At 39.3% G+C, this 144,179-nt stretch overlaps 2 protein-coding genes and 1 pseudogene across 7 annotated transcripts; 2 read left to right on the top strand and 1 right to left on the bottom strand.

Annotated features, from left to right (window-relative positions):
• Nucleotides 1-2,896: 2,896 nt before the first annotated feature.
• LOC116466396 (elongin-B-like) lies at nt 2,897-3,253 on the top strand (annotated as a pseudogene).
• Nucleotides 3,254-16,091: 12,838 nt separating this feature from the next.
• Nucleotides 16,092-64,354, bottom strand: NUP58 (nucleoporin 58). 2 transcript variants are annotated; one of them, XM_058437747.1, is made up of 16 exons: nt 64,039-64,354; nt 58,007-58,149; nt 56,666-56,701; nt 52,999-53,148; nt 52,275-52,412; nt 50,553-50,663; nt 46,810-46,834; nt 45,561-45,626; nt 45,074-45,248; nt 41,099-41,178; nt 38,826-38,944; nt 38,348-38,430; nt 34,305-34,506; nt 28,819-28,917; nt 27,124-27,219; nt 16,092-16,438 (listed from the first exon to the last, which is right to left on the bottom strand). In XM_058437747.1, exons 1-16 carry the CDS (start codon nt 64,143-64,145, stop codon nt 16,356-16,358), a joined length of 1,713 nt encoding a protein of 570 aa, XP_058293730.1. In that variant the 5' UTR covers nt 64,146-64,354; the 3' UTR covers nt 16,092-16,355. The 2 variants fall into 2 exon arrangements, with proteins under 2 accessions (XP_058293730.1, XP_032006512.1); XM_032150621.2 differs by lacking the exon at nt 16,092-16,438 and adding an exon at nt 23,433-25,880 and having other exon boundaries at nt 64,039-64,353.
• A 116-nt stretch (nt 64,355-64,470) lies between these two features.
• MTMR6 (myotubularin related protein 6) lies at nt 64,471-110,768 on the top strand. 5 transcript variants are annotated; one of them, XM_032150620.2, is made up of 15 exons: nt 64,471-64,490; nt 83,807-83,923; nt 90,091-90,253; nt 91,767-91,924; nt 92,099-92,227; nt 96,270-96,404; nt 97,366-97,479; nt 99,350-99,482; nt 100,190-100,299; nt 100,682-100,807; nt 103,559-103,608; nt 104,024-104,224; nt 106,006-106,137; nt 106,216-106,342; nt 108,503-110,768. In XM_032150620.2, exons 4-15 carry the CDS (start codon nt 91,871-91,873, stop codon nt 108,761-108,763), a joined length of 1,572 nt encoding a protein of 523 aa, XP_032006511.1. In that variant the 5' UTR covers nt 64,471-64,490; nt 83,807-83,923; nt 90,091-90,253; nt 91,767-91,870; the 3' UTR covers nt 108,764-110,768. The 5 variants fall into 5 exon arrangements, with proteins under 5 accessions (XP_032006511.1, XP_058293728.1, XP_058293729.1 ...); XM_058437745.1 differs by lacking the exon at nt 64,471-64,490 and adding an exon at nt 64,607-65,129; XM_032150618.2 differs by lacking the exon at nt 64,471-64,490 and adding an exon at nt 70,512-70,800.
• Nucleotides 110,769-144,179: the final 33,411 nt, after the last annotated feature.

A 144,179-nucleotide genomic window follows, 5' to 3' on the forward strand; every position in this document is an offset into this window, starting at 1 on the left:
AGAAAGGGAGAATTCTTTTTCTTTCCCTGAAAGGCAGCTGTCATCATCCTCTCACTATTCTGTGTGCCCCTCTCCTTATGCAATAAGTTGAGCCAAGACAGACCGATCTCCCAGGAGATGACCCAAGCCCTCCAATGCTGTGACGGCACAGAGGCTGCCTCTGCCTTTCCCAGTGATTCCCAAGGGAGGAGGCCAGATCGCTTCTCTTGGCAGCCCACTCCAGTGTTCAAGAACTAGTGTTTTGAAGCAGTGTGTCCTCTGAACATCTTAAATTTCTCCTATTTTAACTTAAGCCTATCCTTCCTTTTTACTCTTCATGGTCCTAGAAAACAGTCAGTTGGCATCCTTCTCAAGAAGTTCTTTTATGCAAAAGAAGACTTCAAGCCATCCCTTAAGCCCTTCTTTTCCTCAAACTAAAAAAGCCCCATTTCCTTTTTAAAATGCTTATGTGTGTGTCTATATCTTTTATATCTGTATACATATATGTATATATGTGTAAACATTTTATCACTTCTTTTTTATTTGAGACAGAGTCTCACCCTTTTGCCCAGGATGGAGTATAGTGGTGTGAACACGGCTCACTGAAGCCTTAACCTCCTAGGCTCAAGCAATTCTCCTCCATTAGCCTCCCAAATAGCTGGGACCACAGGCACATGCCACCACACCCAGCTACTTTTTGTATTTTTTGTAGAGACAGGATTTCACCATGTTGCCCAGGCTGGTCTCAAATTCCTGAACTCAAACCATCCTCCTGCCTCACCTTCCCCAAGTGCTGGGATTACAGACATAAGCTACCGCATCTGTCTACATAAACACTTTAAAAAGAAAATGGCATACAAGTAGCATGTTAAAAATTATACATAAGCATGTACCAATCATCCCTGTACCTGTCCTCCTGTTTAGGAAACAAAGCAATATAGGCCTGCTGAAAGCCACTTGTGTACTCACCCCTAATCCCTTTCCTTTCCCTCTGTCTGCAGACCAGTATCTTCATAGGATTTCTTTCCTCTCTCTTGATTATTATTTAACAACTAACAACTAAAAGAGACACCCTGACAGCACTGGGCAAAGGATCCGGGAAGGGAGATGATTTAATGGAAATCTTTCTTCTTCGTCTTCTTTTTTTTTTTGAGATGGAGTCTCGCTCTGTCACCCAGGCTGGAGTGTAGTGGCGCGATCTCGGCTCACTGCAATCTCCGCCTCCTGCGTTCAAGCAATTCTCCTGCCTCAGCCTCCTGAGTAGCTGGGACCACAGGCATGCGCCACCATGCCCAGCTAATTTTTGTATTTTTAGTAGAGACAGGGTTTCACCATGTTGGCCAGGATGGTCTCAATCTCTTGACCTCGTGATCCACCCACCTCGGCCTCCCAAAGTGCTGGGATTACAGGCATGAGCCACTGCGCCCCGCCAGAAATCTTTATTCTTTTATGAGGTTCTTATTAGGCATTCTGTAAATGCATTTTGATGACTCTTAACTCTTCTCATAATTCTTCTCATTTTACACATTGTTTTTAGAGAGCAGTGTCCCAAACGAGACTTGGAAGAACTATTTAGAACTCTGAATCTCTGTCTTCCTAATAACAAAAGAGGCAGTTGCCCCAGACCCCCTCCCCCCAAATTATTTCACTAATTCATTAACATCATGTCTGGCATTTGATGCTGGCTGGCAGCTGGAATCTTAGCTGGGGCTGTCAGGTGGTCAGCTGGTATACCTACCTGTGGCCTTTCTGGCTGGGCTGCCTCACATCCCAAGGATGGACATCCCAAGAGACAGTGCCAGGTGGAAGCTGTATCACATAGTCTAACCTAGCCTTGGAAATCACACAGCATCACCCCCACCACCTGTTTGTTAAGGCTGTCACAAAGGCCTGGTCAGGCCAAGGGGAAAGGAAATAGACTCCATCTCTTGATGGGACAACGACAAGATTCTAGAAGAATGTGAGAGCTGGAAACGTTGTAGCCATTTCTAGAAATACGAGTTATCAAAGCTGGCAAGGAGCATTTCAATTTTAATAAAATTTATTTATAATTTACCATAATCACATACTATTTACGGAAAAATTAATGAAAGAGGTATAAGACCCCCACACTGAAAACAAGGCATTTGGATTCTCAAAGAACAACACTGAAGGACTTAATGCTACTTGGTTTCTAGCCTTCCTATGATACCATTACCAATCGAACACTGTGTTGTAGGCATATGAATGGACAAACAGATCATTGAAACAGAATAGAGTACAAAAATAGATCCACACATGTATGGTTAACTAATTTTGACAAAGGCACTAAGGCCATTCAATAGAGAAAAGTCCCTAGTCTTTTCAATAAATGGTGCCATAACAGTTGATATCCATGTAGGAAAAAAAATAAGCTTTGATCCCTTAACCATACACAATAATTAACTAAAAATCAATCATAAACTTAAATGTAAAAAGCTAAGCACCTAAAGCTTCTAGAAGGAGGCCAGGCGAGGTGGCTCACACCTGAAATCCCAGCACTTTCGGAGGCTGAGGCAGTTGGATCACCTGAGGTCAGAAGTTCAAAACCAGCCTGGCCAACACGGCAAAACCCCGTCTCTACTAAAAATACAAAAATTAGCCGGGTGTGGTGGCAGGCATCTGTAATCCCAGCTACTCGGGAGGCTGAGATGAGAATCACTTGAAACCAGGAGGCGGAGGTTACAGTGAGCTAAGATGGCACCACTGCACTCCAGCATGGGCAACAGAGCAAGACTCCGTCTCAGGAAAAAAAAAAAAAAAAGGAACAAGTGCTAGATCATAAAATAAGTCTCAAAAACATTAAAGTAATATTTGAAACATTCTAGAACAATTTAAGTTAGAAATCAGTAACAAGCGCGGCCGCACGAGCTCATCAAGTGGAGAGGCAGCCGCCGGGATGGACGTGTTCCTCACGATCCGGCGCCACAAGACCACCATCTTCACGGACGCCAAGGAGTCCAGCGCGGTGTTCGAGCTGAAGCGCATCGTTGAGGCCATCCTCAAGCGGCTGCCTGACGAGCAGTGGCTGTGCTAGGACGACCAACTCTTGGATGATGGCAAGACACTGGGCGAGTGTGGCTTCACCAGCCAAATAGCACAGCCACAAGCCCCAGCCACAGTGGGGCTGGCCTTCCGGGCAGACGACAGCTTTGAGGCCCTGTGCATCAAGCCGTTTTCCAGCCCGCCCGAGCTGCCTGACGTGATGAAGCCCCAGGACTCGAGAAGCTGTGGCAATGAACAAGCCGTGCAGTGAGGACCCCCGAGAGGCCCATTCCCCCCAATAAAAGAGACTTGGGGGTGAAAGAAATCAATAACAAAATTAACACTTGCATTTTAAAGAACATGGTTGGGAAATAACTCTAAATAACCCCTTCTAAATAACTCACGAATCAAAAAAATCAGGCTAAAAATTAAGAAATACTTAGAAGTAAGCATTTATAAAAATAAGATATCAAACTTGTGGCGTAATGCTCAATTGATACACGGAGGTAAATTTTAAAATCTCATCTTTATATTAGAAAAAAAGAAATTTAACACAATTATTAGCTAAATGTGCATTCTTAGAAATTAGAAAAAGGGCAATAGATTAAACCCAAAGCAGACAGAAGATACTAAATATAAGAACAGAAATCAATGAAATAGGAAGAAAAGACACAATACAGAGAATCAACAAGGTCTAAAGTTTACTAATAGAATAGATAAAACACTGGTGGGACTTGGGGAGAAAGAATGAAAGAAGGTAGCTTATAAAAAAGGAAATACATTATGACCAATTTGGGCTTGTCCTAAGAATGCAAGGGTAGTTTAACAGAAAATAAATTCATACAATTTACCATGTTAATGGATTAAAGGAGAAACTTATCTCAATGGTTGCTTGAGAAGCAAGAAAGTCACAACATTTTCATGTTTAGAAAAATCTATTTGGCAAACTAGGAATACAAGAAAACTTCCTCAACTACATAAGGAGAATATTTAAAAATATAACCCTTACTGGCCAGGCGTGGTGGCTCAGACCTGTAATCCCAGCACTTTAGGAGGGTGAGGCAGGCGGATCACGAGGTCAGGAGTTCGAGACCATCCTGGCCAACATGGCGAAACCCTGTCTCTACTAAAATACAAAAAAAAATAAAATTAGCCAGGCAGGGTGGCGCGCGCCTGTAGTCCCAGCTACTCCAGAGGCTGAGACGGGGGAATCACTTCTGGGAGGTGGAGGTTGTGGTGAGTCGAGATGACGCCACTGCACTCCAGCCTGGCAAGAGAGTGAGACTCTGTCTCAACAACAACAACAAATATATATATATTTGTAGTTTTCCTTGAAGAGGTCCTTCACATCCTTGTAAGTTGGATTCCTAGGTATTTTATTCTCTTTGAAGCAATTGTGAATGGAAGTTCACCCATGATTTGGCTCTCTGTTTGTCTGTTATTGGTGTATAGGAATGCTTGTGGTTTTTGCACATTGATTTTGTATCCTGAGACTTTGCTGAAGTTGCTTATCAGCTTAAGGAGATTTTGGGCTGAGATGATGGGGTTTTCTAAATATACAATCATGTCATCTGTAAACAGGGACAATTTGACTTCTTCTTTTCCTAATTGAATACCCTTTCTTTCTTTCTCCTGCCTGATTGCCCTGGCCAGAACTTCCAACACTATGTTGAATAGGAGTGGTGAGAGAGGGCATCCCTGTCTTGTGCCAGTTTTCAAAGGGAATGCTTCCAGTTTTTGCCCATTCAGTATGATATTGGCTGTGGGTTTGTCATAAATAGCTCTTATTATTTTGAGATACATCCCATCAATACCTAATTTATTGAAAGTTTTTATCATGAAGGGCTGTTGAATTTTGTCAAAGGCCTTTCCTGCATCTATTGAGATAATCATGTGGTTTTTATCATTGGTTCTGTTTATATGCTGGATTACATTTACTGATTTGCGTATGTTGAACCAGCCTTGCATTCCAGGGATGAAGCCCACTTGATCGTGGTGGATAAGCTTTTTGATGTGTTGCTAGATTCAGTTTGCCAGTATTTTATTGAGGATTTTTGCACTGATGTTCATCAGGGTTATTGGTCTAAAATTCTCTTTTTTTGTTGTGTCTCTGCCAGGCTTTAGTATCAGGAAGATGCTGGCCTCACAAAATGAGTTAGAGAGGATTCCCTCTTTTTCTATTGACTGGAATAAGTTCCCAAAATGCTCTTTGGAAAAAGCACAGGTCACTCATATCCCACTGTAACTTGTGTTTCTTTCTCCTAGGCATGGCCTCACCCTTTGCTAAATAAACCTCTAATCAATTGAGATCTGCCTCAGTCACTTTTTGGATTACATAATGAAATTGAAAACTACTTTAATGGGAATTTCCATGTACTTAAAAAGCAAATTCTCAACTTTGTATAGCAAAGCCAAAGGCCAAGAATAGACAAGACACTCTTAAAATGAACAGAGTAGAAGAACTTAACCTACTAGATTCATTATAAAGTTAGAGAAGTTGGTAATTAAGACTTTATAGTAATTAAGTGTGGTTTCAATGCTGAGAGAAACAGACCAATAGAGCAGAATAGACAGAAAAGGATGCACACATACATGAAACTTGGTCTATAACACAGGTCATACTTAGAGCAGTATGGAAAAAACAGATTTTTCAACAAATAGTGTTCAGTTTCCATGTGAAAAAAAATAAAATTGGCCTGGTGCAGTGGCTGGTGCCTGTAATCCCAGCGCTTTGGGAGGCCGTGGTGGGTGGGTCACTTGAGGTCAGGAGTTCAAGACCAGCCTGACTAACATGGTGAAACCCCGTCTCTACTAAAAATACAAAATCAGCCAGGCATGGTGGCCCATGCCTGTATGCCCAGCTACTTGGGAGGCTGAGGCAGGAGAATCGCTTGAACCCAGGAGGCAGAGGTTGCAGTGAGCCAAGATCGTGCCATTGCACTCCAGCCTGGGCAACAGGAGTGAAACTTTGTCTCAAAAAATAAATAAATAAAAATAAAATAAAACTGGATTTCTGACATCATACACACGAGTCAGTTTCCAACTGAGTCAATTTCAGTTGGAAAGAGTAAAACTATCACAGTGTCATATGGAAAATAACTTTTGGTTCGCTCCTCATCTCCCAAGAATTGGCTTGTTTATTTTCTTTCTTTTTTCTTTTTTGAGAATAATACCTTTATAACTTCTAAGTAAAGAAATATTTTTTAATAAACAAACATAACACAAGCCATAAAGAAAAAAATGAATAAGTTCAACAGCATTAAAACTAAGAATTTCTGCTCGTCAAAAAACATGAAAGATAGAAAAAACAAGCCACAAACTGGGATTAAATATGCGTAACATAGTTAACCAACAGAAGTTGAACAGTTGGCATTTTTGAGTTAATAAGAAACAGATAATGCAATAAAAAAACAGGCAAAAGATATCACAGGTATTTAACAGAAAAGAAACGTGAATGGGTCCATAAGCATATGAAAATATTCTCAAACCATAGCAGGACAAGCTGCAGACAAAACCCCTCAGACACCGAGTTAAAGAAGGAAGGGCTTTATTCATCCAGGAGCTTCCACAAGACTCACGTTTCCAACAACCAAGCTCCCCGAGTGAACAATTCCTGTCCCTTTTAAGGGCTCACAACTCTATGGGGGTCCATGTGAGAGGGTCGTGATTGATTGAGCAAGCAGGGGGTACGTGACTGGGGGCTGCATGCACTGGAAATTAGATTGGAACAGAACAGGACAGGGATTTTCACAGTGCTTTTCTATACAATGTCTGTCATCTATAGGTAATATAACCAATTAGATCAGGGGTCGATCTTTAACTAGTAGGCCCAGGGTGTGGCACCAGGCTGTCTGCTTGTGGATTTCATTTCTGCCTTTTAGTTTTTACTTCTTCTTTCTTTGGAGGCAGAAATTGGACATAAGACAATATGAGGGGTGGTCTCCTCTCTTAAACCTTATTTTTTAGGAGCTAAAAATTTAAACCACCAGGAGATTCCATTTAATACCAATTAGACTAGCAAAAATTAAGGAATTTCTCTTCACTAAGGCTAGTAGAGATGTAGAACGGGGCTTCTCAAACACTGCAGGTGGGAGCGTAAATTCACAATGTAAAAGACTTTGAACATTTGCATACTCACATATTCTGGAGGAGTGGCTGTAAACCTTTTGACCATCACCATAATAAGAAACACATTTTATATCCCAACCCAGTGCGCGAACATGCTTACAAGTAAAATCAGTTTAACAAAACAATACTTGCTCTTACTATATGTGGTATGCTCTGATATTTTATATTTTTTCATATAACAGTTTTCATATCTTTTGTACCAGTCCTACATAAATTTATAGAGTCAATTCTGGCAGTTTAGACTCCTCACCTTGGGCCTTCATTAATAGATTTTTCTGGGGTGAAGTAGGATGAACCCTGGTGTTTCTCTTTTTTCACTTTCTTTTTTTTCCCATTGTTCCTCTTCACGTTCCTGGAAGTTACCTCAGTTAATTACAGGACTTAATATACTTAAATTGCACATTAATTCTCCTGACAAATATCTTCTTTGATCCAACAATTTCCGCCGCATGGTATTTCTTTCCAGTTTTGTTATGGTAACATTTGTGGGATCTTCCTCTTAGAATAGTACCCATTCCCTTCATGTCTACAATATCAACTTTCTGGGAGATTCCTATGCATGCAGTAAAAGGAACAGCTCTGCCAGGCATGGTGGCTCATGCCTGTAATCCCAGCACTTTGGGAGGCTGAGGCAGGTGGATCACCTGAAGTCAGGAGTTTGAGACCAGCCTGGCCAACATGGTGAAGCCCTATCTCTACCAAAAATATAAAAATTAGCTGGGCTTGGTGGCGCATGCCTGTAATCCCAGATACTCAGGAGGCTGAGGCAGGAGAATCACTTGAACCCGGGAGGAGGAGGTTTTGGTGAACCGAGATTACTCCATTGCACTCCAACCTGGGCAAGAAGAGCAAAACTCTGTCTAAAAAAACCACAACAACAAAAAATGTGACTAGTGTGACTGAGGAACTGAAATTTTCATTTGATTTATTTTCATTAATCTAAATTCAAATAGTCACCCAAGGCCAGTGGCTATTGTTTTGGAAAACACAGCTCTGGACGTTGTCATGATCAGTAACTGGAAAGCCTCCCTCCCAACCTCATTTTCAATCATCACACTCTACTGATCATCACATTCTACTAACAGCATCTATTTTTCCAGCACATTTTTTCTAATATCAAATCCAGTGATCCTTCCAACCCTGTGAGACCTAAAACCCACTGATTCTACAACTAGTTCATCGTCCCTCAATTCTGCATTTCCCCCCTCGCCCAGTTTGAATGCCATCATCTCCCAAACACTTGTCCTTCTCCGGCTTCATTGTTTCTGTTTGGCAAAAACTGAAACCTGATTTAATCTGAGTCTCTTTCATCTACATGCTGAAATCTTCATATCTCAATGTGGAGAAGAAAAATGCCCAGCTCGGCCGGGCGCGGTGGCTCACGCCTGTAATCCCAGCACTTTGGGAGGCCAAGACGGGCAGATCATGAGGTCAGGAGATGGAGACCATCCTGGCTAACACGGTGAAACCCCGTCTCTACTAAAAATATAAAAAAATTAGCCGGGTGTAGCGGCGGGCACCTGTAGTCCCAGCTAATTGGGAGGCTGAGGCAGGAGAATGGCGTGAACCCGGGAGGCGGAGCTTGCAGTGAGCCGAGATCGCGCCACTGCACTCCAGCCTGGGCGACTGAGCAAGATTCCGTCTCAAAAAGAAAAAAAAAAAAAAATGCCCAGCTCATTGAATTCATGACTGCCAACCTGAAGAACATGTCTGGGCATTGCTTGGCAAGCTAACTTCTTCACTCTACTGCTGTGCCGGGGTAACTATTTTATATCTTCTCTCTCTTCAGACTTCCCTATCTCCACTTGCATCACCACTATTAGCTTTCACAAGCTTCCACCCGCCCATCTCCCACCTTCCAGCATCTGTGCCCATGAACTCTGCACCTTCTTTTGTTATTACGTCTCTGCTCTTACTTCAGACTCGTTCCCACTCCCCCCCACTTTTTTTTTTTTTTTGAGACAGAATCTCATTCTGTCACCCAGGCTGGAGTGCAGTGGTACAATCTTGGCTCACTGCAACCTCTGCCTCTTGGGTTCAAGCGATTCTCCTGCCTCAGGCTCCTGAGTAGCTGGGATTACAGGTGTGTGCCACAGATGCAGCTAATTTTGTATTTTTAGTAGAGACAGGGTTTCACGATGTTGGCCAGGCTGATCTCAAACTCCTGACCTCAAGTGATCCGCCTGCCTTGGCCTCCTAAAGTGTTGGGATTACGGGTGAGAGCCACCATGCCTGGCCTCTATTGACCTTTTGGCTGTCTCTCTTTGTATATTTATTGGTGGTGGTAATTGCTCCAGGCATTACAATATGTACATCTAAACTTTCAAATCTATTTGGGGTTCATAAACCATTCAAACCTTGCAACCGGCAGGGCATAGTGGCTTACGCCTATAATCCCAGCACTTTGGGAGGCTGAAGTGGGCAGATCACGAGGTCAGGAGATCGAGACCATCCTGGCTAACACAGTGAAACCCCATCTCTACTAAAAAAATACAAAAAAGAAAATTAGCCGGGCATGGTGGCGGGTGCCTGTAGTCCCAGCTACTCGGGAGGCTGAGGCAGGAGAATGACATGAACCCGGGAGGCGGAGCTTGCAGTGAGCAGAGCTTGCGCCACTGCACTCCAGCCTGGGTGACAGAGCGAGACTCCGTCTCGAAAAAACAAACAAAAAAACCGTGCAACCGTGGAGGTCCCTTTCCTCCCTGCCAAATACTCTTTATGTCAGGAGTTATCATAAGTATCATATCAACGTACCTTGAAAACCCTGCCTAACAATGTCATAATTTAGGTTTTAAATAGTCATATGTGTTTTAAAGGACTTAATAGGATCCAAATTTCCATCTTGTATCATTTTCTTTCAACCTCAAGAAATCCCTTTAGCATTTTTTATAGAGGTCTCCTAGAGACAAATGATTTGTTTTCCTTTATCTGACAATGTTTCTATTCATTTTCATTCCTAAAAGTGTATTTTCACTAGATATAGAATCCTGGATTGACAGTTTTTTTCTTTTAGCACTTTAAAGATGTTGATCCACTGTCTTTCATGGTTTCTGATGTGAAATCCATGATTATTCAAATAGTTTTCCTTCACGTGCAATTGGTCCTTTTTCTACAGTGAGTTAGAATTTTTCTTTATCTTTGGTCTTACGCAGTTTGATTATGTCTGGGCATGATGTCTTTAAACTTGTTCTGCTTGGAATTTGGTGATCCTTTTGAATCTGTACATGTATGCCTTTCACCAAATTTAGACAGTTTCTTGCTAGTTTGTCTTTAAATGTTGTCTTTGGCCCAATCTTTAACTCTAACGCTGGTGTTCTTATTACACAGATGTTAGATTTTTTGATATTATACCACAGGTCCCTAAAACTATATTCATTCATTCATTTTTTTTTTTTTTTTTGGAGACACAAAACTTGATTTAATAGAAATTTTGTTTGTAGTTCTTACATTCTCAGTGTGAACCGATCTGCTACTCACTGCCCCACCCAGAAGTGGCCCAGTCCTGGGGGCAGGGGAGAAACGGAGGGGTGAAATGAGGAGCCCCATTCTTCTCAGTGCTGGGGGGCTGGAGATGCCACCCCCTTCTCCTGCCCCCCTCTGGGCTCCAGGAAGGAGAGCAGATGGAATCTCATGCCTGCGGCTTCTCCACACCACTGCCCACCAGGTTGGAGGGGAGCTAAGAGATGGTGAGAGAAGGGGACAGAGGCAAGAAAAGATGTTGATCAAGAAAAATGAGAACGGGGAGTGAGGGCTGAAGGAGAATCAAAGATAAAACACCAGTAAATAAATCTAAAAAAAAAAAAAATGCTGAGGGGAAGAGTGAGGGAGGGGAACAACACCAAAATCCACCCCAAATCTGAACGAGCCTGGAAAAAAATGAAAGTTCTCGAGTATCATAGAGACATTATTTGGCGCGGCTAGCTCTGCAGCAGGAGCGCTCATATTAATTCTTTCTTTTTTTTTTTTTTTTTGAGCCAGGCTGGATCACCCACTGCAACCCTCCGGTCAAGCCAATCTCTTCCTCTACAGGCGCCCGCCATCACGCCCGGCTAATTTTTTGTATTTTTTAGTAGAGACGGGGTTTCACCGTGGTCTCGATCTCCTGACCTCGTGATCCGCCCGCCTCGGCCTCCCAAAGTGCTGGGATTACAAGCGTGAGCCACCGCGCCCGGCCCATATTCGTTCTTTCAATCATTTTTCTCTCAGTTCAGATTTGATCATTTTTATCGATCTTCAAGTTCACTGACTCTTCCATCATTTTCATGTTTATTAATTTCTACAGTAATTTTTATTTATTATTTATTTATTTATTTTCAGATGGAGTCTCACTCTTGTCACCCAGCCTTGAGTGCAGTGGCTTGATCTTGGCTCACTGCAACCTCTGCCTCCCTGGTTCAAGCGATTCTCCTGCCTCAGCCTCCTGAGTAGCTGGGATTACAGGTGCCCGCTACCACACCCAGCTAATGTTTGTATTTTTAGTAGAGACAGGGTTTCACCATGTTGGCCAGGCTGGTATTGAACTACTGACCTCAGGTGATCCACCCGCCTCGGTCTCCCAAAGTGCTGGGATTACAGGTGTGAGCCACCGTGCCTTGGCCTCTACAGTAAATTTTTATTACAGACACCACAGTTTTCAGTTCTAAGATATTCACTTGGTTCTTTATTGTAGTTTTTATTTCTCCACTGAGATTTCCTGAGTTGGTTTTGTGTGTGTGTGTGTGTGTGTGTGGTGTGTGTGTGTGTTCTCACTTCATTGAGCATCTCAGGGTTGTCTTTTCTCTTGGGGATGGGTCACTTTTTTTGGTTCTCTATAGGTGGTAAAAGTTTGTACAATGTCCTGGGAACATTGTCCATGTTATGTCATATAAACTCTGGATTCGATTCTAATCCCTTAGAGAATGCTGATGTTTTGTTCTATTATACAATCACCCTGGTTAAATTCAGACCATAAGTTCTGTTTTGCCTTCAGTGATTTAAGTCTCAGTTCAGTTCTTTAAGCATTTGCTAACCTGGTTTGGGTCTGCCCTGCACATGCGTGGTTTGGGGTTAATCTGAGACTTATACAGATTATGGAATTCCCTACTCTGGCTTTTTCCTGTCTCAGGTCTCCCCTACCACACGTACACTCTCTCCAGTCTACAGGGGCTCTTTTGCCCGACTTCCTGTAGTCAGAAAGATTGAATTTATTTTATTTTATTTTGTGTGTGTGTGTGAGGCAAGGTATCCCTCTGTCTTCCAGGCTGGTGTGCAGTGGCGCGATCATGGCTCACTGCAGCCTCGACCTCCTGGTTTCAAGGAATCCTTTCATCCCAACCTCGCAAGTAGCTGGGACTACAGGCATGCACCACCACGCCCGGTTAATTTTTAATTTTTTTATAGAGACAGGGTTTCGCCATTTTGCCCAGGCTGGTCTTGGCCTCCTGGGCTCCAGCCATCCTCCCACCTCAGCCTCCCAAAGTACCAAGTGCTGGGATTACAGCCATGAGCCACCATGCCTGGCCCTGACTGAGAAGTTTCTACTGGAGTTTTAGCCACCTGAATTGCACTGATCAGCCACTGAGGGCTGCCCCTGGGGCAAAGCATTGAGGGGGAAAAAAAGCAAAAACAAAAAATAAAACACAAAATATTAAAAAAAAAAAAACAACCCAAAGAACAAAAAAAGATAATGGGAAACAGCCCCATGAAGTTCTCTAAGTTTTAACTCCCTTCCACAATCTGCCTTCTGTTACATAGTATTCAAAACCCTTAAGTAGCTGTTTTTGTGTTTTATCCAGAGTAAATATCTGAAATCAGCAGAAGGGATTGGCTACTGGAGGAATAGACCATAATAGCCAGATCGGGACTCTCCCCACGCTGTTGATGTACTCATGCACTAAAATGCCAAAAATAACTTTCTTTAAATCAACAAAGTACTAAATTTTGTCATGCTGTCAAGTCCACCCACACAGACATAGCTTAGCTTTTACGTAGATAAGACCCTTATATAAGAAAAGTTTAATACAAAGATGGCAGGTTACTCCTCTTGCCTTCTGAGGATACCCTACTCTGTATCTGAGTAGCTTTCAATGAACTATCTCCTCACTGCACTCTGCAGCTCACCTTGAATTCTTTCCTACACGAGATCCAAGAATCCTTTCTTGGAGTCTGGATCAAGACCCCTTTTCTGGCAACAAAATCACCCTCACTTCTCACCTGAATTGCAGGAATAGCCTCTCAGCTCATGTCCTCATTCTTTCTTGCTGTGGTGTTTCCAGCTTGGTTTCTAAATTCACAGTTGGTGGAAGATGGTTCTCTGTTGCAAAATGTTTAGCATCCCTGGTCCCCAGTCATTGTGGCAACCAGTACCCCCTCACACACATGCACATACATGCATCTCCAACATCCTGTTAAGATGGGGCCAGATGTTACCTCTCCATACAAAACCTCCAAAAACAGGATCTCACAGTGAAAGCCAAAGTCCTTATCAAAGCCCACAAGGCTCTATGCAATCTGATGACATTTCATCTCTCTGTTCTCATCTGCTATTTTCTGGGCCTCTTTTCTCCTTATCTCTGCATGGCTTCCTCCCTTACGGCCATCTGTCTTTACTCAGTCACCCTCTTCTCGGCAAGACTTTCTCTAGCTGCTTTATTTAAAATTTCAAGCTTCACCCCCAGCAGTCTCTATCCTTCTCTACTTTTTTTCTTTCCATAGTACTATCACCCCCTAACAGCCTACATATTTAACTTATTTATCTTATATATTGCCTATGTCCCCCAACTAGAATATATGTTCTAGTTGAATGTCCCCCAACTAGAGGGCTGGATTTTTTTGTTTTGTTTTGTTTTGTTTTGTTTTGTTTTAGACAAGGTCTCACTTTGTCACCCAGGCTGAAGTGTAGGTGTGATCTTGACTCACTGCAGCCTCGAATTCCTAGACTTAAGCGATCTTCCCACATCACCTTCCCGAGTAGCTGGGACTACAGGTGGACACCAACACTCCTGGCTTTTTTTGGATTTTTTGTAGAGACAGGATTTCACCATGTTGCCCAGGCTGGTCTTTAACTCTTGAGTTCAAGTGATCCACCAGCCTGGGCCTCCCAAAGTGCAGGGATTACAGGCGTGAGCCACTGCACCTGGCCTGGAATTTTTGTTTGATGTGTGCACTTACCTATTCCAACACTTTAAAAAATGTCTGACACATAATAGTTGCTCACAAATATTTGTTGGCTAATTGGATGAACATAGAATGGTATATACGTAAGAATGAGTTGCATAATATGCAAATGGACAGTAAGTATGTGAATAAAGACGTTCAACGTTAATCATTAGGGAAATGCAAATCAAAAGCACAATGAGATACTTCATGCTCACTGGGATGGCTATTAGTAAAAAAGACAGACAATAAAGGATATGGAACCCTCATACATTGCGGGTAAGAATGTAAAATGGTGCAGCAACTTTGGAAAAGTTTGGCAGTTCCTCAAAATATTAAATATAGAGTTACCATATGACCTAGCACCTCTGCTTCTAGGTATATACCCTAAGATAATTGGAATCATGCATTGACACAAAAATCTGTCCATGCGTATTCACAGCAGTAATACTCAATAGCCAAAAAATGGAAACAGATATTCATCAGCTGATGCGTGGATAAATAAAATGTGTTATACCCACACAATCAAATATTATTTGACAGGCACGGTGGCTCATGCCTGTAATCCTAGCACTTTGGGAGGCTGAGGGGGGTGGATTGCCTGAGCTCAGGAGTTTGAGACCAGCCTGGGCAACACGGTGAAACCCCGTCTCTACTAAAATACGAACAATTAGCCAAGCGTGGTGGTGGGCGCCTGTAGTCCCAGCTACTTGGCAGGCTGAGGCAGGAGAATGGCATGAGCCTGGGAGGTGGAGATTGCAGTGAGCTGAGATCATGCTGTTGCACTCCAGCCTGGGTGACAGAGTGAGACTCCATCTCCAAAAAAAAAAAAAAAACCAAACAAAACAAAATTATTTGACAATAGAAAGGAATGAAGTACTACTCATATGTGCTACAACATGGATGGCCCTTGAAAACATTATGTGAAGTGAAAGAAGATGGTCACATTTTATATAAACTAATCCAGAACAGGCTAGAGAGGCAGAGAGTAATGATTACCTAGGACTTAGGGTGGAATAAGCAGTGACAAAATGTTCTTACAGGTTTTTTTTTTTTTTGGGTGGGGTGGGTGGTGAAAAAAAAGTTCTAAAACTAGACTGTGGCCGGGCATGGTGGCTCACGCCTGTAATGCCAGCCCCTTGAGAGGCCAAAGTGGGAGGATCATTAGAGGCCAGGAGTTCGAGACCAGCCTGGGCAACATAGAGAGACCCCATCTCAAAAAAAAAAAAAAATTAACCAGGTATGGTGGCATGTGCCTATAGTTCCAGCTACTTGGGAGGCAGATGCAGGAGGACTGCTTGAGCCCAGGAGATGGAGGCTGCAGTGAGCTATGATCACCCTACTGCACTCCAGCCTGGGTGACAGAGACTATCTCTAAAAAAAATTTTTTTTTTTTTGAGACAGAGTCTCACTCTGTCACCCAAGCTCGAGTGCAGTGGTGCAATCTCGACTCACTGCAACCTCCGCCTCCAAGTTCAAGCGATTCTTGTGCGTCAGCCTCCCTCGTAGCTGGGATTACAGGCGCCTGCCACCACGCCCGGCGAATTTTTGTATTTTTAGTACAGACGGGGTTCTCGTGTTGCCCAGGCTGGTTTCAAACTTCTGAGCTCAGGCAATCTGAAAAAAAAAATTTTTTTAATTAAAACTAGACTGTGATAATATTGTACAACTTTGTGAATACACTAAAAACTACTGAATTTTGCTTCAAATGGGTGAACTGTAATGGTATGTGAATTATATCTCAATAAAATGTGTTTTCTTTTTTTTTTTTTTAAAAGAGTGAGTTGCATAATTGGAACTTAGAAGTATTTAATTCACTATACTTGGTAAATTTTATTTTGCACCATCTTTTCCTACTCCGTGAGTTTTCCACCAGTGCCTTCTATACATTGAATTAGTGGTCTGCTTCCCAGTTCCTCTAAATACTCAGAGGATCTGGTATATGAGCCACTAGATTGTCCTTAAACACCAAAGGCAAGTTTTATTTCCTTAATTCTAAACATCTTGACCAAACCTACTCTAAGCTTAATGTGCTTTTCTTGAATAATGGGATTTACAAAATGAGAATTAGAAGTTCCTTAAAGGTAGATATTTGCTGATTCAAGGACTGCTCAGAACTGGATTTTTCTTCCTACTTCATTGGTTTCTGTAACACTGGGTTTTCGAAATTCAGTTAAAATCTGTGATTTGTTGCCTGAGAGAAAGAGAAAAATCGTTTAGACTGTATTATGACAATAGTTAATATTTGTTGCATCTTAGCTTACACCAGGAACATATTTAAGCACCTCACCTAAGCTAACCCATTTTAATCTTCACAGTCAACCTATAAGATGGATTCTTATCTTCATTTTACTAATGAGGCACAAAGTTGTTAAATAACTTGCCTAACTAGAGCTACCAAGTGATAAAGCTGAGATTCTAACCCTAGTAGCATGGTTCTAAGGCCTATATAGAGAAAGATCAGCAGGGAGGGTCACTGAAGTAACCCTTTTTCCACTGCATTATTTAATTAATAAACATTAATAGAATCCAGTTAGACTGTAAGCAAAAATAAACCCAAACTAAAAGAAGACAGGGCTCCTGTCCTGGGAGGAGCCTAATATGGGAGACAAAGATACCACCAAGTAATAAAAATATAACTTGGTAAGCCTGTATTGGAAGGTCCAAAGTCCAACCAGAGTGAAGAGATACAAACTAACTTTGTCGGGGGCAGTTAGAGAAGGATGAGGAAAGATGATGCCGAAGGGCTAAGTTACTCCAGACAAAAGAAACAGCCCCTGGTGTGAAAGAGCATAGTGTTTGGGAATGGTCTTGGTGTGGGAAAGTGTCAGAAGGGACTGGTAAAAGTAGAGGCCGGACTATGAGGGGCTTTGTATGTTACGAAAAAGAGTTTGAAATAAAGAGCACCAATGAGTATCGGCTTGACATGACCCTGTTTGTGAAAATAACTGTAGGAGCTCTGATGATGAACAAGGGTAGACAAAGAAAGCAGGGATACCAAGTAGGAAAGTGCTTTAACAATCGACATAAGAAGCAAATTAAATTATCTGTAATTTATTTCTCTTTTAGACATATAAGCCATATTTGGTCCCAGAACCATGGTCTGCACCGTCTAAAGCAGCATAGTCTAACAGAAATATAATACGAGCCACATATATAACTTTAAATTTTATACTAGCCAGGTGTGATGGTGTGTGCCTGTAACCCTAGCTACTTGGGAGCCTAAGGTGGAAAGATTACTTATCCCAGGAGTTCAAGACCAGCCTGGGCAATGTAACAAGACCCTCCTGTCTCAAAATACTAATAATAATACATTTTATACTAACCACATTAAAACAAGGAAACATTTTGAAATATACTTAATATATTTTGACATGTCATCAATACAAAATCATTACCAAAATATTTTGCATTTTTCATACTGTCTTCAAAATCCAGTGTGAATTTTATACCTAAATATTTTCAATTTGAATGCTAAATTTCCTTTGAAACTTAATTTGCATTTAGATTTTATAAATTTTACAATTGACAATGTAGACTCATATACTCAAGTTTTTCCAAACACACTTAAATGTTGCCCAATATTTGAATGGTGTGTCAGTTTTTAAATTTAAATTGATAAAAATTAAAGTTAAAAGTTCAGTTCCTCAATCACGCCCACCAGACATGGCCAGTAGTTACCACTGTGGACAGTGCAGACTGCACTGCTTCTCAACCAAGGGAGAACAACTTGCCAGACACTCCCTTGTTGGATTATAATAGATGTCCACAAAATATGTTTATTATCAGGATTTAAAAAGGGAGAATTTCTCGTTCTAAACCAACTGCAAGTAAAACACGGTATAGAGAAGGAGAAATTCTTGACACCAGAAGGAGTAAATGCTCAGCACATTATTGTTTTTGGCTAAGTTACTAAAACAAGAGTATTATTCTTTAGATCAATCCTTGTTTGGCTAATAGAGAAGATGTAAACAATGATTTGAAAGAATTTTTGTTAATGCACCTATAAAAACATCTACAAAAACAAGCTCCATTATGGCCTTCTGTTAGCTGTATGTGGAGTAGACTCCTAAAACACAGCCCCACTACAAAACACCTGAAAATAATGAGGGCAATTTTTAAAAACATCTTTTAAATGCATAGCTGAATGAGCCAAAAAGTAAATCCTTGGAAGCCAAAAATGAAGTGAAAGTGTGAGAACAATGGAGCACTGAGACTTGTGGTTGCTAATAAAGACATCGAGGTTATAACCCTGCTCAGGAGGCAAGCCAAGGCCCAGCAGCCTGTGGAGATTTACTTATTGTACCCTAGGTAAATTCTCCCCTTCTTCCTTACCAGTGCTGGTTTTAGCTGAGTGCGGGACACCTAGCAAAAGACATTCCCCAGACCTACTTGCAGCTATGTGACTAGGTGCTGGCCAATGTGGTATGAGCGAAGTATGCAACTGCTGGCTCATACTCCTGAAAGGAAAGGTATTCTCTTCACTCATTCCTTCTTCCCATGAGCTGGAATGCAAATATAGGTTGAGAATCCCCAACTTGAAATGCTCCAAAATCTGAAACTTGAGTGCCAACATGAAGCCACAAATGGAAAATTCCACATCTGACCTCATGTGAAGGGTCAGTCAATACTTATTTCATACAAAAAATTATTTAAAATATTGTATAATATTACCCCCAAGCTATGTGTATAAAAAACATAAATGAATTTCATGTTTAAACTTGGGTCCCATCCCCAAGATGTCATTACGTGTATGAAAATATTCTAAAATCTGAAATACTTCTTGTCCCAAGCATTTGAGATAAGGGATACAAACCTCCTCTGGAGGGTGAAGTATTAGTTGCTTTTTATTTTGAACCCCTTTATGTTGTTCAAATTTAACATTTTAAATTAAATACATGGTTCTTTAAACTTGTAAATACTTCATAAAATATAAACCATATTCATATTTATTCCTCAAAGCCACCTATTTTCTTGATTCCCTCAGGCCAAATTAATCTCCTCATATACTCCAGAATTTTTCTTGTATCTTTTTTTTTTGAGATGGAGTTGTGCTCTCGTTGCCCAGGCTGGAGTGCAATGGCGCGATCTCTGCTCATTGCAACCTCCGCCTCCTGGGTTCAAGCGATTCCCCTGCCTCAGCTTCCCAAGTAGCTGAGATTATAGGCATGTGCCACCACGCCCGGCTAATTTTTGTATTTTTAGTAGAGACAGGGTTTCTCCATGTTGGTCAGGTTGGTCTTGAACTCCTGACCTCAGGTGATCTGCCCACCTCAGCCTCCCAAAGTGCTGGGATTACAGGCGTGAGCACCGCGCCTGGCCTTCTTGTATCCTTATAACTTAAGAAAGCCCACTTTATATCATTAATTTATGTAAAGTTAAAAGCCTACACAGACTCTACATAGACTGCCTGGGTTTGAATTCTGGCCCATTCACTTGCTAGTTCAGTGGTGACTATTATTTAACAACTGTGCCTGTTTTCTCACCTGTGAAAAAAAGGAACAACAGTACCCAGCTCACACGATTGAGACTAAATGAGTTAACGTATGGCAGCTCATGAGAGTAGATCCTGGCCTCTGCTTAGCACTGTTAGCTATTGAGTACAGACAATATCCTACCCATATTTATTTATATTCCTAAATTTCCAGCAGTGGATCACACAAATTATTAAGGAATGTTTACTGAATTAAACTGACTTGCCTCCCGAGGGATTAAAAGAGGGGTGGTGATGACAAGAAAGGAGCTCTCCCCAAGTTAATTCTGCAGCACACTTGTCAGCAATGAAACCTTTGTGAGCCTGGTAGGTTTTTTGTTTCTATTAGCTGACAAATAGACTAGGTAGAAAAAACAAATGCATTCTACTGAATGAATGGGAAAAAGGCAAAAACCATTCTGGGCCACAATCAATTTTTCCATTAATCCCTACTCTCTCCTATGTATGTTGCGGCCTCTCATTCTTGCCTGTCTCCCTGGTTCTCTTGAGCTTTTTAAAGGGCCAGTTGAAGTTTATCTGTACCAGCAAGTCTCACTTGGTCTGAGCATGTGGTGCTCTTTTGAGTCACAGGGGAGTCATACAAGCCTTCCAGGAAAGGTTTTCTTGTTAAACTTCTCTTTGACAATTCCTAAAACTCAAATAGTCAAAATTGCTCTGCTTACCTTTTCCAAGGTGGACAGACCCCCCCACCCCCACCGCCCCCATCACCCGGTTGCTGGGATGATGCTTTTCTCCACAAACCTCTTCATAAGGAACCAGCAGGAAAAGGTCAAAGATGGGCTGCACAAGTCCAGCTCTTGTTTCTTCATAACGCTCTTTACACCACAGATATTATTCCCTCTCCTTTTAAATCACATAGACCTAGGTACTCACCTTACTTTGCCCTGATCTAGTCTATTACATACTTGTAGTTTCCCCCATATGAACTGTGTAATCACATTACCTTCAGTGCCTTTCAGTTAGTCATGAAAATCAGCACGCTATTCCTGGATCAGAGACAGGCAGTAAAATATTGTGCTTTGGAATTAAACAGATCTGGGTTTAAAACCCAGCCCTATGACTTAGCTATGCGACCTCAAGTAAGTTGCTTAACCTTAGCCTCAGTTCCTTCATCTATAAATTGGGTATTTCTGCTTTACACGGTAATATTCAGACTAAACATGGTCAAGTACATAAAATGCCGAGTGGTAGCCAGGACAGACTATGCACCCAATAAATGGGGATGTGATGTAAGAGGCAAAGAGGACTTTGTGCATGAGATTTAAGTTAGGTATGCCAACTCAGACTTCCCAGGACACTGGCTCATGTTAGCAAAGCCCAGAATCCTGTGACTGAATAAGCCTGTCTTGGTGTGTGCTTCAAAAAAGTGTGGCAAAGTCAGCCTTATTCACAGAAAAGGTAGGACATTAACTCAGATTTACTATATTATCATCAGAAAGGACAGGTAAATTAACTGGTTGTAATAATGTAAATGACCTCATACCTACTACAGGATAAAAATTTGCACTCAGAATTCAAATCAAGATGGTTAGTAAAAATAATCAAACAAGAATCTAACAAAAACTTTGCTAAAGGAACAAAAGACCCAACAGATGTATATATCATGCTGTGCTTATTGTTGTCAATTTCCCCCAGGACATATTTTGTGTAAATCCAATAAAAATCTCAGAATTTTTTAAAGAAAAATCAAACTCAATAAAATAAAATAGACTAAAGTTCATCTTAAAGACTAAGTGTCCTAGAATAGCCTCCCCACACAAAAACAAAAAGGCTAAGATAAAGCAACTTCATATCAGGTATACAAATAAAGCATCTGGCTACAATGATTAAGGCAGTGGGGTACTGGTGCAGGAAGACCTAACGCTTCTCAAGTGTCAGGGGTTACACTATCCAAATGCTTTAGATTATATTATTAATATAACCACCCATGTATATTATCCTCATTTTCTAGAGGATAAAGCTGAAGTCTAGAAAAGTTACATAACTTGCTTAAGATCACACATGGTCAAGGCAGGATTCTGAACACAGCTGACTAGACATATCTCTCAGGAAAAATATTAATACCTATTATCTACAGAGGTTCTACAAATCATTAAGAAAAAAATCCTAATTTAGTATAAAAATTGTCAAAGGATATAATAAGCAATTACACTAATATACAAGTAACTGATACATATTAAAAAGTCTGACCTCACAAAGACTTATAATTAGGATTACAATTAACTAGGATCACAAAGAATACTAGGAAATGGGTATACATGCTGGTAGGAGTATATATTTGTATAGCATTTTGGGAGAGCAATGTGACATTAAAACACACGATTTATATGACTTTTCAGCAATTTATTTTCAGAATCAACCCCAAAGAAACTGAAATAGTCAAATGAACCTAACCATCCATAACAGAGAATAGTTGGTGTGGGGGGTGTGTGTGTGTGTGTGTACGGAATACTACACAGCCACTAAAAAGGAATGAATGAATTGGCTGGGCATGGTAGCTCACACCTGTAATCTCAGCACTTTGGGAGGCTGAGGCAGCAGATCACCTGAGGTCAGGAGTTCCAGACCAGGCTGGCCAACATGGTAAAACCCCATCTCTACTAAAAATACAAAAATTAGCCAGGCGTAATCATGCCTGCAATCCCAGCTACTCGGGAGGCTGAGGGAGAACTGCTTGAACCCAGGAGGCAGAGGCTGCAGTGAGCCAAGATGGCATCAGCCTGGGTGACAAGAGTGAAACTCCATCTCAAAAAAAAAAAAAGGAATGAATTAATGGCATTTGCAGCGTGGACGGGATTGGAGACTATTACTCTAAGAGAAGAAACTCAGGAATGGAAAATCAAACATCCTATGTTCTCTAAGTGGGAGCTAAGCTATGAGGATACAAAGGCATTAAGAATGATACAATGGACTATGGGAACTTAAGAGAGGAAGGGGTGGGCAGAGGGTGAGGGATAAAAGGTTACAAACTGGGTTCAGTGCATACTGCTCAGGTGATGGGTGCACCAAAACCTCACAAATCACCACTAAAGAACTTACTCATGCAACCAGATACCACCTGTTCACCAATAACCTATGGAAATAAAAAAATTTTTTAAAAGAATTACATTTCCTAAAAAAAACACAAAACAGAACAGTTGGAACAGATCATTGTACACCCATTCTATGGGACAGTATGTAAAAAGTAAATCTATATAGACACAGAAAGATGCTGATGATAGACCAATAGAAGGGAAAAAGAACAAGTCAAGAACACAGACTTTTTAACCTATTTGTTAAAAAAGTAAAAAGAGGGATCCAAGAGAATAAAATGTGATAAAAAATCAGAGAGAATATAAAAGAAAAAGAAAAGAGAAGTAACATTTATATATTCTTTTAAGACATATTTAAAAGGGTCTACAAGGATACATATCAAACCATTAGAGTGCACAGTAGGAAATGGAAGGGAATTAGAGCCCAAAAGTTCAAGGGGATTTTTCCTTTTTACTCAATATTCTTCTTTATAAATAAAAATGTTCACTGTTTTTGTCATTTTGAGAAGACAAAAGCAAGTGAGAAATAATTTACTATCTTATGTTCACTCTTCTGTTTAAAAAAGAGCAATGAAGGGAATACACTAAAACCCAACCAGAGACTAAAAGAGCAATAATAAGAAAATTACATATTAAGAACAGCTACTGACACCTACAAAGAATCAAAGCAACTGACACAATAAATTTTATTGTTTCCATAATAATAGGCTCTGGACAAAGACAATGGAGACAATGACAACACATTTAAACTCCTATAACAAATTAATCTGTTACAAATTTCCAGTGGCTCAACATATTAAAATGCAAAATATATAAAGAAAAAAAACAAGAAATATATTCAGATTTTTGCAGTACAATGAAATGTCTTCTAAAAAAAGTTTGTTGTAATTGTGTATGTAATTCTGACAGTAATTCAAAACACAAAATCACACATTTTCCCTAACTTCCCATGATCTGGATCTGGGGACTGCAGTATTTCAGAAATACGCAAAAATAAGTTTAGTGCTCAGAGATAAATAATTTTCCTTATTTCAATGCATCAATGCACAAAAATTTCAATTCAAAAAAGCCAACCACTGCTATATGCAGATAAATAAAACAGATTTGACAACATTTTTATAATCAAACCCAACATTATACAAAAAATATGTGCGTGCGCACGTACGTGTGCGTGTGTATGCAATGCCTATTTTAGAAAAAAGGTGTCTTGATGAAAATGATTTTGAAAATAGTCACTGACACACATTATATACAAAACCTTTTATATAAAAAATTAAACTATTTTCAGTGAAATTCCATGTTCACATTCTATCTGAAAACTGTAATTGAATCATAAATAGGTCTACTAATGAAATCATGGCTAAGGCAGTTCTCTTTCCAAGGGTTTTCTTTTATATCCACCTGATGTCACTAATACTAATGTAGTCAAATATACAGATGCAACCTGACATGCCTATGCGTTATTACCTGGAGCTCTGTTCACTGTTATAATGGGAGAATTTACAGTTGCTACAAAGAATATTTTTCTTTTTTAAAATATACTGGTTTCTCTATTCCAAATTAAGCACTTACTTAAGACATTAAGAGGCTGAGAAGCCACTCCATTTGGTGTCATTATCGATAGCCCTATAAGAAAGAACTCTGTATTGGAATAGCTAGAAAAGTTCTCACTAAAGTGAGAACTTTAGTGCATCCTTCACCTGCATAGAATCAGTTTGGCTAATAGCTCTTTGCCCCAGAACACCAGTCTGGAGTTCAAATAGGCTCCTGAAAGTTCATCTCAGATAAGAAAAAAACATCTCACAGAAGCAATATAAGGACACACAGGATAATAAAATGGTTAAAATCTGTTTGATGAGTCTTACAGCATTCCTCATTTGGAGGAGCTGCTATAGGTTAAGGTGGAAACAAAAATGGAAAAGATCAGGGGCAATAAAGTTGAGTTGGCCAAGTATTTACGCCAGTAACCATTTCAATAAGTCTTTAAGCAAACAACTGCAATGACCTGGTACCTCTAGCTCATCATTCTACAAGCACTGAGGATATGACGCTTAAAAGGTGAAAACTTGAATACCTTTAGAAAAGGGGAACAGTCTGAGGCAAAAGTTGTAGGCCTGTAAATATATTTTTTATTTTATTTTCATCTTTTTTGAGACGGAGTTTTGCTCTTGTTGCCCAGGCTGGAGTGCAGTGGTGCGATCTCAGCTCAGTGCAACCTCCACCTCCCGGCTTCAAGCGATTCTTGTGCCTCAGCCTCCCGAGTAGCTGGGATTATAGGCACCCGTCACTCTATGCCCAGCTAATTTTTTTATTTTTCGTAGAGATGGGGTTTCACCATGTTAGTCAGGCTGGTCTCGAACTCCTGACCTCAGGTGATCCGCCTGCCTCGGCCTCCCAAAGTGCTGGGATTACAGGCGTGAGCCACCACGCCTGGCATAAATATGTATTTTATATGCACACACAACTGTGTGTATTATTCTGTATATATTTACATACATATTCACAAGATGCCCTGCAGTATAATTCAAAAGGCCTTTATCAAGGAACAAATTGATTCTAGTACAGGCCCTAGAGTTCACACCATCTGTATAAGAAACAAATGTGCATGTATTCACATAATGTAAACCTCATCAACAAAAACGCTAGGTTAAATAGTAAGTTTTAGGTTAATGGCTTCTAACCATTATCAATCAGTGATGTAATCAGAACATTTCTTACACTGAGAATCAAATTAAAAAGAAAACACAACTGGACTTTAAATTCACAAGAAAAAAGATGTTCAGTATGGCAAACACGAAGAAAGTTCAAATTCCAGAGTAGGGAAAAATATCAAAACTTTATAAATCTCCTGGGATGCAATTTAATTACTGCATCATTAGAAAAATAGACTCATAGAATGAACGGTGCTGCTAAGGATTCTCTCAACACATCAACCCATGTTTATCTTTTTCCTCTTTTGTTTCCAGCTGGAGGTTTCTTCAACTGAAGGAGTTGTCCTCCTGTTCCAAAACCTGCAGAGGCAGGATTGGACACCCCAAAAGTCAAACCAGCTGATGCCGTGATGCCAGGATTGCTGAAGTTAAACCCAGATGTACTTGAGCTGCCAAAGCCTTATGTTTAGGGAAAAAAATATTCATATCAGAAGTTGAATTCCAAAAACAAATATAAAAACAGGGAAGAGCAGTAAATTTCTATCTAAAAGAATACATAATCTGTAAGAATAGCAAATATATTAAAGCCCTAAATTTCTAACATGAAATTTTAACAGGAAAATAATTTAGCTAACAACTAAGTGGCACCCTGAAAGAGAGTTTAGTGATGCAGGCCAAAAGAGAAACCTTAGCACAAATTACTAAAATCTATAGAAACTTCAAGTTGCCAGAAACTTTCCTGTTAATTAAATATGTCAAGGTGCCTTCCTCCTTAGACCCACCAAAAACATTTTATCAACACGTAGAAGAGGGACATTCACATATCTGGACCTACCCTTGCAATCCCAAGTCCTCCATGAAAGCTTCAACCCACAATGTTCAAGACAATGAACAAACAGAAGAGCAGTACTTACTGTTTTGATTTTATAAGAGCTTTTGCAAAATTAAGATCTAGTACTACTGCCTAGTTAACTAATACAATATTTCAATTATAATCCTGATAACATGGAATCCTATTATTATCTTCCTCCACTGGAACTGATTTTAAATGCTACTTATATTAAGTGGAACTTCCTTCAAATTCTCTAAATTTAAACACATCTTTCACAGTATTATGTCATTATATTAGATATGGTATTTGTCCCTAAGCACTGCACATTAAAACAAGCCATATTTACCAATATAGAGTAAATGCAAAAGTAGATGAAATTTGGAATTTTTCATAAGAGTCAAAAAATTATACCTATTTCAAAAATGAACAAGAAACTAAATTAATAATCATTTGTAAGACTGTGGTATTCTTAAAACCAGAGGGACCCTGGAATAGAAATCATTCTCCAGGATGAATTATGACAAAAAACTTAAACTTTCACAATGATGGGTTCCTTTTGCAATAATGAAGAAAATTATTTAACCATAAAGTTAGTCACTAGAGTTCAAATGAATCTCTACTGAGTTAGAAGATGTAATTAATTATTAAATCAAACTAAGAAGTCTTGTTAGAAGTATTTTACAAACCTGCCCTTTAGTTTATGAAAGAGATAAAGTAAAATGATTAGTTAGGCTTGCACACTTCAATCAGGGAGTAAAAACTGAATCAGGGAGGGAACTTTTTGGGTTACTGGAAATAACAACACATACTTTTAAATTAAATAATTTACACCTTTAAATTTGCCTGAAATCCAGGCAGAAACACACAAACCTGCACTAAGACTTCCTGAGGGTTTATTTGTTGTTCCAAATCCAAATGTGGAGGCCCCTGTGGTGCTGCATCCAAAACCAGAGCTAGTTCCAAATCCTAGTGGAAGGGTAATAGAAAAATATACAATGGCACATAAAACACAGGTTAAAGGATACGGACAAGTACAACCGAAAATCATCAGAGGTCTAATAGATACAGTGCTGAAAAACATGGCCTTATTAAGGAAATCTGCTTACTCCTTTGCATGAGACTTTTAGAAGAACTAGACTAATTCCGAAATAAAACGTTTGTATCTATTTAGACTAAGTTTGTGACCCATCAATTTTTAAAGAACAAGGCCATAAAAAAGAAATTAGTATTTTCTCTTTTAAATGTGCTAGAAAATTTTACCCATCATTCAAGTATAATTTTAGTCAGTTATAAACATTTCCACTTCAGGGGTATTTCATTTCACAAAAAAAGGACTAAATACATTAATAAGCATGACATGCACTACAATGTAAACACTAAATACTACAAGGTTATTTTACTCTGCTCTTTCCCAAAACATTTTTAACTAAGAATCTGAACCGCTGAAAAACTCTGCATAACTACATAATCAAGCACTTTAAATCTACTCAGTAACAGTAGATTCCTGCCATACTACCAGCCAGTTTAACAGTGAAAGATTGGTGGTGAGAAGATCATGGTTTTTCTCTTAATAATACTATCTTCATCATTTAAAAAAAGAAGTATTTTTCATCACACAAAGGTCATGACATTCTAAGTACTTGAAGACTAGTTTCCACTCTCCTAAGAGACAGGTGCTGTACAAATAAAGTTCAAATTCTTTTTCGGTTACTTTGCAATAGCTTATCTAAAATACTGAGTGTGACAGTATCATTGCCTGTAACAGTAAGAAATGTGATGGCAAATTAATTATAGATTATAGGAATTATGCTATCTGCCATGATTCTAATAATTCCTAATTTAGAACAGAGTCTATATTAAACAACCGTAATAGCTTATAGGTCTCCCATCTTATATTTTAGTGGAAATAAGGGCAACAACTTACTCATTACATTATAATGTGCCTGTGAAAACATAACCAACTTTCAGTTATCCATATCAAAGAATTGTGAATGCATTTGTATTTAGCATTATGTTTTTGCAGAGGACTTACCTTACTAAACTTATGAAAGTATTAAAATAAGCTTAATTGCTTATGTAAACAAGTATGTATATAGGCAAATTTGCCAAATGTGCTTAGAAATGGACATGAGTTGAGCTGTTCAATTCATAATAATTTCCCTAAGTACTCATTTTCAGAAAAAGAAGATACTGATTAAGAGAATGTATATCATCCAGAAGTAGTTCAGACTCCAAACTAAGACTATTAATTTTAAGATTTTTAATTAAGATGATTAAAACTAAAGAATTCTCAAGTTCATGTGTCAGCATATTGCTTTGAAAACATGAACATGCCTACCACTTAATTTTAATACTTTATATTTGCTATTCACAGAAGATGGAAGGATTCTTTAAGTTCTAAATCTAGTATTAGAAAGCAATAATTATGTTTGAGAATCGTTTTTGCCAGATGGAACCTTAACTTCCAAAATAGCAGCAGATTCTCTTAGAAATTTTTTTTTTACAGACTAGTATCAATTCAAATATATAATAGTTCAATGAAATATTAGAAAAGTTAAAGTGTACCTCCAAGGTTTGAAGAACCTAAGCCACTTGATTGCAAGCCAGTGCCAATACCTGAGCCGAATGGCGTTCCAAAACTAACTCCCAGAGATGGCTGTGGCCCTGGTATAAAAAAAAAAAAAAATGGGGGGGAAAAAAAAACAAATTTGCCTTACTCTTTCAAGATTAAAGATTCTTTATGAAATTATTTTTTAAATGAACAGTGATTACTTTTAACTGATTCCATTTGTTAAAACTTAGTTTTCAGGATGTCTCTCCAGTCTAACTTATCTATCCAAACTGATTTATCTATCTAAAAATTAAAAAAAGATTTTAAAAAAATTAACCTGCTCAGAACTAGACAATTAAAAGAGGCTTACCGCAATGAAAGATAAATGTTAGTTTAATCTACTAAATAATTTGAAATCTTTAATGTATCATAAATTATCGTTCCTTTAGATTGACTTCTAGAATTATTTTAGATCTCCTCACTTGTTTTCTGGTAAAACTAGTTGGTATAATCAGTAAGCGGTTTTTACTTTTTTTAATCAAGCTCCTTAGTGTTAGAGTCAAGTCTCAACTGATCAAGAGAGACTGACACTAACATGGCAAAACTATCATGTTATTTCATAAGAGTAAGTACCCAAAAAACTAGGCATGATTTCTCATATGAAATATAAATGATATACAATAAGTAGATAAAAAACAAGACAATGTTTTATTTTATTAAATTTATTGTTCATTGTAAAGCAAATCAATTACACAGTAACATGACAATTCCAACTTGTTCACAAAAAGTGATAATTGAGTTCTATTCTTAAGCTCTGCTACATTACACCACTTATCACCTGATTAAATAAAGTAATGAACATTTACAAAGGCACCGCTGTGTACCTTGACAGATTCAATACATTCAAGATTTCAATTCAGAAGTTTCTTTCCAACGTTTTGGAAAATGTACTCAGAAGCAGAACGATTAGTCATCCTTTTCCCACTTGTTACTTTAAAGATTTTGGCTGAGTTTGTTTGGCAAGAATAGCATCAAACTTACTAGCCTCTCTTTTAAACTACTATTTTTTTTTTAAACTAAGCAGAATACAAAAATCTAAAAATCTCTCATTTGGATAAATAATTTATGAAAATTATTCAATAAACTTCATAGTACAATCTTCAGTATTGTCTTTTTCAAGCACAGTGATCAGTGCATCTCAAAGATGAGGGAACTGTCAAAGTAATATACACACTAAAATTTAAATTTTTAAAGAAATCAAAGCCTTCAAGTTATCCAATGAAGAATGAGGTTTGTATATTGAAAAGGTAGTGTAAAATTATAAAGCATTTAAAGAAAAACAACCGAGGAATTACATTTCGCTACACTGGGACAGAAACTGGACTTTTCAAATAGCTTCTACCCAGAAAATAAACAATAACTAATAGCAGCCAGAATTCTTATACTACTATTAAAAAAATAATTTAAAATTTTACATCCAGTTTGAGATCAATTTGAGAATAAAATACCTGCCTAGCAGCTCTTTTGTAAAATGTTACTATAGGAAAAAGAAACCAAGCATATTATTATACTTTGATTCCTAACAAAAAACATAAAAAACACATGTCCAGTTTCTTTAACATCGAGAGACTTGTGTGTCACAGGTTAATAGGAGGCACTGCTGGTGGAAGACCCTAAAGAATAATGCACACCACAGCCCTCAGCCTTGTAAGTCATAAGAGTTACTCAAATAGCATGCTTTTTGTTGTGTGTGGGTCTGTTGTTAAGAGCAACAGAACATAAGGTTTTTCTAATCATCAATATTCAAGAATATAATCAAGAACTCATATCTAATGATGACAAGACTTTCCATTGCACATCAGATACATGATATTTTTAGTTTGGTACCTTCACACAAATTCTGAAGGCAACATCATTTATAAAACTCGTAGGCAAATGTATAACATTTTTTAATAGTAAAAACTCATGATAAATATCTCCCATGCCAAAGTATTAGCATATATTACACTCTGGCCACCATATATATTAGTTTCACTATTAGAAAGCAGTCTAAATCCTTCAGGCAAAAGTTACGTAAACAATTCAAGAAGTCTGCTTTGAAATTTGAATAGTCATTCAATGAGAGGTTCTTATTTCCATAAATAAAATTAAGTTTGTAGTGATATATACCAATGACTGACCAAAGTGAAATCTTCATGTAGAGTAACATTTTACAAAAGTTACCATAGAATATATTCACACACAACAAAACCAGGTTTAGCACTGTAATTTATATTTTCCAGAATAAATTCTACTTTCTTAAAAGTAAAACTGCATTAACAGAAAAAGGACTAAAGTGCTAAAAATATTTTATAATTTTCCATGATCACCCCAAATGCCTAATGTAATTAGTATGGTTATTTCTAAGTCACATTTTAAAATAATTTTTCTTTAAAAAACCTAAAATGCGTTTTCCCCAGTTTGAAAAATTTTACTCTTACTGATTTAATGGGGAATGTTCCTTTGGTTATTAAATACAACAAAATCACAAAACCACAAGAAACTAAGATGAAATACTTAATGTTTCCTATTTAACACTACACCTTAAATGTCCAAACCTACACTAAGCTAAAAAGTAGGAATTCCTAACAAAACGTCTTGGCTCTCCTTAAAACAGCAGCTAAGTCACATAAGAAAGTCTTATTATGTAAACATCAAGAACTCTTAAAAGTGTCAAAACACAATAGCAAAACTCAATCCCAGGTACATTGCTAAAAAACCTATCCTAAATTAAAATTATACTGAAAAGCCTAATGTAAATGTCTTCAGTTTTTCAGGAGGCTTGGGAAGCACTTATAGACAAGTGTCAAGTTCTGCCAACATGAAACTACGTTATCCACGTACTGATGCTCATGATTTCATACACAAATAGCCTGCTGGATTTTCAATTCTCTGCAGCCTTCAGAACAAATAACTGTAAATCACACATGCCTAAACCCTAGTATATTTTTTCATTAAAAAAAAAATTGAAGAAGGACAAAGAAGTCGTTTAAGTCTATTCCTCCTCCTCTGAGAAAGATACAGAAGCCACCTTCAGAAGGCAGCAGTCTAAGAAACTATTTGCTCTGTGCCCATATTCATGTTAATAAAAATTTTATATGCAAATAAAAGCAAAACCCTTCTGATAACTCAAATCTTCTATAGATCAACAGTGATGTATAAAAACAATGCATAAGCTCTCTCTACCTTCATCTAGATGGTCTAAAATTTGTTACTGGCACTTAAAAACAAAGATTTCACAGAAGTCACAGGGCATAAGGGATAACTTACGGGGTACAAAACACCATTCAATAAATAGGGACATTTCTAAATGTATCTAACAGAGCTCATAAATCTCACATCATGGTGACATGACTAAAATAACGAAAATCTTGACTGGGAAGGCCTGGGAGACCTTTAGAGAAACAAAAGGAGAAAGAAAAGATAATGTAAAATTGTTATCACTGTTGTTTAGCTTCTCAGTTCTAAGAATTCATACAATTCAAAGTGAAAACACTGTAAGGTTGTTTAGGTTAATAAATTATAATTTCTGCCATCTGATTAGAAAGCCCTTATGTGGACTTCAAAGTTTCAGGGAAGAGTGAAGGCAGTCAATTTCCCCAAAGTCTGGCAAAAGTCACAGACAAAATTAAAGTCTATGAGCAAAAGGCTCCTCAAGAATACTCCAGATTAAGCTAATATTCTCAACCACCACAGAGGGCAAAGACCAAATTTATATTGTCTACCTTTGTATTCCTCGAGCCCAGCACATAGTAGGCACTCATTTAGAGAATGAACACACATCTCCGTAAGTCCACGAGCTCAAAATGTATGAGTGAAAACCTATGAATTTCTCAAAATAATAGTCTATAGATAAGAAAGTTACACACACACACACACACACACACACACACACAAAAACCCTTGACAGGAGGTTCTGCTTCAAGTTTAGGTATTTATCATAGAATATATTCACTTACAACATAACTTTTTATATAACTGATATTTCTCAAGTTTTATTTAATAGAATGGAAATTCACTATGTTTAAAGAACACTTAACCAAATCTACACTTATCTACTTTAGGATTAATACTGGCTCTAAAAAGTAAACTAGTACTATGGTTGGTTTGATTAACTGGTTAAGTAATCATGAGAGCTGATGGTCATAATTATGCGATTGATTCCTTTTAAGAAGAAATATCAATCCTCAAAGGAATCAATCCCATAATGACTTTTTCCCTCCATAACTTGAAAATGCAATCCTACACTCCAGCCAGCTAGAGAGCTACCAGACAGTGCTCATGCAAGCCACTATTCACACGGGTCCAGCCACGGGATATGGAGGATTTGGCATAAATCTATTATCAACCCTTTACTTATGGCAAGTCAATTCTGTCATCTCCAAATGTGAAGAACAATTTTTTAAACTGCCAATAGTGAAAACCAGAGAATGCTTCCCTAGTATAGGTAGCTTGAATGCAATCTAAATATGTATTAATTTTTTTTTGCATTATAATGTACTACTGGACTATATGGAACTCTCAGAAAGACACATGCTATCGAATAATAAGCATTACTAAGAAATTTATGAATGATTAAAATAAAAAAATCAGTATCAATTAAGACTATTTTTCCATGTCGAGCTTTAAACAGGACAAAAGGGATGCAGGATTAAGATAATTATTAACCTCCGAAAGACACAGGACCAAATAAAACACTGTAGAATGACCACAGAAAATGTTTCTCTAATTAGAAGTGTAACTAAACCAAGGAATAAAATAATATGCTTTCCATGTCATCAATTATTTTCATCTGTTCAACTTCCCAGTTGCTCCTTAATGTGCAATCCACATCTCAAAACATCTTTTTCCTGCTCTTGCTGTTCTGTTCACCTTGAAGAGGTATAATTCTAGCATGTATCTTCTTCAAAATTTGGTTTAGAGGGCTTGTATTCTGTTTACAGTCAACATACATACAAACGAGCCTACTGATCTTCAACATACCTTCAGTCAATAAAAGCATACTTCATCCTGAATGTGGGTATTTTGTAATCACTATGTATGAGGAAAATGAGAATGCACCATCTATCAGTATCATATATGAAAAATCCAACGAATGGATGGATGATCTCTGACTTTAAAACAATAAATGGTACAATCATGATTTCAGAATCTAATGTTATTCTTAAATGTAATTCACTAGTGAAACACCATGTTTTAAAGGGCATTTATAGCAATACAGCAAATAACATTAAGTAGATTCACAATATTCAATATCTAATTGATGTATAATTATTGCTAAGACTACCCTGCCTTTTTTATCAGGTATGTTTATAATTGTGTCCATCACAATTTTAGATTGTATTGGAACAGCTACTCATAGAAATTTCTTCAGTGCTCACACAAATGGAAGACTTATAAAAACGCACATAAATGTTCTGCATTGGAACAGTAAGAAGCTATAACTTGAATGCGTTCAGACCTGTAGCAGGCTGTTGCTGCTGTGTAAGTGTTGCAGCCATGGCAACGGCTGCTGCGTTTGGCATGGTGCTGAAAGGGGTGGGTCCAGTAGTAACTCTGGGTGTGTTCTGCCACTTCTTGGCTTCTGCTCGCCTTGTTTCAAACACATCAACAGCATCTCCCAAGAACATTTTCCTGTAGCCAAGGTACTGTTCTTTCAGAACCTAAAAGAATAAAAAATAAACAAACAAAATGGCTAAATGAAGTTCCACATTGACTATGGTAATACGTGGATTAATATAACCATAAGTTACCAAAGACACTCCCAATATTATACATTCAATCCAAACTGCAAATTAGAGTGCTAATAATGCACTTTGGTGTAGGAAGTGATGAGTTCAAGAGTTCTACTGCTCCCTTGAATAGTTTACTCCCTATCTTTACAATATGCTTCCTAAAATATTGTCTTTGTGAGGCCTTGTTTAAAATAAATCAGCTAAGCTTTTAGACAAGAGTAATATTTAAATACTCCATCAATGTGCAGATGGATGGATGAAAAGAATTTAAAAATAAATATTCCAGTTTTTCAAGAAACTTTCCCCTCAAATGTCCAACCTTTACAGCCTTTTGATTAAAACAGTTTAAAAAAAAAAAGAAAAAAAAGTCAGCACTAAATATATATACTTTCAAATACATTTTTTAGAAGGCCTGGGTAACACATGCTAAAATAAGGTGTTGCACCTCAGCAGTGCTTGGAGGGTATGATGAGGGCTTCTACTTTATTGCTATTATTTGACCATTGTACAATGAGACTTGATTCATGTTAAAGTTATGAACCCAACCACCCGCCTCAAAAAAAAAAGTGAGTTTATAACTCCAGAGTAAGAAAAATTCCCAAGTTCATAAAGTGAGCTGCTTTTACCCAATGCAGCATCTGCCTTGATCAAGGCCATTAACAGCAACAATTCTGTTTCACTTAAAATTATTTTATGCTTTCATTGAAGATTTAGCCTAATTTAGATAGGTTTTTAACCACTTTTTGAAGAGACACAGATTTTTCATATTTCTTACATTTCTTAGCGGAAATTAGTAAACATTAGGTTCTGATCATAACAAGTACAGCACTTAAAAATCTTACTGTTGTTTACAGTATTTAAAAGCTATCATCGCCCTTTTTGTGTGGATGTCAGTGTTTGATGTTCCAATTCCAAACTTTGCTACATTTATGATGTATTAAAAAAGGGGGCCTGCCAAGAACTGGATATTGGGGAAGATACAAAGCCAGAATCAAGATATATGATGTAAGAAAAACAAGCACTACCGATCTCTTGCAAATCCACACCCTTCCTTTTCCTGGGCAAGCATCAGTATCCCATAAATTTTAGTTCTACTTCAGATAATGGAAAATGATGATACCCTTTAGAAACTTAAGACCATTAGTTAAAAGAAACAGGCTGGCTCCCACCTATAATCCCAGCCCTTTGGGAGGTCTAGGCAGGAGGACTCCTTGAGGCCAGGAGTTAAGATCAGCCTGGGCAAGACAGCAAGTCCCCCTCTCTACAAAAAGTTAAAAAAATAGCTAGGTGTGGTGGTGCATGTCTGTAGTCCTAGCTACTCAAGAGGCTGAGGCTGAGGCGGGAGGATCACTTGGGCCCAGGAGATTGAGACTGCAATGAGTCATGATTACGCCACTGCACTCTAGCATGGTCAACAGAGCAAGCCCCTGTCTCAACAAAACAAAACAAAACAAAACAAAATAATAAAACAAACAAAAACCTTGACATCAGCCGTGATTTATAAAACAAATTGCTAAAACTTCCAAATATGTTAATGTTCCTGAGGCCTGGCTGGATAAGATAGCTAATGCCTGTTTCAACAGATTACCTAATGAAAAACAAAACGAACAAAAAAATGTCTTGTGAGAGTTCTACAAGAAATAAAGAAACCTAGAGCTTAGTTTGCTCACTAAATAAGCTAAAAGTAACGGCAACATACCAAGTTTGATTATAAAATAATCTTTGGTTCTTGGGAATATCCTTTTGTTCTTGGGTTGCTTAAAGAGTAGGTTAAAATTTCACGTCTACAACGTTTATCTGAAGTGATCTAGGGCAGTTTTATGTGGTCTTGGTCTCACTGTTTTATGGTCATATTACCAAAAATGATATATTTTCCAAACCAGAGAGGAGAAAGTGCTGTTAAAAAAAATGTACATTTACACCTGGCATTTGCTCTGAAATACTTCCGGGGGGAAAAAAAGCATCTTCTGTGGAGCATTGATAAAACAAGTTCAGCAGGGTTTTGATAATGGTTGAAGTTAGGTAGTCATACCTGGGCATTCATTATAATGATAGCCTACTTTTGTGTATATTTGAAAGATTTCATAATAAAAATTAAGGAAAAAAATTCTGCGCAACGGACTTCCAAGTGCCATATATTAATTTTATTAAAAAATTAAAGTAACATTTATTATAGACTAATAAAATTTTTTTAAATCTGATAAAATTCCTCCTTTAGAACTAAATTTAAAGATTTGGGTTACAGTTTTAAATCTACTAAAGCAAAAGGTCTAAAGTGCACTACCATTTCAAAAATGGTGTAATTTAAATGGTTAACTTAAAAAAATTCTGTTACTATGCATGAGATCAAAATAAAAATGAAAATGTTGATAATTCCAATTAAACTCTCTTCTACACAGTTGATAATTTATCTAGACTCAGGTTCTGCCGCTTGAATTTTAAAGGTATTTTGGACCACATACACTCTAAGATTAAAGAGTTTAGTTACATTTGCTCAGTTAGAAAAGATGTACTTACCTTGAACATTTCACTTAAATACATTTTTAAAACTAACGTTATTATATGAGAGTCAAAATATTCAGGCTGGGTGCAGTGGCTCATGCCTGTAAATCCTAGCACTTTGGGAGGCCGAGGAGGGAGGATTGCCTGAATTTAGTAGGTCGAGACCAGCCTGTGCAACATGGCAAAACCCTGTCTCTACAAAAATACAAAAAATTAGCCAGGCGTAGTGACACGTGCCTGTAGTCCCAGCTACTCAGGAGGCTGAGGCATGAGAATCACTTGAACCCAGGAGGTGGAGGTTGCAGTGAACCAAGATCATGCCACTGAACTCCAGCCTGGGCGACAGAGCAAGAGTCTGTCAAAAAAAAAAAAGCGGGAGTCAGTCTAAATATTCAGTGATATATCATTTTATTTACATTATTTAATAAACACAAAACAGTTCCCTGTGTTTAGAAGGGAGAAATGTTGTAAGCAGGTTTTTAATACAGTGGCCAATAAACACTTAAAACACAAGATAAAATTAAGGTAGTTCAAAATCATTTGCTACTAAGAATGCTTATTTTTCCTTTTTCTTTTGTTTTTTTTTTTTGAGACGGAATCTTGCTCTGTTGCCCAGGCTGGAGTGCAGTGGTGTGATCTCGGCTCACTGCAACCTCCACCTCCTGGGTTCAAGCAATTCTCCTGCCTCAGCCTCCCAGGTAGCTGGGACTACAAGTGCCCGCCACCACACCCGGCTAATTTTTGTATTTTTAGTAGAGACGGGGTTTCACCATATTGGCCAGGCTAGTCTCGAACTCCTGACCTTGTGATTCGCCCGCCTTGGCCTCCCAAAGTGCTGGGATTACAGGTGTGAGCCACCGTGCCCGGCTAAGAATGCCTATTTTCTACAGTGCTATTTATAGTGGTAAAGAAATAGAAACCACCTAAATATCCAACAGAAAATGGGTTAAACAATGTACATACAACAAACTCCTGCGTTAACTATTAAAAATGATATTCAAGAAACATGTATTAACATAGAAAGTTATTCACAATGCACTGCTTAAAAAAAGTTATAACAACAGACTGTACAGGGTACTTGGATCTTTTTCAAAAGAACAGGTATCAATCGTTATGTCTGGGTATGTTATGGATTAGAGTAGTTTTCATCTTTTCACTTATATGTAATTTTAGCTATTTCTGTATCAAGCAGGGACACATTTGTCCCCAGATAAACAAATACTTGGGTCTACATATCCAGGTAGATAAATGGGCAACGAAAACTTACCTTTACATTTTCATGAATAGACTGAAGTTGTGCCGCTAAAGCTACAAATGTTTGATAAATTTTCTGCATAGCCATTGACAAATCTATAAAAGAAAATTACATTATCACCCAAATATATACATATATATAGCACAATCCATTTTATTTTTCTATTTGAGTCCAATTTTTGGCATAGTTAACGTGTAGGAGAAAAAACTCTATCAATGTTCTCATGGCTAGAGAACATACAGAGTAGCAGACTGAGAGGTCTACAAAAGAAATCTGGGGGGAAGGCCCTAAGATTTCAGCCCTTGTTACCACAGTAACAATTCATATAATAAAGCATATTATATTTATAGGGAATAAAGGAGTAGTAAATGACTTTTAAGGAAATTTTCTTAAAGGGGCTACCAGTAGTTATCCAGAATACCTATTATATAACCACATCTATCTCCTACAAACAAAAGTTCAAAAAAAATTACCACAGTAAGCATGTTACCTTGAGGGGTTATATGTGAATTATTTGCTTGAGTGGCAAGATGGTTTTCTAGTTCTTCAATCTGCTGCCTGTACTGCTGAAGCTGTACCTCAAATTGCTGAACCAAGATTCTGAAGTAGCTTTAAAAAACATTTAAAAAGTCAGATCAAATGTTTTTTTAATTTGGAGTGACAAATCCAAATTAAGGAATATTCTGCAATAATTTAATAGTCTTCAAAAGTATCAAGGTTATCCAAGGAAAGGAAGGACTGAATAACTGTGACCAGAAGAGATTAAGGAGAAATTACAAATGCACTGTGAATCCCAAATAGGATGCTGAAACAGAAGTACATTAGTGGAAAAACTGGTTGAATTGCAGTAAGTTTAGTAGTTTAGTTAATAATATTGTAACAATTTTAGTTACCTGTTCTTGGTAATTATACTATAGTTATAAGTTAACATTAGGGGAAATAAAGGAAGTGATATAAATAAATTCTCTGTACTACTATGTTGGAAGTTTTCTGTAAGGTTAAAATAAATTTAAAATAAAGTAGAAACGTCTACCAACCAGATTTCAGAATTAAGAATTTATAGTTATCAATGAAATTTATAATCTGAGAACACCATAGTATACTACAATAATTACACATGTAATTATTGCTACTTTTCTAATAAATTTACCCACAGCGAGTGCTAGATAGATTAAAAAAAAGAAAGTATCTTGAATAGTATACAAACGAATCTGAATGTTTTTCAGTAAAAAATGGGCAACCATGAATGCATTTTGCAAAATTAGTTCTGATGGCAGTATTAAGTACAAGACAGAGGGATAAAATAGTAGAGGAAGTCCAGTGAGGAAGCACATCCAATGCCAATCTGAGTAAGACGAATATCATGGGCATTATGAATTTCCTGAATTTGAGAACTGTTAAGTATGAGAATATCCTTATTTTTAAGAAATACCCACTGAAGTACTTTAGCATAGTGAACATTATCTCTGCAAATAACCCAAACTGTTTGGGGGAGAAATGTATACATACATATAGAATGTGAGGAACAAAAATATGGTAAAAATGTTAGTATGTAGGAAATTGGAATGAAAGGCATACAGGAATTTTTAGTTCTCATCTTGAAACTTTTCTGTAGACCAAAATTGTAATAAAAAACTAAAAGAATAAAATAAGTAAGGGGCCAGGCATGTTGGCTGACATCTGTAATCCCAGCACTTCAGGAGTCTGAAGCAGGAGAATCACTTTAGCCTAGGACCAGCCTAGGCAACACTGTGAAATGTCATCTCTACAAGTTAATTAATTAATTGTGAAAGACCAGGAATCAAACAGACCCCCATCACTCAACTCACTTTTGCATACCTCAGTCTCTTTATCGCTAAAACTGGAATAACAACAGCTACAGAGATCTTGTGAAATATGAAGGTAAAGCATGTATAGTCCTAAGCACACTGCATGGGAAATAGTAAGCATTTGGTAAACATCAGTTATTATTATCTTCATCAACATGGAAGGACATAAAAAGAGAGACAAGATATATTTTACACGTATGGAAACCAAATGTATATACAAGCTGAGTGATGTGATTACAGGTTGGTTTTTTCTTCTACTTATCTATATTTTCTAATTTTTCTTTTTTTTTTTAATTTGCATTTTTTTTTTTGAGACGGAGTCTCGCTCTGTCGCCCAGGCTGGAGTGCAGTGGCGCAATCTCGGCTTACTGCACGCTCCGCCTCCCGGGTTCATGCCATTCTCCTGCCTCAGCCTCTCCGAGTAGCTGGGACTACAGGCGCCCGCCACCACGCCCGGCTAATTTTTTGTATTTTTTTAGTAGAGACAGGGTTTGACCGTGGTCTCGATCTCCTGACCTCGTGATCTGCCCGCCTCGGCCTCCCAAAGTGCTGGGATTACAAGCATGAGCCACCGTGCCCGGCTATATTTTCTAATTTTTCTTCCAGAACATGTATTACCTATGTAAACGAATAATGGTAATTTTCCATTACCAGCAAAATTTAATAAAATGGAGCAGACTCTGTAATATGTACATGAAGTATAAATGCATAATAGTGGTGAAAAGCTCAGATCTTAGCCTTCACTTACCCTGCAGTCAAATGGTGTTAATGGAGATAAACCTTTTTAGGGTTATTATGAAATTTAAAATCCATGTAAAGTGCTTATTGGCTCAGCCTTTCCACATAGTATACTAAAAATATTTAGTTTGTATGCTATTATTACTGTTCTTTCTGAAAGTGAGAAACACTTGTTTTTAAAAATCCAGCAACTTACTCAGCAGGAGCTGCATATTCATGTTGAAGTCCAGGTGGTGTCTTCTGGGTTCTTAAAGCTATTTCAGCATTCTTTAACTCCTAATATACCAGAAGATTTAAAAAAAAAAAAAAAAGCCAGTTAAGAGTTATGTTAAATATTCAGTCTCTGGACTGAAACTTCAAACAATTCCTTGGAGGTTCATGCTATAAGAACATATTATGGATGAAGCTGCTTCACAAGTTGCTAAAACCTTTCAAGAGCAGACAAATTACAGTTTTAACAAACTTCTAAAGAGCTGTAGATCTATTTTTAAAACTATGGATTTCTGTAGGATTCATGAAGTGAATTCATTTACAGCGTAAAGATTATATTACTACTTAAAATCTTTAATATAAATGCAGAAAATACTTTTTTTTAAAGGCAGGTAGTAATAATAATGTTGAGGCTCAGACAGGCACAATTAACATTTGGGTGCTTGCTATGTACCAAACACTATGCTAAAAGTTACTTCTCAAGGACAACATTACAATGTAGGGAATGTTTCTCTTTTTATAGATGACGAAATTGATTTACAAAGCCATTAAGTAACTTGCCCAATATCATGTTGCTAGAAGACCGGAGAACTAGATCTTTTAAAGCTTACACACTCATCCATTCTTATACTGCTTTCTACAATTCCAGCCAATGTTTTTTCAAGATTAGTATCCTGTTTACCCCCTTACATTCCACATTCCTATCATTTCACTATATTTTGACCTCTAAGTATTCTTTATTTCACAAAGAGTTACTTTAACTTTATATTCCCTGTAGCAGCATCTCTCCCTCATTAAACTGCCAAGCTGCTAAGTTGATGACTGTTTTTTCTATATCCTTTTCACTCAACTCAGGCTTCCATCCCACCCCACTCCAGTACAAATACATGTGTAGATGATTCAAGACTCTAACCCCTGCTATCTCTCTAAGCACTGACTCTAGCCAGACCCAGACTCTTATAAGACTAAACTGCTTGTAGATCTTCAGACATGCCCATACTCTCGTTCATGATACTTTCCTCTTTTTCAAGACTCAATGTAAAGGTATTCTACACTGGACAGATGATAAAAATGCCCACTTGAGGCCTCTGTGCCCCTACAAAACCCTTGTACCTGGATCATATCACTTGATGGATTTAACTCTCTCCCTTGTCTAAGTCTTGATCCCTAATGCCTGCTGAAGCACCTGGCACATAACAGATCTTTTAAAAATGTTAGTTGAATGACTGGAGAGATGAACTCAGTAATTTAACTTCAATAAACCATGCGGCCCCCACTCACTCCAAAAGAAGAACCATCCTATTTTAATTTAAACTCAAGTTACTTACTAAAAATGAAGTATATAAAACACTTTGTCTTCCGTAAGAATCTGGTCTACATCAGTTCTAACTGCAGAACTGCTTTTATTTCCCAGAAAGGCTTTCTTTGAAGAAAAGGTTTTAGGGTTAAATAAGATTGATACTTTATAGAGGATTCAGAACATTTTTTTTCAATTGGTAATTCACTAGACCCTTAGTAGAGTATTAGTTTCTAGGTACTAGAAATTAGAGTAATCTCAGATCAAATTTCTTTAAAAATTTTTTTTAATTTTTTTTTCTCTTTTTCTTCTTCCCCTTTGACCTGGTAAGCATGAAATAAAAATCTTTTTTATTTTATTTTATTTTATTTTATTTTTTTAATTCCAGGGTAGATGTGCAGGATGTGTAGGTTTGTTACATAGGTAAATGTGTGCCGTGGTGGTTTGCTGCGCCTATCAACCCATCACCTAGGTATTAAGCCTAGCATGCATTAACTACAAAATTCTGGAAATTCAGCTCAGATGATTTTTCCTTAAGAATACTTTGACTCCCAACCTCTTATTCCTTTGCCACCTTTATGCTCTTCCCAATCTTTTATTATTTCATTCACCCTACTAGACTTTTAGTACCTTTGGAGTTGTCTTTTTATCTCTAAAAGACTATTAATGTGCCCACTATATGACAGCTACTCCACAAACAGCGGTGAATGCAATCATTCAGTTTTAGAGTTAAAATGGGTCCCATTACAGCATTCACTTCTTTCTTTCAAGTTTGCCTCCTCCATTATTTTGTTCTAATGATGTTTTCTATATAACATATATATAATTTCAAATATTTCACATAATTTCACGTGATGTTTAATCACAGTCTAAACATTCTCCAGTATAAAAACATAATTAACTCTTTCTATTCCCTAGAAAGGACATACGTGATGATTAAGAAGAATAAGTGGAGAGGAAACATGGGGCAATACAGGTTGAGTATCCCATATTCAAAAAGCTTGGGAACAGAAGTGTTTTGGATTTCAGAATTTTTCTGATTCTGGAATATTTGCATACATAAAATCAGGCACCTTGGGGATAGAATCCAAATTTAAACACAAAATTCATTTGTGTTTCTTATACACATAGCCTGAAAGTAACTGTAAACAATTTTAATAATTTTGTACATGAAACAAGTTTTAACTGTAACCTATCCCATGAGTTCAGGTGTGGAATTTTCCACCTGTGGCATCATGTTAGCACTCAAAAAGTTTTGGATTTTGCAACATTTCAGATTTTGGATTAGGGATGCTCAACCTGTATTACATTCATATTTAACCAAATAAATGTGTTAAGAGACCAGGAAATCTGAGGACAGACAATAAACTCTTTGAAATCCCTTTAGCCATTACAGTTTAGAGTAGCTCTTTTAGTAACACATCATTATTAAAAAGATTACAAGATATTCTCCAATCGTAGACTTAAAGACCCAAAAGCACCTTTAAAAATTTTACTTAAAATACTACCAATTCATTTGTGAAGATCACAGCTCTCTGATAAATCCACAGCAAAAAGGCGTATCTCACATGAAGTTCATTAACAGATCAGGGACAACTTCACGGAAAGATTTCTAGACTGCTATGATGAGATCAAGTATATTCCGTAATTACGGTAAGTACAACACAAATAAATCACCTATCGTCATCCTTTCCCACTGAGGTAGAAAAGAACTACATATATTTAATATGTATTGTATATTACACCATAAGGAGGAAAAACAAGTAGACATTAGTGACAGACAACATTAGCCACATTACTATTTATTTTTATTTGTATTTTTTTGAGACGGAGTTTTGCTCTTGTTGCCCAGGCTGGAATACAACGGTGCAATCTTGGCTCACTGCAACCTCCACCTCCCGGGTTCAAGCGATTCTCCTGCCTCAGCCTCTGGAATAGCTGGGATTACAGGCATGCGCCACCACGCCTGGCTCATTATTGTATTTTTAGTAGAGATAGGATTTCACCATGTTAGTCAGGCTGGTCTCGAATTCCTGACATCAGGTGATTTACCTGCCCCGGCTTCCCAAAGTGCTAGGGATTATAGGCGTGAGCCACCAGGGCCGGCCTACTATTTTTATTAACTAAGATTTAACCACAACTTGCAAGTCATCACTCAAATTTAATATCCACACAGCATGATATAATTTTTATTTAATAACTGACAGAGTTAAAAAACATTATTTTCTGACTAGCTATGTTTCCTCTTATATAATAAGCCAATTTGGCCAGCAACCATGCTTATGAAACCTAGTTAGTTAACAGCATAAGCTGTGGAGTTGGATTACCAGGGTCTGAATCCAGGCCCTTCAATTTACTAACAAAGCTCTGTGCTTTTTTTCTTATTTATACAATGGGGATAATAATTCCTACCTCGTTGGGTCTTTTCAGAAACACTTAATTGTTTTAACAGATATAAATCGCTTAGGATACTGTCTTATATACAGAAAATGCTTAATAAAAACTCATTATTAAAGTATATGAGTTATCTGGTTTTCTACCGGTAAGTCTGTATCAAATTTTATAATTAAAAACAAACAAAACAAAACAAAATACCTTATTTCCATTTTGGAAGAAAAACAAAACAAAAAAACCCTATGGTAAAATGGTCATAAGTTGGTATACCTGAGCAGTTTCTATTTTCAATTTGTCAATGTTGAGAGTGTTTCTCTGTATTCCATTGGCAGCCAATGACAGGAGCTGCTTCAGAGCTTTAATATCTTCTTGTACCTTAAGCATTGCTTTTGAAGACATTCTACTGATTTCTTCTTGAACTTGTTTCTGCTCCTTCACAAATTTCCTAAAAAATATATATATTTAAAACTGAGTTTTAAAAAATATATCTTTGGTTTCCTACTTAAAACAGTCCAAGTGTTTTAAAATACAAAATTAAAAATTCATCTATAGTTCACACTTTTTTACAGAATGGCAGTTATACAATTTTAATTCCTGTTGTTCTGCTTTTTTTCTGATTTCTAAAAGCATTAACATTTTAACCCTAGTTAAGAGATGCTCCTCTAGGATGCGATTTTAGGAGGAAGAGATGCTCCCCCTTAAGATGTATTCTAGAATTCTTGAAGTGTTAATTTATCTAATTATATTTGACACTTACTGGAGATTTTCAACATCCTGGCAGATGACAGGAGGTAGATTTTCATCCTTCAGAGCTTTACTATCCCTAAGAAAAATGCAAAACATGTATTAAGATCACTGAGATTTTAAATAGTTGACAGCTGAGTTTTAATAGTGTATTAGAGTATTAAGACACCAGAAAATATAGCAAAAAAGCACGTGTGGCTTCTCTGGATGATTTCAAAGTTCTTTATAAAAAACATAAATTTATTGTAAATAGGATCTATAAAATAATTTTAACAACTCATCTGACATGAAGATTTCTTATCTAAGAAGACTGGCATCTATTAAAAACATACTTAAAAGCATTTGACTAAATGTTTAACAAAAAAATCAGAGAATACTGCAAATTGGGTGAGATGTTAAACTAAGTTCCCTCTGGCTTAAAGATTCTGACTGACAATTTATTCCGTTCCAAAATATTAATGTATTCATTAAAGAAAGTCTACAAAACTTCTCACAACGAGATGCTCAAAATACTTTTGAAAAATAACTTCAGTTAGTTCTTCAGCATGCATTAGAATGAAAAAGTAAGACCTAGGCAGAGCTTACCGGAATAATAAATATTTAATGAGAACAAGAACAAGTGAAATTCGGCATGCCGCATGGAATCATGAGTTAGATTTCATAACCCTTATGCAGATCTTAGTTTCTCTAATCTTCTTCATTTAAATAGTAAGCTAAAATATACACAGGATGTTTGTAAGGAGTGAATTTGTCATTTATTTATGAATGCTTTATTTAATATAGTACAAATCATGTGAGAAAATATAATTGGTAATAAAAAAAATGACCATCTTCAAACATACAGATGATGTATATGGAGGCTATTCTTTTCACTGAAAACACCAGGACATAAAATGGGACTGGCACAATAATTCATATATTTTTTAAATGCTTCAAAAGTAAAGTTCCATGAGTTGTTCAATATTTAATAGACTAAAGAAATAAAACACACATATTTGTATTTATTTATATTATTTAGAGAAATACCAAACACCTTTCTAGAAATAGTTTTAAATTTTCTTAATGACTAAAACTAAAGATTTGACCTTTCATTATCTTACCAGAACATATGTCTACTATTTTACTTTTAACAAATACCATTACAAAAAAGTTTTTTCTCCTAAATGTATATGATATTTACTTTCAATTATACCATCTGCCTACAATTTAATTAAGTTAAACTCTTCAATTAAAATGTCTTAAGGGTAAATTTGTAAACTTACTCTGGTCTTGTTCCCGTTTTATCACCTAGAAAATTCAAGAAGCTTCACGTAAAAAAAATTGGTAATTGAACAACATACTCCAAATACAAGTTTTAAATTAACACAAATTAAAGTATAAATATAAACTGTTAAGCATTTCTTTGCTTGCCTCTTGAACATCATGTGATGTCATGACTTGTCATGAACTCAGAAGCACAGCATTTTATGAAGACATCAGTACACATAAGTAGATATATGGCAGATGTACATCTACTTTCAAGGGCAAGAATCTTCCTTTCTCAACCATCTTCCGTGAAAAATATCCTGTATGGAAAATTTATGTTCTTGCCTACCAGTTTAACTCCTGATAACTTTACCTGACACTTTTTAAGGCCCTATCATTACAGAATACTATGTCAGATTACCTGAACTTCTCCAATCTGACAATCCCTTAAAACAATTATCACAATTTATCTTCCCATCTGCCATGAATACCTTCTTTATCACACCCTCACAACAATCGACGTATTTTTTAAAAAACCTTGCCAGTTATGTAGGTGAAAAATGCCACTTCACAATAATTCTTAGTTTGTATTTGGTGAAGAAAACCATTTTCTTCAAATGCTCATGAGACAAGTATATTTCTCCTTTCGTGAACTGCTTGTGATTTGCACACTTTTCTTGAGGTGTTTTTCTTATATATTTCTAAGAGCTATTTCAACATTAAGTATATTATTTGTCTCATTTACATAATTTCATATGTATTTCTAATATTAGACTCTTGTAAGATGTATCTCAATTTCAGAGATGTTAAGATGTGAAAAAATAAGCACCTAAAAATCAAGCATTTTGGGCAGACTGCTTGAACCCAGGAATTGGAGACCAGCCTGGGCAACAGGGCAAAACCCTGTGCCTACAAATTTTTTTTTAATTTCTGAGACGGAGTCTCACTCTAGTGCCCAGGCTGGAGTGCAGTGGCGTGATCTCAGCTCACTGCAACCTCTGCTGCCCAGGTTCAAGCGATTCTCCTGCCTCAGCTTCCCAAGTAGCTGAGATTACAGGTGCCTGCCACTGTGCCTGGCTAGTTTTTGTATTTTTAGTAGAGACGGGGTTTTACCATCTGTGTACTTGTGGTCCAAGCTACTTAGGAGGCTAAGGTAGAAGAATCACTTGGAGCCAGGGAGGTGGAGGTTGCAGTGAGGTGAGATCACACCACTGCATTCCAGCCTGTGTGACAGAGCAAGACTCTGTATCCAAAAAAAAAAAAAAAAATCAAGCATTTTACTTTCCTCATTTACCTTTTACCTCTGCACATGGGGTTTTACTTTTTTACCTCTTTCATCCAACTGTAATTTATGTTTCCGTGTTTTGTATTTTATTAAAGATTTTTTTCTTTCATATTTGGTATCTCTAAAATTGCCACCTATCTTCTACAGATGTCCTAGATTTTATGAGACATGGAAATAAAAATAGGGATTTAATGTTTTTCCAAATAATTCACCAACTTTTAAATTGACTAGCATATTATTTCTTTGATATGACATTTTATTATATTTTGTAAATACTTACATACACACAAACATGTATATAAAAAAACTTGAGCCTGTTTCTACCATGGATCCCTGATTACCATGGACCTCCAATTAATCTACCTAGCTTTGCCTCAGTAATACACGTGGAGCACTACAAAAGCTTCCTAACAGTTCTCCACGTCTATTCTTGCCTTCCTGAATGCTATTTTCCATATGGCTGTCGGAATGCTCTTAATCTTAAAATGCAAATCTCATAAAATCCCTTTAATAGACCCAAATTGCCTGAGGTATTAATATAATGACAAAACTCGACATGGCAAATAAGGACTCCATGACTTCTGGAACCTCATCTTTCTGCTCTATGGCTAATCTGGCCTTCTATCATTTTTTCAAAAGGGTCAAGGTCCTTCTCATCTCTAGTCTCACTTTACACTGTCCCCTCTTCACTGAATGCTGTTTATTGCTACTCTCCATCTGGTTAAATCCCACACTGGTACTGCAGGGCCCAAGCTAACTGATACAGCTACTAGAAAAAGAGAAATCATTTGGATTAAAAAAACAATCCCTTGATATGAGCAACAGATAAAAGGGAACTGGGATGTAGTAATCAGAGATCCACAGCAGAAACACACCCACGTTTTTTATATACATGTTTGTGTATACATAAATATTTATAAAATTTAATGTCATATCTAAGATATTTATTGCATTTATTCTATGTATTCTCTGTGCTCAACTCTATCTTAGGTACACTATGAAAGCAGGAAGATGTGGGGAGGGGCAGAGGAGGGGAGATTAATTTCATACATTTATTTACCTTACTCTTCTGCCTTAGCCTGCTCTTCGAGCCTAAAAACAATTATAATAGAGAAGTACTCTCATGCTTAAAATAAAAGTAACAAAAGTGGTACCAAGCTATTCCATTTGAGTAAACAAATAAGCTACTAAGGCTGCTTTCCTAATTATGGAGTTGCTACAGAGAAAACTAAGTAAAAACAAACTTTGTTTAGAAATTAGTCAATTTTCATTGAAAGAAAAATCTAAGCTTTGTAAAAGTTTAAAAAGGTTTTATCAACTTTAAAATAGTAATTCACCCTAGAATAGTATCTCCTTATAATAAAACCTGTGTCTTTTAAAAAAAAAGTCATATAGATACACAGATACTATTTCACACCTTCATCCATTTATCTTTCTTCAGAGAAGTTCAATATGTATGTATATACCCTCGTATATATGGTATATATTCTAGTGAAACACGCTTTCATCAGAAGCAGAAGAGATGGTGCAAAACAAAGTAACACAAAAAACAATAAAAACATTTTCAAAATGAATTTGGATTAGCAAATTTTTAAAACCAAGATTCAATGTGGCAAGGGCACAGCAAGAAAGGTATTTTCATACTGGTTAGGGGGTAAACTGGTAAAATCTTTCTAGGAAAGCGATTTCACAATCTATACACTAAGAGTCTCCAAAATATCCCTCTCTTTAAGCCAATGATCCAATTTCCAGGTATTTTCCCTAAGAAATAACCAAAAATATAAACAAACATTGATAATAAAAGGAGACACCTACATGTCTGGCTCTGCTAAGGTTTTACAAATAGTAACCCTCAAACCACTTAACAGATAAGGAAAAACTAAAGCACATTATATAAGTAACTTCAATAAGGTCAGAGAGCTTATAAGCAGTTAAGCCAGGATCTGAACCCAGGCAATTCCACTCCAGAGTAGACACTCATAAACTTACTATATTAGGTTGCCTTTTTAGATAAAGATGCCCAGTGTTTTACTTCCCAGAGTAAAACATCTGGAAATAAACATCTAACAAGAGAACAATGGTTGACTAAATTATCCATCCATAAAACTGATATTAAGCAGCATTAAAATATTTAAAAAGAATTACCAACAAATGCTTCTGATATGTTAGATAAGAACAGACTACAAAACAATACTGCATATGTATCATGATCCCTATTAAAAAATACATATTCGTATACACATTAAGATAGCTACGTAAGACATATGCACATACAAATCTGTTATCTACAAAAATAAAACCTTAAATGAACAACACACACAAAATTTGTGAAATATTAATACAAACAAATTTAAAAGTAAAAACTGTTACTACTAAATATACAACTACTAATCTTCCACACAAAGGAATTTTGAGCAACCTAGACTTTCCCTCAACAGTACTGTTAAAACATAAAGTTACAACAGCATTACTTACTCTTTTTATCTGAGGAGCTACTGAAATCTATACCACCAAGGCCTTCATTGCCTGCAGTTGAAGTAGCTGCTGTAGTTCCCAAAGTCAACCCTAAAGCATTCTGTCCAAGTCCTATAAATAAAACATAACTTATAAATTCCATCGGAAGACTACAACAATTTCCCCTTACTGATCAAAGGACTCTAACGCTTTTAAAGTTGGATCCTAGATTTTCTTCATATTTGATTTAGGCAAATAACAAGAAACAAGCCTGGAGCATGTTTTGGCCAAAGACTGATAACCTTTCTTGAATTCAATGGCATACGTAGTTTGGATGATGCGATTTTTCATTATTACAAGGGCCAGAACGTGTATCAATTCAATATGTAGACACTCAATCTTTATTTGTTATAAAGGGGCTTTGTTACAGAGGGCTTTTAAACCCTCTCTACAAAAGCAGTTTCAGTTGGTGTATTTTCAGGTGAATACATCTCGTCTTCCAAACACTTTGGAACTACATACTTTTAAGATAATCTAGTGTGAATTTATAAGATTTGAATATAACATGTATTGAATATAATTTCATACTCCCAAGTTCTTTTCACAAAACTTATAAAAAAGTATTAGAATTCATTTGTTTATTTAAATCTTCCCTCACTGACAAAAGGAATAAAAAGGACCAGACTATGGTTAATCATAAGTCATTAATGTATACTTGTGAGTCAAGTAGCAAAATTTCAAGAATCTTGTGTCGATAAAGCTGTACTTCTTTTTTATTGTTATTATTGTTTTTAAGATGGAGTGTCGCTCTTGTTGCCCAGGCTGGAGTGCAACAGCATGATCTCGGCTCACTGCAACCTCTGCCTCCCAGGTTCAAGTGATTCTCCTGGCTCAGCCTCCCAAACAGCTTGGATTACAGGCATGCATCACCATGCCCAGCTAATTTTGTATTTTTAGTAGAGGCGGGGTTTCACTATGTTGGTCAGGCTGGTCTTGAACTCCTGACCTCAGATGATCCACCTGCCTTGGCCTCCCAAAGTGCTGGGATTACAGGTGTGAGCCACCATGCCTAGCCTAATAAATCTATACTTCTATAAGACCATGCATTCCTGAGCTGATACAATTTTTGTTCTTTTTAGAAGAAATGTTATCTCTAGATCAGTTTACTGACTCCTTAAACAGGCTCTTCTTTGTTTCCTTATCTGGTTAGTCAATATTGAGAAGGCGGAAAATGTATTTCTAAAATATGGCTAATAGGCTGGGTGCAGTGGCTTACGCCTGTAATCTCAGCACTTTGGGAGGCCGAGGCAGCCGGATCACTTGAGGTCAGGAGTTTGAGATCAGCTTGGCCAACATGGTGAACCCCTCATCTCTACTAAAAATACAAAAATTAGCCAGGTGTGCTGGCACACACCTGTAATCCCGGCTACTCAGGAGGTTGAGGCAGGAGAATCTCTCTTGAACCCTGGAGGTGGAGGTTACAGTGAACCAAGATCACGCCACTGCACTCCAGCCCGGATGACAGAGCCAAGACTCCATCTCAAAATAAATAAATAAATAAATAAAATATGGCTAATACATCCAATTATGTATGAAAACCATCATTTTATAATTTAGTTTTCATATTTAAAGGAAAATATGCAGATTAAAGAGAAAAAGTCACCTGCTCAAAGTACTAAAATAAAAATAAGTACATTTAAATATAAATATTTACTATTCTGGAGAATAAGTACCATCAATTACCTGATGTTCCTGTGTTTGTACTCTGGAAAAGTGAACCTCCCAAACCAGCTAAGGCTCCCCCTAAAGAGAGGCCTGTTGATGCAGTTGTAGTTGTGGCTGTTGTCCCACCCAAATTATTTAGAGTAAATCCTGCGGATGCTATAAAAAAAGAGATAGTAAGCTCTCAAAAGGCAACTTATTTAACAGCACCATAGAAAAATACAAATACAATGTTTTTAAAAACTGATATCCATGATAAAATCGGCTCTTTGGAAGAACTACTTGCTAAAAATTACATACTTAAGAATAAAGAGAAATAGCAGCTTTAAAGCAAAAATCTGTGACAGAAAGAAGGGTTTTGACAAGTATTAGAATGGTGCCAGGTAACTGATTCTAGATAGCAATATTGTCTTCAACCCAGGCCACCAACTTCACCTTCATATTAAATGAATCATTAGCCAGGCAAGGTTTATGCCAAGTCTTTGTCTTTCCCTGTCACTAAATGGCTCCTTCAAAACAAAGTCAATATTAACAGCTTTACATTTTACCTCTCTAGCCCTCTCCCCTGCTTTGCTCTCTAAATAAGGACTATCTCCCAAGACAGCCTCTCCTGCTTCAATGCTCAAAGCTGAATTTTCTTCTTTATAAATCAATAATTTCTGTAGTAAGGTGACTATCTATGTTCTCTAACCAGATAAAATTGAAATTTAACCATTAAATGCAACGGTTTTTCATTCTGCCTCACCTGCTGGAGTTGATGTCAAAGCAGACGAAAGAGTCAGACCGCTAGCTGAGGTAGAGGTAATAGGTAGAGCAAATGGTGTGGCAGATGCTGCAGGTTTATTGAATCCTAAACTGAAGCCTGTTGTAGCTGCAGATGTAGTGGCTGGCGTTCCTATTTAAATAAATAAATAAATAAATAAATAAACAAACAAACAAAATCCTACTTTACTTGTAAGTATTCTATTATACTGGTTTCAATAAGGATCCCTAAAAGTTTGTGATACTACCTTTTGCCAATAGAAGAAGGGTGTATCTGTGAGAGAAAATATGTAAAAGTTGAGACTAAACCATGGTGAACACAAAAAAGATGGCTCTTTAAGAAAAACAAAAGAATGGCCAGGTACAGTGGTTCACGCCTGTGATCCCAAAACTTTGGGAGGCCAAGATGGGCAGATCGCTTGAGGTCAGGAGTTCAAATCCAGCCTGGCCAACATGGTGAAACCCTGCCTCTAGCTAAAATACAAAAACTAGTTGAGTGTGGCGGCACACACTTGCAACCCCAGCTACTCGGGAGGCTGAGGTATGAGAGTCACTTGAACCTGGGAGGGGGAGGTTGCAGTGAACTGAAATCGCGCCACTGCACTCCAGCCTGGGAGACAAGTGAGACTCTGTCTCAAAAAAAAAAAAAAAAAGAAAAAACAGAAGAGAAAATCCAATCGATGTGATACATCAATTTTAATTCTACTCCTAGATTGACCTCTAATGTAGCATTTATCCTCCTCCTTTCCCTCTCAGCAGAAAAATGGTCCCTCCTCTCTAATACTCTATCAATAACCATTCTCTATTCCTTTCTTCTGGCCCTTGTGTCTCTGTCAGCCCCCAGCTGTCTCCCTATTCCTTTTCAGTCCTTTTTTTCTGCAGCTCTCTTTCTTCTGTTCATGTCTCAACTGACACTTCCTACGGTTCCACTCCTACTTCCTTAGTTCCCCAATGACTCACCCACTTTCATCATTTCAACTACAGGTGATTAAGTCTAAACTGACATTCACCTAAGTCCTCATTGTCTAGTTCTATCTTGATGTCCCTTTGGCCTCCTACATATTTCACCACAAACAGTTTTTGCTACATCTCCAACCTTGCTCAGTTGAATTGCTCAAGCCAGAAACCAGTCATCCTTGACATCCTTTCCTTCTCCTGTACTCCATTAGTTACAAATCCTGTCGATCCTACTTCAGAAATATCCTGTACCACAAGCATCCTTAAAAACCTTAGCTTAGGCCGTATCTCTCTCAAGAACTACTACAACAGCATTTACTTCTCTGGTATCAGCCTCTTCTAACCTCTAATCTATTAATAAAATTATCTCGGTTACCTTAAAAAAAAAAAAAAAGGCCAGGTGCGATGGCTCACGTCTGTAATCCCAGCACTTTGGGAGGCTGAGGTGGGCAGATCGCCTTAGGTCAGGAGTTTGAGACCAGCCTGGCTGACATGCTGAAACCCCGTTTCTACTAAAAATACAAAATTAGCTGGGCGTGGTGGCACATGCCTGTAATCCTAGCTACTCGGGAGGCTGAGACAGGAGAACTGTTTGAACCTGGGAGGCAGAGGTTGTGGTGAGCTGAGATCACGCCATTGCACTCCAGCCTGGGCAACAAGACCGAAACTCCATCTCATAAAAAACAAAAACAAAAACAAAACACAAACCAAAAACCCCCACAAATATCCTGGTGTTTCTGCCCAATTTAAGGTTCCTATTAGCTCTAAAATAGAGTCTAAAGGCATGACATATACCTCCCTTTCCTATCTGGTCCCAACCTGCTCCTCAAATCTCAACTCTGCCCACTATTTCCACCTCTGATTTCTAAGCTCCAAAACCAAAATATTTCATACTCCCCAGAAAGCTTTTATGACTGGGCCTTTGCACTTGCCACTCCTCCGTCCGAAATGCTTCCTGCCCATAAAGTAAACCATACTGTTTTCTTCCTCTGCCTTCCATGGTGCCTCTCCTACATCTTTTAGGACATTTATCAGATTATACAAGAACATGTTAATATACCTGCCTATCCCTTTCACCTCACAACAGACTGTCTTGCTCCAACCCTTAGCAGTTCCCAATGTCATCATCAAGGACCATCCTCACCACCAGTGCCACAAGATAATATTCAACGTTCAAGGCATTATGTATACACAAGGCCGCATGGTTAGGAAGTAGTAACTGCTCAAACAATATTAAATAAAGAAATGTATGAATGACCTGCATGACTCAACCTGAAATCACTGAGAGAAAAGAAGCCAGAAACTATGCTTCTGGATTGCCCTGATCACAACTAGAAGTTCCTGCCAGAGTGCAGTGCTTTAAAATCATGTATGGGGTTACAACCTCAGAAAACAAGACTCAGGCTTGGTGTGGCTCAAGCCTGTAATCCCAGCACTTTGGGAGGCCAAAGACGGCACGTGGCTTGAGGCTAGAAGTCCATGACCAGCCTAGGCAACACAGTGAGACTTTGTCTCTACCAAAAAAAAAAAAAGCCGGGCACAGTGGCTCACGCCTGTAATCCCAGCACTTCGGGAGGCCAAGGCGGGTGGATCACCTGAGGTTGGGAGTTCGAGACCAGCCTGACCAACATGGAGAAACCCCATCTCTACTAAAAACACAAAATTAGCCAGGCGTGGTGGCACATGCCTGTAATCCCAGCTACTCGGGAGGCTGAGGCAGGACAATCACTTGAACCCAGGAGGCGGAGGTTGTGGTGAGCCGAGATTGCGCCATTGCACTCCAGCCTGGGCAACGAGAGCGAAATTCTGTCTCTAAAAAAAAAAAAAAAATTAGCCAGGGGTTGTGGTATGTGCCTGCAGTCCTAGCTACTTGGGAACCCCAGAGAAGATCGCTTGGGCCCAAGAGTTTGAGGTTGCCATGAGCTGTGATGGTGCCACTGCACTCCAGCCTGGGCAACAGAGGAAGAACCTGTCTGATGGGGGAAAAAAAAAAGCAAAAAAGAAAACAAGAAGATTCACTTGCTTGTCTTTGTAGCTAATCCAGTTCAAAACTTTGGTGATAAACAGATGTGTTGTTTTCTGTTAATAACAGGTGTAGCATCCAAATGAAGAAAGTCTGCCAATCCTTAACTGAAAACTCAATATAAGAGCTTCTGAATGTTCTTTCATTTCCTTTTCCTTTCCTTTCACATTGTTTACTGCCATCCAGAATGAAAGCTGGCTGAAACCCTAGTTATTCACATTCCCTTTAGCGTAACACTACAGAAGGTATTATGCGTTTGGATATTAGTTCAATACCCTCAATTTTATAGATAACTAAAAGCCCCCAAATATTACCTAAGGCCTCACAAGTATTTTAGAGGCTTAATTCCAAAATTTCTGGCTTAAAGTTTGCTGTTTTTTCCACTAACTGGAGTCAAATGACTAAAAAAGTAATATGAAATAAACTTCCACATTAAAAACAATTTCTGCATTTAAAATACTTTTCTGAATTATAAAAGTACTCTACGAAGTCATTCCTTTTTTTCATACTCAAATACTGAAAGGTTCTCCGATAAGTCACCATCTGTGATATACACTTTTTTCTATACCCCAGCTCTGTGAGATATAAGAGAGAAGACTAGAAAGATCACTCAATTTATTAAAATTATTAGAAGACCATAGAGCTGGGATCTTTCCTCAAAAATTCTTACCCAGAGTTAATCCTGTAGTTATAGTTGTTGCTATTCCTGGGAACAAAAAGAGAAATAAAATTTAATCATCAATGAAGATGACATTCTTTTGGTTTACTTGTCATAAGGGAAAGACTTAAAATCACCCTCAGGGAGTGACAACACTTCTAATTAGAACAAATACATATCATAGTATCTGCCACCATAACTACTAATCATGCATTTTTCCCACAGCACTGGTTTTCATATTACAAGCCATATATAATTTGATTAAGGAATAAAATTTATAAAATGCAAATAACTATTGCTTATAACAAAATCAAGCAAGACCAAAAAAAGCAACTCCAAACAAAATGCTACACTGAGCTATCTCAAGCAGCTCACTGACTAATCTGCTCATATTTATTCCTGTAGTTCTTCCATTTTCTAGATGTGGCTGTGAAATGTGCTGCACCCAAAGCTGGAAGATCAATGCAAAAAGTAGTAAGAATGACCAAGAGGCTCTAAGGGTAGAAAATGAAGGGTAAATAAAGAAGCAACTTTTTAAATGGTCAGCTCCAGTGAAACATTATTTTTCCAGCTGTACTAAAAACAAAAACTTTCAATTGTTTTGAAATCTTCAAGTCCTTTACCTATTGCCCTTTTCCCACTTGTTTTAATAATACAAAAATGTAAAACATCTCTTAGGAATGTAAATTATAGACCAGGCATGGTAACTCAGGTCTATAATCCCAGCACTCTGAGAGGCCAAGGCAGGAGGATCACTTGACCTCAGGAATTTAAGACCAGGAGGAGACCTCTTCTCTATAGAAAGTAAAAAAGTAAAAAAAAAAAAAAAAAATTAGCCAGGCATGGTGGTGCACCCGTGTGGTCCCATCTACTCAGGAGGCTGAGGTGGGAGGATCACTTGGACCCGAGAGGTTGCAAGGCTACAGTGAGCCATGATCATGCCACTGCACTCCAGCCTAGACAACAGGGCAAGACTGTGTCTCCATAAAAAGAAAAAAAATAGAAATTATGTTACAGTAAGGGTGCTGATCATCTCATGTATGTTAATGTTTCAAATTGATAAAGCTGGCTTAAACAACAATCTCCACTAAGGAAAAACACTACATTATATAATCCAAAAATTTAAATTAATGTTTGTATGTTTTCCTTCCTTACATCAGAGTAGATGACAGTCAATGATTGGGCCTATCACTAGCACTTAATTCCAATTCCTTGCATTTCTTTTCATCTTAGCATTTACCATTTTTTAAGGTCTACTACCAGTGATGATCCTTCTAAAGAGAGATACAGGACAGAATTGAGGAAAGAATATCCCAAGCCTACCCTCTGACAATGTGATCAGATCCTCCTCACCTGTATTTGTTCCTCCTAGAGTGAACCCAGTGGCAGGTTTAGATCCAAAGAGCCCGGTTCCAAAACCACTTGAAGGAGCAGATGTAGTTGCTGGAGTTGAAGTACTTCCAAGATTTCCAAAATTGAGCCCCACAGAAGGGTTGCTTATTTAAAGAAACAAAAACAAAACAAAAATCACATGCACAAAAGGAAGTCTACTAGAGCCAATATTTACTTAAGAAAAATAAAAATTAACTCTTTAAGATAATTTCATTCACGTAACATATCTAATACATTGTCATAGGACCCAAAAAGAAAAATAAATTTACCTTTAACCCACCAAGTTCAAATATGTTTCCGTTCTTCCTTAAAAATAAATCCACACGTAAAAGTAGTCTTAAAAAACACAATACCAGATTTCAGGCTGGGTGTGGTGGCTCACGCCTGTAATCCCAGCACTTTGGGAGGCTGAGGCGGGTGGATCACAAGGTCAGGAGTTCGAAACCAGCCTGACCAACAGGGTGAAACCTCGTCTCTACTAAAAATACAAAAATTAGCCAGGCGTGGTGGTGGCGCGTGCCTGTAATTCCAGCTACTCAGGAGGCTGAGGCAGGAGAATTGCTTGAACCCGGGGTGCAGGTTGCAGTGAGCCGAGACAGTGTCACTGCACTCCAGTCTCAGGGACAGTCTAAACGTCCATTTAAAAAAATGCTAGGTTGCAAAAAATACAATACCAGATTTCAAGAAAAACAGTCTACAGCAATAAGGATTCCATATCTCAAGGTAATCATAAGTAGGGATCACAATTATTCTGCTTTCACCAATTTTTGCAACCTAGCATATTTTTAAATGGCCATAGAAAAGTTATTTTAAGTTATCTTCACTAGCTCTCCGTTGCTACATTACCACATTCATGGGGCAATGTGGGGTTGGGGAGAGCATAGAGTTAGGTATTTTACCACCAAAAAAAAGGATAGAAAAACTAGTGGGGACATTTCCTGGCAAAAGTTAAACGCAAAGCAAAATCACCCTGTCTCAGGATCATGTATTCATTAACAGAAACTCTTCAGAGCGCCTTCCAGCTTAAAAAAAGAACAGCTGATAAAAACAAGTGAATGTGAACAAAGTTCACAACTTTTCAACTACTCTTATCAAGACTCAGAGGTTCAGATTTGCTATGAAAAGGTGGGAAGACAAATTGTGAAAATAAGCAAATTTTGACAAGTTGACACTTCAAAAATTATGTAGGAGAGTTAAGGGAGACTATACAGCATAATGGGGAATTCTCTTTATCCTACATATTTATCTTTATTATTTCCTTTGCTGCCCTTCCATAAAGAATAATCACCATGGGAGAACCAATGTCATTTTTAAAGTCTCAAAAGCCCTGGCAGCAGTAGTGTGACTCGGTTCCAGTACCAATCCCCCCATGTTCTGGTACTTGTGTGCCATCACTTAACCTTTCTGAGCCTCTATTTCCTCACCTGCAAAATAGGAATTAACAGTACCCACTCGGCAGAACTTTTTTTTTTTTTTTTTGAGACGGAGTCTCACTCTGTCGCCCAGGCTGGAGTGCAATGGCACTCTGCAAGCTCTGCCTCCCGGGTTCACACCATTCTCCTGCCTCAGCCTCCCGAGTAGCTCAGACTATAGGCACCCGCCACCACGCCCAGCTAATTTTTTATATTTTTAGTACAGACAGGGTTTCACCATGTTAGCCAGGATGGTCTCAATCTCCTGACCTCGTGATCCACCTGCCTCGGCCTCCCAAAGTGCTGGGATTACAGGCGTGAGCCACCGCGCCCGGCCAGCAGAATTTTTTTTTTAAATATAAGGGTTCGGAGCACAGGATGAATTAACTTCAATAAATGTTGTTATGACTGTTATCATTAGGGATACTTATAAATTCAACTAAACATATTATGTACAAGGCGTTATGCCAGGAATAGCAAGGGAGCAGAAAGATGTCCCCTAGCCAAGGAACATGCCATTTACCAGGGGGTTAAACAACACAAATAACTGTACTCCAAGCCAGAAGAGTTCTCCAAGTTTCTTGGGTCTGGGTGTCTTCAATTTCATAATGAGCTTAAGAAGCCACTCAGATTTTTGCAAACATTGGGGGACAAGGAGGAAAAGAAATACTCAAGCAGTAGATAATGCAAGCAGTAGAAACGTACACACCTTCAGTAAGTTTAGAATTACTATACAGCAGATTATAATCAAGTACCAAACGATGGCAAAGAGATACTGCAGAAGTTTGAGGCAAAGAGCTAATCACTGTGAGGGGAACGGAGGTGGAGGAGCTTATTAAGGGGTAGACCTTGAGATGTGCCATCCATACTGAGCAGGTAAAAGGAGAGGAAGTACTTAGTTTACTACTGATTTTTAAAATGTGTTTGTGTGCACCTTGGGCGTATGAAGGCGAGGCAGGAGACAAAGCAGGGGGGTAAGCTCTCACTAACAATTAAAACACAGATCTTGACCAGGCCGGGTGGCTCACGCCTGTAATCCCAGCACTTTGGGAGGTTGAAGTAGGCAGACTGCTTGAGCCCAGCAGCTTGAGACCAGCCTGGGTGACATGGTGAAACTGTCTCTACCAAAAAAAACAACAACAAAAAACTTCCAAAAAACAAAAATTAGTCAGGCGTGCCAATGCACACCTGAACGTAATCCCAGCTACTCAGGAAGCTGAGGTGGAAAGATAACTTTAGCCCAGGAGGTGGAGGTTGTAGCGGGCTGAGATTGCGCCACTGCACTCCAGCCTGGGAGACAGAGTGAGGCCCTGTCTCCAAAAAAAAAAAAAACAAAAACAAAAAAAACCCCCACAGATCTTTAAACATTTAGTCTTAATTTAAAAGGTATTTTTAATAACATATTGCTACAATCAAAACTAAGTGAGATATCACACACACAGAAACCTAAGTGAGCGCTACAAGCAAAAGAATATAGTATGTAACGGCTATATCCAGACAACATAGGTAGTACAACCATAAAAGGGACATATATGCCAAAACATTTAGCTTAGCCGGTGGTAGTCTGATCATATTGTTATTTTGACACTGTTGTGTGTATAATGTGGAGTAGAGTAAATGAGTATTTGGGGGATACTAAAACATTATTGGCGGCCGGGTGTGGTGGCTCACGCCTGTAATTCCAGCACCTTGGGATGCCGAGGTGGATGGATCACCTGAAGTCAGGAGTTTGAGACCAGCCTGGCCAACATGGTGAAACCCCATCTCTACTAAAAATACCAAAAAAAAAAAAATTAGCCAGGTGTGGTGGCGTGCCTGTAATCCCAGCTATTCAGGAGGCTGAGGCAGGAGAATCGCTTGAACCCATAAGGTGGAGGTTGCAATGACCCGAGATCGCGCCATTGCACTCCAGGCTGGGTAACAAGAGCGAGACTCTGTCTCAAAAAAAAAAAAAAAAAATACACACACACACACATATATGTCTTGACAACATAACTGAAGACATTATGAAGTATTACATAATGAAAGTTGAAAATACTGCCAAAGAAACACATCAAAATGAAATTTTTCTCTACCACAAAAGCAAAAGAGAAATTTTGGTGGCAGTGAAAATTTACTAAATTCAAGAAAAACAAAGGCTACCCTAGACTTGACCAATTATTGCCTCAAACCAATGTCATATGCCAAGGACTTGATAGGATGTGCTGTAGAAAAGCCAACTTGACTCAGTCACATCCGGAATTTTATTTTAACTTGCCCAGCTTGCCCTAATGCAGACTTGGTAGCTAACATAATAGTTAACATTTACTGAGCACTTAGCAAGTGCCAGACTTGATGCTAAATATTTAAATACTTCATCTCACTCATCAACTCAGGTAATATATTACACTCCTTTTCCAGATGTGAGAACTCCCCTAAAATGATCAACCTCAAGACATCAAATCACCAGGTAGCACTAGGGGCTGTCAGGCCTCCCAACCAGCACTCTAACAAATTTATGTCGGACAGTCTCCTCTTTCATTAATTTATCCAAGCCTCTCCAGAACTTGGGTAATTTTTTATAGCTTATTACTAATAACTCATTTGCTCAAATTGTTATTAAAGCCCTTTTTCTATGCCAGGCACTGTCCTTGGGACTGACGATGCGGTGGTAAGTTAAGACTCAGACCCTGCCCTCAGGCAGTTTCTAGTCAGTGAGAGACACAGATATTAATTATTCTAGTGCTGAGATCTAACAACAAACAAGTTAACAATAAATATAACAAACTGATTACAATTGTGATCAGCACTCTAAGAGTACTAGGAGAATGGAAATCTCCCCTAGACTGACAGGTCAGAAAAGGCCTCTCTGGGGAAGAGACCATTTGATATTTGCAAGGAAGGGGCTGGCAAAGCCCACTTGAAAAGAGAAAAAGGCCATGTTGCTAGGACAGGCTTTCTCACACTAAGATCAGGACCATGAGAGAAATATAAAAATTAATTCATCAAGTCATAAGCAACATTAAAAAAAAAATAGAAAATATCGAAGTGCATCCCATGAAGTAAGAGTATCTTTCTCTGAAACTTTATTTCAGTTATTTGTGTGCAGGTACTGGTGTACCGGGTGGTAGTTGTGTGTTTGTTTTTAACAGTGGGTCTGGATAGCTAAAATAAAAAGACGGGCTCAAGAAGAGTCCCCAGAGGTTCCAGCAGAAGTGGACCTTGCAGACTATGGTAAGTTTTTTTTTTCTTTTTTAAACTTCATTCTAATGATAGCGGGTAATGATTAAAGGGGGAGCAATGGGATTTTTTTTAAAAAATTACTCAGGCTACAATGTGGCAGAACAGATTGAAGAAGTTGATTGGAGTACTTTTCATCTAAAACAAGAAAGACAGCTGGTTAAAAATCTGACAAGAATCAGAATTATTTTCATAAGAACGTAAGGATCAAGAGAGCAAGACTCTTAATACCTAAAACAGAGCCTTGCACGTGGGAATCTGTCCAATAAATATTTGTTCCATGAATGACAACAGCCTGAGCAGGATTGTGGAACTGGAAATAAAGACAAACAGATATGGCAGAAGTAACATTATTAGGACCTGTTGTTGAGCGAGTAGAGTAAGAATAACGGAGGTATGGATGAAAATTCAAATTTCTGAATTGACTGTGTAGTCCGTGGTTCCTCCTCCTTCCCTTTTTAAACTGCAGGTCATGCTTAAGTATTTGCCTTTTAAATCTACAGCCACATCTTTTAAGCTTCAGGAAGTATCTTGTTGACCGTGTGCACACTCCTTAACTTTATGAACCCTTCCACCTTTATCTTAAAAAAAAAAAATTGAGTTCTAAAGCTTAAATCTCTCATTAAAATGTCTCACCACTTAGTCTCTTTCTGGACAGTTATGTTTTTGTCGCCACCTGAACTAATGGGTTGCACAAAAACGAGGAACATGCTACCTACGTTTTGTAATTTAAGTAAAAGACAATACTGACTTATTACAACACAACATTCTTGCATCAGATATACTAATCTGCACATACTGCAGAAAATTGCCACTAATAAACACTGTAAAAAAGTGTTTTTTTTGTTTTTTTAACAAAAACAGATAAGGTCCCATGTGGCACAAAAGCTTGAAAAGCTGGTTAAAAACCAGTTATTAAAACACCGTAATATCCAAAACCGCAAATGCTGCAATGAAATCGGACTTATCTAACATAAAACTCCACAATATGCTATAATTTCATTCATTGACTCAATGTTCATTCTATACCTAAGACTGACACATCGCTAAAGCTCCGAGGTAGACCCCCAGGACCTTCCATGCAGTCAAGACCCCACTAGGTCCAAACAATGCCTGAACTATACATGGATTCTGGAAACCTCACAGCACAGAACCCATCCCGCCCTCCACTTCACCAGGCCGCGCTGGGCCCGGGTACCGCGGCGAGAGGCCTACGACGCTGGGCGGCTAGATTAAGTGCTTCTCTCCAGCCCCACTGGGAAGGAAGCCAGCGGGAAGAGAGAGGATGGGGACACCAAGGGAGCTTTGCGTGGGCAGGGGTGGGGGTGAATCCGGCCCAGGAAGGCGAGAAAGTGCGGTTACCTAGACGCTCCCGTTCCGAAGGAGAAACCGCCGCCTGCGCCGGTCCCGCCGGCGGCCACGGTGGTGGAGCCCAGAGTCCCGGACCCGAAGGAGAACCCTGTGGACATGTCTGGCCGGGCCTCGACGCGGTCAGCAAGGCGAAAGGGGTCTGGGACACGTCTCTCGCCTCAAAGTCGAGGCGGGCCGGGCAGCATCTCTCTCGCCCGGCACTGACCTGGCGGGAACTTCCAGCCCCAACAGCGGTGAAGGCAACGCTGACGGGGTGGAGCAACCACGCAAAAGTACGCCCGACGCTCGCCGCGCGCACTTAGCCCGCCGGAAGTGAAACCGCCGCGCAGGGAGACCTGGGACGTGAGTGGGAAATCGGCAGCCGCGCAAGGCATCCTGGGACCAGGCGGGAATTGGCGCACAGCCTAATCTCTTAAAGGAATAGGCTCCCAGAGTTTAAAAAGGTAACACTATTTCTGTCATTTTTTAGTTTTTCTATCGTAGCATCTGTACTGACATAATCCGCACTTTAGGGTGATGAATGTCAATTGCTGCTTCTATCTAGCCTCCTGCCAAAAATGATGCTCAGAATCGCAGAATCGGGGAGGTCCCTCCTGAGCATCTCCAAGCTCCCCACACAGAAAAGGAGGCGGCTTCGGGCTTTCGTTGGCTGCCGCCCCATCCCTAAGAAGGAAGGGGAGCGTGTCTGCTTCCTGAAGGTTCGGAAATCAATCGAAAATAATCCATGCAACCGGCTCACGACGTGAGCCCCACCCCTGCGCCCCAGGCCGCGCGGAGCCAGTTGGACGCAGTTGTTGCGAGCCTGACGCCCAGCCCCGAAGGGGGCCCAGAAGAGCGTCCCAGGCGTCCGTGGGGTGGCCGGCTGTGGTCCTGGCGCCCAGAAATGGCCAGGCCCTCTGGATTTCCTGGCATGCGGTCAAGTCCACAAATACTGTCTGCGCATTCTGATGCGGGAGGGCGAGACTTTGAGCCGAGTGCGTGTGGCTCCGCCAGAAGGGCGCTGGGACACACCCTGTGCTGGAGGAACTGCAAAGAGGAAGGATTAGGAAACGCACAAGAACATGTACGACAGAAGGCGAAATGTAAGGTGTAACTTACATTTCTAGGGTAACTCAAGAAAAATTCGCGTTTAAAGAGAACCTCTCTGGCGAAGCATCAGGAAAGGCTTCCTGGTGGGGGTGCATTCGAGGGTTGTCATCATAGTGTTAGTTTTTATTTTTCCCTCAGGGATTGTTATATTACTCCTCCAAATGGTTTTCCTACTCGTGATCTCTAACAAAATCCATCCCATAAGCAACCCCCGGATTTATGATCTAAAAAGCGCAGTGGCTCTTTAGTCTGGCACTTGATGACCTCCGTATGATTAGTCTTTCTAATCTTATCTCACAGCTCTCCGTAATTCAGTACTTTAATCTTGTGTTGAGCTTGGGCATTGCCAGCAGCTGTGGACTGAACGATTTCCCTCCTCCCCCAATCCGTGTTAAAGCCCTACCCCACCCCAATATGTTGGTATTTGGAGATGGAGCCTTTGGGAGGTAATTCAATTTAGATGAGGTCACCTGGGTGGGTCCCCCATGGCGAGATTAGTGCCCTTATGAGAAAAAAACAACAAAGAGTTTGTTCTCTGTGTGCCATGTGAGGACAGAGCAAGAAGGGGCTTTCACCTGGAACCCAAACTGCCCCATCTTAGCCTCCAGAATTGAGAGAAGTAAATGTCTGTTGTTATAGCCACCTCAGTCTATGCTATTTTGTTATATCAGCCAAGCAGATTAATACACCACCTCTGTGTTTGTATAATTGAAAAGAAACGTACATTTTATTTTATTTTTTAATTTAATTTATATTTTACTTTATTTTGAGACAGAGTCTCTCTCTGTTGCCCAGGCTGGAATACAGTGGCGTGATCTTGGCTCACTGCAACCTCCGTCTCCTGAGTTCAAGCGATTCTCCTGCCTCAGCCTCCCAAGTAACTGGGATCACAGGCGCATGCCACCACGCCCAGTTAATTTCTGTATTTTTTAGTAGAGATGGGGTTTCACCATGTTGGCCAGGCTGGTCTTGAACTCCTGGCCTCAAGCGATCTGCCCACCTCGGCCTCCCAAAGTGCTGGGATTACAGGCATGAGCCACCGTGCCCGGCCATAACATTTTAAAAGTCATGGAGGTCATAATGGGAATGATAAAAAAGAAAAAAGGATATATTTGGATTAAGATATAAATAAAAACTTCATAGTTATCGAACAGGAGGCAAAAATAAAAGATTATTGTGAGTTTTAAAGCTTCGGTGATATAGAGAAAGCTATTTTCAGTGATGGCTATAGGGTGGTCAGTAAGAGGATTGTTCACATAAAGTCTAGGAGACTTCCTTTTGACTGAAAAAAAAAAAAGATCCACATGATTTTATGGGAAGACAGAAAGGCACTCCCTATGTCTTTTGATTTTCTTGTGTATTCTTTCCAAAACTATTGAAGAATACCAACCTACAATTAGTAATAGCAAAATGGCTGGCACTTAAGAAATATATATTAGTGAACAAGACTTGTAATATTCACAGGAAGGAAAGAGCATGTAAAAATATCATAGGGACTAATAATGGGGAAACTGGGTGTGAGGAATATGAGCACACTTTGTAATAATTCTGTAAATGTATAACTTTTTTTTTTTTTTTTTTGGATGGAGTCTCACTCTGTCACCAGGCTGGAGTGCACTGGCTAGATCCTGGCTCACTGCAACCTCCCACTCCCTGCTTCAAGCGAGTCTCCTCCCTCAGCCTCCTAAGTAGCTGAGATTACAGGCATGCGCCACCATGCCCAGCTAATTTTTGTATTTTTAGTAGAGACAGAGTTTCACCATGTTGGCCAGGATGGTCTCAATCTCCTGACCTCGTGATCCACCCACCTCGGCCTCCCAAAGTACTGGGATTACAGGCGTGAGCCACCGTGCCCAGCCAAATCTATAACTGTTTTAAAGCTAAACGTTTATAAAAGAAATAAAGGAAATCTGACTTAAAGTTTGGGTTTTGGGGGAAGCCATTCCAATTAACAAGCAAACTATCCTTTCAACTTTGTTTTATCAAAATTTTAATGTAGCATTTCTTGCCTTGTATCTGGCAGAATAAGTTATGCTACAGTAATAAACCCCCAAATCACTCAAGGAGGAGCACTGCAGAGACAAAATCTGGAATATTTGATGAGCAGTATTGCAATCTACCACTAGATGCACCAACTATAAGACTAGATCTCAGAGACCTCTTCTCATCTCATATACCTTGTGCCGTTTGTCCTGTTAGTGAAGAAAGAAATTACATCCTTACCTTCTACAGAAATGAAACTCTAAAGAAAGCAGTTTTCAGTAAGCTCAATGGTTTGGTTAGTGAATTGAAAACAGTAAAATAGTAACTGAGCATTATGCATACATAAGCCTGAATCCTATCTGCAACCGAGCGGAACCATGGAGCCCTGCAATCTGGCTTAACCTTCCTGACCTAGTCTAGGTAGAGTAACAAATCCTATCCCAAATGATCTTCCAAATATTACTCTTCTTAGCATTAGAGGACTTGAACCTATGTGTCGGTTCTATGTGAATTGCTGCTTCCGAGGATGAAGCAAGTGCTTCAGATTCTAAATTCTAGAGTAGGCCATTTTGTCTTTCCTTGCTTCTTATATTGTAAGCATTCTGTTAGACAACTCCATCTTTTGCTGATTTGCCAGCAGGATGATGACATTGTTAATGTCATAATCAAACTGAATTATCCAAACAGAAATAGCACTGTAAAAAATTTTCATTTTTTTTTTCTTCCTTTTTGAGACAGGGTCTGGCTCTGTGCCCAGGCTGGAGTGCAGTGGCGCTGTCTTGGCTCACTGCAACCTCTGCCTGTCTGGCTCAAGCGATCCTCCCACCTCAGCCACCCGAGTAGCTAGGACTACATAAAGGTGTCCACCACCATGCCCAGCTAGTTTGTTTATTTGTAAAGATGGGTTTTCGCCGTGTTGCCCAGGCTAAAACTTCTAATTTGTGTTTGCATTAATATATCTAAAATAGGTTTGCTTTGGTGGGGGTGTTCAGATCAGGATAACCATTTGAGAACCTCTCTCAGCAGAGGTGCTAAGACAGAAAGGAAGTGGGAATCTGAAGTCTATTGAAAGGAGTCTGTAATATCTCCAGTTCTGGTCCTCTGAAATATCCAGAAGAGAGGTTATCTTTTAGAAATTACATATAACCATTTGCCTTCAATCACAGTCTTTATCTTGAAAATTATTCTCAGAAAAGGTCTTAAATATTTCAGGGTTTTAAATATTTAAGTAGTGTCCTTCCACTTTAAAAATTCATTAAGTTCTCAAGTGATTCAACAACAACAACCACCAAATGTATATAGAGAGATAAATCAATAATGCAAGTTATAGGATGACTGTCAAAACATGGTATATGGGTGTTCATTGTAATAATTTTATAACTTTTCTGTAGGTTTGAAATTTTCAAACTAAAAAGTTAAGGGGGAAAAGCTTAAAGCTAAAACAAAAGTTCCCAATCACAAGTCAGAACAGTAATTGTCTATTTCCTGATGAATTTTTTCACTCATCACCCAATAAATGAGAAAAATAAATGTAAGGAGTTATCCATAAAACTAAATGTATTTAATTCAAACTATGGTCATTTACTTTGAAATACACCTTTCCTATTGGCAGAGATGGGACCTGAAAAAGTTGCTTTTATGACTTGACAACTTTAGTGGATAAGGAAGACTGAGAAGAGAAACTAAGCAATGTCAACATAAGATAAATGATGGACGCTATCTTCTGGCCACCAATATTTATTCTTTCCTTCCTTCTTCCTTAAAACCTCACCTGACATCATTATGATTGCCTCTCTGTGAGAATTGGTAAAGAGAGGACACAAGAAGTGAGGAGATGAGAAGAGGGAGGATAATCTGTAGGGGAATGGGGAAGGAGGAAGATGTAAATTGGGAGGAAAATGATATAAAAAGAGGTTTTATTAAGAAAGCCTTGCTGTATGCTATACAATTCACCTCTTTGTTTTCTCAAAAAGCAATCCTCAGTAAAGACCTACATTACTTCTCTCTCTCTCTCTCTCTATATATATATATTATTTTTTTTCTGAGCAGGATTTGTGGGGGTTTTTTTGGGGGGAGGGGGTGGATGTGATACTGTACTAAGGTTGGTTTCTAGGTGGTTTAATGTAACTCATTACATATTTACCTTAGAGGAGTCAGCAACTCCACTGCAAAGGCTGTTGTGTTTAATAACCATCTCCATTGCTTTGGCAATCTGTCTGAAACATAGTAGGCACTCAAAACAAAACAAGCCAAGACAACTTGAACAAAATGAAACAAATAAGTGAAACAAAATTTTTAATTATAAGAGAAAATTTAGATGTTAGGCTTTTCTAACACCAATCACAGTAAGAAAGATGAAGATTACAAACCTTAATCTTCTTAGTACAGAATACTTACAAAACGTAGAGCAGAGTTTCTCTGACTTGAACTCCTGACCTCAAGTGATCCGCCCGCCTCAGCCTCCCAAAGTGCTGGGATTACAGGCGTGAACCACCGCGCCTGGCATAGAGCTGGGTTTCTCAACCTCTGCACTGTTGTCATCTCTGGGCCGGATAATTCCTTGTTGTTGGGGGGTTGGTCTGGTGCCTAGTAGGGTGTTCAGCAGCCGACTTGCGACTTGGCCTCCACCCACCAGTTGCCCCCCGCCGCCAGCCCCCCACCACCACCATTTGAGACAACCAAAAATATCTCCAGATGTTACCAAATGTCCCCTGGGGAGAAAACTCACTCCAGGCTGAGAAGTACCACCTTAGACGTGTTCTAACAAAAATTACCTGAAACCCTCACCTAGAAATGTAAACTTTTTGTTTACATAAATAAAAATTACAGAACACAGCTACATTGAACTTATTGTTCCATAGTCAGTTTTTTCTTCACTCGGTAATGCAGCATTAACATTTTCGTTATGTGATATCCCTCTACAGGATGAGTTTTAATGGATGCTGGTGCTGACATCGTATGAAATTGAGGTAGGGGGTGGGACTCTGACACCAGACCAGATTGAGGACTAGCTAATCATCATACTTTACATAAGGAATCCGTAGTATTGGAGAATTGATTGTTTCAAATAAGGCTGGTTTTCTTATTTGGTTATTTCCTTAGAATAACTCCAAATCTGATTATTTCCTTAGAATACATTCTTATGAGTAGAACTGCAGCTCAAACTAAATTTGGTGCTCTCCATTGGTATGGCGATGGACTTCAGAACATCCTCCAGTCTTGCCCTCACCCCACAAGAGCCCTTTACTCGGGATCCGTTCTCACGCAGTCTTCCTCCCCGACCGCCCCGCGCGTCCGCTCGGCTGGATGACAAAGACTGCCTCGGGTGGGGTGGTGAGCAGTGTCGGCCTCCGCCAGCAGCGGGCGCTGTGGGATCCGCCGCTGTCCGGGACGAACCAGTAAGCCGCTCTCGGTCCGCAGACGCTCTGCCTGCCTTCCTCGAGTCCCCCGGGAGGCCGCGGGGTTTGGGGAAGTGTTTCTAGGAGTCGGCGCTCACCGGCTGCGCCTGCGCCGTTAACGCTACCGGGGCCGGCAGACGGACCCGCGGCGGTGGCTGGCGGAGGGAGTTTCCGCTTGCTCTCTGTCGCTGTCACCGCCCTGTTTCTCTAGCCGTATGGTACGCCTGTGACACCGGCTGCCGGCTGACGTCTCCTTGCGATGGAGCATATCCGGACGACCAAGGTAGTCGGGCGCGGGACCGCCAGTCTTCAGGAGCCCTGCTCTGACCTGGCTGAGGCAGGAGGAGAGGAAGGCTCGGCTGGCCTGACCGGGGCTTGGGGCCGGCCCGGCGGAGACCCGGCCCGGGGCGGGAGGGTCTGGCCAGGCCTGGCCTTGGAGGGCAGGGTCAGCTTGGGCCAAGTGGGGTGCAGAGGCCTCCTGTACCTACAGGAGCAGGGGTCCCAGTTTCAGCATCTCGGAGTGCGTAGGGATAAGTCTGGGAAAACTGGTCACCGCCCTCCTAGCTCTACGTTTTCTCGGGCAAAATTGGGGCTCCTTTAACTTTGGGGTCTTTCAGCCTTTCGTTGCCTCATCAACCGGAAAACCGTCTTCAAATTAACATTATGATGCTGTGTAAGCTTGTCCTTGCTGGCATTTCATTGTCCCGTGTCACAGATTGACAATACGAGTTTTGGAGGAGCCGAGATCAGCACTCCGCTCCCACCTCCCTTTGCTGTCTCGGTCTCCAGTCTTTCGGATCCGGTGTTTCCGTGTCTGTGCTTCAAACTTAAGGCATTGTCCTGTGTCAGTAGTCAGTGTAACAGGAGTTCTGGAGAAGGGAAAAATGTTATTCCATATTTTAAAAGGTCGGATGCAGCTTTATTCGATTGACCTTATTACACTCCATGCTTAATTTTTGTGTGTGGAAGACCTTTATTTTGAGAACGAACAAATATTTTTATTTCGTTACAAATTTGAAAACGAAAGGAAATGACATCAGAATATTACCAAATTACGTTTCCAACAACATTTAAGTTTAACTTTGAGAGGGAGAAAAACATAAATCGAGACGAGAAGAATAACATTTTAAAATCACTGCGAGCCCACTGCAAGGCAGCCTCTCCACGTTTTGGGCTGAAGCCCTTTAGTTGCTGCCCATCTTAAAGTTACGGCTCATGTTAACATTGTGCATACCGTATCTAGTAAAATTGAAGATGCTGAAAACTAACCCCTTAAAATTTTTTTTTAAGACAAGAAAGATAAAATAATTTGAGAATTCAAGTTGTGGGTACTTAAATTTTGAAAATGGAAGGGTGCTTAAGTCTATAACCAGACTAGTAGAAGGTGCACAGATGGAAAAGAGGACTAGAGTGGACATTGGATCAGGTTCTTGCATTGGTTCCAGATGTGTATTATGTAGTAGCTAAGTGCACGTGACTTCCTTCTGCATCAGTTCGAACCTCCTCTGTTTTTCATAAGCTTTCTGCGGTGCATAGCACACAATTGAAAACCAGTAAAAGGCTGGGCACGGTGGCTCACTCACGCCTGTAATCCCAGCGCTTTGGGAGGCCCTGGCGGGCAGATGGCTTGAGCCTAGGAATTCGAGACCAGCCTGGGCAACATGGTGAAACCCAGTTTCTACAAAAACAAACAAACAAATAATTGGCTGGGCACGGTGGCTCATGCCTGTAATTCCAGCACTTTGGGAGGCAGAGGTGGGCGGATCACTTGAGGTCAGGAGTTCGAGACCAGCCTGGACAACCTGGCAAAACCCCATCTCTACTAAAAATACAAAAATTAGCCGGGCGTGGTGGCAGGCGCCTGTAATCCCAGCTACTCAGAGGCTGAGGCAGGAGAATTGCTTCAACCGGGGAGGTGGAGGTTGCAGTGAGCCAAGGTGGCGCGCCACTGCACTCCAGCCTGGGCAATAGAGCGAGACTCAGTCTCAAAAAAAAAAAAAAAAAGCCGGGTGGGGTGGTGTGTACCTGTAGTCCCAGCTACTCGGGAGGCTGAGATGGGAGGATGGCTTGAGCCCACGAATTGGAGATTGCAGTGAGCCAAGATTGCGCCATTGCACTCCAGTCTGGGTGACATAAATGGGGGGCGGGGTGGCGGAAAAGAATAAAAAATCAGTAAAAGTAAACTGAATCTGATCAACTAGAGCAAATCCTGTTCTTAGGTGGATGATAAGAGTGAACAGACTTGGAAAATATTTAGGATCCTTTGATTATTTTAAATCTTTCCTCCTTCAATTTATTATGAATATATATCTTTGTTTTTATTTGTAGAGTTGTAGCCCCTCTTATTAGCTCTTTGAAAGTTGTCACTGGTGACCTTCATTTTGTCTGATATTCCTCCTTATCTACCAACTGATGAACTTTTCTTCAAGTAATGTTCTGATTTTGACTTATCTTTACACAGTGGTCCCGTGCTAGTGGTTTAATAAGGTCTTTTTAGAGACTAAGAAATTTCTGATGAATTTTCTATTAAAACTACTTTTCAAATATGCTCCTTTATTACTTTGGGTTGTTTTTCTAGTATTGGATCATTACTCTGGAGTAATATTAAGTGAGTGTATGTAGACCGCAAGTAAATATTTGCTAGGTACCTAGTATGTGCCAGACACTGTGTTGACACTGGGTACATAACAGCAAGATAGAGGTGGACCTCGGTACATTCTGTTAATTGTTGTGGGGACCGTAACATTTTCTTAAATTATTAATGTATTGGGAAAATAACTTATTCTTAAAAGATTGAACATAGCTAAACTTCTGTTTCCATTATGCATAGCCTTCACCTGGATTTAGTTAGTTTGCTGCAAAAATAAGTGTAAGTATTTAAAAACCAAAAGTGGATTGTTTTAGATTTATTAGCTGTTTTGACCTCTATGTAGTTTAGTCATTAGGATCAAAATTGACTGTAGAGTGTCCTTTATGACTATTAAGTGATTTTTGTTGTTCAGTCAGCTCTATTTGAAAAGTAATAATTACCATTTATTGAGCAACTATATGTAAATATAGCCAATTATATAATATTATTACTTTATAATATGTACAATTGTATAAATATGTTAATTTATACAGTATCGTCACTGATCTCTTAAATAACCCTGTCAGCTGGGTAATGTTATCTCCATTTATAGGTGAGGAGGAAATAGGCTTAGAGAACTTAAGTAACCTGCTCAATTAGCTCATGAGAGATAGAATTAGTATTTAAGGTGTGTTTAACTCCAAAGACTATGTATGCTCTTTCCAGTGCCTCTCTAGTTTTAATCTAGTTGTTAAATGTGCATTAGTATTGATTCAGAAATAAATGCTGATAATAATTCTAAGAGCTTCCCCCCCAAACCTCTTTTTGTCATAAATAAATAATATTTATGTGGTATTGTTTTTAAATAATATTTAGGATCATTATTGCTTGCTAACCAGAGATTTATCAGATTAAGTATTTTAGCTGAATACTAATGAACATGTATATCATTCTGTTTTGGTCATATTTGGTTTACTAACTGTATAGCATCAAAAATGCCAAATCTGGATTTCTGAAAGAGCATTTCCAAGCTACACTTATGAATCATGTAGCTACTGCTTATCGCTTTGAGCTCTAATTTTGCCATAATGACATAGTCCTGCCAAGAAACAATGAGAAATATGCAGAGACAGTTCTTTATGCAATCTTTCTCCTTTCCCTGCCAGTACTTTGGCTGACATTATATATTGATGTCAAATGATATTGTCTTATCTGTGAATGGAACTTTACTGAATGGAATGGAAGAACTTTTTTAAAGCTATAAATGAAAGACTGATTGCTAGAGTTTGTAATCAAATGGAATGTCCCATAAAAATCTGATCCTACTAAGGCCCAAATTGAGTTATTCCAAAAATTATGCCTAACTTGTTCTTTAGCTTGCTCCCTCTTTTTGTCATTAGAATGTGAGATCATCCATGTATGTATACAAACATACCTTCCCTCTGAAAGAAGGAAGGAGATATAAAAATAAGAATGGATCAAGAATAAGGAGAAACTGATATTATTTAAATTGTCTTTGAAATAAGAGCCAATAGGTTTTGAGGAGCACCTGAATGCTTTTTCCAAGTAAAGTGCTGTTTTGATTTTCACAGATATTATCCCATTTTACAGATGAGGAAACTGAAACCCTGAGAGAATAAATAAAATAACTTGTCCTGGCTCGCACAGTTAGCTCTACCAAAGAAGAGGTGGAGGAGGGAACTTGAATTTAGGTCTTTCTGATAGCAAGCCTATTCTCTTAACCACACCCTCTTGCTCACAGAATAATGATCTAATCAAGAGATTTGATTAGTCAGTTGGGGCAGTGTGAGTAAGAACAGAGAGGAGAGGTGGATAGGAGAAGCTTAGGTGGTCAGATTTTTTCTAGTAGCTAGCTGATTGTGAGGATCTAGTGTGAGGGAAAAGGTCTGGCCTTGAGTAGATTTGGGAGGGAGTTGTTTGTGTTTAGGTAGATCATTGAAATTTCTATTGTAAATGAGTTTATGCAAGGAGAATACATTGAGACTGTGGAGAAAAGTCTAAACACTTAAAAAGGGGCAAGCAGGCCAGGCATGGTGGTTCACGCCTGTAATCCTAGCACTTTGGGAGGTCAAGGCAGGAGGATCACTTGAGGTCAGGAGTTTGAGACCAGCCTGGCCAACATGGTGAAACCCTGTCTTACTAAAAATACAAAAAATTAGCTGGGCATGGAGCCGGGCACCTGTAATCCCAGCTACTTGGGTGGCTGAGGCATGAGAATCAGTTGAACCCAGGAGATGGTGATTGCAGTGAGCTGAGATCGCGCCACTGCACTCCAGCCTGGGTGACAGAGCGACACTCTATCTAAAAAAAGAAAAAATAAAAGAAGGAGGCGGGCAAGCAGAGGAGGAGAAGCTGGATGCATCTGGAAGAGGTGAAACACAGATGGGAAGGGGACAGTCTTCCCTGTTCTAATTTCTTTCTCTGCTCCATCCTCTGGCTGCTTCCTCCTCCTTGGGCCAGGCACTGTTCTAGGTTCAGACAAAAACTCCTGCCCTTATAACTTACCTAGTTGGAGAAGAGGTAACAATAAACAAAATTAAGTTCAATGTATAGTATGTTAGATGGTGGTAAATGCTATGGATAAAAATAAATCAAGCCAGGGCTCTGGAGAGTATGAGGGTTGAAGAGGGAGTTTAAGGGAGGACTGCTATAAATTGAGTGGTTAGGGAAGCTCTTACAGAGAAGGTGACTCTTGAGTACAAACCTGAAACTGGTGAGGGAGTAAGCCATCCCCACATGGGGGATGCGGGGGAGAGTCCCAACAAAGGGAACAGCAGGGGCAAAAACCCTTTGAGGGCATGCCTGGTTGCTAAGAACAAGCAAGACAGCTAAAGCAGGGTGAGTGAAGGAGAGCATAGTAGAAGATTAAAGTTGGGGAACAGGGGAAAGTTACTGTAGTCTTGAAGGCCACTGTAAAATCTTTGCTTTTTTTTGAGTGAGATAGGAAGCCATTGATGGAATAAGCACAGTAAGATAAAACTGAAAAGTGCCCACTGGATTTACGATCTGAGGTTACTCTCTCCCCTCTTGAGGTCTATGACTGTTTCATTTGATAATATATGCAGCCAGACACTGTTCTAGAAATTGGGATACATGAACAGAAAACATAATCTCTGCCCTCCACTTCCTGCACACAACTTGATGTGCTTTCTTTTTGAAAGCTAATTCTTGGCAGGATGTCAGTGTGGAATGATTCTGAGAGTCCCAGATGAGTGCCTGGCTATAGGGAAGGAGTGTGACAAGCCAGAGGAGCAGTGATGGTGCACTTTCTGCTTCAGTAGCCACAGTGTCTGTTGTTATGTAGTCGTAGAATAAGTAAAGTACAACTGTTGGTCACAGAAGTCTTAAGAAGGCCATTGGTCCCTTCCTGTCCCAGAGGCCACTTTTTCCTCAGGGATAAAGAGGTGTCTGAATTTTCTGAATGTGAGTTTGTGTGACTCCCTGTGTTTTTCATTTCCAACCTTTTCTTCTTTTCTTTTCTCTTCCTTTCCTTCCTTTTCCTTTTCTTTTCCTTTCCTCTTTTCTCTTTCCCCTTTCCTTTCTCCTTTCTTCTTTGTCCTTTCTCCTGTTCCTTTCCAATAAGATCTTGCTCTGTCACCTAGGCTGGAGTGCAGTGGTATGATCATAACTCATTACAGCCTCTACCTCCTGGGCTCAAACGATCCTCCTGCCTCCACCTCCCAAGTAGCTGGGTCTACAGGCACATGCCACCATGCCTGGCTAATTAAAAAATAATTTTTTTTTTCTTTAGAGATGAGGGTGTTACTATGTTGCCCAGACTGGTTCTCAGACTCCTGGTCTCAAGCAATCCTCCTGCCTCAGCCTCCCAAAGTGTTGGGATTACAAGCGTAAGCTACTACACCTGTAGTGGCCCCAACATTTTCTGAATGTGATCCTGTATGTGTGGGGTTCTCTGTGTTTTCCAATTCTAACTTTATAATTGGCTGAAATTTGAACTTTCTGCGTAGACCATTAGGGTACCTTTAGTGCAGGCCCATAGTTGGCAGCAATTCAACTAAATAGTCCTTAAAGTAATATATGTTGGCATTTACCATTCCTCACCAAAGTGACATCTTCCAATTCCTTTCTCCTTGCCACATTTTCATTTTTCGTTTGTTCTTTCTTTTCCTAAAGTCTTTTTTTCTTTTTTTTTTTCATTTACTTTTTGGCTGTGATGATACCTATAATTTAAGGATCCTAATAGTTTCTGTAGTACTTCAGTGATAGTGACCTAAAAGAACTGTAGTTGCTTCCTAAACATCTGACTTAACACATTTCCAAGAACAGACTGGGGAAAATCTGTAGCAACATCTGTAAAATACTTTTAGTTCCTTGCTGAAAGGGGGAAATATAAAGAAGCAGTTGGTTTTTAGAAGTTGACTAAGTCTGTGGTTTGAAATTTGTATGCCAATGATTTTAGCAAAGAAAAATATTTGATTTCCCCTCCTTAGGGGTGAGGGGTGGGATTTGCCACAAAGAGCAAAATAATCAGTGTATTTTCTCAGAAATTCTCTTATTTTCTTGAGAACTTTAGTGTAAATACTAAATAAATGTTTTGGAATAATTTCAGATTAATTTCACTATCTGTCACATTCATATAGAGATTACCCTATTGAAGCAGTTGTATGTAATGATTTTCTGTTATATAGATTTGAATATAAGTTGGTATATGCTAAGATAGTTCTCAGTTTATTATATTAAAGACATTCCTTTCTTTCAGACATTTTCTTCTCTGTACTACTTTATCTTAGTGAATGGCAACCAGTGTGACAAGCTTAAAACCCTTAAGGAATCTCTGTTTTTCCTCCTCTCTTCCTTCCCTTATCAGTTTTGTTATTATCTCAAGATGGACTTCCTCTCTATCATAGCTTACTCCAGGCCCTAATATCAACCAGTCACTTAGCTGGCTTCATTAGCTTCTTACCTGGTTGCCCTTAATCAACTCAGCATTTTCTCCACATTGACACTGGAATGATCTTATAAGCCGTATTTCCTAATGGACTACTGTGCTTAAAAACCTCTGGATCTTTTTTAATCTACAGCACAGATTTTGTACCTTAACATATTTTTTTCATCAGATAAAATGTTATGCCTCTGCTATTGAGACATAAATGTTGTGTTTCCTCTTGAGAATTTTGTATTTTCTCTATTCTCATTAGTGAAGAACATTTTGCTGATCTTTGCTTTCATCATTTACAGTAGTTTTTTCCAACTATGGAGCACCTTAAAATGTGGAATTTGCTTTTTAAACTCCATAGGCGTCCTTCTTCCTTTCTCCATTTGAACTTAACTGGACAGTAGCTTGACATAGAGGACTGTCAGGGCTCTACCTACTTGACCAGATTACTAACTACAGTAGTTTTGCAAATATTTAATTGAGCACTTTATTGCTTATATTTATTAGGCAAATAAAGTACCTGTATTAGTCCATTTTCACAGTGCTATAAAGAACAACTCAAGACTGAGTAATTTATAAAGGAAAGAGGTTTAATTGACTCAAGTTCCACATGGCTGGAGAGGCCTCAGGAAACTTACAATCTTGATGGAAGGTGAAGGGAAGCAAGACACGTCTTCTCATGGTGGCAGGAGAGACAGAGAGAGCAAAGGGGGAAAGTGCCCCACTTTAAAACCATTAGAACTCATGAGGACTCACTGTGAAGAGAGAACAGCATGGGGGAAACCACCCCCTTGATCCAATCACCTCCCACCAGGTCACTTCCTCCACACATGGGGATTACAATCCAAGATGAAATTTGGACGGGGACACAGAGCCAAACCATATCAGTACCTGACATTTGTTATCCAACCTTTCAGTAGCTTTCTGAAGAGAGATTATTGTCCTTATTTTAGAGATAAAGAAATGAGATACAGATAGATTGGCCTTTAGTTGATAGCCAGTACATTTTTGTTGAGTGAATTAGTAAACTCTTTCCTGATAGTATATATTTATCTACATGTTCTTCAAAGATATATGTGTGTTTGAGTGTGTGCGTGCATGTAATGGAGTTGTGCATCTTGTTTATTTTATTTTATGACAGAGTCTCGCTTTGTCACTCAAGCTGGAGTGCAATGACTTGGCCTCTGCTCACTGCAACCTCTGCCTCCAGGGTTCAAGTGATTCTCATGCCTCAGCCTCCTGAGTAGCTGGGATTACAGGTGTGCGCCACCATGCCCGGCTAATTTTGTTTGTTTGTTTGTTTGTTTGTTTTGTTTGTTTGTTTTTGACAGAGTCTTGCTCTTGTGCCCAGGCTGGAGTGCAGTGATGCAATTTCGGCTCACTGCAACCTCCGCCTCCTGGGTTCAAGCGATTCTCCTGCCACAGCCTCCTGAGTAGCTGGGATTACAGGTGCCTGCCCAGCTAATTTTTGTGTTTTTATTAGAAACAGGGTTTCACCATGTTGGCCAGGCTGGTTTCGAACTCCTGACCTCAGGTGATCCACCCACCTTGGCCTCCCAAAGTGCTGGGATTACAGGCTGCGCCTGGCCACTAATTGTTATATTTTTAGTAAAGAAGGGTTTTGCCATGTTGGCCAGGCTGATCTCAAACTCTTGGGCTCAAGTGATTGCCTACCTCTGCCTCCCAAAGTGCTGAGATTACAGGTGTGAGCCACCACACCCAGTAGCAGTTGTGCATTTTAAAGGATCAAAGTTGTAATAAGCTCCTTTAAAAAGTGGGAGAAGTAGGTAAGCTGAGGCCGTAAATATTTGGGAAAAGAGCCTAAAGGTAGAGAAGGAAGCTAGCCTCATGTGTGTTAAGAGTCAGAGGAATTAATTTGGAGTTAAAGTTAGAAGAAATATCAGTTGCATGAGAATGAGCAGGTGAACTTATGAAAAATATGGATTCTTAGTCTCCATCTCCTCAGATAACTGAGTGAAGTTGGGGTGAGGCTTTGGATTTATACTTTTGCAAAGTTTTAGAGGTGATTCATATGAACAGCTAGGATTTGAATTGTGTATAGCTGACCAAAATTAAAGATCTAACAAAGAGAATTTCAGATTATTTTGCATATAAAACTAGGGGGAGTCAGGAAATAGGCTTAGAGTGTTGGAAAGAGCATTTTCACCACAAATTTCCCGCCTTGATAAGAGACCCAGCCAGAAAGAACTATACAGTTCTAGAGGAGTGATTTTATTCTAATTGAATGATGGAGTGGGGATAGAAGATTGAAAGTTCAGACATGTACTACACACAGAAAAAAACCCAAAACCAAAAACTGAACTATACCTATGTATTCTACTAGTAGTTTTCTGTTTGCTTTTAGTTTGTTGCTGGTTTATTCAAGAATTACTGAATGAATACCTACTGTTCACCCACTGTGTAGGGAAAAGATAGCAGAGAGGTGAGGAAAAGTGTAATGGGATAAAGAAGAATCTTATTTAATAAATCAAATGATTTCAACAAAAGGAATCACTGGTAAATTGGGCACACCTTCTGGTTTTCACCTGGGGGAATAATTTTTCTGTGGCAGTTCATCTTAGTTCAACAAACATTTATTGTGTCAGACACTCTACTAGCCGTTAGGAGATAGATATTCATGCATAAATGAAAGTCTTTGCCCTGGGCTATGTTAGTCTTTAGTGGAAAAGACAGATACATGAACAGAGGCTTTCATTATAATTTAGGAATTACTTTAATAGTGGTGGAAGGGGCAGATTTAAAAATATTTAGGTGATAAAAATGGTAGGAATTGGTGATTGATTGTATGCTGAGGGTTGAGAAGAAGTCATAGGATGATTCATGGATTTCCAGTGTGGGTGACTTGATAAGGATGGAGGAGTAACATTAACTCACGTCCAAAATACAGAATTAGAAACATATTTGTGAGGGGTGAGAGGGGAAATCAGTTTTGCTTTCAGTATGTATAACATGGCTCAAACACATCTAAGTGGAGGCAGTATAGCATAGTGGGAAGGAAGGTGTTTTGGCTTGGGAATCAGATCACATAGGTTTATGACTAAGCTATACCACTAGCCGCTTCTAGCTGTATGACTTTGAGATGACTAACCAACCTCACCAAGTCCCAGTTTCTGTGGGGACGGTACTAGTACATACTACACAGGAGTTGTGAAAATTAAAAGAAATAATGTATGGTAGCACTTATCACAGCACTAGGCACATAATGAGACCTCACTAGTATGTCAGGAAATATTATCTGTGTAGCAAACAGTGTGAACTCAGGAGAGAGCAGAGCTGGACATACAATTTTGGGAGTCATTAACTTACAGGCTAACATAATGATAGTAGGTAAGATTCCTATAGAGAATGGACCCCTGAGGAAGAGTAATAGTAAACAGGGGATGGACAGAGAGGAATAAAATCCAAATGAAAAGTGGTGTGATTGTTTTCCATGTATAGAAGCTTTGTAGTTACTTGTGCCTCATAGAGAAGTTACAATTTAAGGTTTGTAATTGGAGCACAGCCAGGAATATTTATGATATTCAAAAAGTCCACAAATTTAAAATTTCACGTGGATTTCTTTTGAAAGCAAACTTCCTATTTAATTAAATAGTAATAAAATCAGCCCTTCCCCACTTTTAGACTACTTGCCAATAGACTTATTAATTTTTTCTGAGAAGCTATGTGAAACTCTACTGAATGATGTGGATACAAATTATTTGCTTGAGTAGTGTTGATACTTTATGGTAACCTTTATTTCCATATATATTCATCAATTGTCTTCTTGTTAGAGCCTTAAAAACTTTGTTTTAATAGCTTAGGAAATGATATGGTTTGGCTCTGTGTCTCCACCCAAAAAGATAGGTGAGATCTATATTGCAATAATTGCTCAGTGCTGGCTGGCCACAGTGCCCTTTCTAGCCAAGTCACGCACAGTGAAGAGGAGTAAACAGTAGTTGATCCCATTTGTCTTAAAAGGTGTTTAAGTTTGGATTTGCAATGTATTGTAAAACGAAGCTAGATTTTTATTTAAGGAAGAAATGGTCCTAAACAATGAAATAAATGTTGACCTCTAAGAGAAATCTTTATTCAGGTTTATAAGTAGAAAGGCTTCCTCTTCTCTTCTCTTCTCTTTTTTGTTTTCTTTTCTTTTCTTTTTTGAGACAGAGTTTCGCTCTTGTTGCCCAGGCAGGATTGCAGTGGTGCAATCTTGGCTCACCACAACCTCTGCCTCCCAAGTTCAAGCGATTCTCCTGCCTCAGCCTCCCGAGTAGCTGGGATTATAGGCGCCTGCCACTACACCCAGCTAATTTTTTGTATTTTTAATAGAGACGGGGTTTCACCATGTTGGGCAGGCTGGTCTTGAACTCCTGACCTCGTGATTCGCCCGCCTTGGCTCCCAAAGTGCTGGGATTACAGGCGTGAGCCACTGCGCCCAGCAGTAATGAAATATATTAATATATGGGAGAAAATTGTAGAATTAATAAGCTAGTGGTTAGCTATCTAGATGATTTGGAAGACATAAACAATTTTAAAAACTGTCTACAACCGGCTGGTACACATAAATTAACTTTTGTTTGTTTGTTTGTTTGTTTGTTTGAGATGGAGTCTCACTCTGTTGCCCAGGCCGGAGTGCAGTGGCACAGTCTTGGCTCATTGCAATCTCCACCTTCCGAGTTCAAGGAATTCTCCTGCCTCAGCCTCCCAAGTAGCTGGGATTACAGATGTGTGCCACCATGCCCAGCTGATTTTTGTATTTTTAGTAGAGGTTTCACCATGTTGGCCAGGCTGGTCTTGAACTCCTGACCTTAGGTGATCCACCCACATTGGCCTCCCAAAGTGCTGGGATTACAGGCGTGAGCCACCATGCCTGGCCCAAATTAACATTTTTTTAGGTTGGCAGTGATTCTTTTACTTTTTTTCATAAGGATGAATAACACAAAGATTCCCAGCAGTAGTCTCCTGCACATTCCTGGTTAGCCCTAGTCCCACTCTCCACTCCAGCAACAACATCGTGTGTGTGTGTGTGTGTGTGCGTGTGTGTGTGTCTACTAGTATTCATAAAGACATACTATGTGCCTTATCAGCTCAGGCACTAGAGGAGGCCAAAGCAGCATAGGACATAATCTATACCAGGGAATTCAGAGCTACAGAGGAATACAAAGCCAAGACATAAGTAATGAACTAATTTTCTAATAAGGATTAATGTTAGGAGGCAGGATGTTAGTGAGTCTTGAAGAATGCTTGCCACTTAGCTAAGCAGAAGAGACCATTTTAGAAACAGAGAACAGTGTGAGTAAAAGCCCAGAGGTGGACAAAAAACAATCATTGCCCTGGTGTGGGATAGTGAGGACAATATAGAGACTTAAGTTGGAGTTGGCAGCCATTTAAATGTTTCCTGATTTAATTTTTCTGGTAGTTTACTCTAAAACTCTAGATAATAATATATTTATTTTTTGATTTTCCAACTTTAGATAAAAATGTTGACTCTTGGGTATGAAAAATGTTTTTGCTTATTTGTACTGTACCCCTCTTTCTTGCTACCCTCAATATAAGTGTTACTGTTTTTTACAGTGTGGTTCTCTATTGGTTACATTTATAACTGTAAATAATCTCCATGTTGTTTGTGGCTTATACATCCCCAAAAAGATATATGGAATTTAACAGTAAGTATTAAATAAGCTCTTATGATTTTAGACAGAAGGAAGAAACAATTGAGAATGGTGCGTGTAAGTCCTGGGCTAACAGAAAAATAATTTATACTACTTTTGAAATGAGAAATAACATCTTTTTTTCTTTTAGGTTGAACAAGTAAAATTACTTGACCGATTCAGTACCAGCAACAAGTCATTAACAGGAACACTCTATCTTACGGCTACACATCTATTATTTATAGACTCTCATCAAAAAGAAACCTGGGTAAGGAGGACCGCAGCTGTACTGTTTATCATAATAATAATGGACTTGGTCTGTCATGTTTTGTTTTGAATGTGTATAACAGAATTTTTAATCATTGGTTACCTATCTCAACCAAAATATTTTTTGGTCTCCAGATCACTCCTGCCCTCCCTTCTGATAAATCAGTTATAGAATATGTAACATGGAATTCTATAAGATACCACACTGTTGTCTCCATAAATAATTATGAAATACCTGTTGTTCCTAGGCCGGACATGGTGGCTCACACCTGTATTCCCAGCACTTTGGGAGGCCGAGGTGGGTGGAACACGAGGTCAGGAGTTCAAGACCAGCCTGGCCAACATAGTGAAACCTCATCTCTACTAAAAATACAAAAATTTAGCGGAGCGTGGTGGTGGGTGCCTGTAATCCCAGCTACTCAGGAGGGTGAGGCAGGAGAATTGCTTGAACTCAAGAGGCGGAGGTTGCAGTGAGCCAAGATTGCACCATTGCACTCCAGCCTGGACAACAGTGTGAGACTGTCTCAAAAAAAAAAAAAAAAAACCAAACTATTGTTCCTTTTAATTTTTAAAAATCTAAAAAATATGTACATGTTAACAGATCAAATGGATTGTTTGGTATATTCCACAGTGTTTTTATACAAATTTTAATTAGGATATTTTTTTTTTTGCTAGTAAATGTTGCAGTATACATATACATGTAAACAACATTTTGTGTATTTATATGAGACATATGTATATGTTTCTTTCTGTATATTTGCCAGAGTTTCTTTGGGATATTTGCCTGGGAGTAAAATTATTGGGTCTTGAATAAGCACATATATAACCTTACTAAGTATGTCACCTCTTCAAAATGTTTGTTCCAATTTATTCTCAGTAGTGTATTACACAATGTTGTACATCCTCAACAACATTGATATTGTCAATTTAAAATTTTTTGCCTATCTAGTAGATGTCCAATTGTAATGTTAGTGAGCTGATTACAAAGAATTTACTCTTTTCAGATTAAAAAAAAGGAAAGAGTTTCCTTTTCTTTTTTTATTGGGTTATTTGTCTTTTATTGATTTTATAAGAGTTCTCAGCTACAAATAGAATTACCATTCAACCCAGCAATCCTGTTACTGGATATATACTCAAAGGAAAATAAATCATCCGACCAAAAAGACACTGGCATTTGCATGTTTGTTGCAGCACTGTTCACAATAGCAAAGACACGGAATCAACCTAGGTGCCCATTAGCAGTGGACTGGATAAAGAAAATGTGGTGCATACACACCACAGAATACTATGCAGCCATAAAAAGAGAACAAAATCATGGCCTTTATAGCAACATGGATGCAGGTGGAAGCCATTATTCTAAGTGAATTAGCACAAACAAAAAACCATATACTGCATGTTCTCACTTATAAGTGGGAACTTAACATTGGGTACATATGAGCATAAAGATGGGAACAATAGACATTAATAGACTAATAGAGGTAGGAGGAAGGGAAGTAGAGGAACAAGGGTTGAAAAACTACCTCTTGAGTACTGTGTTCACTATCTGGGGCTGTGGGTTCAGTCGAAGCTCAAACCTCAGCATCATTCATTATATTCATATTACAAACCTGCACGTGTACCCACTGAATTAAAAAAAAAGTATTATTCAAGAAAAGAAATAAAGAGTTCTAGGTTATAATGCTTTGTCAGATGTGTGTGTCATAGATAGTTTTTCCCAGTGTGTGGCTTGTGTTCTGTGTTTTTTATTTTATGTCTCTCAGTTAAAGTTTATATTTTTAATGTTATAGATTTTTCATTTTTTTCTTTTATTGTTTGTGCTCTGTTGTGACTTAAGAAATCCTTTCCTATGTCAAAGTCATAAAGGTTCTTCTGTATTTTCTTCTAAAAGCTTAAGTTTGATCCTGTAAGTTGTTAATACATCTGGGAAATATTTTGGTGTATGATGTGAATAGGGATTCATTTTTATTTTTTCATATAGACGACTGGCACCATTTATTGACTGTTTCATTCCATTCGTCTTTAGTACCAGCTCTGTCATAAAAACATCTTCCATGTATGTGAGGCTCTGCTTTTGAGTTTTCTATTCGTTTGGTATACTGACTACACTGTACCACACTGTTTTATTGACTATAGCTTTTAAGTAAATTTTGATATCAAGTAGAGCATACCCTCCCAGCTTGTTATTCAAAATTGCCATGGCTATTTTGGACTCTTTGTTCTTCCTTTTCTGTTTTAGAATTCATTCACTCATTCATTTAGCACACACTTATTGAGCATCTACAGTGTGTTTCATATCACTATTCTAGATATTTTGGAAACTATAGCCAATAATAACAGGTACAGATTCTACCCTTATGGAGCCAACATTCTAGTGCTGAGAGATATGGATAACATCACCAATAAATAGGTAAATAAGTAAAATACATAGCGATAAGTGCTAAGCAGAAAAAGAAGTAGGAAAGGGGATTAGAATATGGGGCTTGTGTCTCTGTGCCTGAGAGGAAGAGACTTGGGCATATTTCTGTGCCACTAACTGCCAGATTTTAGAACCTCCACTTTATAGATGAAGAAGCTGAAGCTCAGGGAAGTAGTAATTCATTCATTGTTAAACAGGCAGTGCAGAGTAGTAAAAGAAGCTCATGTAGGCTGTGTTGTCAGGTAGCTTTGGGTTCAAATGTCAGCTCTGCTATTCACTGCTTGGGTGACTATGTCAGGGTGCTTTTGGCTGTAAGTAAAAGAATACCTGACTGAACATGGTGCCAAACCTTGCAAAGCAGGAGAGGTGGGTAGGCTTTCCTCAGTAGCCCCCTCTCCTTTTATCAGGGAGGAGAAGCTCTCTCAGAAGGCCCCCAGCCGACTTTCCCTAACATCTGATTGTTTGAAAATCTGGACACTTGGCTACTCCTACCTGAAAAGGAGGCAGAGAATGCAGATCCTAGTATTTTTGATCTCTTGAGGGAAAAGGATGTTGCAAGTAAGGAAGGTGGGGGGAATGGCAGACCAACAGTGTCTGCCAAAAAGTATGTAACTTTCGAGCTTAGCACCCACATAAAATGGGTATATAGCATCAGTCATGTAGGGCTTTTGTGAGTCTTAGATGAGAGAAAATATGAAAAACATCTGTGCCTAAAACATAGTAGTGGCAGTAAATCATAGCCACTCATACTATTTTTCTAAGCAGTTGAATCAAGATTAGAGGTCAGTTATGCCTCCCAGTCCAGAGATTCATGTTGCTCTGTGGTACACCCCTGTACGGCACATGCTGTACTCTTCTCTTTCTCTCTTTGATTGTACTCTTCTGATTTCCCCAAGAAGGCTAACCAATTGATATATGATTCTATATCAGCTGTTAAGGAAACTCACTTGAGATACTGATCTTGGAGAAGTTGTATTCCCTAGAGGCACTGGATCCCTTCTCCATCCATTGTTTGTGCAAGAATTGCCAGGAATTTTACCCAGCAGTACCTTCTGAAATAATTAGTCATATTATCATCCACTCCATCTACCCCTCCTTTGTCTACTTGCTTCAGTATTTTCTCTATTATCCATCTCGTAGAGATATAAATGAAGGCTTCCCATATAGCTATTCCTTCAGCTGCTGGGAATGTAGTTTGAGGGGCAGCAAAAAGGTATCTGTGTTATTCTCTACTCTCCTATTGTTGTCTTTTCAATGCTTTCTTACCAGTATATTCCCTTATGTTTCCCCTAAATGAAGTTTGTTTAGTATACTAGAGCCATAGAAATGAACATCTTAGATCCAGAAGGGGCCTTATCAACCCTATATCCTTTTTCTCACTTTACAGTTGATTATGTTTTCAAATCACATAACTAGTTAGTAGTAGGACCAGGTTTCTTCATCATTTTCTTCCTGCAATTACTTTTGAGTCTTTATAATTAAAATCAGAACAGTGATATACAGGTTGAATATCCCCAATCCAAAAATTCAGCACTGACATGATGTTCAAAGGAAATGCTCATTGGAGCATTTCAGATTTCAGATTTTCAGATTAGGGATGTCAATTGATAAGTATAATGCAAATATACCAAAATCTTTAAAAATCCAAAATTTGAAATACTTCTAGTCCCAAACATTTTGGATAAAGGGTTCTCAACTTGTAATATTACAGTTGGCTTTTATTCCTTATTCTCTGTTTAAATGTTATTATTAGATCATTTTTAGTAACTTGTCACAGGCCCATTAATATAAGTGATAATGGTGCTAAATCTTAGCCATAAGTAAGGGCTGTGTGTGTGTGTGTGTGTGTGTGTGTGTGTGTGTGTGTGTGAATTATTTGTTCTCTATGTAGTTTTAATTTCCATTGACAACTGCTTCTCTCATTGTTTTTCAAGCTTTTCTTGATTATTTATATGCATTTAATTTTGCAGGTGAACTTTAGATTTAATATGTATAATTAATATTAACATATAATAATTACATAATATATGTGTATTATATAAATAATCATCCTTCACTACAAAACAAAGCAGATTGGAATTTTTAAACTGAAATTTATATTGAATTTTTAGTTTAATTTGGGATTAATGGGTCTCTTGCATGATTGGGAGCCTGTGATCTTTAGTTCTCCAGAAAAGTTTTCTATAAATATTTTAATAGGAGTGGTACTAAGAAAAAGTAGGCATTTTTAGTAGCAAACAAAATATTATTGGTAGTAGGTGAGAATGATAAGCATATGTTTAAAATACCATCAAGTATTGAGTTTATAGTAGGACTTTTTATTCATCCATTTAGTAAACTCTTATTGTGATAAAGGAGGGATCAGGGATGACATCCATATTTCTGGCTTGGGCATTCACATTTAAAAAATTAAAGTTGAAGTGTGTGATATATAACATTTGCAAGCTTTTTGATTTGAGGAGGGCAATTATAATGTTCCAGGTACTGTGTTAAGTGCTGGAGATGTAATGTTGATCAACTCCTCACCATGCCACCCTCAGGTCCTTGGCCTCCCTCCTGTGCTCATGGGCACCCAAAGTTTTAGCCTCAGAAGCAGTTTCTAGAGGGGCCAAGGCAGCCAGGGGCTGGTGTGTCAGTGCCACCCCAAGCACATGCACACCCAGCCAGATCACGACAGTACCTGGGCTCAGCTATTGGGACATGTCCACAACTTTGCTCTACCACAGGATAGGCAATGAGAGTGCGGAGAGGCCAGGGAGTGGGAGCAGGCACTTCTGAACCTACAGGGAGAGGGGGTTTCCTAGGCCCCCAAGAGCGCAGGGATGCCTGGGTCCAGAGCCATGGCTGGGCAGCTGCAGCTGTGCCCGGGAGTGTGGCTCCTGCCCTGCCAACTCGGTAGGGCATGGGGCTTCCGCTGGGATCACTGTTCCCAGGTCTTGGCTGCTCTGCAGAGCGTGCAACCCTGGCTGCACCTCCCCCACTGCAGCTGGCATCCTCACAGTGGCCACTCCACACAGGCCGCTGCTGCCATCACTATGAAGGAAAAGTATAGCTTGATCTGCAGAAAGAAAAGGGAGGGGGCCTAACTTACTTGGGAAGGGTTGTGGGGCATGTCAGGCTACGCTTTTGGTGATATTATGAGTTTTGAGCAAAGGCCAGAAATGTGTCTAGAAGTTCTTAGATGAAGAGGTAGTGTTACAGTATTCCAGTTAGTGGGAGCATCTGACCATGTGTAAAGGAGCTTGGTGCATTTGAGGAGCCAAAAGAAGGCTGTTGTCACTAGAACACAGTGATCGGGAGAGCGACTTGAAATGACTAGATTGCCTTCCTTTTTTTAGTCTGCTTTTCAATGTTCACTACTGTGTTGTAGAAAACGGATCAGAGGGTCAAGGGTAGACATGGAGAGAGCATTTAGGAGGCTGTTTATAGTAGTTCAGGTGAGAAACAGTGGGGACATTACAACTAGGGATGTGACAGTAGAGATAGAGAGAAGTGGATAGATTACAGAAACATGTAGGAGATGCAGTTCCCAGGGTCTGATAATGGATTGAGTATGTGGAGTGATGGAGGAGGGATCAGAGTGACACCCATATTTCTGACTTGGGCATTCAGTCATTTAAAAACGTGAAGTTTGAGTGAGTATGTAACATTTCCAACTTTTTTTGAGGAGGACAGTCTTAAACTTATGCATTCTAGAAGAGAATATTTAGTGCTTTCCATGTTGATGACCTGAATGTTTTTTCATGCTGTAGATATTACACCACCATATTGCCTCAGTAGAGAAACTTGCTTTGACTACTTCTGGATGCCCCCTTGTGATTCAGTGCAAGAACTTCAGAACTGTGCATTTCATTGTTCCCAGAGAAAGAGATTGCCATGATATTTACAACTCTTTGCTACAACTGTCAAAACAAGGTATTGTTCTTAGAGACCAAAGCTTACATGCTCAATTTGAGATGGGTTATCTAAGATACTTTATTTAATGTTTTATTATTGTTATTTTATCCTTTTTTACTCTGACAGTCAGGTTCTTGTGTACTCTTATCTCCCCCAAATTGGCCTGAAAGTAATTAGAAACTATTGATCTGATATAAGAATGGTGTAATCAGAAGGGGTAATGGTAAGGAAAAAGTAAAGCATTTATAGTAGAGACTTAAAAAACCACAGGTTTATATTAATCTTTTAAGTCTATTGATGGCAAGTAGCAAAACATATTTTTTAAGTGGGTATTTCACAATCAAAGAGAATGACTTGGAAGTTGATATTATGGAATGAAAAGTTAAGGAAGGTCAAGGTCCTTTGGTAGCAGTGGGACTAAAATATTTAATAGATTTGAGTGGGAGATACAGAAGATGAGCAGAGAAACAAGAGAGGGTGAATTCTATTTTAGCAGAAGTAAGGTTGAGATAAGGTTGAGATGGATATCAGTCCTAAAGAAGAACCTTTTTCTTGTTTTTTTTTTTTTTTTTTGAGGCGGAATCTCACTCTCTCGCCCAGACTGGAGTGCAGTGGCACAATCTCAGCTCACTGCAACCTCTGCCTCCCAGGTTCAAGCAGTTCCCTGCCTCAGCTTCCTGAGTAGCTGGGATTACAAGGCAGCCACCACCACGCCCAGCTAATTTTTGTATTTTTAGTAGAGACGGGGTTTCACCATCTTGACCAGGCTGGTCTTGAACTCCTGACCTTGTGATCCACCCTCCTTGGCCTCCCAAAGTGTTGGGATTGCAGGCATGAGGCACTAAAGAAGAATCTTATCACTACTTATGCCCTGTGGATCTGGTGACTTCCTCCCCCCAACATGACTTGAATTATATGTCGGACTGGATTTTGGTTGAGCAATCTGGATTGCTGCCTGCAAGAGTGGTCTCAGAGCAGGTCTTTGTTCATTCTTCTCTCTGAGGACATCAGCCTGTAGCATCCTATTGTCTCAAATTAAGCCAGAGTTTATAGTAAAGATGATTCTGAAGCGCCCCAAGAGCTCTGTGCAACAGTTGCCATTTTTAGTCAACAGTGTCCCTATAGGGATGTATAATGCAGTTTCATGTTCTGTATGCTATCTCTAGCTTCTCATTATAACATTAGTCTATTTTACATCTCATTTGGGAAAGTGATTAGTAGGAAATATCTGTTAGTGTCTTTATAATTTTACTTTTAAGAGAAAGAAACATTGCAATAGAGGATTTAACATGAAAGTCTAACTGTATTTATTAGCTTTACTTTTGCTGATGACAAATCCAATCTTAGATTGATATGTGTGCTTTTTAGGTATAATCATTTGCATACTGAACATCAAATATATTCAGGTATTAGCCATCTCTTTGAAGATTGTAAAGAGAAAAATGAAGGAAGAAAACTGAAAAATTACATTTATTGGTAGTGTATAAGTCTTATAAATTGCACTTAACATTTAAAATTTTGTATTCTATAGCGAAATATGAAGATCTCTATGCATTTTCTTATAATCCCAAACAAAATGATTCAGAACGACTACAAGGCTGGCAGCTCATTGATCTCGCTGAGGAATATAAGAGGATGGGAGTGCCAAATTCACACTGGCAGTTGTCTGATGCCAACCGGGACTACAAGGTACCTTAATGTTTTGGAAAAATTCAGAAAATGTTAGTACCAGAGGGTCAGGGAGTGTCAGCATAGCAAGTTGTCTATGTACTGAAATGTGCTGTTCTTGCATTTAATATTAAAGGTTTTTAAAGGGGTTTTGAACTAAGAGTAGAATGGTTATGTTTTGTTTGATATTTACAGATCTGTGAAACTTACCCCAGAGAACTTTATGTTCCCCGGATAGCAAGCAAACCAATAATTGTTGGTAGTTCCAAGTTCCGGAGCAAGGGAAGGTTCCCAGTTCTTTCCTACTATCATCAAGATAAGGAGGTAGGATGCTTTTCTTTTGATTTTAGAAATAAAGTATAACTCATCTTTAGGTTTAAGTATCTAAAATAACTATTTTTTTTTTGAGACAGAGTCTCACTCTGTTGCCAAGGCTGGAGTGCAGTGGCAAGATCTTGGCTCACCGCAACCTCCACCTCTCGGTTCAAGCAATTCTTGTGCCTCAGCCTCCCGAGCACCTGGGACTACAGGCGCGTGCCACCATGCCTGGCTAATTTTAGCAGAGATGAGGTTTTGCCACATTGACCAGGCTGGTCTTGAACTCCTGACCTCATGTGATCCACCTGCCTTAGCCTCCCAAAGTACTGGGATTACAGGTGTGAGCCACTGTGCCTAGATCAAGAACACTATTTTTTACATGAAAAGATTGCAAAAGGAGAAGCACTGGCTTTTTGTTTAATTACATTTTTGCAAATTTAAAACAAAACTACTCAAATACAGAAATTTTCATACTCCTTGTCATCTTTTCTTGACCCTCCCTTCCTTCCAGCAGTAACTTGAAAATAATAGAATTAGTTAACAGATAGGATCCTCTTTCTTTCCTGTGGTTCTCTTTTGATTCTGCTCGTATTTGGGAAAACCAGATAGTTTTGATAAGACAACCACTGAGACAAGGGAGAGAACCAAGGGCATTTCAGGATCCCATTTTAATAGTAAGCTCAAATCAAAAGTATTTTGCAACATGAAACAGTGGAGGAGGCATCTTTATAGTGAGATGCTGTAATAAGGGTTGCTTATATTAGTAAAACTTACCTTTGTAGCCTACTAATAGAAGGCCAGGAGGTACTGTATGTTAAATGTTTTATATGTATGTCTTCCTAACTTTGTAAGGTAGGCTTTACTAATTACCTGTAACTTCCAGTGGGGAAACTGAAGTTCAAAGAGAGTAAATTACTTCCTTGTCTCACAGCAAGTAAGTTGAGGAATTCTATGCCATTTCTGACTCCCAATCCTTTGGGACCTGATTTTGTTTTCTCTGAGAACTTTTAGAATCTTCTTTTTCCCCAGTGTGCTGAAATTTTTTTTTTTTTTTTTTTGAGATGGAGTTTCGCTTGTTGCCCAGGCTGGAGTGCAGTGGTGTGATCTCGGCTCACTGCAACCTCCACCTCCTGGGTTCAAGCGATTCTCCTGCCTCAGCCTCCTGAGTAGCTGGGACTACAGGCGCCTGCCACCATGCCCAGCCAATTTCTGTATTTCTAGTAGAGACAGGGTTTTACCATGTTGGCCAGTCTGGTCTTGAACTCTTGACGTCAAGTGATCCACCCGCCACAGCCTCCCAAAGTGCTAAGATTACAGGCGTGAGCCACCACGTGCCTGTTCTGAAATTTCACAGTAATGTCTTTTTAAATCTCATCCAGAAACTCAGATCTCAATTTTGGGAATTTGCTTCTCTATTTCTTTGATAATTTCCTCTGTTCTATCAATTTTCTTTGTACTTTTTATTTATTAGTTGACAACTGGGCTTTGTCCTCTGTTCTATCAGTTTTCTTTGTACTTTTTATTTATTAGTTGACAACTGGGCTTTGTAGAATAAACTTCTACTTTTTTAAAAAACTTTCTCCTTTATTTTTCATTTTTTTTTGTATTTTCTGGAAGATTTCCTCAACCTTATCTCCAGTCTGTGTCTTAGATCCCTTTTTTTGCTGTGATGTTTTTAATATCTGAGAGCTTTTCCTATTCTCTGAATTTTTAAGATAGTTTTCTATTCTTGGATGTGATGTTTTAGTTCTTTGAGGATGTTAAAGATTTAAAAAAATAATTCTCATGCTTCCCACATTAGTTATTATTGTTTTGCTCAGAGTTCCATTTTTTTCTGTTTATTTAGTGTTTTTGTCTTTCATGTCTTTCAAATACCTGTTTCTTGGCTGAGTTCTCATATTCAAGCTGTTTTGAAGTTTGTGTGCAGGAATGGTTTGTATCTTGGGATTCTTTTTTTCTTTTTTTTTTTTTGAGACAAGGTCTCGCTTTGCCTCCCAGGCTGGAGTGCAGTGGCACAATCTCGGCTCACTGCAACCTCCATCTCCTGGGTTCGAGTGATTCTCCTGCCTCAGACTCCCAAGTAGCTGGGATTACAGGCATGTGCCACCACGCCTGGCTAATTTTTGTATTTTTAGTAGAGATTAGGTTTCACCATTTGGCCAGGATGGTCTTGAACTCCTGACCTCAGGTAATCCACCAGTCTCGGCCTCCCAAAGTGCTGGGATTGCAGGTGTGAGCCACCATGCCTGGCTTTGGGATTCTTTCTGTTGTATAAGTTGGTTTCCTTAAAGAAGAAACCTCTAATTTTGGTCCCAATGTGTATAGTAAGTCTGGCCATGATCCAAGGGTGAGAAGAGTGATGGTAGGATCTCACATTTTGTTATGTAGACTTTACTTAATGCTCCTAGTTTTTGTGAGTATAGGGCTGCACCCCTGCCCACAGCTGTGTCTATTGTCTATAGAGTCTTCAGGTTCATCCTTATCATAGAATAAACTTTGTCTTCAAGGCAAGGGAGAATCTGGTGGTCTTAGCTAGTTCTCATATAGGCATTCAACCAGTTCTCCTTTTTTTCAGTTACATCCCTGCTCAAGCCTTCAGAGGTTTTGAGCCTTTTGGGATTTTGCTGCACAAAATACCTTGCTTCTTACTGACTTAAGGGAGTTAGCAGTTTTCTTTGTCCTGTAAAATTTGTTATCACTTGCTAGTCAGCTATCATCTCCCCGAATTTTATTGACATCTCTGTGTCTTTTTTCCCATTCTCTTTGTCCCTGTGGTTTTATACATTTTAACTTTCTTTATTAGAACCTGACTTGGATTTTGGGAAGGAGCAGAGGCAAAGGGGTAAGAGTTTAGACAGAAGTTTCTAATCTACTTTTCACAACTACATCATAGAGAGGCTAAATGGTTATGGCCTGTCTTGACACAGCCATATGTGTAAACATTGTTTATTGGAAAGTTGGGCTGAAAATTCAGTGAACAACTTAACAAATCCGAAAGTAGGTCTGAAAAGAATTTGATAAGGCAGTGCTCATTTTCTACTATTTTATCATATTTTCATGGTTTTATTTTGTGAGTTTAAAATATGCAATTGTGTGAATTTGTATGCATTTTTGTTTTCCAGTGGAGAAAAAGTATATGGGTCTAAGTCTTTTAAATCTTTTTTTTAGGACTTTAAACAATAGTAGGCTGGGCATGATGGCTTATGCCTGTAATCCCTGGGAGCATGCTGGGAGGCTGAGGTGGGCAGATCGCTTGAGCCCAGGAGTTGACAACCAGCCTGGGCAACATGGCAAAAACCCATCTTAACAAAAAATACAAAAATTAGTCAAGCGCGGTAGTGTGTTCCTCTAGTCCCAGCTAATCTGGAGGCTGAGTTGGAAGGATTGCTTGAGCCCAGGAGATGAAGGCTGCAGTGAGCTGTGATCGCGCCATAGCATTCCAATCTGGGCGACAGAGCAAGACCTTGTCTCAAAAACCAACCAACCAAACAAAAAACAGTAAATAATGAATCCAACGATTCACTGCTTATAGATATTCTTGCTCTATTCGATTGACTGTATTTTAACCCAAATTTGAATTGAAGGTCATTTTTCTCATTTTATATTAAGATTGCTGATTTCTAATTAGAGATCTTAAAGCCTTTAGAAAGTAAAAGTTCCAATGTTGCTACTTAAAAATTCTTGTTCTATTTTTATTGACTAATCTTTTACTTGGAAGTATCCTGTAATCTAAATGGAGTGCAGAATGCAGATATCTTAACAGTAGGTTACTACAGAGAATTGACTGGGTGTTATTTCTTAGGACCTAGGTTTTTTTCATCAAACTAGATAAGGAGATATTTAGTTTTCTTATGAGAAGAGAATATTGGGAAAACTTAGGGAATGTCAAAATTTTGAAATAGTATTTAATTCAAAGAGGATCTTAAAGTTAATGCCTCCTAATTGTCATATTTGATTTTAACACTTTTGGCTTTTTTTCTTGTAAGCATTTTTAAAGACACGTTTTAGAGACCTTTGCATAATCTCTTTTCTGTCCTTTAAAAAATAGGCTGCCATTTGTCGATGTAGTCAACCACTCTCTGGATTCAGTGCCAGGTGCCTGGAGGATGAACATTTGCTTCAAGCCATTAGTAAAGCCAATCCAGTCAATCGCTATATGTATGTCATGGATACCAGGCCAAAAGTATGTATTTTAAATACAGTACAGTCTGCTAGTTTAATTATTTTTATTACTTAATGAGAGTTAATAAACTTGCCCATAATTAAAATATCTGATTCCTAGTTTTAAATTAACTAAGGCTAATGATACTAAGGAAATCAATCCTTTATTTAAAGGATACCAATTTAGAAGATCAATTTCTGAGTAACTCATGGTGATTTCTTATGTCTTCTGATAGATATAAATTCAGGAAAGCTGAATTGTATATTGAGAACTCTTGCTAGTATATAAGTCTTATGTTATTGTGAAGAAATAATAAAATGTGTGTTATGAAAAATAAATTGTTACTATTCTTTTTTTTTTTTTTTTTTTTAAGACAGTTGCACTCTGTCACCCTGGAGTGCAGTGGTGTGATCTCGGCTCACTGCAACCTCTGCCTCCCTGGTTCAAGCAATTCTTATGCTTCAGCCTCTTGAGTAGCTGGTATTACAGGCATGCACCACCATGCCTGGCTAATTTTTTGTATTTTTAGTAGAGACGGGGTTTCACCATGTTGGCCAGGCTGGTCTCGAACTCCAGGCCTCAAGTGATCCGCCCACCTCAGTCAGCCTCCCAAAGTGTTGGGATTATAAGCATGAACCACTGCGCCCAGGCTAAATTCTTATTATTCTTTTTTGAAGAATTTTCAATTGGCAAAACATTTTTATGCTAAAATAATGGATTTTAGCTTGAAATTTTCAAGAAAATAAGGAAAACAGTTAACTTAGGAAACATTGAACTAGAGAATTGTAGATAGTGAACAGGAATTTGGGTTCTCTTAGGCATCTGTGCTATGGGGCCAAATTTTTATCATTGGGACAAATGTCAGAGTCCCTTCTTCTTTTTATTAACGTAATTAAACAACCAATTCATATAGGATCCTGAAACTAAAATAATTAAAATCCTCAGTGGTAATAGCTAACATTACTTTTAATTTTTGTTATAGCATCGCATGCAGAGCTGGTGGGCTGCCCAAAAGGACATTGGCAGAATTATAGTGAGGATTTCTTCAAAAATCCGGAATGATGAGAAAATAAGAGAAAGCAATGAGAAAAAGCGAGTGAGCAATATAGAACGCAAGTGCTTTTTAGGCAGCTTTGTGAAAGGAATGGTCACTGTTTTAGAAGTGATTCTCATCATTATGCAATTTCACAAAAGATAATTTAGAAAACAGAAGAAGAGATTAATTTGAGTAAATTGCACTTTGGGAGGCCATGGCAGGTGGATCACCTGAGGTCAGGAGTTTGAGACCAGCCTGACCAACATGGAGAAACTCTGTCTGTACTAAAAATACACAATTAGCCGGGCGTGGTGGCGAATGCCTGTAATCCCAGCTACTTGGGAGGCTGAGGCAGGAGAATCGCTTGAACCTGGGAGGCAGAGGTTGTGGTGAGCCGAGATCACGGCATGGTACTCCAGCCTGGACAACAAGAGTGAAACTCTGTCTCAAAAAGAAAAAAAAAAAAAATTATTTGGCTGTTCACGGTGGCTCACACCTTGCACTTTGGAAGGCTAAGATGGGTGGATCACCTGAGGTCAGGAGTTCGAGACCAGCCTGGCCAACATGGCAAAACCCTGTCTCTACTAAAAATAGAACAAATTAGCTGGGCGCGATGGCAGGCGCCTGTAATCCCAGCTACTTGGGAGGCTGAGGCAGGAGAATTGCTTGAACCCGGGAGGCAGAGGTTGCAGTGAGCCGAGATTGTGCCATTGCACTCCAGACTGGGCGACAAAAAAAAAAAATAGAAATTGATAACTTGATAACCTTTTATTAAAAATAAAAGACTTTATTAGGAGTTGCGAGTGTTGGTGATATCTCTTATAAGAAAAATTCTAGAACACTTTTTCGATAAAATTAGATATAAAAGGCGATTGTAATATGAGACTTTTTGAAGATGAGGTCTGATACAGTGATTTGTTTTTCAGGACCTCATAGCTCTTATTTGTATAATTACCTTCTTCACAGAAAATATATCATTCTTTGATTGTTTTACTAGTTAAATGTAAATCAAGTAGTAATAATGTGGAAGCATTTTTTGACATCTAACTGTAGATTTTACTTTAGGTACCGAATAACTAGTGAGTCAGTATGATACAATTTAACTGTACTTGTTACCAAACTGAGGTCCAATCCACAAAATGAAGAGCTCCTTTTCTTCTAATTTAGGCTCCGTTTTATCCACGTTCATAAGAATTTTTAATAAATTGTGTTAATATACTATATGAAATCCCAGCCTGGAAGAATTAAGCATGACAAATCCTAAGGGGACCGCTGACAACGTTTTGATCTAATAGCTAAAGACTATGGGCCTATGAGCAATCTGTTTTTTCCTGAAGACCGGTTTATTTTTGGCCCAATTCTCAGAGGTGTATCAGGATAGCTGATTATATGCCATATTATATGGTGTATGGGCCTCCAATAATCTCTCATATAATCTCCCTCAAGTAATCTGAAGCATATTTCAGATCTGATTTTCAGGTCCCTATGGCTCTCAGAATGATCAGTGCTCTAGGCATGTTCTGAAGTAAACTCATAGGTTCATTCTGTAAAAGACAAGTCCCCCAGCCAGCTCTGCTCAAATGAATCGTTTAGAAATTAGATAGGAGACATTTCTTTATTTTTAATTTTAAAATATTAAAAACGTATGGAAAACTGATTAAAAACATAAATGAATTGGTTTCATGAACTTATGGGAACTTTGACCTTTCCATTATATAGCAATCATATTACTTTATTATCTCCTTCATTACTATTTAATAACGTGGCATTTTTACTTATTAAAAGATGAATGGTAGCTTATTCAGTTTTGATGAGTTCCTTTAAACTGTCTCCTAGCTAAAATACTGCTTATTTAGTATTTTCATGACATTTTGGTAAATTAAAAGAGAAAAGTAATTTATCTCTAAATTTATAAAACTTTTAATTTTAGCTGAATGCAATGGCCAACAGAGCAGCTGGAAAAGGTTATGAAAATGAAGACAACTATTCCAATATTAGATTTCAGTTTGTTGGAATTGAAAATATTCATGTCATGAGGTCCAGCCTTCAGAAATTATTGGAAGGTATATTATTGCTTACTTTTTTAGGCACCCTTGTCCAAAAGAAATCTAATGCTAGTCACATGTAATTTAGAATTTTCCAGTGGTCACATTTTAAAAAGTAAAAAGAAACAAGTGAAATTAATTTTAATAATATCCTTACTTAATATATTAAAAACATTATTTTAACACGTAGTCAATATAAAAAAATCAGTAATGAGATATTTTTCTTTTCATCAACTCTTAGAAATCAGGCGTGTATTTTACACTTACTATACTCTGAGTTTGGACAAGCCATATTTCAAATGTTTAGTAGCCATATTTGGTTAGTGGCTGCTGTATTAGTACAATTCTAATGGTTTTGCAAAAAAATTGTTATTAGATAGATATTCTTGAGTAGTCAGTACAGTGAATACTAATTTATAGTAATGTTCATTTAAATATTCCAGTCATAGTATAGAATTTAAAAAATTAAAATATAAGATTATTTTTAGTTAGGTGCTTGTGCTACATGTTTTTAAAGAGATTGGAGCATTTTTGTAAGCACAGGAATAATAGGAAAATATATCCAAGAATCAGTTATTGAGCTTTTAATAGCATCTTTTCATTTATAGAGTCTTGCCTATTTATTTTGTCTTCTTTCTTAATTCAGTTATGTAGAGAGATCTTGAAAAAAGAAACACAGAAACTCTAGCCATATTCTAATTGAAATATTTTTATACCTCTTTTAGTCAATGGTACTAAAGGGCTTTCTGTCAATGATTTCTACTCCGGTTTGGAGAGCTCAGGATGGCTTCGCCATATCAAAGCTGTTATGGATGCTGCAATCTTCTTGGCCAAAGTAACACTTTATCTTTCATATTTGATCTTGGGGTCTATTCTGTTGGGGGCTGGTATCTATTCATCAGATAACTTGTATTATTTTTTACCTCTATTATAAGCTTCACTTTATTTTCAGCCTTAAAAATATCACGTAGCACTTAATGTAGAAACTTAAAAAGATACTCCTAAATACTTTGAAGCGGCGTTTTTTCTTTTCTTGTTTGTTTGTTTGTGTTTTTGTTGTTATCATATTTTGTTGTGTATTTTGGAAATTATGCTGTGACATTATCATTGCAGGCATAGCACTTCTTTGTAACACAATACCTGCTAGTCTGGTTTTCAAGTAGAACTTACTGGTTTACCTTAAAGTACGCTAGAATGTATGCGATCTTTCTTTTCAGGCAATAACAGTTGAAAATGCAAGTGTGTTGGTGCATTGTTCCGATGGTTGGGATAGGACTTCCCAGGTTTGTTCCCTGGGTTCTCTTTTACTGGATTCCTACTACAGGACAATCAAAGGATTCATGGTAAGGATTTATTTGGTTAGACCAATGGTCCTTAAGTAGGAGTAATTTTATGTCCCTCCAGAGGACATTTGGCAGTGTTGGAGACCATTTTGCACTAAAGGAAATGATGAGACTGGCATCCATGGGAGTGGCCAGGGATATTGCTAACTAAACATTTTACAATGCACAAAATTTTTGCTGGGGGGTCAGCCTCACAGCAAAGACTGATCTGGCCTGTAATGTCAGTACTGTCTAGGTTGAGAAACCTTGAATTAGACTCATTTCCATTTGTGCTAACACAATAAACTTTAGATTTAAATAATTTTTTTTCCTAAAATGTTGCAATGGGAATATTCAGTATTTTCTCCCTCATTTTTATCTAACAAATGTAAATAATCTAATAAAACAATGCACAAATAAGAGTACTTAAAATTAAATTCTGAAGGAAACCTTCTATTTAAAACACCTGCATTCGTAAGTGTAATAACATGTTATGCATTTTTATATCTGAAGATAAAATTTCTAGTTGAATAGATTTTCTCCTTTGGAAGATAAAGCCCTCGTTCCTGTTTTTTGTTTCTTTGCTTTTAAAGGTATGATCAGATTTTTATTTGCTTGCTTTTAAACGTGTGAGCAGATTAACTTATGTTTTCAAAATTTACTTCTTAACTCATGGTAAATTAAATGAAGAGATATTAGAAAATTTTCATTAGTTTAGAATTATTACAGTGCCATCTTAAAACAAAGGAAGATTTAAAATCACCAGTCCCTTTTCAGCACCACTATTTTGTGCTGCTAGCATACTGACTCTGGGACAGGCCAAGTGGGAGTGCTGTTAATGAGAAAATAATGCTCAGCTTACCTTGAGAGTATACGATAAGGAATATTTTCTTTGCCGTGTTTGGCTTTAATTATTTGTTAGGCATCCAAATGAAATCATGTAATAAATGGGGATGATGTGAGAGCTTCCCAGGCAATAGGAACAGTGTAAACCAAAGCATAACCTCTTTGGGTGACTGCAGGTAATGTGTGATGGATGGAGTTCAGAGTGAGTATTAGAATAGGGGGCTTGGAGGCAGAGGAATAGAGTGGGGTCAGGGCCTGAGGAAGAGAAGACTGGAATGGGGCTTTCCCCTCTTTGGATAATGGGAGCTATTAAAGAGTTTTAAACAAGCAAACAGTAACTTGATTAGATGTGCTTTTTAAAAAGGTGGCTTGGTGTCTTGAAGGCCAAAGGGAGTGGGAATGGAGGCTAGGAGGCCAGTGTAGACACTGTTATGATAACTTATGAGACAAAAGTTTTCAATTTTACCAAACTAAAATAGTAACACACAAGCGAAGGGGGAGGTGATGGGTTCCAAGGATGTTTAGAGTAGAGTCAGTAGCTGGGTGCAGTGGCTCACGCCTGTAATCCCAGCACTTTGGGAGGCCAAGGCGGGTGGATCATGAGGTCAGGAGTTCAAGACCAGCCTGGCCAATATGGTGAAACCCTGTCTCTGCTAAAAATACAAAAATTAGCCGGGCATGGTGGTGTGCACCTGTAGTCCCAGCTACTCAGGAGGCTGAGGCAGAAGAATCACTTGAACCCAGGAGGCAGAGGTTGCAGTGAGCCAAGATTGCACCACTGCACTCCAGCCTGGGCAACAGAGTGAGACTCTGTCTCAAAAAAAAAGAAAGTAGAGTCAGTAAGAATTGATCATGGATTGGATGTGGGATAGAAGAGAGGAGTCTTCCTCTGGGATGATTTCCAAGTTTCTGAATTAGGTGCCAGGATGGATGGTGCTGCTCTCTGGCTTTTCACTGAGATAAGCCAAAGAATACATTTAGCGAGAAAGATATTGAGTTATGCTTTAAACATGGTTGTGTAGAAGAATGGCAGAGAGACCAGGATAAAATCTGTGGCTCCAGCCAAAAGATCACTTGGCCAAGGTCACACAAAGTGGTGAAGCTGGGATTGGAGCCTGTGCCTGAGCTCCAGCGACTACATCCTCAGCCACATCAGTGTGTAACCTTCTGCCGAAAGCAGAGGCTTGAGACAAAATCAGAGAAGCTAAAACCGGCAGTTTTGACACTGTGAAAAGAACGTGCTTGGTGACTATATAGTGAAGTGATAAAGTATACTAAATACTACAAATATGTGTTTAGATTAGACCGAAAAAGTTAGAAATCTGTTTTTACAGTGGAGTGGGTAAGTAGAGAAGCTATGGCAAGGAAAACATAGTCAGTCCATTCAAGAGGATAGATGTTAACACTTGGATTTGAACATGAACTCAAGTAAGAAGATTTGATTAAAATAATTGGTCTTTTTATCATTAGTTTTTTTTCTTCAAAAAAGTAGTATATAAATAATATAAAAAATATACACGTAAGCCAAAAGGTGGTACCTCAGTCTACCACCTAGAGTTAACCTTTGTTAGCAGTTTTGGTTTACATTTTTCTAGCCTTTTTCCTATGATATATCATCTTCATACATACAAAAACTTAAATGTAGTACTGCTTTATAACATGTACTTTTCACTTAAAATGTAATAAATTCAACGGAAATAATTTAAGTCACAAAACTAGTCTGTTTCTTTTTATGCATTTTTATTCTTCTTTAACCCCACCTCGAATCAAGGTTTTGGCATTCTTTTGCCTGTGGTTTTTTGTGCTGTTTTGTTTATAAGTTAAAAGTGTACAGTAAATACTGTTTTTAAACTAATAAGATTTAATCCAGCCTAAACAAAATAATTGAAAGTAGTCAGAAAGTGAATTTTACTTTTTCTCATTAAGGTTTTAATAGAAAAGGATTGGATCTCTTTTGGACATAAATTTTCAGAGAGGTGAGTCACAGTTACACAGTCATATATTTTATAAAATTAGTAAACCAAGTTTAGAATGCCAAAATGTTTCTGTTCCTTATGAACTCACATGCGTGATGGGAGGTAAGAGTGTCGTGGTTTTTACTGTATTTTACATGAAGACATTTTTTTCTGTAATTTCTTTCAATTCTAGTACCTTGTTAATTTTCATGACTATTTATTACCTTCCTTTTGGGCTGCATTTTATTTAGAGATGGTAACAGATTCTTTAAAGCTGTGGTTTAAAAACTCATAAATGGTTTCAATAAAAATTCTAGTTTTTTGTGCTAATGTAACAGTGCTTTAGGAATATTTTTGTAGGTTTAAGATTAACAATACCTGAACAATGAACTCTTTCAGAGGTGTTTTTAAAAGCTTGTACTTTCTGTGGGGTTAGGTGTGGCCAATTGGATGGTGACCCAAAGGAAGTCTCACCAGTGTTCACTCAGTTCTTGGAATGTGTGTGGCATTTGACCGAACAGTTTCCACAAGCCTTTGAATTCAGTGAAGCATTTCTTCTTCAGATCCATGAACATATTCATTCATGCCAGTTTGGAAACTTCCTTGGAAATTGTCAAAAGGAAAGAGAAGAGCTCAAGTAAGATGATTCAATTAAAAGGGTCTCCTTTTCCCCCTGCTTAGCCGAGGTCTAACAAAAGTCATGTTTGAAACTTAATAAAATATCTTGACAATTTGAAATTTTATTGTAAAGATTTTATTTTTTGTATTTCTAAAGCTGAGTACCCTTCTAATATTCCCCCACCTTTCAGGTAATAGTAAAAGCACATTATAAAATGTGTTTTGAAGTGTAGCATACATACAGAAAAGTACGTAGAGCATTAAGTGTGAAGCTCAGTAAATCTTACCAAACTCACACACCTATGTAACCAGCACCCAGAATATGAAATGTTGCCAACACCCTGGAAAGTCCCCTCATGCTTCTTTTCAGTCTGCATTGATATATTTTAGAACAGAGAAATCCTTATGCTGTTTAATTTCCCAGAATGTATCAGTTGCTAGTTTTAAAGTGTAAAATATTTTAAACTGTCGGTTTGTTTTAAGATAAGATGGAGCCTTATAGCTCTCTCCACATTTCTAAGCAGACAGTTCTTTGGGGAAAATACATCTAGCTATGTTGGCTGCAGTGTGTCCGTCCTTGAGTAGGGTCTCAGAAAAGCTCTGAGACACTACTTGACCCTAGTTCATGTTATTTCCTGACCAGTCTTTGGGATAGGGGTTTTTGCCTAAATTTTGCTGCAAGGAAGATCTCTGGAATAAGTCTTAGAGGTCCTATGTATATTGTTTTAGGTTGAGCTTCTGAGTTTCGATTTCTTTATTGTCTCTTACAGTAGGCAATAAAGAGCACTTAACAGACTTTTGAACATCCAAGGGACATATTAAGGAAGCTAAATCTGGTAGTATTTGAAGATAGCCACATGCTCACACTCCCAACAGAGTTAACAGCAGAACTGAGAGCATGTGGAAAATTCTAAAAATGTGTGAAGGGAATAAAAAGTGAATAGAAAATGGCGGAGATGAACAATCAAAGAACATTGAGACTTTAGCTCTATGCTACAGTGTTTCAAAATAGTTTATTATAATTTGGAGCACAGAGGTGACTCTTTTCCTGGAGTACAGAGCTATTTTATGAAAAACTATTCTTAATTAGTGCCAAACATTCTCAAAAATGGAAAGATGGAAATAAGAGTAGATATTTCCTAGTAGTTTTTCTCCAAGACACACCTATGGGTCATCTTAGGAGTTATGGAAAAATGAGGAGATTTTCCACTTTCTCCCTGGATACCTACATTATGTTTACTTGGTAAATGTCCAATCTAAAACCATTCTTACCTTTGCCCAGCTACTCTTAGATTTGCAAAATAATTGGCTTTTAAAATTCTTGCATAACATCCTATTTTGCCTGTTTCCCTTTTTGTACCCACTCACACTTACGTGTGTTCCTGCCCTGTGATACTTGCCACTACAGCCCAGATGTGGGGTTAAGAGAAGAAGGCCAGACAGAAAGATGCATTAGTGTCTTGTTCTGTGTGTATGTTTGTGGTGATTTGAAGTAGGTGGAACAGAGACCATGTTTTTGAAATAGTGTGAGTTGAGAGGAATCCCTTAAAATACATGGTTGTGAGAGAAAATGTTATACCTATGTTGTGTTCAAGAAACATGACTTTATTACCTAATTATGAATGAAAAAGGAGAATAGAGAGAATATGGAATTCTGAGACAAGGTTAGACTGTCAATAGAAGAAAAAACTAAAATTTAAATCTGCTTTGGAAGCCATTGCCTGATTTATAAAAATGAATATTACCATTACTACTTTGCATCTATAGGAAAGACCTCTGTGTTTTTCTCATTACATTAAGGTTGAAGGAGAAGACTTATTCCCTGTGGCCATTTCTTTTGGAAGACCAAAAGAAGTACTTAAATCCTCTCTACAGTTCCAAGTCTCACAGATTTACAGTTTTGGAGCCAAATACAGTATCTTTCCATTTTAAGTAAGTTGACATCATTGAAGTATTTATATTTGAATTTTCTCAAGCACAATTTATTGAAACTTTTTTTTTGTCATAAAGGTTTTGGAGGAACATGTACCACCAATTTGATCGAACACTGCATCCTAGGCAGTCTGTATTTAATATAATTATGAATATGAATGAGCAAAATAAACAATTAGAGAAAGACATTAAAGACCTAGAATCTGTAAGTATTCTGAAGTATCTAATTTAATATATTTGGAATGTGAAATTAGTTTACGATTAGACTAATATTTGTATTGTTGGTGTAAATCAGCACATAAACTTCTGAAGTAAGCAATTGCTTCAAAATCAGGTCAACCCTACTTTGATTGAATATGTTAGTTCGAATCACTTTCTTTGTATTTTAAAATACGTTAAAATACCGGAAGTATATAGCATAATGTATAGATAAACACAATAACTATCTGTGTACCCACTAGCTAGCTTTTGTGGGATTTTGACATTTACTATATATGCCTCAGATCTTTCTTGTTCTTGTTTTAAGAAATAAAACATAGGCCGGGCGCGTTGGCTCGCGCCTGTAATCCCAGCACTTTGGGAGGCCGAGTCGGGCAGATCATGAGGTCAGGAGTTCGAGACCAGCCTGGCCAGCACAGTGAAACCCCGTCTCTACTAAAAAAATAACAAAAAAGTAGCCAGGCCTGGTGGCGCATGCCTGTAATCCCAGCTACTTGGGTGGCTGAAGCGGGAGAATTGCTTGAACCTGGGAGGCGGAGGTTGCAGTGAGCCAAGATCATGCCACTGCACTCCAGCCTGGGTGACAGAGCAAGACTCCATCTCAAAACAAAAACAAACAAACAAAAAAAGAAATAAAACATAGATCTATTGGAAGACCCTCTGTACTCTTTCCCAGTCTTCACCCATGTATCACAATTTATAATACTGTTTTTCTTGCCTTAAAATATTTTTATTGTGTATTGAAAAACTACCAAAGACTATCTATAATGTTTGTATGAGTTGTAAAGAGAAACAGACAATGTATATGCCAATATGCCCTTCACTCTGCTTAAGAAACTGATGTTTTAAAACTACGTAAAAGTTACCATACTGTTGATGTGCTTCATTTTGCTCAACATTGTTTTGACATTTATCCATGTTGATACATGTAGCTTTTATTCATCTGTTTTATTAGTAACTACTGTATAACTTTCTATTGTATGAATATATCACAGTCTATCCATTCAGCTGTGGATGAATATTTAAATTGTTTTCAGTTTTGGATTTCCATGATTACAAATGAAGTTAAATGACTTTCCATATTTGTTGGCCATTTGGTTTTCCTTTTCTGTGAATGGACTGTTCAAACCTTTGCTTATTTTTCTGTTGGCATATTTGCCTTTTTCTTACTGATTTGTAAGAGTTGTTTATATGCCAGGCACTAATTCTTTGTTAGTTATATATATTACAAATGGCTTTGTCCAGCCTATTGTCTTTTCCACTTTATTTATGGTATGCTATATATAGATGTTTTGAATTTTCATGTCAAATTGGTCAATGTTTTATGCTTTCCGTGTGTGTCTTGTTTAACAAATCCCTCTCTACCCTAAGACTTTCCTATCATCTTTTTTCTGCCATCCTATATAAGCAAAAAGGATCAGTAAGTATATATATATTTTTTAAATCCTAGACAGTTATAACAGTAAGACTGTCTTATCTACCTCTCAGGCAGGAGTCTCCCTTAATCATCTTTTAGATAAGGAGGTAATGACTGCTTGAGTAAATTGTAGAAGGGTATGGTCAAGAGAAGCAAGTCCAGGATAATAGGTAATACAAGATTATTGGGACAGTCCAAGAATTTGGAGAGCCTGATACTCTGCCACAGGACATTTTAAAAATCTTCTGTTAAAAAAAAAAAGTTCTGTTGTGTTTAAAGTCTGTTATTTTTACCTAACAAACCACTGTAGGAAAGCCATGTAAGAAAAACTCTTTATAGTCAGCCCTTTAGCTACACAAGTTTGTTTGTTGTGTTCTCAGGGTTAATGTTTCATATACATTTCTTTTATTATAAATGTTTACCTGTTATGCTTTCTAGGTAATATATGTCCATTTCAAGTGTGGAAGCCTAGTGATTGCCTGCAGTCAAGTCTTGCTGGATTGTTTGTTTAATAAATATAAAAACTAACAATTTTCCACAGCAAAAAATTGTACACAATTAGGATTTTCAACCATGTCATATGCATTAAATGTTTCTAATTTTTTGAGATTTAGTTTTGCATTATACATACAGAGAACATATTTTGCAAAAGCATGTTTTCTTTTTTCATGTAGCATATTGTGGTATATGCAATTAGTAATTTTCTTTTCAAATTTGTGTTTGTTCTAGAAAATTAAACAACGCAAAAATAAGCAAACAGATGGCATCCTCACCAAGGAATTGTTGCATTCAGTTCATCCTGAATCACCTACCCTCAAAACTTCCCTGTGTTTTAAAGAGCAGACTCTGCTACCCGTAAATGATGCTCTTCGAACTATAGAGGGCAGCAGCCCGGCAGATAATCGTTATAGTGAATATGCAGAAGAGTTTTCTAAATCAGAACCTGCTGTGGTCAGCTTAGAGTATGGTGTGGCAAGAATGACTTGTTAGACTCATAGAGTTTTTTTCTGCAATGATTGCAGTACAAGAAAAGGATTATTGTGAGGATGGTCTGTAAGCATAACCAAAAGGAACTTGTCTAATAACAATTTTAGGGTTTAACAGTAGGCTAATAGTTGAAGGAAGGATAATAACTGCCCTTGTGAGAGAAATAAGTCATTTTAATTGCATTTCCAGCAAGGAATGACATTCAGTTCTGTAAGAAATGAGTGATATTTGATGTATTTACTCAAAACACAATTTGCACTGTACACTAGTGAATTGACATTTATGATTTATGTTAATTCAGCCAAACATAAATAACCTTCCTTAAGTACAGTTTAACTTCAAGAAAACAAAATTTGACAACATAGTTTCTTAATAAATGATATGGCATGTACTTTCAATTATGTAGCTTTGTAACTATTAATATTTACATATTTTGCCTTTTAGTGATATTTAATGTTAAAGTGCCATGAAAAATATTTCTAAGAAAGCCTTAAATTCCCAGTGGTTTCTTTACCCTTAAGTTTTACAGCCTACAACAAGATTTTTTGTTTTGTTTTTCTTTTGGTCAGCCTTGTTTTGTTTGTAAAGAATTGTGCTCTCATTACTGCTGGGGTTGCATGCTACAATACTTCTATATAAACACTTGTAGAAGTACACTGTTCACGTTTAGCCTGCCCCACTTTCGTATTCAAAATTAATGAAACTGAAGGTTTATTCTGATAATAATTTGTTTAGTGCTACATTTGATAATTTATTATTGACAGCTTAGACAGATTATTGATTTCTTGAATACGTATAAGCACATTTGACTGTCTTTTATATATGGATTACTGCATTCCATTGATTCTTATTTTGTGGTTGGCTTTATTTCTTTCACAACTGTGTAAGTTTAAAGAGCTAAAGCTCTAAAACTGTTCTTAGAAACAATGAATAGTACATGTATATGTATATTTTTAAACTGCCTTATTGCTCAATGAGTTGCTGTTCCTGGAATGTCTAACTTTCAGTTTACTCAAAAACTTTTGGGTAAATAAAAAAGGGAAGTACAGATAGTTTAGGTTGTGCATGGTTGCATGAATTTTGAAGTCATTTCTATGTGGAGCATTATTTTTCTTCTTGTTAAATATAGAAAAAAAAAGAGATTCTAGTACAAAGTTATTGTTTAACAAAAGCAACTTAAACTCTGGGAAAGATTTCATTTTGCCATGTTATATTTACTGTTTATTCTGTGTACTAGTACATATCTTTAAATTACCAAAAAACAAGAAACAAAACATAAAAACCCCCAAACTATCACTTGGAATTAGCAATATCACCCAACTGGCTTTAAAATTGAAAATTTAAATAACATGGTGGCATGAAGTACAATTCGAGTATTAGGCAATTTGCATAGGGTCCCTCATGCTGCTTTCTGTTACACCTCTATTATATTAGTTTTGAACATAAACATCTTTTTCAGACAAAAAAAAGCTTTATTGTATGAGAGCTTATCTTATCCTGTTTATTTTTCCAATGCTTTTCTGTAATACATTATGTAATTTAAAAAATATTCCTTTTTAAACAGCAACAGAAATGCACTATAAAATATAGTATGTGATTAACCAATCTTGCTTCCATATTTAAGCACTGGGAATAGAAACTTAATCTCTGTGACTACAAAGGGAAGTTTTTGTGCCTTGGTGTTGCAGTCACTGATTTTGGTTTTAGAATCTTCTGTGGCTGACTTCTTGTATTCAACTCTGGTTTATTATCTTAATCTTCAACTTTAGACATATATTTGTGTGTTTATATGCTCACAGGTGGACTGAGAAATCAGTTACATCTTAAGTGGCCTACAGGGTATATGTTGGCAAAAGCAGACTGTGTATATGTCTTATAAAGTTGGATTTATGTTCAGTGCGTTTGGAAGTGTATAGCATGTAAATTATTTAATATATTATTTAAAGGTAATTAAATGTTCACGTTTTACTTTGAATGTTTTTCTTCTGGATAAAACAAATGGAATCAAGTTGTAGTTGTTTTTTTTCTCTTCCCACCTAGGCGAGTAGACTTGCCCATTACATTAACATAACAGCATAAGGTTTGAGGAGTTTATTTTCCAAAAGTTTGTTGATAAATAATACCTGTTTCATACAAAAATAATTTCCAGAATATTTAAAATAGGTATAGTGGGCTAAAAGGCCCATCAGATGTAGGTAATAATGTCATTAAGTTTTCCTTTTGTTCCTGTCACTTGCTTATGTTACAATCACTATTTTGTTGTGCCCTTGCCAACTTGATGGAAGGCAGGGTCCAGTGAGTACAAACATTCAAGGTGAAATGTCTCTCCAAAGGCAGATCTGGATGTAAATATGAGGAAGAAAATGACTGGCTGAGAAGAGGATAATTTTATCGAGGGTGTTTTGAAAAGGTCTAGCTAGCTAGAAGTAGCTCAGGGAATCTTGAGTAAAGATGAAGGGAACTCTTTTAAAGCAAATTCAATTTATTTGGTCAGGTAGCAGAGCAGGGAGGTGGTGTCAGTCAAGCCTGTTTTGAAACATTTTTTGCAGAAGGTCAGCTTTAAAATATTGAAAAATTTCCAGTTGACATGCTAAGTTGGATTAAATGCTGATCATTTATAAAACTGTATAGTTGCTGCAAAAGTAATTGGGGCTTTTGCCATTGAAAGTGATGACAAAAACTGCAATTACTTTTGCACCAACCTAATATTACAGTTGCAGACTTTTATTAGTGACACTGATCTTCATTGGTCAAGTTTTAGTTATTTTGTTGGCTTTTCCATATAGAATTCCAAGTGACATTAACATACTTTAAGGAAAATTTGGAGACTGTTTAAGATATATGTCTAGATATCAATGTAAACTATAAGCTTTAGGAACTTACATCTAGAAGAAAGCCTGGAATCTAGAAAAATTATCTCAAAAAAGAGTATATATACCATTGTACTTGATATAAGAAAATGTAAACATGAAACCTTGACATTTTAATAAACAGTATTTGTGCTACTCTAGTTATTTCTAGGAAAGTAAAATATCCATTTAAATGGCAACTTTTATAAAATAGTGGCTTGCATAACTGAAAGGAACTTTCAGAAGCTAGTAGTAGACTCTATAGCCCTGGTGTTCAGTTTCTGATTCAGTAGTTAGGGGTTGGGACTCTGGAGTTAAAATCATTTGCATACCAATAAATTGTTTGCACTTAGCAATATTTTGGATATTGTGATGCAAATGGTTGGGGAATCATACTTTGAGAAACACTGCTGTAAACCACCCATCATGGTCAGTAAACATCTCGTTTGTTCTTAAAGGGATATAGATTATCCTTTTTTTTTTTTTTTTTTTGAGACGGAATTTCGCTTTTGTTTCCCAGGATAGAGTTAAAGTGGCACAATCTTGTCTCACCACAACTTCCACCTGTGGGTTCAAGTGATTCTCCTGCCTCAGCCTCCAGAGTAGCTGGGATTACAGGCATGCACCACCACACCCAGCTAATTTTGTTGTTTTAGTAGAGACGGGGTTTCTCCATGTTAGGGTGGTCTCAAACTCCTGACCTCAGGTGATTCACCTGCTTTGGCCTCCCAAAGTGCTGGGATTACAGGCGTGAGCCACCACGCCCCGCCTCAGAATTACTCTTGTATAAAGAGCAACAGGCTAGGGAGCATCACACTTCTGAAACATTGTGATACAAATGGGGGTGAGAAATAAACCTTTGTTTTGAGCCACTGAGATTTGGGGCTCTTTGTTACTGTGGTGTAACCGTGCCCCTCCTGAGGGATGAAACCATTTGTACAAAGTTCTGTTTTTCCATTAGTTCCCAAATGGCCTTTGTCCTGCTATTTTGCGTCAGTATCCAGCTGAGGTTTGTGCATTGCATTTGGTTATAGCTTATCAGTCTCTGTGTTGAACAGCCAGTCACCTCTTCCCCTCTGCATTGACCTTTTGCACCAGACCAGTTGTAGTTTTCTCACTTTCTGCTTTTGTCTGATTGTTTCTTCGTGGTGTAATTTAACTTGTTCCTCTGTCTACTGTACCTGCTGTCAAGTAGGTACTAGATGAAATTCAGAGTTAGCATTTCAGGAAAGATGCTGTGTACTTCATATTGAATTACTGCAGGAGGATATAATGCCAGGTGGTTTCACTGTTAGTGATGCTAAATTTAATCACTTGGTTATCCTTTCATTGTAAAGATACATTTTTTTCCTTTGAACTCAGCAAATGCTCTATGGGGTGATATTTTGGCATCAGATTGAATATCCCTTAACAACCTATCCATTAATTATACTCGCCCAAATCAGTTATTTCTTTGGTGTTACAAAATGCTGATTCTCTAATTTTGTTTTAACTTTTTACACTTATTTGCCTGCATTTGTTTGTTTGTTTGAGACAGAGTCTTGCTGTGTTGCCAGGCTGAAGTGCAGTGGCGCAATCTCGGCTCACTGCAACCTCCGCCTCCCGGGATCAAGTAATTCCCCTGCCTCAGCCTCCTGAGTAGCTGGGACTACAGGCACGTGCCACCATGCCTGGCTAATTTTTTGTATTTTAGTAGAGATGGGGTTTCACCATCATGTTGGCCAGGATGGTCTCGATCTCCTGACCTCATGATCCCCCACCTCAGCCTCCCAACGTGCCAGGATTACAGGTGTGAGCCACCACACCTGGCCTTGCTGGCATTTTTAAAAGAAGTGCTGGGTCCAGTGAGTACACATACACTGGAAGGCAGTGAGAGGTGAAGCCAGCTGGACTTCTGGGTCAAGTGGGGACTTGGAGAACTTTTCTGTCTTGAAGAGGATTGTAAAACGCACCAATTAGCACTCTGTAGCTAGCTAAAGGTTTGTAAAATGCACCTATCAGTGCTGTGTAAAAATGCACCAGTCAGCACTCTGTGGCTAGCTAGAGGTTTGTAAAATGCACCAATCAGAACTCTGTAAAATGGACCAATCAGCACTCTGTAAAATGGGCCAGTCACCAGGACATGGGCATGGACAAATGAGGGATTAAAAGCTGAACACCCCCACCCCAAACCCCCCCAGCCAGTAGCAGTAACCCACTCCGCTTCCCTTCAACGCTGTGGAAGTTTTGTTCTTCTGCTCTTCACGATAAATCTTGCTGCTGCTCACTCTTTGTGTTCCTGCCACCTTTAAGAGCTGTAACACTCACTGCAAAGGTCGTCAGCTTCCTTCATGAAGTCAGCGAGACCATGAACCCACCAGAAGGAACAACCTCTGGAAACAGCAGGGTCCAGTGAGTACAAACATACAAGGTGAAATGTCTCTCCAAAGACAGATCTGGTTGTAAATATGAGGAAGAAAGTGACTGGCTGAGAAGAGGGTATTTTTGTTGATGTTTTAAACAGGTCAGCTAGAGTAGAAGTAGCTCAGGGAATGGAGTAAAGATTAAGGGATTTTTTTTAAATTTTTATTTTTTGAGACAAGTCTCGCTGGATCACCCAGGCTGGAGTGCAGTGGTGCCATCTCGGCTCACTGCAACCTCCCCCTCCCTGGTTCAAGCGATTCTCCTGCCTCAGCCTCCCAAGTAGCTGGGATTACAGGCACCTGCCACCACGCCTGGCTAATTTTTTATATTTTTAGTAAAGACGGAGTTTCACCATGTTGATTAGGCCGATCTTGAACTCCTAATCTCAAGTGATCCGCCTGCCTCGGCCTCCCAAAGTGGGGAATTCTTATTTGTTTATTTACTTAGAGATAGAGTCTCACTCTGTTGCCCAGGCTGGAGTGCAGTGGCACAATCTCAGCTCACTGCAATCCCCACCTCCAGGGTTCAAGCGATATTGCCTCAGCCTCCTGAATAGCTGGGACCACAGGGACACGCCACCATGCCCAGCGATTTTTGTATTTTTTGTAGAGATGGGGTCTCACCATGTTGGCCAGGCTGGTCTTGAACTCCTGACCTTAAGTGATCTGCCCTCCTCAGCCTCCCAAAGTGCTGGGATAACAGGCATGAGCCACCATATGTAAGTAAACACCCTCCTGAGACAAGTTGATATAAATAAGCCAGGAGACAGACAACAAAGGCACCCTTTATTAAAGATACTGTACTTCATTATAGCAACGAAAGAGGAAACTCTTGAACTAAGAAAACTGTTAAGACATGCAGACTCTTCCATTCTTCTACATAGGATTATAGTCTGTAAGTTTTGAGCATGGTAAAGATAGCATTGATGGATAAGGCATCAATTTTTTTTTTCATTTTTTTCATGTCATTAAGGTCATTTGCACTTTTTCTGTGAATTGTCTGTTCGTGTCTTTTGCCCATTTTTTCTAAAAAAAAAAAAGGTAGCTATTAAGAGCTTTTCATATTTTAGGGAGTTTTTTATATTTTGTGATATAATGTGCAAAGGAACAAAAGTTTTCTTGGACAAATGGTTGATTCCAAAACTGAAGGGAAAGTACAAGGTGAGCCTGAGATATGGGAAAACAGACCTGCAAATAATATTCTCCCAATTTGTCATTTGCTGCTTATGTTTTTTGCCTTGTAGAAGAGTTTGACATTTAGGAGGTAGAATTGTATTAGTCTTATATTACTTCTTGTTTTGAATCATAATTAGACTGCTCTAATACTAGGTTATAAAGGATTCACTCATGTTCTCAATATTTAAAGGGTTCTATGTTTTTACATTTGATTGATCCATTTGGAATTCATTCTGATATATAGAAAGATGTATGGATCCAAATTTATCTGTTTCCCAAATGGCTACCTGGTTGTTTGAATCATTTATTAGTAAGTTCATCTTGTCAGTGATTTGAGATGTCACTTTTACGTAGTTCTTGATTCTGTTCTGTAGCATGTGTATCTGTATTAATGTGCCAAACCCATCCAGTTGTATTTATCTAGGCTACATAGTAGAGCTAGCTCTGCCTCATCACTCTTCTTTCTCAGGGTTTTCTTTGCTATTCTTTTTATTTTGAAACAATCCAGCCACACTGAAAAATTGGCAAGTACAGAAGGGACATTTTTTCCTGTATCCCTCTGAGAGTAAGATGCTATGATATGATGCCCTATGTTCCTTAAATATTTAAAGTGTGTGTCCTGTAAGAACAAAGGCATTTTCATATGACCATGCTCACACTTCTTTCTTAGGTTTTCTTGAAAATGTTGTTCCATTATTTTCTCGTTTTGTATATTGTCAAGAAGTCTGAAGCCAATCTGATTTTTTTCCCTTCTAAGTGACTTGGTTTTTTGCCTGAAAGTCCAGTGGGTTTTTTTTTCTTTTTAAAGTCAATAGTTGTGCAAGATTATGTCTTGACTCCTCTAAGTCAGTTTTCCAGGTATACCGTCATGTAGATTCAAGTCTGCTTGTATTTAGGCAGTTTTCTTGAATGAGTTTTAAACATTGTTTTTCTTTCCTTTTTTAGGAACTCAAATTGTATGCGTATTAGATCTTGTTTATCTTCTATACGTGTTACTTTCTGATCCTGTTACCATCTTTTGTTAATTTCTATTAAATTTTTTGGCACTTTTAATTTCTTTCCTTTATGTTTCTTATTGTATGTTCAGTTATTCATATTTCCCTTTGCAAACAAAATTTAATTTTTATTTCTGAAATATTTTCCTTTTGTTTTCGCTTATTTAAGTTCAGTAGTTCTTGTTTCACTTTTTTCCTCCATTTTTATTCTGAGTTTTTGTATTTATGATAAGTGGTGGTTTATCATATCAGTACTTGCATTTTTACTTATATTTTAATCCATCTTTTAGTTTTGTTACCATTTGCCTATGCCTGTAATCTTTCTCTTTTGGGTTTCATCTATTGAAAACTTTTATGTATAATTTTTTTAATTAATAACTTCACGTGAATGCTTGTTTGTTGTTTGTTTTTCATTTTCTGTTCATGAGTATTTGTGTTGGATTTGCCTGGACCAGTGATAACAGACAATCCTATGTAGAAGAATGGAAGAGTTTGCATGTCTTAACAGTTTTCTTAGTTCAAGAGCTTCCTCTTTCGTTGCTATAGTGAAGTACAGTGTCCTTAATAAAGGGTGCCTTTGTTGTCTGTCTCAACTTGTTTATATCATCTTGTTTCAGGAGGATGTTTATCTTTAGCTGTTTTCTTCTCTTCTGTTACCTCTACCCTTCCAATATATTCTTTTCAAAGATATCCTTTTAGAACTAATGTTTTCTCAAGACTGCCCCTTCCTTTGACTCCCCAGTTTTCAGTCAATGTTTTTACTGAGAGAGGGATCCTTTCTTTCTGGGACTGAGCTCTAGTTGACATTTACTGATCCATCACCAGCAAAACCTCATTGTACTCTCTTCTATGCATTCTTTACCTGATTGTCCACTCTGGTATAGACGGTGGATCTACTGGTCTCAGGCCTTTATTTCTTCAGTCATATTTAAATTGAAATTTATAAAATTCTCTGACCCTTAATAATGTTGCAAGTGTATGCCAGGGGCAACCTAGTTTGTCCTCCCTGTTGATCTGTATGATTGTTTTGGTGGATGTGGAAATTCTAATTTGGGTAGCTGCCATTTATCCTGTGGGAACCCAATCCCCTCAAGTATTCTTTTGTTCATTACTATTGTGGTAAAATATACATAACACCAACTTAACATTTTAACAATTTTTAAATGTATAATTCAGTGGCATTAAGTACACTCACAATGTTGTACAACTATTACTTCATCCACTTTTCATCATCCCAAACAAAAACTGTGTACCCATGAAACAGTAATTCCTCATCACCCCACCCTCAATCCAGCCCCTGGTACCATCATTCTACTGTCTGTCTCTATGAATTTGACTATTCTAGTTGCTTCATATAAGTAGAATACAGTATATGTCCATTTCTGTCTGGTGTGTTTCACTTAGCATGTTTTCAGGATTTATCCGTGGATTAGCATGTATCCAAATTTCATACTTTTTTTCTGGCTGAATAATATTCCACTGTATGTATAGACCATGTTTCATTTATCCTGTCATCAGTTAATGGACACTTGGATTATTTCCACTTTTTAGCCATTGTGAATAATGCTGGTGTGGACATTGGTGTATAAGTCTTCAAGTCTCAACAAGAACTGAATAAGAATTTTAATTCTTTTTTATATATACTCAGAAGTGAATTACTAGATTCTATGATAATTCTATGTTTAATTTTTTGAAGAACAAACTTTTCCATAGCGGCTGTTTTACATTCTTACCAACAATGCCAAAGGGTTCCAGTTTCTCACATCCTTGCCAACACTTGTTATTTTCTACTTTATGATAACCATCCTAATGATTATTAGGGTATGAAGTGGTATCTCATTGTGATTGTTATTTGCATTTCTTTTTTTTTTTTTTGAGACGGAGTCTCGCTCTGTCACCCAGGCTGGAGTGCAGTGGCGCGATCTCGGCTCACTGCAAGCTCCGCCTCCCGGGTTCACGCCGTTCTCCTGCCTCAGCCTCTCCGAGTAGCTGAGACTACAGGCGCCTGCCACCACGCCCGGCTAATTTTTTTGTATTTTTAGTAGAGACGGGGTTTCACCGTGGTCTCCATCTCCTGACCTCGTGATCCACCCACCTCGGCCTCCCAAAGTGCTGGGATTACAAGCGTGAGCCACCGCGCCCGGCCCGTTATTTGCATTTCTGTAATGATTAGTGACATTGAGCATCCTTTCATGTGCTTATTGGCCATTTGTATATATCTTCTTTTTTTTTTTTCTTTTGAGATGGAGTCTTGCTCTTGTTGCCCAGGCTGGAGTGCAGCAATGCGATCTCGGATCACTGCAACCTCCACGTCCTGAGTTCAGGTGATTCTCCTGCCTCAGCCTCCCGAGTAGCTGGGATTACAGATGTACACCACCATGCCTGGCTAATGTTTGTATTTTTAGTAGAGACAGGGTTTCATCATGCTGGCCAGGCTTGTCCCAAACTCCTGACCTCAGGTGATCCACCTGCCTCGCCTCCCAAAATGCTGGGATTACAGGCGTGAGCCACCATGCCCAGCCTGTATATATCTTCTTTAGAGAAATGTCTACTCAAGTCATTTGTTCATTTTTTAATTGGGCTTTTTGTTGAGTTATAGAAATACTTTATATATTCTGGATATTAATCCCTTTAGATATATGACTTGCAAATATTTTCTCCCAGTCTGTGGGTTGTTTTTTCACTCTATTTACAGCATCATTTGATGCACAGAAGTTTTTACTTTTGATAAAGTCCTATTTTTTCTTTTGTTGCATGTGCTTTTGGTGTCATTTCAAGAAATCACTACCAAATCCAATTTTGCAGAGCTTTTGCCTTATATTCTAAGAATTTTATATTTTTATGTCTTACATTTAGGTCTTTGATTCACTTTGAGTTAATTTTTGTATATAGTGTTAGGTAAGGGTCAAACTTTATTCTTTTGCTTATAGAGAGCCAGTTTTCCTGGTGACATTTGTTGAAAAGACCATCCTTTCCTCCATTGAATGGTCTTGGCACCTTTGTTGAAACTCAGTTGACCACATATGTGAGGGTTTATTTCTGAGCTCTATGTTATTCCATTGGTCTATATGTCTGCCCTTATGCCAGTACTACACTGTATTTAAATAAATAAATAAGCTTATTTATTTATTTAGTAGAGACAGGGTCTCACTATGTTGCCAAGGCTGATCTCTGACTCCTGGCTTCAAGCAATCCTCCAGCCTCAGCTACCCAAAGTGCTGGGATTATAGGCATGATTTACCTTGCCAGCCGACACTGTTTGATTATTGTAGATTTGTAGTAAGTTTTGAAATCAAAGTGTAAGTCTTCTAATTTTATTCTTTTTCAAGATCATTTTGGCTATTCAGGGTCCTATGAGATGGTGAATATGTATTCTTCCATAGGTTTTTCTATTTCTGCAAAAAGTACCATGGGATTTTGATAGTTATTACGTGGAATCCGTAAATTGCTTGGGGTAGTATTGACAAATTAACAACATTTTCTTCCAGTCTGTGAACATGGGTTGTTTATTTATAAGTATTCTTTTTGATACTATCTTAATGGAATTATTATTATTATTATTATTGAGACAGAATCTCACTCCAGTGCCGAGGCTGGAGTACAGTGGCCTGACCTCAGCTCACTGCAGCCTTGACCTCCAGGGCTCAGGTGATTCTCCCACCTCAGCCTCCTGAGTAGCTGGGACTATAGGCATGCGCCACCATGCTCAGCTAATTTTTTTATTTTTTTATTTTTCTCACTATGTTGCCCAGGCTGGTCTCAAACTCCTGGACTCAAGTAACCCTCCCGCCTTGACCTCCCAAAGTACTGGGATTCTAGGCGTGAGCCATTGTGCCTGGGCTAATTGTTCTGACTAGAACTTCAAGTACTGTATTGAATAAAAGTGGTGAAAGCTGGCATCCTTACCTTCTTCTTGATCTTAGAGGAAAAGGTTTTAGTCTTGCACCCTTGAGTGTGGTGTTAGCTGCGGGGTTTTCACATGCCGTATGGCCTCTGTTCTGTTGAGGTACTTTTCTTCTATTCCTAGTTTGTTGAGTGTTATTTTATTGTGAAAATGTGTGAATTTGGTCATGTGCTTTTTCTGCACCAAGATGATCATGTGAGGCTTCTTTTTTCTTTCTGTGGATGTGGTGTATTACACTGATTGACTTTCGTATGTGAACCACTCTCGCATTTCAGGAATAAATCCCACTTGGTCATGGTATATAATCCTTTTAATGTGCTGTTGAATTCAGTTTGCTAGTATCCCGGTTGAGGATTTTTGCATCAGTATCCTTCTTTTCTTGAAACGTCTTTTCTGGCTTTCATTCAGCTATGCCTTAACGTTGGCAGAATATAGGTTTGTAAACTAGAGGAAGGGTGGCCACCATGAAAAGCTGACCACTTCGGCAAGGAAGAAGGAAGAAAAACATTTCTCAGCTTTATTAACTGAACCATCATCCTTTTGCTCATCTTAAATCGCTCTGTTGATATGGTTGTCAAAAATATGAAAATTAAACACACAAGGATCATATACAATATATGAGAAATTTTAGGTGCACTCTAGCCAAGCTATCTGAAAGTAAACATGGAATATCAGAAAAGAAATGAAGTTGGAGATGTTGAATAGAACACATGTGTGTGAAACTGGGTGAGTGAGAAGCTCTTATCCAAATTACCAGATCACCAGACATTATTATCAGAGGATGTTGCTGTTCCTCAACTTAGTTTCAAAAGCTTGACAGAAGAAATTGTCAGCTTCTCTGCCCTCTGTTTTTAACTGATCCAACTGCATGCTTGTATACAAGACAGTTCCTCCAGGAAGATGTAAATTCCGAAGTCTTTATCTAATAATGTATTCACTAGAAATAGCAGACATTGGGCAGACTGTGAAGAAATAAGGCCTTGACAAGCAATCTTGGCATTTGAGGAGGGGAAGGAGGACTGGCGGCAAAGGCGTTGTGGCAAGGGAGGGCCTAGGGGAATCGTGGAGGATTTGTGGCTCACTGGAGCCAGCAGAAAGTAGATTTTTTGAGCAGCTGGTAGATAGCAAAACAAAACATCAGAAAGTTTGGGAATAAAAGTTGAGTGGGCAGAGAGGGTGGCCTTTTCCTTCTTTGCTTGTCCTTGCGTAAGTGTGGGGGAGGTGTGTGTGTGTGAGAGAGAAACAGAGAGGCCTGTGGGACTGGGTGTCTCAGGTCTCAGGGCTCAGCATCAGCCCCATCTGCTCATACAAGCCCCAGCTTCGTTCTGTATTCTCCTTCAGCTCACTCGAATTCCTGTCTCCGCAGAACATTTATTTAACATATTGAATACATGCCCTTCGAGATGCTTGTCCTGCAAGTGTGTGTGTGTGTGTGTGTGTTTGAAATTTACATAGATATTACTGAGTGCCTCTTTCTGCCTCGTCTGTTTTTTGTTTGTTTGTTTTTGTTTGGTATTTTTTGAGATGGAGTCTCGCTGTGTCACCCAGGCTGGAGTGCAGTGGTGCGATCTCTACTCACTGCAACTTCCGTCTTCTGGGTTCAAGCGATTCTCCTGCCTCAGCCTCCTGAGTAGCTGGGACTACAGACGTGTGTCACCACACCTGGCTAATTTTTTGTATTTTTAGTAGAGACGGGATTTCATCGTGTTAGCCAGGATGGTCTCAATCTCCTGACCTCATGATCTGCCTGCTTCAGCCTCCCAAAGTGCTGGGATTACAGGCTGAACCACCTTGTCTTATTCATATTATCTCCTTTCTCTCCTTTCCCACGATTATTTTTCCACTTTGCCCCCCACTCCCCCCAATTTCTTTCAGTCATTTGGCATTTATTGAGTGCCTAGTGCATGCCAAGCAGGGTGCTGGGTATATTACAGACATTATTTGGTTCAAGATTCATGGTAACCCTGCAAGGACAGTGGTCTTTTCCTCATTTTTGTGAAGAAGCCAACTCAGCACTTAGGTAACGTGCTCACCATTACACAGCCAGCAATCGGTATTCACACTTAGCCTTGCTGTTCCAAAACCCTTCTTAATCTTCATTAAAAACAATTCACCCAGCTCTCTCTTAAATGAAGAAGTGAGGCCGGGCGCGGTGGCTCACGCTTGTAATCCCAGCACTTTGGGAGGCCGAGGCGGGCGGATCACGAGGTCAGGAGATCGAGACCACGGTGAAACCCTGTCTCTACTAAAAATACAAAAAATTAGCCGGGCGTGGTGGCGGGCGCCTGTAGTCCCAGCTACTTGGAGAGGCTGAGGCAGGAGAATGGCGTGAACCCGGGAGGCGGAGCTTGCAGTGAGCCGAGATCGCGCCACTGCACTCCAGCCTGGGCGACAGAGCGAGACTCCGTCTCAAAAAAAAAAAAAAAAATGAAGAAGTGATACTGACCAACGTGACCATCTCTTAGGACCTAGGTAATCTCACTACTTGCAGATTTGCTGGCACTCCCAGCTAACGTGTGTTCAATGCTCATGGGAGGCAGCACAGGGCAGTGGTTAGAACACAGACTCTGGAGCCTGGCCAGTCCCTGCTCTGCCCCAAGCATCTGTCAACTTTGGACAGGTTGGCCATCCCCTCCCTTGAAAAACAAGCCAGGTTCAATGTGGTCGAGTCATGAAAAAGAGGTTTGCATGTTTTTAAATTCATTCACTTGACAAATATTTGATATGCCTACCACATGCCAGGTATTATTATAGAAACTGGGGACATAGAAGAGGACCAAATACAAAAGCCCGTGTCCCTGGGAAGCTTACCTTCCAGTGTTAGCAGGTAAGATGGCTGCTATGAAAGGAAGGACAGGGGCCGGGTGCGGTGGCTCACACCTGTAATCCCAGCACTTTGGGAGGCTGAGGTAGGTGGATCACCTGGGGCCACGAGTTCAAGACCAGCCTGGCCAACATGGTGAAACCCCGTCTCTACTAAAAATACAAAAATTGGCTGGGTGTGGTGGTGGGCGCTTATAGTCCCAGCTACTCGGGAGGTTGAGGCAGGAGAATCGCTTAATCCGGGAGGCAGAGGCGGAGGTTGCCGTGAGCCAAGATTGCACCATTGCATTCCAGCCTGGGCGATAAGAGCGAAACTCCATCTCAAAAAAATATTAAGGGAGGACAGGGACCTTTACTTGAGGACAAGCAGTAGGCTGATAACTGTGATGCACCACTGTCCGCTGTGTGCTGGAGCCTGCTTCTGACTAATTGTATAGTTCATTCTCCAAGGGCAAGATTTTATTTTCTAACAGCTTTATTGAGATATAATTTACATACTTTAATATTCACCCATTTTAAGTGTACAATTCAGTGATTTTTAGTAAATATAGAGTTTTGCAACTGTCACTTCAATCCCATTTTAGAACATTTCCATCACTCTATAAAGCTCTTTCACACAAAAGGAAGGTGTAGTTTTTGGAATAAATGAGGGTGGTGGTGTTTTTTGTGGAGAGAGTGCTGGCCCAAGGACCAGGAGAACCAGGACCTAGTTCCAGCTCTGCACTGGGCTCCAGGAAAGGCGCCTCCCCACAGGGTCTCATTCCCTCACCCGTTACGTGAAGGCATTGTTTGCCATGTTCCCTTACAGTTCTAAGATGTTGTGATTTAATTTAAGGAAGATCCAAGTATCTGGCAGTTAGAGAGGGATGCAATGGAGAAGAGAGATTTAAAATATAAGAGGAAAGGGAGTGTTGCTAAGAAAATTATCAGAGGCATTCATGTGGGGAGTATGGGGACTTAAGTAAGGAGGGGAAGACTCAGGGCCTTCGAATCCAACCCGAGGATTTGAGTCTATCGACTGTCAGGGAGGTACCAGTGAAACTTTTGGTCATTCCTTTTTTATAACAGAGAATGACCCAAGGTATGGTAGGCTGAAATGAGGCTCAAGTTTAAATCCTATCACTAGGAATGAGAGTTTGAGAAAGTTAACCCCTATAATCTTCTGTTTCTTTATAGAGAATATCAACCTCACTGAACTGAAGTTAGTTGACAGGTATGTGTAAAGCACACAATCAGCCTTGGTGCCAAGTACTTGATGTTTTAATACAAAAGCTATTTTATGAATATTAATTTGGTAGCAATATAGTGAGTGGATTGGAGGAAAGCCAGTAGTTCAGTGTTTCTCAGAATCTGGTTCCCTGAGCAACTGTGTCAGCATCACTTAGAGTACCTTGTTAAAAATGTAGACTCTTGAGCTCAGTCCCAGATCGGATGATCTGAGCATCAGACTGGGCCCTGGAGACCAGCATTTTCATAGGATCCCAGGGGATGCTTATGCACATTTAAGAACCAGTGTGACAGGTTAGCCCTTAGTAAACAAGTTTACTTAGTTTTGCTGCAAGTTTACAAGTTTTGCTTTTGTAAATTACTGCTCTTATAGCATAGAGAAGTCTAGCCTGGGGAGGGGTCATCAAAGACTTCCTTTTGACCTGTTTGCATATAGGAGTAGGCTTTGGATGAATGTGTAGGCTTTAGCCAGGTAGGGAGGGGAAAGTTATCCGGTTAGAATATATACAGAGGCAAATAAGGGACGTCATGGCTTTTGGTGGGGAGCAACATATTTTAAAATATGATCATAATGAAAGGGTGACTAGAGAGTAAGTAGTAAGAGCTGTATTGGATGTCATATTGAGGAGGATGGAGAGGCAGTTTGGAGCGTTGGTTTTAAGCAAGAGTGATATAAGGTCAAATTGAATTTAGAGGGCCTAGGTATGAGCGTGGGTATAAAGCAGTGGTGACTTCCAGGTTTTTCACAGGCTGACTGGGATGGATGGGGCTGCCATTCATCTAGGAAGGGAATAGAGGAATCAGGTATGTGGGAAAGAGGCTTAGGTTTTAGGTGTATTACGTGGACATGTCTCTGAGACATCCAAGTGGAGCTATTTATGCAAATTGGAACATGGGGCTGGTGTTTAGGGAAGAGATGTCAATTAGGGAAATCTGGAAGCCACCAGAGGTTATAGTGCAGAATTAAGCCATGGGCATGCATAAAATTTTTCAGTTCTTAGAATAAGATAAGAGATCTGAGAAGGAATCCCTCAAAACTGGGCAGACCTTAAGAAAAAACAGCAAAAGAGAGAGCACTGGAAAACCAAAGAGAGACAGGATCCAGGGAGGAAGTTTGATTGAGAAAATTATTAACTATGTCCAGTGTCACCTAGAGGTCATTCAAAGAGCAGAAATTGCCCGTCATTTTCATTTGGCAAGAGCAGTTTCAGTAGGAAGTAGAGGCCGACATTAGGCAGTAGAGGCTTTATAGTTTAATGGGGGACATGAGTAAGTAGAGATCATGAATGCAGACCACATTTTTATCTTTATAACTTTTCTAATAAAATAACTGAAGTAGGGCTGGGCATGGTGGCTCAAGCCTGTAATCCCAGCACTTTGGGAAGCCAAGGTGGGAGGATCGCTTGAGCCCAGGAGTTCAACACCAGCCTCAGCAACATAATGAGATTCCGTCTCTACAAAAATTTAGGTGCAGTGCCATGCATTTGTAGTTCCAGCTACTCGGGAGGCTGAATTGGGAGGATCGTTTCAGCCTAGGAGGTCAAGGCTACAGTGAGCCATGATCTCTCCACTGCACTCCAGCCTGGGTGAAACAGCAAGACCCTGTCTCAAAAAAAAAAAAAAGAAGAAGAAGAATTGGAAAAAGAGAATATATTAAAGATACCCTAGGGACTGGACGTGGAAAAGGAAAAATGTCTCATTTCTTGTTCTTGACTAAGCGGCTTTCTTTTAGTGGCAGGAAAGAGTTGTCCTCTTTTTATCCTCACACTTAAGCACAGTGCTTGCCATCCCGTTGGTGCTCAGGAAGTCCTTATTGATTGAATAGATGGGTGGATGGATGGATATACAGGTCCAAACTTTTGAGGGTTATTTTTTTCAAATTTCAGATTGAGTTGAGAGGAAATTTAAAGGAACCATGTTAAAATATTGCTACATATCAAGAATTATACTTTTAAATTTCAAATAGCCTGTGACTTTTCCATTTGCTAGAATTTTTTTTTTTTTTCTTTTTCTTTATTTTATTTTGAGACAGAGTTTCACTCTTGTTGCCCAGGCTGGAGTGCAGTAGTGCAATCTCGGCTAACTGCAACCTCCACCTCCCGGGTTCAAGCGATTCTCCTGCCTCAGCCTCCCAAGTAGGTGGGATTACATGCCTGGCTAATTTTGTATTTTTAGTAAAGATGGGGTTTTGCGATGCTGGCCGGGCTGGTCTCGAACTCCCGAACTCAGGTGATCTGCCTGCCTCTGCCTCCCAAAGTGCTGGGATTACAGGTGTGAGCCACTGCACTTGGCCCTTTTTTTCTTTTAATAGGCTTTCTCTTTCCTTCCTCCTAATTTGAGGCAAATATTTATTCTAAATATCTGAGTGCATTGCAGAGTTAGAAGCGAGTTAGGATTTTACAATTTGAATGTTAATACTAGATAGAATGCAAGATTATAATGGGATGCATTCAATACGGATAAGAGCCTTCTGCCACTGGAGAGACCCCACTTAGAGGGCGTCTGTGCTCTGCAGCGCCTCCTGGCAGTGGGGCTGGGATGGGGGGACTAGGGCCGCACCTGCAGGAGTCAGGCCAGGTGGCTCTTTGCCAAATGCTTTCTGAAAAAGTGCAATAGTAATAACTGTTTCATGCTCCTCCTTCCTGTGCAGCTGCTAGGGAAGTGCTTTCATCTTTGGGAGATATAGTGTTTGTGGCTGTTTTCTCTGACCGTTCCCACTGCTTTAACCCAGTTCCTCACTCCGCAAGGGCCATTCATTTCTCCACTTACGCTTTCTCAAGGCATTTCACTCCAGAGCCTCTGATTTAGTGTCCATTTTCAAGTCCCTGGGGATTTTTACTTGAACTAATAAATGTATAGCAGTTGCTCTTCCAGGACTTTATTTTATTTTATTTTTTTGAGATGGAGTCTCGCTCTGTCGCCCAGGCTGCAGTGCAGTGGTGCAGTCTCGGCTCACTGCAAGCTCTGCCTCCCGGGTTCACGCCATTCTCCTGCCTCAGCCTCCCGAGTAGCTGGGACCACAGGCGCCCGCCACCACGCCCAGCTAATTTTTTGTATTATTAGTAGAGACGGGGTTTCACCGTGTTAGCCAGGATGGTCTCGATCTCCTGACCTTGTGATCTGCCCGCCTCGGCCTCCCAAAGTGCTGGGATTACAGGCGTGAGCCACCGCGCCCAGCCCCAGGACTATATTTTAAAGGATAAATATAAAAATAAAAGAGAGGAAGCTTCTCCATATGGTGAAGATGAGTAAGTGGTAAAGGAACGGAACCCTCAGCTGTTTACATCTGACCCTGTTCGTTTAACCCCTTTGCCTAACCACGTGTTGGTAAGTGTTTCAGGTGTACTTTATTAGGACAAATTTTCGGTTCCTCCATGCCGTTAAGTGACACATGCATTAAATGCTTAGCAAAGTGGCTAGTTCATTATGCGTGACTAATTCAAGTTGCTCTTCAAGAAACATTTTGTGAGTGACTTATGGGTCAAACATTGTTTAAGGTGCTGAAAATGCGAAAATAAGACAGAAGAGTTTCTGCCCTGAAGGGTCTCATAAGATAGTGGGGAGAGAGGCGGCATGTAATACAAGAAAATGGACAGGCCGGCTACACCATTCCACCCGTGACATGGCCTGTGATGACTGGGTTTAGGAACAAGAGAGGGGTGCTTTTGCTCTCCCCTTCTGTAGGCCAGATGGAGGCATGTGGTAGGAGTCAGGAGGGCTCTACAGGAGAAATGGTAGTTGGGTTGAGTTTTAGGTGATAAGTAAGAATTCACCAGGTGGAAGAGGAGGAACATTCAAGATAAAGAGATTAACAAAAACAAAGGAATGAGGCCAGGCTGTGGCTCATGCCTGTAATCCCAGCACTTTGGGAGGCCAAGGTGGGTGGATCACCAGAGGTTAGGAGTTTGAGACCAGCCTGGCCAATATGGTGAAACCCCCGTCTCTACTAAAAATACAAAAATTAGCTGGGTGTGGTGGTGGGTGCCTGTAGTCCCAGCTACTTGGGAGGCTGAGGCAGGGGAATCACTTAAACCCAGGAGGCAGAGGTTGCAGTGAGCTGAGATCGTGCCACGACACTCCAGCCTGGGCAACAAGGGCAAGACTCCATCTCAAAATAAAAAATAACAAGTGAATGACAAAATCATGACTAGTCCAGGTTGCTGCAGGCGCTCTGATGTGTTGGTGGGGATAGGTAGATGGGAGACGAGGTCAGAAGGTGGTGGTGGCCAGATGGTGCAGACTGTATTCTACTGGGAGCAGGTGCTGCACTGTAAGCCTCCGGGAGCTGGAGGATTTTAAGCAGGAGGTTACATAATCAGACATACTTTAGAAAGACCTTTTGGAATGAGGGCAGATTTGGGTTATCGGGTGTCAGATGCCTCTGGAGCCTTGCGCCACACCCCCTCACCTCACTCAGGGCAGTGAGCACTTTCCTGTGGCTTGGATGCACCTGGCACTAAAGCTTTTTTCCCGAGAGTACACCTCACACCTTCTGCACCCTGCTCTAGGTATTCTCCAGAGCCGCTGACTCCAGGTAGGTTGTGCCCAGCTCAGAACCACCCAGCTCCAAAGTGCAGGAGATTTAACCCTTTCAGGGGATTCCCTCACACAGGGAGGGATGGAGCCAGTGGCCACACGCTTCTCCTGGTCCATTCAGAGAGGCAATCTGCATGTGCCCAAGTGGTGGCACCGAGCCCCAGTTGCCTACAGAGGTGATCTCAGTAATTCATGTTTATGTTGGTTTTGCTCCTCCCATTATTCATTGGGCTCCTTCATTCCTGCCGCTTTGAGTTGTTCCCAGGTCGGCTACCTGCTCACAGGTTCTAGCAAAGCTCTGCTTTAGGGAAAGGAGGAGAGCGAGGATCCAGCATGAGACAACAGGTTCCAATGACGAAGCTTTTGCAATTGCTCAGGCAGTGATAAAACAGCAAACATTTCATGCTGGGATGTCAAGTAGGGGAAGGAGTAGAGACGGTTGTAGTGGGGCGAATCAAAAGGTCTTGAGGAACAGTTCAATGTGAGGGTGCAGCAGAAATAGGCATTTCTGATATCTCTTGGATTGCCAGCTGGGACCACAGTGTCATTAACCAAGCTGAGAAATAAAGCTGCAGGGGTCGGGTATATGTGTGGGAGATTATGGGTTCTGCTTTTCATGGGAAGGATTGAAGGCACTGTGGAAAGGCAGGGTGAGATGGTTAGTAGGAAGCTGGGTTCAGGAGTCTGTAGCTCAGAAAACAGATCTGTGTCTGGCAGTTTTGTGACTCATGAAAATACAAATATTATCTCATGCCAGTTGCATGGAGCTCTTTTCCCAGACCTTTGGGGAAAGGGTCAGGTGCAATGAGAGCGCCATGGCAGTACCCCTCTTTCCCCTGCCTCACTGTTTAGTTGCCTATCACCATCTTCTTCCCGTTTAAACATTAGAGCATTTGCTCATTACAAATCATATTATCATAGCTTTATTATTTAATTTTGTCTTCCTGAGAAAAGGGTTCATGGTAAAGACAGAAATGTCTCCATCACCCCGGAGAGCAGGACACACAGGAAGGAGGGGCAGGTGTGCAGGTCAGGGGCTCGGGTTTTGTTCCAGGGGCTCTGGGTAGTCATCAAGAGGTGCAGCCACCAAGGACCATATATGCTTGGGTCAAGAGGACACCTACCTGGGAGTGGGGAGGGTTGACTGGCTCTGCCATTGTAACCCATGTTCTACTATCCCCCTTGTCCCTCCTTTTAGCTAAACTCTTCATCCTTCAATATCATCTTAGGCCAATGAATCCTTGAATTTGTGGTCAACAAGAGGTCTTCTGTAGGCTGAAGTCAGGGCTGAGCGGTCTGCCTGTGATCTCCTAGGAATTCGAATAAATCCATGTACTTCTTGAACATAGCTCATAGCAGAGGACTGAGCCGTGAAAATGCTTACATGCCTGCCTCCTCTGACACATTATAAGCTCCCTGAGGACGGGGACCGAGGCTTATTTCATCATTGTATCCTCAGCATCTGACCGATAGCAGGCACTAAATCCTTACTGAAAAGAACTGAGCATGACACCCAAGGGAACAGATGAGGTGGAGGTAGGACAAGGAAGACTGAGGAGTCTCCATGGAAGCTTCGACGGAGAGACAGTCAATAAACTCTCCTCAGTCAAAGTGATTTCTATTGTACAGTGCAAACCTATGTGTGCTGTGAAAAACAGTAAGGGCAATAGGGCTTAGGAGGAGGGGAAGACTGTGGGTGCTTGGGGTGGCAATGGGGAGCCTCACTAAGGAGGCAAAGATGGAACGATGAGGGTCAGCCATCAGATGGAAGGCTCTAGGGCAGGTGTTGCCAGGCAGGCGAGGACCAGGCAGGCCGAGCAGACGCTGGCTTCAGCGTGCCCTCTCCTGCCCACTGTTCCCGTCAATTTCAGCACTACTGCAGAAAGAGTCTTTTAAACAGCAAACGTCAAGCGTACGCTTCACAAGGACAGGGACCTTCATGTGTGGGATGTAACTCAACACCCGAGGGCATAGTGGATGCTCAGTGAAGATCTGTTGAACAAATGAAGGGATACAGTAAGTCAAGAGGGGAAAGGTTTGGAAAGCAGCGGATGTGTCGTGCAAAATGCAACACGTAGTGAAAGACAATAAGCACCCAAAGAACCTTGGACTTTGTTCTTATTTATTTATCTGTTTTTATCACCTCCTATTTATGGTCAAAGGCTGACCTATAGAATGTTCGGTTGTTCTCCACAGTGCTTTTACTAGTGTGCTTGGAAAATAGGAATGAGCTATTTAGAGGATTCTCTTACGGTCCTATTCCAGAGTTTAACTGCAGCCAATGAAAACCTCCTCGCTCGGTGGGGTAGCGTCACATCTACAATCAAATCAGTATTTCACTCTTAGAATATGGACTGCTTGTGTCTATATCTTCACAGGTGTATGATTTATGTTTAACATTGGCATGAAAATAAGTGAAAGTCAGGTAGTCAAATATCCTTTTGTAAATAGGAATAGGGTAAAAACCCTTTAATATAGGATTGTAATACTTGGCATTCAATTTATAATTTTTGTAGCATTAAATATATGGACTCAATTTATAATTTAATGCATAATTTAGTTTTATAATTTTATAAGATTATATACGTATAATTAAATTTACAATTTATAATTTTGATTGCATCTTTGTAAGTTCCATTTACAACTCTTTGTCTGCCACAGAGACTTAACATTGTAGGGAACACGTGTGGAGAATCTCTTACTCCTTTAAAATTGAAAGTCATGGATCGTGCCTGTAATCCCAGCACTTTGGGCCAAGACGGGCAGATTGCTTGAGCTCGGGAGTTCGAGACCAGCCTGGGCAACACAGTGAAACCCCGTTTCTACAAAAAATACAAAAATTAGTCGGGTGTGATGGTGTGTGCCTGTAATCCCAGCTACTCAGGAGGCTGAAGCACAAGAATTGCTTGAGAACGGGAGGCAGAGGTTGCAGTGAGCCGAGATCACGCCACTGCACTCCAGCCTGGGTGACAGAGCGAGACTACATCTCAAAAAAATAAAAAAATAAAAAATAAAATTAAAATTAAAAAACAAGTGAAAGTCAGTAATTAAAAAGCCCAAAGATTAGGCTGGAAGTGTTGTGTGGGGTATAAGCCTGAAAGGGAAGCCTCTTAAGTTCTGTGGGATTCACTTTTCGAGGTAAACTGCAGTTGTTTTGACAGGGGAAGTCTGCTTTTAGCCATTTCAAATATTTATATACTTCTTCCAATTCACTCATAGACTAGGAGCACAAAGATAAGCATTTAAACCAAGCGGAAAGTAGAGGCCTCTGATGGAGCACATTTAAAACGCGTCCTCATCTGGGGAAGGAGACATTATTCAGCCAAAGCAGAAGTGAGTGCAAGAAATAACCTCCACTAGATTTTTGCAATTACCGGGATCTATTAAAGTGGAAAAAAATAACATTTATTGGAGATCTACATCAGTGAAATCCAAACACTTTAAGTCCAATTTTCCTCATGGAAGAAAGACCACATAGAAGAGGGCTTAGGACTGTGAGGAGCACAAGGTTCCCACTATGCCACCAGCCACTCGGTCCTTGTTGCCCACTCAGGGTCTTCAGGAGCAATCCTGTAATTCCCTCCACAGACTCTGGGGACCTGGTACATCTTTCCAGCTGCCTGGAGGTTCTACCCCTAGCATTGGCTGTAGAGTACAGTTGATCTGGCTTTTACTCTTGCGTCCTCTGAAACAAATACACACGTTATGGGGACTTGCTGCTACAGAAATTTTTCAATGTTTGGAAATTTGCATATGTTCAAGAAATCTCAAAAAAGTGCCAACCTGTCTCAGTACTGATCCCCTTCTGTGGATGCCCACACACCTTCTCTCCTCCAGCCTCCAACATCTCCTCGCGCCGCTTACTTCCCTGTTCACAGAGAACACAGACACCATCAGAAAGAGCGGCCCCTGATTCCACTGCCCGTGGTCTCCACAGCCAATGGCCAGTTTTCATTGCTCCCTTTCTCTGGTTCATTTAAGACATTTGATGTGTTTGGTCATCCCTCTTTCATGGAACATTTTATGCTGTTGGCTCCCAGATGCCACAAGCTCCTCCATCACAGGGTGGCTGTGGCCCTAGCTACCTGCATCCCAGGAGGGCTCTGCACAGCCACCAGCTCTTCCTGTCCTTGGATTCTAATTTAGGGTCTGGGACTCATGTCTTAGCACAAAAGGAGCTGGGAAAGTATCGGGGCTATTCATTTAAAATATGGTAGGTAGGTTCTGCTTTATATGGTGGGGAGTTCCTCAAACTTAAGAGGGTTAAAAAAGATGACAACTGTCCACATGGGACCTTGACCCAGTGAAATCTGGGTCATTGATGCAAGGCCGTTAGTGCCCAAACTGGCAATGTCTGGTGAAACTAAGGTTTTGCTACCTCTCAGATTTATAGGATATATTGAAATCAACAAATGTGTGTGTGTGTGTGTGTGTGTGTTTTCTTTTTTTAGACAGAGTCTCACTCTGTCGCCTAGGCTGGAGTGCGGTGGCACGATCTCGGCTCACTGCAACCTCCAATTCTGGGGTTCAAACAGTTCTCCTGCCTCAGCCTCCTGAATAGCTGGGATTACAGGCATGTGCCACGATGCCCAGCTAATTTTTTGTGTGTGGAGACAGGGTTTCACCATGTTGGCTAGGCTGGTCTCGAACTCCTGACCCACCTCGGCCTCCCAAAGTGCTGGGATTACAGGTGCCGCACTCGGCCTGTTTTTGTTTTTAAAGAAAGCAACAAATAGATGAACTAAGTTTAAGAAGCAGAAATGAGTAAAAACAACAAAAAGAAAGAAGATAAAAAGCAAAGATAAAACACTGTTAATAAATTATTAAAAAGAGAACATCAAAAAAGTCAAGAAACCTGAGAGTGGTTTCTTAGACAAAAAGAAATCAAGTAGGCAGACTTTCAGAATATCTACTTAAGGGTGAAAAAGACAAATGAAACGAAAGAGAAAAATAATGTGGCAACACCTTCAACTCTCTACTGGGCATCCACAGAACCCCCAACTAGTCTCCAAGCTGCTAACTACTCTTCTTCCCAGCCTGAATGTTGCTGTTCCCCCAAATTCATATCTTGGAAACTAATACCTGTTATTGTAGTACCAAGAGATGAGGCCTTTGGGAAGTAATTAAGTCATGAGGGCTCTACCCAAATGCGTGGGATTAGGGTACTTATAAAAGAGGCTTGTTTAGGGAAAAAGTTCTCCGACCTCATTTTTCCTCTACTCTCCCATCACCACAACAGTCAACACAGAAGACTTCTGTAACCAGATGCGTAGGTTTTTTTCCCCACACACCAAGCAGCAAACACCAGCTGGGTGTCCTCCAGTTCAATTCCAACGCTACCTGGAAACAGTGTCAGATCCTGCAGATTGGGGGCTCAGTCCCCAAGATTCCCCTCATATCCCCTGACACCAGCTGCAAGTCTGGACCTCCAGAACTTCTTTTTTTTTTTTTTTTTTTTTTTTTTTTTTTTTTTTGAGACAGAGTCTCGCTCTGTCGCCCAGGCTGGAGTGCAGTGGCGCAATCTCGGCTCACTGCAAGCTCCACCTCCCAGGTTCACGCCATTCTCCTGCCTCAGCCTCTCCGAGTAGCTGGGACTACAGGCGCCCGCCACCACGCCCGGCTAATTTTTTTTGTATTTTTAGTAGAGACGGGGTTTCACCGTGGTCTCGATTTCCTGACCTCGTGATCCGCCCGCCTCGGCCTCCCAAAGTGCTGGGATTACAAGCGTGAGCCACCGCGCCCGGCCAGGACCTCCAGAACTTCTGACTGGACATCTTCAAGTTACAGTTCCTACAACCCCCTGTTTGGGTTTGATTAATTTGCTGCAGCAGCTCACACAACTCAGGGAAACACTTACTTGTTGGTTTATTATAAAGGATAGTACACAGGATACAGATGAAGATGAAGAGATGCATGGGGTGAGGTATTGGGGAAGGGGTGCTCAGCTTCCATGAACCTCCACATTTTCAGTCATCTGGAAGCACCCTGAGCCCAGACCTACTGGGTTTTTATGAAAGCATTCCTTTCCCTGAGGACATGAGATGTGACCCGTTCAGGGGAAGGTCTTAAAACCCACAATCAGAAAGGCAGGAAAAGACTGGTGTTCCCTCTTGGGTCGGGTGACAGGAGGCCATAAGACCAGAGGCTGTCCTGAGGCCCAACACACCCAGTATTATAACAAAAGACTGTAACAAGGTGATAATGGTTTGGCTGTGTCCCCACCCAAATCTCACCTTGAATTGTAATAATCCCCACGTGTCAAGGGTGGGGCCAGGTAGAGATAATTGAATCGTGGGAGCAAGTGTCTTTCCCCTGCTGGTCTTGTGATAGTGAATAGGTCTTATTGATCTGATGGTTTTATAAATGGGAGTTCTCCTGCACACGTTCTCTTGCCTGCCACCACGTAAGATGTGAAGATGTGACTTTGCTCCTCATTTGCCTTCCTCCATGATTGTGAGGCCTCCCCAGCCATGTGGAACTGTGAGTCCATTAAACCTCTTTCCTTTATAAATTACACACTCTCAGGTATGTCTTTATTAGCAGCAGGAGAACAGACTAATACATAAGGGCTCTGGGAGTTAGGAGCAAGGAACTGTGGAGGAATGCCTACACATATACCCTATGCATATACGTCTCATAACACCACGGGGTTCAGGGGAGCTCCCTTGCCCCTTCCCATGTGAGGACCAGAAGGCACCATCTAGGAGGAATGAACCCTCACCACACCCTGAATCTCCTGGTGCTTTGATTTTGATTTCTCAGCCTCCAGAACTGTAAACAATAAATTTCTGTTGTTTACCAATGACCCAGTCTAAGGTATTTTTTAGCAGTGAAAAAAAAAACAGACCAAGACACTGCCCCAACTCCATGTAACAGCCCGACTGACCATATAGCATACACTGGATCATGTCACTGTCCACATAAAATCCTCCAGTATATGGCCATTGCCCTTAGAGTACATGTAACCTCTTCACGATGGCCTAGAGGCCTCTGATTTCACCTGTGCCTACCTCTCTGGCCTCCTTTATCATTGCCTGCCTACCTTTTCTTTCTGCCCTTGTTTCTATTCCTTAACTTACCAAGCTTGTTCTGGCTTCAGAGCCTTGTACTTGTTACTCTCCCAGCCAAGGCGTGCCAGCCCCTGGCCTTGGCAAGCCTCCCGCCTTTGAAATCGTAGCTCCTCGTCTTCCTGGAGACCCTGTCTCTGACCAGCTGATGCTAGGCGGCCACACCCGCCCACCTCCACCATCTGTAATCCATTTGTTGACTTCGTCTGTGGTTTCCAGGATTTTTCCAGTCGTGTTCACAACTGTGTTACCAGCGGCAAAATCAGTGCCAGTCACAATGCTTAAATCCTTAAAATGTGATGTGGCAGACACCTTACTATGAATTAAATCTATAAAGTCAAATGCAAGCAATCAATATTTGTCGAATGAAGGAAGGGATCAATAAGTATGCAGTTTTAAAAGATTATATCTCACAGAAAATGCTTTTAAGTGCTTATAAATAGAAAAATCTTTATTAACTGGACAAAATAGGAACTTGAATAGACCCATAAAAGTAAACTTAAAAATTTCAATAAAGATTTATTTCCACAAAATTCCAAAACAGAAAACTGTAGACCAGACTCACCTTTTAACATAGATGTGAAGTCTTACATAAAACAGTAGCAAATTACCACAGGCATGTGCCACCATGCCCAGCTAATTAATTTTTTAAAGTTTCCTATAGAGATGGGGTCTTGCTATGTTGCCCAGGCTGGTCTCAAATTCTTGGGCTCAAAGGTCTGATCCTCCCACCTTGGCTTCCCAAAGTGTTGAGATTACAGGCATGAGCCACCATACTTGGCTGAGTTATTGTTTACATATTATAAAATTCACTTAAGTGTACAGTTCAATGTTTTTTAGCAAATCCACAAGTCGTGCAACCATCACCAAAATTCACACCCAGAGCCTTTCCATCACCCCAAAAAGATCCCTCGTGCTCTTTTGCAGTCACTCCCTCCTACCAGCCCCAGCTCCAGGTAATCACCGATCTGTTTTCTCTCTCTATAAATTTTTATTGTCTGGACATTTCATATAAGGAGGGTAATGCGAAGTGTGACCTTTCGCATCTGGCTTATTCAGCATATTTTTGAGATTCCTCCTTGTTGTACATCTATCAGTAGTTCATTTCTTTCTGTTGCTGAATAATATTCCATTGTCTGAATGGACTACATTTTAGCCATTCACCAGGTCAAGTGCATTTGGATCATTTCTAGTTTTGGGTTATGAATAATGCTGCAGCGAACATTCACATACAAGTATTTGTGTGGATATATGGTTTATTTCTCCTGGGTAGATAGGGAATAATTTATTGATCAAACTGAATTTTTGTCTCAAGAGCCGAATGTTGTTTTGTAGATACCTTTGTAATTTTCTTTTTATGTGTTGTTGTATTCAAACCTTGAGTTATGTAGCTAAAGATTAACATATTGATGAATATGTGAATATGAGATGTGCAGCTACAAGGCTGTTAAAATTTACTTTGCATCTGGTATAATTTACTGTCATTCACTATTAACTACCTCTACGCTTCCTGTCTAGAATAAAAATGACATATACGTTATAGTTACTATTCTGCTAATACCACCGGAAGTCCTAGCAATTGTCATTTTAAACTGTCTGCTGTGAGGTGATAAAGCAATCTAATTCTTTAAAACTTGTTCCTTGTGTCCAGGTGTGGTGGCTCACACCTGTAATCCCAGCACTTTGGGAGGCCAAGATGGGAGGATCGCTTAAAGCAGGAATTTGAGACCAGCCCGGGCAACATAATGAGACCCCATCTCTACAAAGAAAAAAAACAAGCCAGGCATGGTGGCTCACACTTGTGGTTCTAGTTACTCCGGAGGCAGTGGCAGGAGGATCCAGGACCTGAGGCTGCAGTGAGCTATGATCATGCCACTGCACTCCAGCCTGAGTGACAGAGTGAGATCCTATCTCAAATAAATTAAAATAAAATAAAAAATTATTCCTTGAATATATCATTTTATATTATCCCTTTTTGCCCTTTTATGTTTGAAAGACATTTCACATTTGAAAACTGGGATTGAGGCTTAAAGGGACCAAGAAAAAGAAGTAATTTACTTGAAAACCTTTTCAAATCCAGAACAACATGTAGGATAGTTTATTAATTTAACAGAGATGCTGAAAGATTAGGAAATTTTCCTTCCCTTGATTTGCTCTGTTTTCTGGCTTCCTGTACTGCAGAGAAATCTAAAGTGTAATTCTACATTTACACATTTTTGACAGTATAAGTAGGAAAGTGTGTGATGATGAGGAATGATGAGGATGCACTTTTGGGATAAAATATGTGACTTTATGAAACAATAGCTAAAGTAATAAATGTGAAACTCAGAAACGTTTCCTATAAAATTGAAAAGAAAACCCAAGAATATCTGCCATCGCTATTAGTACTTATCATTTCCGGGATTTTCTGGGCAATGCAATTAGATATCAAACAGAAATAAGAGGTCTAATTATTTAAAAGGAGAAAAAACTCACAGGCAATATTGTTGTCTACCTAAAAAGCACCAGATAATCTACTGGGAAAGCATTTCATCTGATACAGAATCAGTAAGTGGCTGAATGCAAGAATTTAAAGTAAGTGGCGCTCTTGGAGACGGAGTTTCGCTCTTGTTGCCCAGGCTGGAGTGCAGCGGTGCAATCTTGTCACACTGCAACCTCTGCCTCCCGGGTTCAAGAGATTCTCCTGCCTCAGCCTCCAGAGTAGCTGGGATTATAGGCACACCACCACACTTGGCTAATTTTTAGTAGAGACGGAGTTTCACCACGTTGGCCAGGCTGGTCTTGAACTCCTGACCTCAGGTGATCCACCCGCCTTGGCTTCCCAAAGTGCTAGGATTACAGGCGTGAGACACTGTGTCTGGCCTGAATGCAAGATAAATACCTAAAAATTGTTAGCTTGCTTCTGTCCCAGCAACCTGCCGCATTCTTTCCTTGGTTTAAAACAGTCTGTCATAATTCAGAAGTATAATCACAGCCTCCTTCATTAAGAAAAGATTGTGGTTTTGTCTTCTTCCTTCCTCTGGAAGGTTTATCACACAATACAACCCACAGAGAAGTTGGGAGGGCTGAGGAAGCAACTCCACTTAAAATTCATCTTAAAGGTAAAAGAGTCGCTTAGATAAGGTAGGGGTGTGTGTGTGTGTGTGTGTGTGTGTGTGTGTGTAGAGGAATAACAAACATACAACACAGAGTCTTTGTACTGTTTAAAGGGTGGCTTGAAAAAAGAATTACCTACAGAGTCAATATCAATTGGTACAAGTTGAATAATTTAAGACCTTTAAGTGTTCCTTTTAGAAAAAGAAATCAACAATTTATTGATTACTGGAAGGAAATGCGTACACGAGGCAGTGGAATTGGAATGGAAGAAGAAAGTGGAGTGAGGTGGCGCCCTCTCTCTGAGCAAAGTTATCAGGGAGACTGAGTTTAATAGTCCTTACCTTTACGGTAGTGGACCTTGCAGATCAGAGGCCTCCGCTTCCCAGGAAAGAGCAACACACACATAGGATGCAAAATTCTGTTGCTTCACATCACACTTTCCATCCCTCCCAGTTAAAAAGAGAGGGCTTCTGTCAGTGGGGTCAGCTTCTGGCCCAGCAGCTTTAGACATCAGATAGCCTGAGGGCTGCTACTGGCTTCAGGCCATGATACACCTTTCCAGTCTTGGCAAAATGAGTGAAGGGTTGACAGTATAGTATGTGTGTGTGGGGATCAGGTTGCTAACTATCGTCTCTTGGGGCAGATGATTCCTGTTTCTGGGGGCACATCATCTCTACATTTTTTTCTGTTATAGTATCCTTTCTTTGCTTTTGTTTGTTGATTGCTTAATGAATTCATTTGGCATAGTGGAATGCTACTGCCTAACTCTACTTCCCTTTTTGCTCTGGCCAACATATCTTATTTGTTTGTTTGTTGTTTGTCTTTTGCTTTTTTGTGAGACAGGGTCTTGTTCTGTTGCCTGGGCTGGAGTGCAGTGGCACAATTATAGCTCACTACAGCCTTGACCTCCTGGACCCAACTGATCCTCCTGCCTCAGCTTCCTGGGTAGCTAGGACTATAGGTGTACACCACCAAGTCTGGCTAATTTTTAAATTTGCTTGTAGAGACGAGGTCTGACTGTGTTGCTCAGGCTGGTCTCCCGGGCTCAAGTGATCCTCCTGCCTTTGCCTCTGAAAGTGCTGGGATTACAGATATGAGCCACTGTGCCCAGCCTATTTTAATTTTTATTTTAATTTCTTTGCTTAAGTGTATTCATTTATTCTTTTGTTGAACATATAGTAATCATCTACAGTGGAATTTAGTGAAGCTTACGCCAAAAGCAAAGAAAGCAACTTTGTCCCCCTAAAACATGCTTTGAGCTTCATCAGTTCCTTATATCTCAATATGGGTAAGTTTTAGATTCTTTCCTGAGAGGATGGAATGAGGAGAGAGAATGAAAGATTTTAGAATTCTAAGGAGAGTGGGAAGGATATGGAAAGATGAACGTGAGGCCCCTAAATTCAACCTTGTCAATGTCCCAGCTTTTCAGGCATCTGAATGGATGGCTGTTGACCTTGGTAATTTCATTAATGTCAACAGAAAAAGTTGTTCTTAAATCACATGCACACTTTACAGATGACTGAAGGAGGTGTCAAACATAAAGAGCTGCTGGGTCTCAATCCCAGAGACAATCTGGGAATCATTCTTTCAGATGTTTAAACTTGGCATGAGTTGGGCAAACTTACAAAAGCCTGACGAAACCACAGCTGGTCTTTCCTAGGCCAGTTCCCCTTTACTGCCTCTGTCTATCCCTGGGCTGTTACGTGACTTAAGGGCAGGGGCCAAGTCTTGCTTACTATGAATCCTGGTACCCAGCACAGGTACCCAGCACAGTGCCTGGCACATTGCTAGTGGTGAAGAAATATTCATTAGCGTATGAATTAAAAAATGCTACCTGATGGCTTAGGGTTCCAGGAGCTCCTTTTCAAATTAAAACCTGATTCCATCTTATTGTGGGATCCCCTGAAAACAGCTGCTTGTAGGGGAAATCCTTTCAAGAGACCGAAACTTCAGGGAATTTTCTTTCGATCCCAATTTTCTACCATGTCATTAAAATGAATGAGGGCCATGGCAGAGCCACTAAACTTGCCCCCAGTTCCAGGCAGATCTCTTGAATTCCCCAGCACACACTTTCCTTGAATGGTTGCACCTTCCAATGCTTTCCCAGTGCACTTGGAATAAAAGCAAACCCCCTCACCACATATGTAACCTTCTCTCTGCCTGCCTCCCTCTCAAGCACTGCACTAGAATGTGATGAAGGGAGACTTTGTCCTCAGCGTGAGTCCTTTCTTACGAAGACAAAATCAAATGCACTCTCAAAACCATGCTATTACCACTTCTTATGTATGAATGCTGGCTCATTGAAAAAGACAGCGATGGGAACTGACACAGTGGGGTGCAGGAAATAAGGGGCATTTTCACAGCACCCTTAGCCTGGGAAAAGAGCTGCGTTTATTACGGAGTCGGCCTTGAAGAGCGGGCCCTCATTGTGCTCATCTGGGTTTCCCACTGAGCTGCCACTCAAATGGCAGTTTGATTGGAAGCTGACAGCCCATTGCCATGGCCAAGTGAGCGTCCAAGTAGCATCTCCACTGAGAAACAGCTGTGGGAGAATGCTGCTGCTGCCCTGGTGTCACTGGCATCCGTACCAGCACTTTTGGAGTTAACACTCTAAAACTTTAAATCCCTGCGGGCTCCCCTCACCTAGGAGAAGTTGCTTCTGGTGGTTGGTTAAGCGTCATCAGGCAGCTAGAATGCACAGAGATGACTGCGTTGCTTCATCACCCTTTCATGAACATAGTCATCACGCAGGAGGAGGACATTCTGACTCAAACGTCTTTGCTGTCATTGCAAATGCAATTTACAGTTCAGAGATGTATCCAATCGGGATGACGCAGAAGAAAGGAGAGCAAAATTTGAAATTCCAAATTTAAATTGAATCACAGTCTAGTTTATTTTTTATAATTAATGACTCCATGTACTGTCACTGATAATTTCAAAATTCTAAATCCCAAATCTGAGGTAATTACAATACAGTGAAGTCATTATCTCTTTTGATTCCATTTGTGTCATCTTAACTGCTGTTTTAAGTAAGGCTCCAGGTGTTGTGAGGCTTAGACCCTTTTCCCCTGGTTTTCTATTCCTTAGTCTCATATTAATGACTTAAGATTGTTTTGACTTAGACTTATCTGACCTTTAGGACGAGCTCTTTTGTTTTAGAATAGTCTTAGATTTATAAAAGAGTTGCAAAGGTAGCTCAGAGAATTCCATATACAGTCACCTCTCAGTATCCACAGGGGACTGGTTCCAGGACACCTAACCAATACGAAATCTGTGGATGCTCAAGTCTCTGATACAAAATGGCATAGAACTTGCATATGATCTACACGCATCCTTCTGTGTACTTTATTTTATTTTATTATTATTATTATTTTGAGACAGAGGTTTTTTTGCTGTTGCCCTGGCTGGAGCGCAGTGGCGTCATCTTGGCTCACTGCAACCTCTGCGTCCTGGGTTCAAGTGCTTCTCCTGCCTCAGCTTCCTGAGTAGCTGGGATTACAGGCGCCTGCCACCATGCCCAGCCAATTTTTGTATTTTTAGTAGAAATGAAGTTTCACCATGTTGGTCAGGCTTGTCTCAAACTCTTGACCTCAGGTGATCCACTTGCCTTGGCCTCCCAAAGTGTTAGGATTACAGGCGTGAGCCATCCTTCCATATACTTTAAATCATCTCTGGATTACTTATAAAATCTTATACAATGTAAGTGTTACGTAAATAGTTGTTTTACTGTATTTTAAAAATTTTGTACTATTTTATGTTGTTATTTCATTACTTCTTAATTTTTTCAGAGTGTTTTAATTGGCAGCTGGTTAAACTTGTGGATGCAGAACCTGCAGATATAGAGGGCTGACTGTACTCCATGCCGTTTTCCCTGCTGTTACTATGGCACATTTGTCACAACTAAAGAACTGACATTTGTCCATTCTTTTCCGAGAGAGTCTCGTCTCTGCCAGGTGTTGCAGGGTTCTGTCGCCTCCAGTTCATTGTCTTTCCTGCCTCAGCCTCCCAAAGTGCTGGGATTACAGGCGTGAGCCACTGTGCCCGGCCTGATATTCGTCCATTCTTATTGACTGAACTGTATGCTTTATTCAGATTTCATCAGTTTTTCCTTACCATTTTTTTCTGTTCCAGGATCCCCTCCAGGCATCATGTTTCCTTAACTTCCTTTGGTCTGTGACAATTTCTCAGGTTTTCCTTGCTTTTCATGACCTTGACAGTTTTGGGGAGTCCTGGTCAGGTATTTTGTAGACCGTCCCTCCTTTGGGATGTGTCTAATGGTTTTCCCACGACTGGTTTGGGGCTATGTGTTCTTGGCAGGAAGACCACAGAGGTAAAGTGCCGTTCTCATCACATCATATCAAGGGCACACAGTATCAAAATGACATATCACTGTTGTTGAACTTGATCACCCGGCTGAATAGTGTTTGTCAGGTTTTTCTATCGTTGAGTTACTTATTCCCTCCTTCCATCCTCTAGTCTTTGGAAGCAAAAGTAAGTGCAGCCCACACTTAAGGGGGTGGGGAGTTAAAGTCTACTTTCTTGATGGGGGAGTATCCATATACATTATTTGGAATTCTTTTATATGGGATGGTTGTCTCATCTCCTCCACTTATTCGTTCATTCATTTTATCTGTCAGTGTTACCAGATGGAAGGTCTTGACTGTGAGTCATCCAGTTTCTTGGCGTGTTGAACAAAGAATTGAACAAAAAGCACAAACAAAGCAACAAAAGAACGGAGTAGTGAAAGCACAGATTTATTGAAGGGAAAGTTTACAGAGCAGGAGTGAGCTTGAGAAAGCAGCTCAAGAGCTCCCCCACCAATTGCAATGTTTAGGGTTTTTATTAGGCTAAAAGAATTTGGTAACACTCCTCGGTGCCCTTTAGAGGCCTCCAATCGGTTACACCCTGTGGAGGATTGGCCCGCAACCAATCAGAGGCTGAAGTGGAGATGACCCACGGTCAATCAGAAGCCGAAGTGGAAATTTCTGTCTTGTTATCCCAGGAGTGAGGATGTGGCCTGGATGCTGACTAATCTTGCCTAGAACTGGCTGTGCCTGCTGTTCTTTTGCTTTTGAATTCCCTATTCTCCTGCCTCATAAGAACTCACGGATTTTTATTTTATAGTTTGGATTATAAATGAATACGATGTTATTTACTTTGTTGCTCAAATTGTTTAAGCTTTGATCACTGGAACTATTTCAGGTTGGAAACTCATCTACTATTAAAAATATAAAGTGACTGTGAAGTTTGGAATGTCAGAGAGAAGCCAGTGGTCCCAGGGTTAGTTCCTCGGGGTGTCTTGTTTTAATTTTATTTTAATTTTTATTTATTTATTTATTTATTT

Source organism: Hylobates moloch, unplaced genomic scaffold, assembly GCF_009828535.3.
Source record: "Hylobates moloch isolate HMO894 unplaced genomic scaffold, HMol_V3 SCAFFOLD_4, whole genome shotgun sequence".
Classification (NCBI taxonomy): Eukaryota; Metazoa; Chordata; class Mammalia; order Primates; family Hylobatidae; genus Hylobates; species Hylobates moloch.

Coding starts and splice junctions, on each gene's coding strand:
- NUP58 (XM_032150621.2), bottom strand. CDS start 64,145: ATGTCCACAGGGTTCTCCTTCGGGTCCGGGACTCTGGGCTCCACCACC. Junction 45,627..46,809: donor AAAACGGGAACAAGACCAGA/GTAAGTTTACAA, acceptor CATTTTTCTTAG/GGATAGTAAAGCTCTGAAGG. Junction 27,220..28,818: donor AGGTTCTTCAAACCTTGGAG/GTACACTTTAAC, acceptor CCCTTCCACTAG/GATTTGGAACTAGCTCTGGT.
- MTMR6 (XM_032150618.2), top strand. CDS start 70,777: ATGGAGCATATCCGGACGACCAAG. Junction 97,480..99,349: donor AAAGCAATGAGAAAAAGCGA/GTGAGCAATATA, acceptor TTTTAATTTTAG/CTGAATGCAATGGCCAACAG. Junction 104,225..106,005: donor AAGGAAAGAGAAGAGCTCAA/GTAAGATGATTC, acceptor CATTACATTAAG/GTTGAAGGAGAAGACTTATT.